This window comes from Oncorhynchus clarkii, unplaced genomic scaffold (genome assembly GCF_045791955.1).
Source record: "Oncorhynchus clarkii lewisi isolate Uvic-CL-2024 unplaced genomic scaffold, UVic_Ocla_1.0 unplaced_contig_2543_pilon_pilon, whole genome shotgun sequence".
NCBI classification, from domain to species: Eukaryota; Metazoa; Chordata; class Actinopteri; order Salmoniformes; family Salmonidae; genus Oncorhynchus; species Oncorhynchus clarkii.
The window spans coordinates 1-114,032 of NW_027258140.1; the positions used below are offsets into that span (position 1 = coordinate 1).

Sequence of the window (114,032 nt, forward strand, 5' to 3'; positions counted from 1 at the left end):
TCATTAATGAGATGTTGTCACCCACAGAACTGCCGACCTCATTACCGGGATGTTGTCACCCACAGGACTGCCGACCTCTCATTAATGAGCTGTTTCACCCACAGGACTGCCGACCTCTCATTAATGAGCTGTTTTCACCCACAGGACTGCTGACCTCTCATCAATGAGCTGTTTTCACCCACAGAACTGCCGACCTCATTACCGAGATGTTGTCACCCACAGGACTGCCTCCCTCTCATTACCGAGATGTTGTCACCCACAGGACTGCCGACCTCTCATTAATGAGATGTTGTCACCCACAGGACTGCCTCCCTCTCATTAATGAGATGTTGTCACCCACAGGACTGCCGACCTCATTACCGAGATGTTTCACCCACAGGACTGCCGACCTCATTACCGAGATGTTGTCACCCACAGGACTGCTGACCTCATTAATGAGCTGTTTTCACCCACAGAACTGCCGACCTCATTAATGAGATGTTGTCACCCACAGGACTGCCTCCCTCTCATTAATGAGATGTTGTCACCCACAGGACTGCCTCCCTCTCATTAATGAGCTGTTGTCACCCACAGCAGTTCCTCCCTCTCATTAATGAGATGTTGTCACCCACAGGACTGCCTCCCTCTCATTAATGAGATGTTGTCACCCACAGGACTGCCTCCCTCTCATTAATGAGATGTTGTCACCCACAGGACTGCCTCCCTCTCATTAATGAGATGTTGTCACCCACAGGACTGCCTCCCTCTCATTAATGAGATGTTGTCACCCACAGGACTGCCTCCCTCTCATTAATGAGATGTTGTCACCCACAGGACTGCCTCCCTCTCATTAATGAGATGTTGTCACCCACAGGACTGCCTCCCTCTCATTAATGAGATGTTGTCACCCACAGGACTGCCTCCCTCTCATCAATGAGATGTTGTCACCCACAGGACTGCCTCCCTCTCATTAATGAGATGTTGTCACCCACAGGACTGCTGACCTCATTACCGAGATGTTGTCACCCACAGGACTGCCGACCTCATTAATGAGATGTTGTCACCCACAGGACTGCCACCCTCTCATTAATGAGATGTTGTCACCCACAGGACTGCCTCCCTCTCATTAATGAGATGTTGTCACCCACAGGACTGCCTCCCTCTCATTAATGAGATGTTGTCACCCACAGGACTGCCACCCTCTCATTAATGAGATGTTGTCACCCACAGGACTGCCTCCCTCTCATTAATGAGATGTTGTCACCCACAGGACTGCCTCCCTCTCATTAATGAGCTGTTGCCACCCACAGGACTGCCTCCCTCTCATTAATGAGATGTTGTCACCCACAGGACTGCCGACCTCATTAATGAGATGTTGTCACCCACAGGACTGCCTCCCTCTCATTAATGAGATGTTGTCACCCACAGGACTGCCTCCCTCTCATTAATGAGATGTTGTCACCCACAGGACTGCCTCCCTCTCATTAATGAGATGTTGTCACCCACAGGACTGCCAACCTCATTAATGAGATGTTGTCACCCACAGGACTGCCACCCTCTCATTAATGAGATGTTGTCACCCACAGGACTGCCTCCCTCTCATTAATGAGATGTCACCCACAGGACTGCCTCCCTCTCATTAATGAGATGTTGTCACCCACAGGACTGCCGACCTCATTACCGAGATGTTGTCACCCACAGGACTGCCTCCCTCTCATTACCGAGATGTTGTCACCCACAGGACTGCCTCCCTCTCATTAATGAGATGTTGTCACCCACAGGACTGCCTCCCTCTCATTAATGAGATGTTGTCACCCACAGGACTGCCTCCCTCTCATTAATGAGCTGTTGTCACCCACAGGACTGCCTCCCTCTCATTAATGAGATGTTGTCACCCACAGGACTGCCTCCCTCTCATTAATGAGATGTTGTCACCCACAGGACTGCCTCCCTCTCATTAATGAGATGTTGTCACCCACAGGACTGCCTCCCTCTCATCAATGAGCTGTTTCACCCACAGGACTGCTGACCTCTCATTAATGAGCTGTTGTCACCCACAGGACTGCCTCCCTCTCATTAATGAGATGTTGTCACCCACAGGACTGCCGACCTCATTACCGATATGTTTCACCCACAGGACTGCCGACCTCATTACCGAGATGTTGTCACCCACAGGACTGCTGACCTCATTAATGAGCTGTTGTCACCCACAGGACTGCCTCCCTCTCATTAATGAGATGTTGTCACCCACAGGACTGCCTCCCTCTCATTAATGAGCTGTTGTCACCCACAGGACTGCCTCCCTCTCATTAATGAGATGTTGTCACCCACAGGACTGCCTCCCTCTCATTAATGAGATGTTGTCACCCACAGGACTGCCTCCCTCTCATTAATGAGATGTTGTCACCCACAGGACTGCCTCCCTCTCATTAATGAGATGTTGTCACCCACAGGACTGCCTCCCTCTCATTAATGAGATGTTGTCACCCACAGGACTGCCTCCCTCTCATTAATGAGATGTTGTCACCCACAGGACTGCCTCCCTCTCATTAATGAGATGTTGTCACCCACAGGACTGCCTCCCTCTCATTAATGAGATGTTGTCACCCACAGGACTGCCTCCCTCTCATCAATGAGATGTTGTCACCCACAGGACTGCCTCCCTCTCATTAATGAGATGTTGTCACCCACAGGACTGCCGACCTCATTACCGAGATGTTTCACCCACAGGACTGCCGACCTCATTACCGAGATGTTGTCACCCACAGGACTGCCGACCTCATTAATGAGCTGTTTTCACCCACAGAACTGCCAACCTCATTAATGAGATGTTGTCACCCACAGGACTGCCTCCCTCTCATTAATGAGATGTTGTCACCCACAGGACTGCCTCCCTCTCATTAATGAGATGTTGTCACCCACAGGACTGCCTCCCTCTCATCAATGAGATGTTGTCACCCACAGGACTGCCTCCCTCTCATTAATGAGATGTTGTCACCCACAGGACTGCCTCCCTCTCATTAATGAGATGTTGTCACCCACAGGACTGCCTCCCTCTCATTAATGAGATGTTGTCACCCACAGGACTGCCTCCCTCTCATTAATGAGATGTTGTCACCCACAGGACTGCCTCCCTCTCATTAATGAGATGTTGTCACCCACAGGACTGCCTCCCTCTCATTAATGAGATGTTGTCACCCACAGGACTGCTGACCTCATTACCGAGATGTTGTCACCCACAGGACTGCCGACCTCATTAATGAGATGTTGTCACCCACAGGACTGCCACCCTCTCATTAATGAGATGTTGTCACCCACAGGACTGCCTCCCTCTCATTAATGAGATGTTGTCACCCACAGGACTGCCTCCCTCTCATTAATGAGATGTTGTCACCCACAGGACTGCCACCCTCTCATTAATGAGATGTTGTCACCCACAGGACTGCCTCCCTCTCATTAATGAGATGTTGTCACCCACAGGACTGCCTCCCTCTCATTAATGAGCTGTTGCCACCCACAGGACTGCCTCCCTCTCATTAATGAGATGTTGTCACCCACAGGACTGCCGACCTCATTAATGAGATGTTGTCACCCACAGGACTGCCTCCCTCTCATTAATGAGATGTTGTCACCCACAGGACTGCCTCCCTCTCATTAATGAGATGTTGTCACCCACAGGACTGCCTCCCTCTCATTAATTAGATGTTGTCACCCACAGGACTGCCAACCTCATTAATGAGATGTTGTCACCCACAGGACTGCCACCCTCTCATTAATGAGATGTTGTCACCCACAGGACTGCCTCCCTCTCATTAATGAGATGTCACCCACAGGACTGCCTCCCTCTCATTAATGAGATGTTGTCACCCACAGGACTGCCGACCTCATTACCGAGATGTTGTCACCCACAGGACTGCCTCCCTCTCATTACCGAGATGTTGTCACCCACAGGACTGCCTCCCTCTCATTAATGAGATGTTGTCACCCACAGGACTGCCTCCCTCTCATTAATGAGATGTTGTCACCCACAGGACTGCCTCCCTCTCATTAATGAGCTGTTGTCACCCACAGGACTGCCTCCCTCTCATTAATGAGATGTTGTCACCCACAGGACTGCCTCCCTCTCATTAATGAGATGTTGTCACCCACAGGACTGCCTCCCTCTCATTAATGAGATGTTGTCACCCACAGGACTGCCTCCCTCTCATCAATGAGCTGTTTCACCCACAGGACTGCTGACCTCTCATTAATGAGCTGTTGTCACCCACAGGACTGCCTCCCTCTCATTAATGAGATGTTGTCACCCACAGGACTGCCGACCTCATTACCGATTTGTTTCACCCACAGGACTGCCGACCTCATTACCGAGATGTTGTCACCCACAGGACTGCTGACCTCATTAATGAGCTGTTTTCACCCACAGAACTGCCGACCTCATTAATGAGATGTTGTCACCCACAGGACTGCCTCCCTCTCATTAATGAGATGTTGTCACCCACAGGACTGCCTCCCTCTCATTAATGAGCTGTTGTCACCCACAGGACTGCCTCCCTCTCATTAATGAGATGTTGTCACCCACAGGACTGCCTCCCTCTCATTAATGAGATGTTGTCACCCACAGGACTGCCTCCCTCTCATTAATGAGATGTTGTCACCCACAGGACTGCCTCCCTCTCATTAATGAGATGTTGTCACCCACAGGACTGCCTCCCTCTCATTAATGAGATGTTGTCACCCACAGGACTGCCTCCCTCTCATTAATGAGATGTTGTCACCCACAGGACTGCCTCCCTCTCATTAATGAGATGTTGTCACCCACAGGACTGCCTCCCTCTCATTAATGAGATGTTGTCACCCACAGGACTGCCTCCCTCTCATCAATGAGATGTTGTCACCCACAGGACTGCCTCCCTCTCATTAATGAGATGTTGTCACCCACAGGACTGCTGACCTCATTACCGAGATGTTGTCACCCACAGGACTGCCGACCTCATTAATGAGATGTTGTCACCCACAGGACTGCCACCCTCTCATTAATGAGATGTTGTCACCCACAGGACTGCCTCCCTCTCATTAATGAGATGTTGTCACCCACAGGACTGCCTCCCTCTCATTAATGAGATGTTGTCACCCACAGGACTGCCACCCTCTCATTAATGAGATGTTGTCACCCACAGGACTGCCTCCCTCTCATTAATGAGATGTTGTCACCCACAGGACTGCCTCCCTCTCATTAATGAGCTGTTGCCACCCACAGGACTGCCTCCCTCTCATTAATGAGATGTTGTCACCCACAGGACTGCCGACCTCATTACCGAGATGTTTCACCCACAGGACTGCCGACCTCATTACCGAGATGTTGTCACCCACAGGACTGCCGACCTCATTAATGAGCTGTTTTCACCCACAGAACTGCCAACCTCATTAATGAGATGTTGTCACCCACAGGACTGCCTCCCTCTCATTAATGAGATGTTGTCACCCACAGGACTGCCTCCCTCTCATTAATGAGATGTTGTCACCCACAGGACTGCCTCCCTCTCATCAATGAGATGTTGTCACCCACAGGACTGCCTCCCTCTCATTAATGAGATGTTGTCACCCACAGGACTGCCTCCCTCTCATTAATGAGATGTTGTCACCCACAGGACTGCCTCCCTCTCATTAATGAGATGTTGTCACCCACAGGACTGCCTCCCTCTCATTAATGAGATGTTGTCACCCACAGGACTGCCTCCCTCTCATTAATGAGATGTTGTCACCCACAGGACTGCCTCCCTCTCATTAATGAGATGTTGTCACCCACAGGACTGCCTCCCTCTCATTAATGAGATGTTGTCACCCACAGGACTGCCTCCCTCTCATTAATGAGATGTTGTCACCCACAGGACTGCCTCCCTCTCATTAATGAGATGTTGTCACCCACAGGACTGCCTCCCTCTCATTAATGAGATGTTGTCACCCACAGGACTGCCTCCCTCTCATTAATGAGATGTTGTCACCCACAGGACTGCCTCCCTCTCATCAATGAGATGTTGTCACCCACAGGACTGCCTCCCTCTCATTAATGAGATGTTGTCACCCACAGGACTGCCGACCTCATTACCGAGATGTTGTCACCCACAGGACTGCCTCCCTCATTAATTAGATGTTGTCACCCACAGGACTGCCTCCCTCTCATTAATGAGATGTTGTCACCCACAGGACTGCCACCCTCTCATTAATGAGATGTTGTCACCCACAGGACTGCCACCCTCTCATTAATGAGATGTCACCCACAGGACTGCCTCCCTCTCATTAATGAGATGTTGTCACCCACAGGACTGCCTCCCTCTCATTAATGAGATGTTGTCACCCACAGGACTGCCTCCCTCTCATTAATGAGATGTTGTCACCCACAGGACTGCCTCCCTCATTAATGAGATGTTGTCACCCACAGGACTGCCTCCCTCTCATTAATGAGATGTTGTCACCCACAGGACTGCCTCCCTCTCATTAATGAGATGTTGTCACCCACAGGACTGCCTCCCTCTCATTAATGAGATGTTGTCACCCACAGGACTGCCGACCTCATTAATGAGATGTTGTCACCCACAGGACTGCCACCCTCTCATTAATGAGATGTTGTCACCCACAGGACTGCCTCCCTCTCATTAATGAGATGTTGTCACCCACAGGACTGCCTCCCTCTCATTAATGAGATGTTGTCACCCACAGGACTGCCTCCCTCTCATTAATGAGATGTTGTCACCCACAGGACTGCCGACCTCATTACCGAGATGTTGTCACCCACAGGACTGCCTCCCTCTCATTACCGAGATGTTGTCACCCACAGGACTGCCTCCCTCTCATTAATGAGATGTTGTCACCCACAGGACTGCCTCCCTCTCATTAATGAGATGTTGTCACCCACAGGACTGCCTCCCTCTCATCAATGAGATGTTGTCACCCACAGGACTGCCTCCCTCTCATTAATGAGATGTTGTCACCCACAGGACTGCCTCCCTCTCATTAATGAGATGTTGTCACCCACAGGACTGCCTCCCTCTCATTAATGAGATGTTGTCACCCACAGGACTGCCTCCCTCTCATTAATGAGATGTTGTCACCCACAGGACTGCCTCCCTCTCATTAATGAGATGTTGTCACCCACAGGACTGCCTCCCTCTCATTAATGAGATGTTGTCACCCACAGGACTGCCTCCCTCTCATTAATGAGATGTTGTCACCCACAGGACTGCCTCCCTCTCATTAATGAGATGTTGTCACCCACAGGACTGCCTCCCTCTCATTAATGAGATGTTGTCACCCACAGGACTGCCTCCCTCTCATTAATGAGATGTTGTCACCCACAGGACTGCCTCCCTCTCATTAATGAGATGTTGTCACCCACAGGACTGCCTCCCTCTCATCAATGAGATGTTGTCACCCACAGGACTGCCTCCCTCTCATTAATGAGATGTTGTCACCCACAGGACTGCCGACCTCATTACCGAGATGTTGTCACCCACAGGACTGCCTCCCTCATTAATTAGATGTTGTCACCCACAGGACTGCCTCCCTCTCATTAATGAGATGTTGTCACCCACAGGACTGCCACCCTCTCATTAATGAGATGTTGTCACCCACAGGACTGCCACCCTCTCATTAATGAGATGTCACCCACAGGACTGCCTCCCTCTCATTAATGAGATGTTGTCACCCACAGGACTGCCTCCCTCTCATTAATGAGATGTTGTCACCCACAGGACTGCCTCCCTCTCATTAATGAGATGTTGTCACCCACAGGACTGCCTCCCTCATTAATGAGATGTTGTCACCCACAGGACTGCCTCCCTCTCATTAATGAGATGTTGTCACCCACAGGACTGCCTCCCTCTCATTAATGAGATGTTGTCACCCACAGGACTGCCTCCCTCTCATTAATGAGATGTTGTCACCCACAGGACTGCCTCCCTCATTAATGAGATGTTGTCACCCACAGGACTGCCACCCTCTCATTAATGAGATGTTGTCACCCACAGGACTGCCTCCCTCTCATTAATGAGATGTTGTCACCCACAGGACTGCCTCCCTCTCATTAATGAGATGTTGTCACCCACAGGACTGCCTCCCTCTCATTAATGAGATGTTGTCACCCACAGGACTGCCTCCCTCTCATCAATGAGCTGTTTCACCCACAGGACTGCTGACCTCTCATTAATGAGCTGTTGTCACCCACAGGACTGCCTCCCTCTCATTAATGAGATGTTGTCACCCACAGGACTGCCGACCTCATTACCGATATGTTTCACCCACAGGACTGCCGACCTCATTACCGAGATGTTGTCACCCACAGGACTGCTGACCTCATTAATGAGCTGTTTTCACCCACAGAACTGCCGACCTCATTAATGAGATGTTGTCACCCACAGGACTGCCTCCCTCTCATTAATGAGATGTTGTCACCCACAGGACTGCCTCCCTCTCATTAATGAGCTGTTGTCACCCACAGGACTGCCTCCCTCTCATTAATGAGATGTTGTCACCCACAGGACTGCCTCCCTCTCATTAATGAGATGTTGTCACCCACAGGACTGCCTCCCTCTCATTAATGAGATGTTGTCACCCACAGGACTGCCTCCCTCTCATTAATGAGATGTTGTCACCCACAGGACTGCCTCCCTCTCATTAATGAGATGTTGTCACCCACAGGACTGCCTCCCTCTCATTAATGAGATGTTGTCACCCACAGGACTGCCTCCCTCTCATTAATGAGATGTTGTCACCCACAGGACTGCCTCCCTCTCATCAATGAGATGTTGTCACCCACAGGACTGCCTCCCTCTCATTAATGAGATGTTGTCACCCACAGGACTGCCGACCTCATTACCGAGATGTTTCACCCACAGGACTGCCGACCTCATTACCGAGATGTTGTCACCCACAGGACTGCCGACCTCATTAATGAGCTGTTTTCACCCACAGAACTGCCAACCTCATTAATGAGATGTTGTCACCCACAGGACTGCCTCCCTCTCATTAATGAGATGTTGTCACCCACAGGACTGCCTCCCTCTCATTAATGAGATGTTGTCACCCACAGGACTGCCTCCCTCTCATCAATGAGATGTTGTCACCCACAGGACTGCCTCCCTCTCATTAATGAGATGTTGTCACCCACAGGACTGCCTCCCTCTCATTAATGAGATGTTGTCACCCACAGGACTGCCTCCCTCTCATTAATGAGATGTTGTCACCCACAGGACTGCCTCCCTCTCATTAATGAGATGTTGTCACTGCCTCCCTCTCCCACAGGACTGCCTCCCTCTCATTAATGAGATGTTGTCACCCACAGGACTGCTGACCTCATTACCGAGATGTTGTCACCCACAGGACTGCCGACCTCATTAATGAGATGTTGTCACCCACAGGACTGCCACCCTCTCATTAATGAGATGTTGTCACCCACAGGACTGCCTCCCTCTCATTAATGAGATGTTGTCACCCACAGGACTGCCTCCCTCTCATTAATGAGATGTTGTCACCCACAGGACTGCCACCCTCTCATTAATGAGATGTTGTCACCCACAGGACTGCCTCCCTCTCATTAATGAGATGTTGTCACCCACAGGACTGCCTCCCTCTCATTAATGAGCTGTTGCCACCCACAGGACTGCCTCCCTCTCATTAATGAGATGTTGTCACCCACAGGACTGCCGACCTCATTAATGAGATGTTGTCACCCACAGGACTGCCTCCCTCTCATTAATGAGATGTTGTCACCCACAGGACTGCCTCCCTCTCATTAATGAGATGTTGTCACCCACAGGACTGCCTCCCTCTCATTAATTAGATGTTGTCACCCACAGGACTGCCAACCTCATTAATGAGATGTTGTCACCCACAGGACTGCCACCCTCTCATTAATGAGATGTTGTCACCCACAGGACTGCCTCCCTCTCATTAATGAGATGTCACCCACAGGACTGCCTCCCTCTCATTAATGAGATGTTGTCACCCACAGGACTGCCGACCTCATTACCGAGATGTTGTCACCCACAGGACTGCCTCCCTCTCATTACCGAGATGTTGTCACCCACAGGACTGCCTCCCTCTCATTAATGAGATGTTGTCACCCACAGGACTGCCTCCCTCTCATTAATGAGATGTTGTCACCCACAGGACTGCCTCCCTCTCATTAATGAGCTGTTGTCACCCACAGGACTGCCTCCCTCTCATTAATGAGATGTTGTCACCCACAGGACTGCCTCCCTCTCATTAATGAGATGTTGTCACCCACAGGACTGCCTCCCTCTCATTAATGAGATGTTGTCACCCACAGGACTGCCTCCCTCTCATCAATGAGCTGTTTCACCCACAGGACTGCTGACCTCGCATTAATGAGCTGTTGTCACCCACAGGACTGCCTCCCTCTCATTAATGAGATGTTGTCACCCACAGGACTGCCGACCTCATTACCGATTTGTTTCACCCACAGGACTGCCGACCTCATTACCGAGATGTTGTCACCCACAGGACTGCTGACCTCATTAATGAGCTGTTTTCACCCACAGAACTGCCGACCTCATTAATGAGATGTTGTCACCCACAGGACTGCCTCCCTCTCATTAATGAGATGTTGTCACCCACAGGACTGCCTCCCTCTCATTAATGAGCTGTTGTCACCCACAGGACTGCCTCCCTCTCATTAATGAGATGTTGTCACCCACAGGACTGCCTCCCTCTCATTAATGAGATGTTGTCACCCACAGGACTGCCTCCCTCTCATTAATGAGATGTTGTCACCCACAGGACTGCCTCCCTCTCATTAATGAGATGTTGTCACCCACAGGACTGCCTCCCTCTCATTAATGAGATGTTGTCACCCACAGGACTGCCTCCCTCTCATTAATGAGATGTTGTCACCCACAGGACTGCCTCCCTCTCATTAATGAGATGTTGTCACCCACAGGACTGCCTCCCTCTCATTAATGAGATGTTGTCACCCACAGGACTGCCTCCCTCTCATCAATGAGATGTTGTCACCCACAGGACTGCCTCCCTCTCATTAATGAGATGTTGTCACCCACAGGACTGCTGACCTCATTACCGAGATGTTGTCACCCACAGGACTGCCGACCTCATTAATGAGATGTTGTCACCCACAGGACTGCCACCCTCTCATTAATGAGATGTTGTCACCCACAGGACTGCCTCCCTCTCATTAATGAGATGTTGTCACCCACAGGACTGCCTCCCTCTCATTAATGAGATGTTGTCACCCACAGGACTGCCACCCTCTCATTAATGAGATGTTGTCACCCACAGGACTGCCTCCCTCTCATTAATGAGATGTTGTCACCCACAGGACTGCCTCCCTCTCATTAATGAGCTGTTGCCACCCACAGGACTGCCTCCCTCTCATTAATGAGATGTTGTCACCCACAGGACTGCCGACCTCATTACCGAGATGTTTCACCCACAGGACTGCCGACCTCATTACCGAGATGTTGTCACCCACAGGACTGCCGACCTCATTAATGAGCTGTTTTCACCCACAGAACTGCCAACCTCATTAATGAGATGTTGTCACCCACAGGACTGCCTCCCTCTCATTAATGAGATGTTGTCACCCACAGGACTGCCTCCCTCTCATTAATGAGATGTTGTCACCCACAGGACTGCCTCCCTCTCATCAATGAGATGTTGTCACCCACAGGACTGCCTCCCTCTCATTAATGAGATGTTGTCACCCACAGGACTGCCTCCCTCTCATTAATGAGATGTTGTCACCCACAGGACTGCCTCCCTCTCATTAATGAGATGTTGTCACCCACAGGACTGCCTCCCTCTCATTAATGAGATGTTGTCACCCACAGGACTGCCTCCCTCTCATTAATGAGATGTTGTCACCCACAGGACTGCCTCCCTCTCATTAATGAGATGTTGTCACCCACAGGACTGCCTCCCTCTCATTAATGAGATGTTGTCACCCACAGGACTGCCTCCCTCTCATTAATGAGATGTTGTCACCCACAGGACTGCCTCCCTCTCATTAATGAGATGTTGTCACCCACAGGACTGCCTCCCTCTCATTAATGAGATGTTGTCACCCACAGGACTGCCTCCCTCTCATTAATGAGATGTTGTCACCCACAGGACTGCCTCCCTCTCATCAATGAGATGTTGTCACCCACAGGACTGCCTCCCTCTCATTAATGAGATGTTGTCACCCACAGGACTGCCGACCTCATTACCGAGATGTTGTCACCCACAGGACTGCCTCCCTCATTAATTAGATGTTGTCACCCACAGGACTGCCTCCCTCTCATTAATGAGATGTTGTCACCCACAGGACTGCCACCCTCTCATTAATGAGATGTTGTCACCCACAGGACTGCCACCCTCTCATTAATGAGATGTCACCCACAGGACTGCCTCCCTCTCATTAATGAGATGTTGTCACCCACAGGACTGCCTCCCTCTCATTAATGAGATGTTGTCACCCACAGGACTGCCTCCCTCTCATTAATGAGATGTTGTCACCCACAGGACTGCCTCCCTCATTAATGAGATGTTGTCACCCACAGGACTGCCTCCCTCTCATTAATGAGATGTTGTCACCCACAGGACTGCCTCCCTCTCATTAATGAGATGTTGTCACCCACAGGACTGCCTCCCTCTCATTAATGAGATGTTGTCACCCACAGGACTGCCGACCTCATTAATGAGATGTTGTCACCCACAGGACTGCCACCCTCTCATTAATGAGATGTTGTCACCCACAGGACTGCCTCCCTCTCATTAATGAGATGTTGTCACCCACAGGACTGCCTCCCTCTCATTAATGAGATGTTGTCACCCACAGGACTGCCTCCCTCTCATTAATGAGATGTTGTCACCCACAGGACTGCCGACCTCATTACCGAGATGTTGTCACCCACAGGACTGCCTCCCTCTCATTACCGAGATGTTGTCACCCACAGGACTGCCTCCCTCTCATTAATGAGATGTTGTCACCCACAGGACTGCCTCCCTCTCATTAATGAGATGTTGTCACCCACAGGACTGCCTCCCTCTCATCAATGAGATGTTGTCACCCACAGGACTGCCTCCCTCTCATTAATGAGATGTTGTCACCCACAGGACTGCCTCCCTCTCATTAATGAGATGTTGTCACCCACAGGACTGCCTCCCTCTCATTAATGAGATGTTGTCACCCACAGGACTGCCTCCCTCTCATTAATGAGATGTTGTCACCCACAGGACTGCCTCCCTCTCATTAATGAGATGTTGTCACCCACAGGACTGCCTCCCTCTCATTAATGAGATGTTGTCACCCACAGGACTGCCTCCCTCTCATTAATGAGATGTTGTCACCCACAGGACTGCCTCCCTCTCATTAATGAGATGTTGTCACCCACAGGACTGCCTCCCTCTCATTAATGAGATGTTGTCACCCACAGGACTGCCTCCCTCTCATTAATGAGATGTTGTCACCCACAGGACTGCCTCCCTCTCATTAATGAGATGTTGTCACCCACAGGACTGCCTCCCTCTCATCAATGAGATGTTGTCACCCACAGGACTGCCTCCCTCTCATTAATGAGATGTTGTCACCCACAGGACTGCCGACCTCATTACCGAGATGTTGTCACCCACAGGACTGCCTCCCTCATTAATTAGATGTTGTCACCCACAGGACTGCCTCCCTCTCATTAATGAGATGTTGTCACCCACAGGACTGCCACCCTCTCATTAATGAGATGTTGTCACCCACAGGACTGCCACCCTCTCATTAATGAGATGTCACCCACAGGACTGCCTCCCTCTCATTAATGAGATGTTGTCACCCACAGGACTGCCTCCCTCTCATTAATGAGATGTTGTCACCCACAGGACTGCCTCCCTCTCATTAATGAGATGTTGTCACCCACAGGACTGCCTCCCTCATTAATGAGATGTTGTCACCCACAGGACTGCCTCCCTCTCATTAATGAGATGTTGTCACCCACAGGACTGCCTCACTCTCATTAATGAGATGTTGTCACCCACAGGACTGCCTCCCTCTCATTAATGAGATGTTGTCACCCACAGGACTGCCGACCTCATTAATGAGATGTTGTCACCCACAGGACTGCCACCCTCTCATTAATGAGATGTTGTCACCCACAGGACTGCCTCCCTCTCATTAATGAGATGTTGTCACCCACAGGACTGCCTCCCTCTCATTAATGAGATGTTGTCACCCACAGGACTGCCTCCCTCTCATTAATGAGATGTTGTCACCCACAGGACTGCCGACCTCATTACCGAGATGTTGTCACCCACAGGACTGCCTCCCTCTCATTACCGAGATGTTGTCACCCACAGGACTGCCTCCCTCTCATTAATGAGATGTTGTCACCCACAGGACTGCCTCCCTCTCATTAATGAGATGTTGTCACCCACAGGACTGCCTCCCTCTCATTAATGAGCTGTTGTCACCCACAGGACTGCTGACCTCTCATGAATGAGCTGTTGTCACCCACAGGACTGCCTCCCTCTCATTAATGAGATGTTGTCACCCACAGGACTGCCTCCCTCTCATTAATGAGATGTTGTCACCCACAGGACTGCCTCCCTCTCATTAATGAGATGTTGTCACCCACAGGACTGCCTCCCTCTCATCAATGAGCTGTTTCACCCACAGGACTGCTGACCTCTCATTAATGAGCTGTTGTCACCCACAGGACTGCCTCCCTCTCATTAATGAGATGTTGTCACCCACAGGACTGCCGACCTCATTACCGAGATGTTTTCACCCACAGGACTGCCTCCCTCTCATTACCGAGATGTTGTCACCCACAGGACTGCCGACCTCTCATTAATGAGCTGTTTTCACCCACAGGACTGCCTCTGACTGGATGTTGTTTGTTTGTCGTAGCGTTCTCGGTAAACCCCAGACACTGTCATGCGTGAATAGCCCAGGAGGCCGATCACAGCACGCTCAAAATCGCTTGGGTCACTCGTTTTGCTCAATCGAACAGTAACTGAATGGCCGGTCTGCCTGCTTTTTATAGCAGGCCACGTGACTCACTGTCTGTAGGAGCGAACCATTTTTGTGAACGGGGGGGGGGGGTGAACCTAAAACTATAGTCAATAATAATAATACGTTTTATTTGGTAGATGCCTTTCAGGATATCGTACATGAAGTATATTTCATTTAGGCCTATGTAATGAATTTTAAATTATGCTTGAATATTTAAAATGGGGGAAAAATATAAAAAATATATAAAATTATAGCAAATCAGCTCATCAATTTCAAAATAAGGGGCGTGTTCTGGCACACGTCACTTACTGCTACCATGTGCAGTAAACAGTAGCTATCGCTGTGCAGGCTAGGCTACACACCGGTTAGCTAGCTAACTAGGTCTCACTAGACAACTACCGACTACTGTTTTGTAGCCTGAGAGTTTACCCAGGATCGGATCCACTCTTTGCGTCCGTGGACTACTCGTCTCTATTCTTCGTGGCCTTTCTCCGCTGGAGATCTGTTGGCGGATTGGATTGTCTGACTGACCGACTGACTACCACCTTTTTTGTATACGGTATTTCATTTGTTTTGATATGATGTATACGGTGATGATTTATGTAGTTAGATGTAGTTGAGGAATTAGTAAGAGCAGATACGCTTTAAAGTTCTGTGGTAAAATGGTTATATTGATTGTATAATTTAATACTGGGTTTACGCTACACGGAATGAACGGACCAACATTGCGTGACCAAAGTCACTTGAGTTCACTTAACTCCTTTACCGGGCGGGACTCTTTTTAGGCCCGAGGTACAGGACATTTCTGGAGGAACCAGAACTCATTGTATTATATTATTATGTGTGTGTAATCCATTGATGTTGCTAATACAACCCACGCAAAAGAATAGTTGTTTTTGAAGTTCTTTCAATGTTTTAAGGGTTTATGAAAAGTTGATTTCCCTTCTGACGTTTACATAAGTCCTTTGTATGGTGTAGACTTGACGGACCAGATGGGACTCATTCCCTCCCAAACTAAAAGGAGAAACCAATGTTTTCTCTGGTAGGCACAACCTACCTGGCACCCCTATAAAAAAAATAACCTCAAGTCAAAACCGTTACATAAAAAATGGCACCCCAGATGGGACAGCTCAACATTGAGAACTAACCAAAGCAAATATTTTGTGTGGAATTAAAACAATGGATTCACCCCAAGATAATGTGCTCATCCATTTCATACCTGTCAATGGGAATACACAGGGCCATTCTGACCATCAAGCTGACAACACAAATCATAATGGGAATGGAGATAATGGAGTTGATTTGGGCCAGAGCCCTGGGAATCTGAATGCTCGGTCTGGACCACAGGCCACAGGAGGTCTAACCAGTTACTCACTTATTGACATGGATCTGTGTGAAAGTACTGAGCCAGCCCTCCATCTGACACCCAACCTTCCTCCATTGTCTGGTTTATCTCCAGAGGTTGTAGTTTTACAACTTCAAGGTGACATCCTTGATATTCGTCGGACTCAACAACATCTCCAAACTCTTATCCACGATAAATTCAAATGTCTGAGGGAAGAGCAACAACAGAGTGCCATGGAATTCAGAAACTCACTGAGCATCTTACATGTGCTACTGTCCTGTCAAGCAGTCGAGACTCGCCCAAAGCAGACTTTCCCATCTCTGATGAGACCATATGGACAGCCCAACAGGATGATCCAGAAGTACAGGCTTTGTACCAGACTATCCTGGAAGATGGAGAAAAGATGGTCAATCCTACCACAAAGCTGACCATCATGGAAGACAAAGTCTACCGTGTTGTACAACTACCTCACAGAACCCTCTACCAATTGTACATACCTGAAACTCTACGCCTACAACTGCTTCAACATTTCCATGAAGACCCATTAGCTGGTCATTTGGGCAGGTTCAAAACCTACAAGCGGTTGCAAGCGTTACTGTACTGGCCACATCTGAGCATGGATGTGAAGTCACACATCCGAAACTGTCAGGTTTGTCAAATGTACAAACCAGAAGGTAGAAAGCCTGCTGGCAAGTTGCAGCAAACGGTGGTTACCCGACCTTGGGAAATGCTAGGAGTGGATTTGATGGGTCCATTTCCTAGAAGCTCCAATCAGAATGTGTACATGCTTGTGTTTGTTGATTATTATTCAAAGTGGGTGGAACTCTTTTCCCTGCGTCAGGCCACAGCAAGGACCGTCTCTAACATCCTTACGAAAGAGATCCTGACTCGCTGGGGAGTGCCTGATTACATCCTGTCTGATCGAGGTTCCCAATTTGTCTCTGATCTCTTTGAGGAGACCTGCCAAAGATGGAACCTGAGACAGAAGTTGACCACGGCCTATCACCCACAGACCAATCTCACTGAGAGAGTAAATCGAACCTTGAAGACAATGATTGCTTCCTATGTAGGGACCCAGCACAAACACTGGGACAAGCACCTTCACGAGTTTCGATTTGCCCTGAATTCTGCTGTGCAAGAGTCCACTGGAGTCACACCTGCAGAGCTGAACCTAAGTCGTCCCCTCCGAGGACCCTTGGATATGGTGCTACAGCCCCAGCAGATTACTCCAGACGCTGCTTGCTATGACCAGGTAGTCCATCTCCATGACTTGAGAGCTCTTGTCTCAAAGAACATGACCCAGGCTCGACTCAAGCAGAAGAGAAATTATGATAAGAACAGACGAGACATGCAGTTTCAGCTTCGTGATCGGGTGTGGCTTCGCTCTCATCCTTACTCGAAAGCTGAACAATTCTTCTCTGCCAAGCTCGCTCCTAAATGGCAAGGACCATATAGGATTGTGGAGCAGATGGGCCCTTTGAACTACCGAGTGGTGAAAGAGGACACAGGTGAAGATATGCGCGTTGTCCATGTCTCACGCCTTAAGGCCTGTTACCCCTCGGCTGAGGAATTGGAGGCGATTGAGCGCCGCAAGATCTTGGATATCTTTGAAGAGGAAAGTGAGGAGACTTTTCTCGGATTCCCAGACCCAGAAGTCTCACACCTTAAGGCCTGTGACCCCTCAGCTGAGGAGCGTGAGCTCCAAAAAGTCATGAGAATTTTTGTAGAGGAAAGTGATGAGGAGACCTTTCTCGGTTACCCCGACCAAGATGTGCCTTCCAGGGCAATGGTCGGCTTTTTCCAGGGGAGGGGGTGTGTGACGGCCCTGAATTATTTTGAGCCGTCTCAGTGCTTCTCCTTCCAATAGGGTGCTTGCCCTTTAATTCCCAATTAAATAGCCAGCATCAGCTGCGCAAAAGTGGCGTTTTGTGATGGAGACGTGACTGAGGATGTGTTCCCGAAGCTTCTCTATTCCGGTTGTTTTGTTGCTGTTAAACGTGTGTTTTGTAGCCTGAGAGTTTACCCAGGATCGGATCCACTCTTTGCGTCCGTGGACTACTCCTCTCTATTCTTCGTGGCCTTTCTCCGCTGGAGATCTGTTGGCGGATTGGATTGTCTGACTGACCGACTGACTACCACCTTTTTTGTATACGGTATTTCATTTGTTTTGATATGATGTATACGGTGATGATTTATGTAGTTAGATGTAGTTGAGGAATTAGTAAGAGCAGATACGCTTTAAAGTTCTGTGGTAAAATGGTTATATTGATTGTATAATTTAATACTGGGTTTACGCTACACGGAATGAACGGACCAACATTGCGTGACCAAAGTCACTTGAGTTCACTGAACTCCTTTACCGGGCGGGACTCTTTTTAGGCCCGAGGTACAGGACATTTCTGGAGGAACCAGAACTCATTGTATTATATTATTATGTGTGTGTAATCCATTGATGTTGCTAATACAACCCACGCAAAAGAATAGTTGTTTTTGAAGTTCTTTCAATGTTTTAAGGGTTTATGAAAAGTTGATTTCCCTTCTGACGTTTACATAAGTCCTTTGTATGGTGTAGACTTGACGGACCAGATGGGACTCATTCCCTCCCAAACTAAAAGGAGAAACCAATGTTTTCTCTGGTAGGCACAACCTACCTGGCACCCCTATAAAAAAAATAACCTCAAGTCAAAACCGTTACAATGTGCAGTAAACAGTAGCTATCGCTGTGCAGGCTAGGCTACACACCGTTAGCAAGACAACTACCATGTGCAGTAAACAGTAGCTATCGCTGTGCAGGCTAGGCTACACACCGTTAGCTAGACAACTACCATGTGCAGTAAACAGTAGCGAACGCTGTGCAGGCCAGGCTACACACCGTTAGCAAGACAACTACCATGTGCAGTAAACAGTAGCTATCGCTGTGCAGGCTAGGCTACACACCGTTAGCTAGACAACTACCATGTGCAGTAAACAGTAGCTATCGCTGTGCAGGCCAGGCTACACACCGTTAGCAAGACAACTACCATGTGCAGTAAACAGTAGCGAACGCTGTGCAGGCCAGGCTACACACCGTTAGCAAGACAACTACCATGTGCAGTAAACAGTAGCTATCGCTGTGCAGGCTAGGCTACACACCGTTAGCTAGACAACTACCATGTGCAGTAAACAGTAGCTATCGCTGTGCAGGCCAGGCTACACACCGTTAGCAAGACAACTACCATGTGCAGTAAACAGTAGCGAACGCTGTGCAGGCCAGGTTACACACCGTTAGCAAGACAACTACCATGTGCAGTAAACAGTAGCGAACGCTGTGCAGGCCAGGCTACACTATACAGTAACTAACACAGTGTTTGACAGGGAATAGACTTTAGGTAACTCCGATTGGAGTGGAGGGATTTTTATTGTCAACCATTTCAACTCGAGCTCTCAAATCCAAACAAAGATCTGTTTTCACAAAAATGGGAATCGAGGCAAACCAAAGAATGAGTGGTGTCTTCTCTACAGAACCGGTACAGACTGGTGTCTTCTCTACAGAACCGGTACAGACTGGTGTCTTCTCTACAGAACCGGTACAGACTGGTGTCTTCTCTACAGAACCGGTACAGACTGGTGTCTTCTCTACAGAACCGGTACAGACTGGTGTCTTCTCTACAGAACCGGTACAGACTGGTGTCTTCTCTACAGAACCGGTACAGACTGGTGTCTTCTCTACAGAACCGGTACAGACTGGTGTCTTCTCTACAGAACCGGTACAGACTGGTGTCTTCTCTACAGAACCGGTACAGACTGGTGTCTTCTCTACAGAACCGGTACAGACTGGTGTCTTCTCTACAGAACCGGTACAGACTGGTGTCTTCTCTACAGAACCGGTACAGACTGGTGTCTTCTCTACAGAACCGGTACAGACTGGTGTCTTCTCTACAGAACCGGTACAGACTGGTGTCATCTCTACAGAACCGGTACAGACTGGTGTCTTCTCTACAGAACCGGTACAGACTGGTGTCTTCTCTACAGAACCGGTACAGACTGGTGTCTTCTCTACAGAACCGGTACAGACTGGTGTCTTCTCTACAGAACCGGTACAGACTGGTGTCTTCTCTACAGAGCCGGTACAGACTGGTGTCTTCTCTACAGAGCCGGTACAGACTGGTGTCTTCTCTACAGAACCGGTACAGACTGGTGTCTTCTCTACAGAACCGGTACAGACTGGTGTCTTCTCTACAGAGCCGGTACAGACTGGTGTCTTCTCTACAGAACCGGTACAGACTGGTGTCTTCTCTACAGAACCGGTACACACCCAGTGACAATCTGAAGGCAGTCCCTTCGGTGAAAACAATATTGAACTAAAAAAAAATAACTGTCATTTCAACTCAAATGAAAAAATCCCAGAAAACCTTACAGGGAATTTATTCCACTCAAACAATGTGTCATTCAATGTGTGTAATGTTGTGTGTGCATGCCAGGCATTTCATATCTAGTACCCCTAACAGGGGTTGGGGTGAAGGGACTCACACTAGGCACAGTGTTTTATTTCATATCTAGTACCCCTAACAGGGGTTGGGGTGAAGGGACTCACACTAGGCACAGTGTTTTATTTCATATCTAGTACCCCTAACAGGGTGTTTTATTTCATATCTAGTACCCCTAACAGGGTGTTTTATTTCATATCTAGTACCCCTAACAGGGTGTTTTATTTCATATCTAGTACCCCTAACGGGGGTTGGGGTGAAGGGACTCACACTAGGCACAGTGTTTTATTTCATATCTAGTACCCCTAACAGGTGTTGGGGTGAAGGGACTCGCACTAGGCACAGTGTTTTATTCAGAACACAGTCTGTGGCTTTACATAGAGAAACGGTACTGTTGTGATATGGGATTGAACCTGCAGTACTCCTCAGACCTCTATGTTGATCTTAGGGAAGCAGTACTGTTGTGATATGGGATTGAACCTGCAGTACTCCTCAGACCTCTATGTTGATCTTAGAGAAGCGGTACTGTTGTGATGTGGGATTGAACCTGCAGTACTCCTCAGACCTCTATGTTGATCTTAGCGAATCGGTACTGCAGTGACCCGGGGTTCCGTAGCAGCACCAGTCCTCTCTGGCCGTCAGGCTGTCTGAGCAGGGTGTGTATGAGACCAGTAAGGCTGAGGAGCCCCAGAGCCTCTCCACAGCCAGCCGACAGGGAGAAGTCCCCCTGGGTCACCCAGCCCAGAGTCACCCTGGAGCAGTGGGAGGTGACGCTGGGAAGGTTGGTGAGGCTGGATGAGGAGCTAGGATCAGGACCAGGGTTGACACTAGGGACTGAGGTAGAGGCAGGGTCAGACTGCTTGGCGGAGGAAGAGGGGTTGGTGAGGCTAGATGAGGAGCTAGGATCAGGACCAGGGTTGACACCAGGGACTGAGGTAGAGGCAGGGTCAGACTGCTTGTTTTCAGGCTTGGTGGAGGAAGAGGAGGTGGTTCCAGGTTTGTTGTGGTCCTTCTTGCGTGGCCGTTTGACACGGCTCTTGAAGTGGTCAGTGTGGAGAGGCTCCTGGGGCCCTGTGCAGCCCGGCTCCTTACGTACCAGCTGGAGGTCCTCTGCGGTGGGGACACACACCAGGGCGTGCTGCTCCGGTTGGCCCTTGGTGACGAGGGAGAGACGGATCCACACCAGGCTGCTGCCACCGTGTGCCGAGAGGAGAGACGCTGCAACGTTACGGTTGAGCTGTGGTGTTGATCCCGGGTTACGTGCCCTCTGACATTTAGAGGATGTGGGGCGACACCAAGCGGACAGCTGCCTTAGAGACTTCCTGTTCCTGTTGAACACAGAGACAACCAATTAGGGTTCAGTGTTTAAGCTGCGGAACCCAATCGTGGCTCAGGGTTTATAAAATACAGCCACTACTTCTAGGAAAACCATTTTCTATCCTCAGTGGACCAACAAAGTGGTCTTAAAAAGGTATGAACCGTTGTTTTTTAAAAACCCTCCAGTGATTCCCAGCACCAAAAAAAAATAATGGATTCAGCCAAAGCGCAGTAAAAACACAATCTGAGCTCATGAAGTCAGCCATTACTCTACAAACTGCTGATTTTAGGAGGATAATCTCTCTGCAGTTATTTGGGTCTGGATGTTACCATCATGAAAGGTATGCTGGGGAAGGGTTCTCATCATGAAAGGTATGCTGGGAAGGGGTTATGTTCTCATCATGAAAGGTATGCTGGGGAAGGGTTCTCATCATGAAAGGCATGCTAGGGAAGGGTTCTCATCATGAAAGGTATGCTGGGAAGGGGTTATGTTCTCATCATGAAAGGTATGCTGGGGAGGGGTTATGTTCTCATCATGAAAGGTATGCTGGGGAGGGGTTATGTTCTCATCATGAAAGGCATGCTGGGGAGGGGTTATGTTCTCATCATGAAAGGTATGCTGGGGAGGGGTTATGTTCTCATCATGAAAGGTATGCTGGGGAGGGGTTATGTTCTCATCATGAAAGGTATGCTGGGGAGGGGTTATCATCATGAAAGGTATGCTGGGAGGGGGTATGTTCTCATCATGAAAGGTATGCTGGGGAGGGGTTATGTTCTCATCATGAAAGGTATGCTGGGGAGGGGTCATCATGAAAGGTATGCTGGGGAGGGGGTATGTTCTCATCATGAAAGGTATGCTGGGGAGGGGTTATGTTCTCATCATGAAAGGTATGCTGGGGAGGGGTTATGTTCTCATCATGAAAGGTATGCTGGGGAGGGGTTATGTTCTCATCATGAAAGGTATGCTGGGGAGGGGTTATCATCATGAAAGGTATGCTGGGAGGGGGTATGCATCAGATCTGTCAGACACTACGCTACACTGTGGGCGGAAAAGGACAAGTCATTATTAAAACAACAATAGGGGTTTCATAAAAGGACAAGTCATTATTAAAACAACAATAGGGGTTTCATAAAAGGACAAGTCATTATTAAAACAACAATAGGGGTTTCATAAAATGTGAAATGCAATTATTAAAACATTATGAATGAATACTATAAGTTATGCAGGAGAGGATGAAACTAATATTAGAGGTAATGAAAAACACTTTCTAGTGAGATTCAGGACTCTATTCGGTCTAAGGCTGAAGCGCTACAGATTCAGTACTCTATTCGGTCTAAGGCTGAAGCACTACAGATTCAGGACTCTATTCAGTCTAAGGCTGAAGCGCTACAGATTCAGGACTCTATTCAGTCTAAGGCTGAAGCGCTACAGATTCAGGACTCTATTCGGTCTAAGGCTGAAGCGCTACAGATTCAGGACTCTATTCGGTCTAAGGCTGAAGCGCTACAGATTCAGGACTCTATTCGGTCTAAGGCTGAAGCGCTACAGATTCAGTACTCTATTCAGTTTAAGGCTGAAGCGCTACAGATTCAGGACTAATTCGGTCTAAGGCTGAAGCGCTACAGATTCAGGACTCTATTCAGTCTAAGGCTGAAGCGCTACAGATTCAGGACTCCATTCAGTCTAAGGCTGAAGCGCTACAGATTCAGTACTCTATTCGGTCTAAGGCTGAAGCACTACAGATTCAGGACTCTATTCAGTCTAAGGCTGAAGCGCTACAGATTCAGTACTCTATTCGGTCTAAGGCTGAAGCACTACAGATTCAGGACTCTATTCGGTCTAAGGCTGAAGCGCTACAGATTCAGGACTCTATTCGGTCTAAGGCTGAAGCGCTACAGATTCAGGACTCTATTCGGTCTAAGGCTGAAGCGCTACAGATTCAGGACTCTATTCGGTCTAAGGCTGAAGCCCTACAGATTCAGGACTCTATTCAGTCTAAGGCTGAAGCGCTACAGATTCCGCTATAGAAATTGAAAGATAATTTCCCATTGAGCCGACATATGCCACGTTTACCGTGAATGCAGTCTCCACTTCCGCGGTAACATCACCTTTAAATGTCAAATCACGCTGTAACACTGAACTACCGTGATACGGATTGAATAGAGGCCTAACAGGATATAAGGAGGATTGAATAGAGGCCTAACAGGATATAAGGAGGATTGAATAGAGGCCTAACAGGATATAAGGAGGATTGAATAGAGGCCTAACAGGATATAAGGAGGATTGAATAGAGGCCTAACAGGATATAAGGAGGTTTGAATAGAGGCCTAACAGGATATAAGGAGGATTGAATAGAGGCCTAACAGGATATAAGGAGGATTGAATAGAGGCCTAACAGGATATAAGGAGGTTTGAATAGAGGCCTAACAGGATATAAGGAGGATTGAATAGAGGCCTAACAGGATATAAGGAGGATGTTTGACTTAGGAACTTTCCTTAACAAAACATATCATTGCAGGAGGACCAACACAAGTACCAGTCATTTGTGAAAACATGGGCTAAGCAGGATACTTACTATAAGCTAGTTGAGATAAGTCTTCTAGACGGGTTAGCTGACAACGTCACTTCAATGAGGCAAGGCCGTGTGTTGTAATGATTCTGGTTGGTCAGACAACAACAATGACAAGAAGCTGCCTTGTGGGACTCGTTTCAGCTCGTTATCTTGTTCTTGACACCAGGAGGTGTTTTGACTGATGTCAAATTTTATTTTACCTTTATTTAACCCCTCCCCAGCATATACAGTCAGTTAAGAACAAATTATTATTTACAATGACGGCCTAGGAACAATGACGGCCTAGGAACAGTGGGGTTAACTGGTCTAGGAAGAGTGGGTTAACTGGTCTAGGAACAGTGGGTTAACTGGTCTAGGAACAGTGGGGTTAACTGGTCTAGGAACAGTGGGGTTAACTGGTCTAGGAACAGTGGGGTTAACTGTTCCTAGGCCGTCATTGAAAATAAGAATTTGTTCTTAACTGACTTGCCTGGTTAAATAAAAGGTAAAAATAAATAAATGTATTGTTGGAACTATTTCAGAGGTGTCCAACTGTCTGAAGTGTATTCACACTCTAGAATGCCCTTCTACCCAATCAGAATGGAGTATTCAACAAAACAGACGCGTGTGTGTGTGACTATAGGTCAAAACAGATGGGGTTGGCGTCGACTGTTGTCAACAGATATATTATATTATATTCAGAATCATCCAGAAGTGGCATCTACCTCAAGACTGTGAAGTTACTCTGTGGTGGTGTCACTTCCTGTTCCATTGATGCGACTGCCTCCTCTCCTCCTCCTCCTCCCTCCTTCACGATCAGCTCCCACTCCTCGACCAGCTGTTGCCAGGGACAACGGAACGGAGCCAGGCAGCCATGTTTGATGTAATTGGTCCGTTTGGCTGGTGGGCGCCTATACAGAGGTCAGGGGGTCATGCTCTAGTCAAACTGTTTCAGGGCAGGAGGGGGAGCCCAGTCGTTTATGTAACGATGATATATAACCCAGTCATTAGCCTCCACTTGATGAAATGAGCTCAGTTGAAATATCAAACTCAAAAGGATAGTTTATATTAAACTCTCACCGGTAATCTGACTTGAATCTTAACAGTGTTAACACAGATCCTGTATCAATATGTTGGTTTGAGAGCCAGTACAGTATGAAACATCCAGAATACCAGTGAGTTAGACTTTATCAAACACTACCAGACACCCCCTTTTGCCTGGAGTTACAGGTGACACCGACCATCTCCTCAACACACCTGGAGTTGCATCAGGTGATACCAACACACCTGGAGTTACATCAGGTGATACCAACACACCTGGAGTTACATCAGGTGATACCAGCACACCTGGAGTTACATCAGGTGATACCAACCCTCTCCTCAACACACCTGGAGTTACATCAGGTGATACCAACCCACCTGGAGTTACATCAGGTGATACCAACACACCTGGAGTTACATCAGGTGATACCAACCCTCTCCTCAACACACCTGGAGTTACATCAGGTGATACCAACACACCTGGAGTTACATCAGGTGATACCAACACACCTGGAGTTACATCAGGTGATACCAACCCTCTCCTCAACACACCTGGAGTTACATCAGGTGATACCAACCCTCTCCTCAACACACCTGGAGTTACATCAGGTGATACCAACACACCTGGAGTTACATCAGGTGATACCAACACACCTGGAGTTACATCAGGTGATACCAACACACCTGGAGTTACATCAGGTGATACCAACATACCTGGAGTTACATCAGGTGATACCAACCCTCTCCTCAACACACCTGGAGTTACATCAGGTGATACCAACCCTCTCCTCAACACACCTGGAGTTACATCAGGTGATACCAACACACCTGGAGTTACATCAGGTGATACCAACACACATGGAGTTACATCAGGTCATACCAACCCTCTCCTCAACACACCTGGAGTTACATCAGGTGATACCAACACACCTGGAGTTACATCAGGTGATACCAACCCTCTCCTCAACACACCTGGAGTTACATCAGGTGATACCAACACACCTGGAGTTACATCAGGTGATACCAACACACCTGGAGCTCCATCACGTGAAACCGACCCTCTCCTCACCTCCTGAACTTGGCCAGCAGCTCAACCTCCTGCTCTTCCTGGAAGCGTGCTCCTGCAGGGCAGTCTGGGTAGTCGTGGGGAAAGTGAGGCTCTCCTTTATTCTGGGCGTGTTTCAGGCTCATCCTCAGCCCTCCAATACGTACTCCTCTATAAACCTGAAGGAGAGGAGAAGGTTACTACTTTAGTTACCTCTCCTCTATTTACCTGGAGAGGGTTACTACTTTAGTTACCTCTCCTCTATCTACCTGTCGATGAGAGGGTTACTACTTTAGTTACCTCTCCTCTATCTACCTGGAGAGGGTTACTACTTTAGTTACCTCTCCTCTATCTACCTGGAGAGGAGAGGGTTACTACTTTAGTTACCTCTCCTCTATCTACCTGGAGAGGAGAGGGTTACTACTTTAGTTACCTCTCCTCTATCTACCTGGAGAGGGTTACTACTTTAGTTACCTCTCCTCTATTTACCTGGAGAGGGTTACTACTTTAGTTACCTCTCCTCTATCTACCTGGAGAGGAGAGGGTTACTACTTTAGTTACCTCTCCTCTATCTACCTGGAGAGGGTTACTACTTTAGTTACCTCTCCTCTATCTACCTGGAGAGGAGAGGGTTACTACTTTAGTTACCTCTCCTCTATCTACCTGGAGAGGAGAGGGTTACTACTTTAGTTACCTCTCCTCTATCTACCTGGAGAGGAGAGGGTTACTACTTTAGTTACCTCTCCTCTATCTACCTGGAGAGGGTTACTACGTTAGTTACCTCTCCTCTATCTACCTGGAGAGGGTTACTACGTTAGTTACCTCTCCTCTATCTACCTGGAGAGGGTTACTACTTTAGTTACCTCTCCTCTATCTACCTGGAGAGGGTTACTACTTTAGTTACCTCTCCTCTATCTACCTGGAGAGGAGAGGGTTACTACTTTAGTTACCTCTCCTCTATCTACCTGGAGAGGGTTACTACTTTAGTTACCTCTCCTCTATCTACCTGGAGAGGGTTACTACTTTAGTTACCTCTCCTCTATTTACCTGGAGAGGGTTACTACTTTAGTTACCTCTCCTCTATCTACCTGGAGAGGAGAGGGTTACTACTTTAGTTACCTCTCCTCTATCTACCTGGAGAGGGTTACTACTTTAGTTACCTCTCCTCTATCTACCTGGAGAGGAGAGGGTTACTACTTTAGTTACCTCTCCTCTACCTACCTGGAGAGGAGAGGGTTACTACTTTAGTTACCTCTCCTCTATCTACCTGGAGAGGGTTACTACGTTAGTTACCTCTCCTCTATCTACCTGGAGAGGGTTACTACGTTAGTTACCTCTCCTCTATCTACCTGGAGAGGAGAGGGTTACTACTTTAGTTACCTCTCCTCTATCTACCTGGAGAGGGTTACTACTTTAGTTACCTCTCCTCTATCTACCTGGAGAGGGTTACTACTTTAGTTACCTCTCCTCTATCTACCTGGAGAGGAGAGGGTTACTACTTTAGTTACCTCTCCTCTATCTACCTGGAGAGGAGAGGGTTACTACTTTAGTTACCTCTCCTCTATCTACCTGGAGAGGAGAGGGTTACTACTTTAGTTACCTCTCCTCTATCTACCTGGAGAGGGTTACTACGTTAGTTACCTCTCCTCTATCTACCTGGAGAGGGTTACTACGTTAGTTACCTCTCCTCTATCTACCTGGAGAGGAGAGGGTTACTACTTTAGTTACCTCTCCTCTATCTACCTGGAGAGGGTTACTACTTTAGTTACCTCTCCTCTATCTACCTGGAGAGGGTTACTACTTTAGTTACCTCTCCTCTATCTACCTGGAGAGGAGAGGGTTACTACTTTAGTTACCTCTCCTCTATCTACCTGGAGAGGAGAGGGTTACTACTTTAGTTACCTCTCCTCTATCTACCTGGAGAGGAGAGGGTTACTACTTTAGTTACCTCTCCTCTATCTACCTGGAGAGGGTTACTACTTTAGTTACCTCTCCTCTATCTACCTGGAGAGGAGAGGGTTACTACTTTAGTTACCTCTCCTCTATCTACCTGGAGAGGGTTACTATTTTAGTTACCTCTCCTCTACCTACCTGGAGAGGGTTACTACTTTAGTTACCTCTCCTCTATCTACCTGGATAGGAGAGGGTTACTACTTTAGTTACCTCTCCTCTATCTACCTGGAGAGGGTTACTACTTTAGTTACCTCTCCTCTATCTACCTGGAGAGGGTTACTACTTTAGTTACCTCTCCTCTATCTACCTGGAGAGGGTTACTACTTTAGTTACCTCTCCTCTATCTACCTGGAGAGGAGAGGGTTACTACTTTAGTTACCTCTCCTCTACCTACCTGGAGAGGGTTACTACTTTAGTTACCTCTCCTCTATCTACCTGGAGAGGAGAGGGTTACTACTTTAGTTACCTCTCCTCTATCTACCTGGAGAGGAGAGGGTTACTACTTTAGTTACCTCTCCTCTATCTACCTGGAGAGGGTTACTACTTTAGTTACCTCTCCTCTATCTACCTGGAGAGGGTTACTACTTTAGTTACCTCTCCTCTATCTACCTGGAGAGGAGAGGGTTACTACTTTAGTTACCTCTCCTCTATCTACCTGGAGAGGAGAGGGTTACTACTTTAGTTACCTCTCCTCTATCTACCTGGAGAGGGTTACTACTTTAGTTACCTCTCCTCTACCTACCTGGAGAGGGTTACTACTTTAGTTACCTCTCCTCTACCTACCTGGAGAGGAGAGGGTTACTACTTTAGTTACCTCTCCTCTATCTACCTGGAGAGGATTACTACTTTAGTTACCTCTCCTCTATCTACCTGGAGAGGATTACTACTTTAGTTACCTCTCCTCTATCTACCTGGAGAGGGTTACTACTTTAGTTACCTCTCCTCTATCTACCTGGAGAGGGTTACTACTTTAGTTACCTCTCCTCTATCTACCTGGAGAGGGTTACTACTTTAGTTACCTCTCCTCTATCTACCTGGAGAGGGTTACTACTTTAGTTACCTCTCCTCTATCTACCTGGAGAGGGTTACTACTTTAGTTACCTCTCCTCTATCTACCTGGAGAGGAGAGGGTTACTACTTTAGTTACCTCTCCTCTACCTACCTGGAGAGGAGAGGGTTACTACTTTAGTTACCTCTCCTCTATCTACCTGGAGAAGAGAGGGTTACTACTTTAGTTACCTCTCCTCTATCTACCTGGAGAGGGTTACTACGTTAGTTACCTCTCCTCTATCTACCTGGAGAGGGTTACTACGTTAGTTACCTCTCCTCTATCTACCTGGAGAGGAGAGGGTTACTACTTTAGTTACCTCTCCTCTATCTACCTGGAGAGGAGAGGGTTACTACTTTAGTTACCTCTCCTCTATCTACCTGGAGAGGGTTACTACTTTAGTTACCTCTCCTCTATCTACCTGGAGAGGAGAGGGTTACTACTTTAGTTACCTCTCCTCTATCTACCTGGAGAGGGTTACTACTTTAGTTACCTCTCCTCTATTTACCTGGAGAGGGTTACTACTTTAGTTACCTCTCCTCTACCTACCTGGAGAGGAGAGGGTTACTACTTTAGTTACCTCTCCTCTATCTACCTGGAGAGGAGAGGGTTACTACTTTAGTTACCTCTCCTCTATCTACCTGGAGAGGGTTACTACGTTAGTTACCTCTCCTCTATCTACCTGGAGAGGGTTACTACGTTAGTTACCTCTCCTCTATCTACCTGGAGAGGAGAGGGTTACTACTTTAGTTACCTCTCCTCTATCTACCTGGAGAGGAGAGGGTTACTACTTTAGTTACCTCTCCTCTATCTACCTGGAGAGGGTTACTACTTTAGTTACCTCTCCTCTATCTACCTGGAGAGGAGAGGGTTACTACTTTAGTTACCTCTCCTCTATCTACCTGGAGAGGGTTACTACTTTAGTTACCTCTCCTCTATTTACCTGGAGAGGGTTACTACTTTAGTTACCTCTCCTCTACCTACCTGGAGAGGAGAGGGTTACTACTTTAGTTACCTCTCCTCTATCTACCTGGAGAGGAGAGGGTTACTACTTTAGTTACCTCTCCTCTATCTACCTGGAGAGGGTTACTACGTTAGTTACCTCTCCTCTATCTACCTGGAGAGGGTTACTACGTTAGTTACCTCTCCTCTATCTACCTGGAGAGGAGAGGGTTACTACTTTAGTTACCTCTCCTCTATCTACCTGGAGAGGAGAGGGTTACTACTTTAGTTACCTCTCCTCTATCTACCTGGAGAGGGTTACTACTTTAGTTACCTCTCCTCTATCTACCTGGAGAGGAGAGGGTTACTACTTTAGTTACCTCTCCTCTATCTACCTGGAGAGGAGAGGGTTACTACTTTAGTTACCTCTCCTCTATCTACCTGGAGAGGAGAGGGTTACTACTTTAGTTACCTCTCCTCTATCTACCTGGAGAGGGTTACTACGTTAGTTACCTCTCCTCTATCTACCTGGAGAGGGTTACTACGTTAGTTACCTCTCCTCTATCTACCTGGAGAGGGTTACTACTTTAGTTACCTCTCCTCTATCTACCTGGAGAGGGTTACTACTTTAGTTACCTCTCCTCTATCTACCTGGAGAGGAGAGGGTTACTACTTTAGTTACCTCTCCTCTACCTACCTGGAGAGGAGAGGGTTACTACTTTAGTTACCTCTCCTCTATCTACCTGGAGAGGGTTACTACTTTAGTTACCTCTCCTCTATCTACCTGGAGAGGAGAGGGTTACTACTTTAGTTACCTCTCCTCTATCTACCTGGAGAGGAGAGGGTTACTACTTTAGTTACCTCTCCTCTATCTACCTGGAGAGGGTTACTACTTTAGTTACCTCTCCTCTATTTACCTGGAGAGGGTTACTACTTTAGTTACCTCTCCTCTATCTACCTGGAGAGGAGAGGGTTACTACTTTAGTTACCTCTCCTCTATCTACCTGGAGAGGGTTACTACTTTAGTTACCTCTCCTCTATCTACCTGGAGAGGAGAGGGTTACTACTTTAGTTACCTCTCCTCTATCTACCTGGAGAGGAGAGGGTTACTACTTTAGTTACCTCTCCTCTATCTACCTGGAGAGGAGAGGGTTACTACTTTAGTTACCTCTCCTCTATCTACCTGGAGAGGGTTACTACGTTAGTTACCTCTCCTCTATCTACCTGGAGAGGGTTACTACGTTAGTTACCTCTCCTCTATCTACCTGGAGAGGGTTACTACTTTAGTTACCTCTCCTCTATCTACCTGGAGAGGGTTACTACTTTAGTTACCTCTCCTCTATCTACCTGGAGAGGAGAGGGTTACTACTTTAGTTACCTCTCCTCTATCTACCTGGAGAGGGTTACTACTTTAGTTACCTCTCCTCTATCTACCTGGAGAGGGTTACTACTTTAGTTACCTCTCCTCTATTTACCTGGAGAGGGTTACTACTTTAGTTACCTCTCCTCTATCTACCTGGAGAGGAGAGGGTTACTACTTTAGTTACCTCTCCTCTATCTACCTGGAGAGGGTTACTACTTTAGTTACCTCTCCTCTATCTACCTGGAGAGGAGAGGGTTACTACTTTAGTTACCTCTCCTCTACCTACCTGGAGAGGAGAGGGTTACTACTTTAGTTACCTCTCCTCTATCTACCTGGAGAGGGTTACTACGTTAGTTACCTCTCCTCTATCTACCTGGAGAGGGTTACTACGTTAGTTACCTCTCCTCTATCTACCTGGAGAGGAGAGGGTTACTACTTTAGTTACCTCTCCTCTATCTACCTGGAGAGGGTTACTACTTTAGTTACCTCTCCTCTATCTACCTGGAGAGGGTTACTACTTTAGTTACCTCTCCTCTATCTACCTGGAGAGGAGAGGGTTACTACTTTAGTTACCTCTCCTCTATCTACCTGGAGAGGAGAGGGTTACTACTTTAGTTACCTCTCCTCTATCTACCTGGAGAGGAGAGGGTTACTACTTTAGTTACCTCTCCTCTATCTACCTGGAGAGGGTTACTACGTTAGTTACCTCTCCTCTATCTACCTGGAGAGGGTTACTACGTTAGTTACCTCTCCTCTATCTACCTGGAGAGGAGAGGGTTACTACTTTAGTTACCTCTCCTCTATCTACCTGGAGAGGGTTACTACTTTAGTTACCTCTCCTCTATCTACCTGGAGAGGGTTACTACTTTAGTTACCTCTCCTCTATCTACCTGGAGAGGAGAGGGTTACTACTTTAGTTACCTCTCCTCTATCTACCTGGAGAGGAGAGGGTTACTACTTTAGTTACCTCTCCTCTATCTACCTGGAGAGGAGAGGGTTACTACTTTAGTTACCTCTCCTCTATCTACCTGGAGAGGGTTACTACTTTAGTTACCTCTCCTCTATCTACCTGGAGAGGAGAGGGTTACTACTTTAGTTACCTCTCCTCTATCTACCTGGAGAGGGTTACTATTTTAGTTACCTCTCCTCTACCTACCTGGAGAGGGTTACTACTTTAGTTACCTCTCCTCTATCTACCTGGAGAGGAGAGGGTTACTACTTTAGTTACCTCTCCTCTATCTACCTGGAGAGGGTTACTACTTTAGTTACCTCTCCTCTATCTACCTGGAGAGGGTTACTACTTTAGTTACCTCTCCTCTATCTACCTGGAGAGGGTTACTACTTTAGTTACCTCTCCTCTATCTACCTGGAGAGGAGAGGGTTACTACTTTAGTTACCTCTCCTCTACCTACCTGGAGAGGGTTACTACTTTAGTTACCTCTCCTCTATCTACCTGGAGAGGAGAGGGTTACTACTTTAGTTACCTCTCCTCTATCTACCTGGAGAGGAGAGGGTTACTACTTTAGTTACCTCTCCTCTATCTACCTGGAGAGGGTTACTACTTTAGTTACCTCTCCTCTATCTACCTGGAGAGGGTTACTACTTTAGTTACCTCTCCTCTATCTACCTGGAGAGGAGAGGGTTACTACTTTAGTTACCTCTCCTCTATCTACCTGGAGAGGAGAGGGTTACTACTTTAGTTACCTCTCCTCTATCTACCTGGAGAGGGTTACTACTTTAGTTACCTCTCCTCTACCTACCTGGAGAGGGTTACTACTTTAGTTACCTCTCCTCTACCTACCTGGAGAGGAGAGGGTTACTACTTTAGTTACCTCTCCTCTATCTACCTGGAGAGGATTACTACTTTAGTTACCTCTCCTCTATCTACCTGGAGAGGATTACTACTTTAGTTACCTCTCCTCTATCTACCTGGAGAGGGTTACTACTTTAGTTACCTCTCCTCTATCTACCTGGAGAGGGTTACTACTTTAGTTACCTCTCCTCTATCTACCTGGAGAGGGTTACTACTTTAGTTACCTCTCCTCTATCTACCTGGAGAGGGTTACTACTTTAGTTACCTCTCCTCTATCTACCTGGAGAGGGTTACTACTTTAGTTACCTCTCCTCTATCTACCTGGAGAGGAGAGGGTTACTACTTTAGTTACCTCTCCTCTACCTACCTGGAGAGGAGAGGGTTACTACTTTAGTTACCTCTCCTCTATCTACCTGGAGAAGAGAGGGTTACTACTTTAGTTACCTCTCCTCTATCTACCTGGAGAGGGTTACTACGTTAGTTACCTCTCCTCTATCTACCTGGAGAGGGTTACTACGTTAGTTACCTCTCCTCTATCTACCTGGAGAGGAGAGGGTTACTACTTTAGTTACCTCTCCTCTATCTACCTGGAGAGGGTTACTACGTTAGTTACCTCTCCTCTATCTACCTGGAGAGGGTTACTACGTTAGTTACCTCTCCTCTATCTACCTGGAGAGGGTTACTACTTTAGTTACCTCTCCTCTATCTACCTGGAGAGGGTTACTACTTTAGTTACCTCTCCTCTATCTACCTGGAGAGGAGAGGGTTACTACTTTAGTTACCTCTCCTCTACCTACCTGGAGAGGAGAGGGTTACTACTTTAGTTACCTCTCCTCTATCTACCTGGAGAGGGTTACTACTTTAGTTACCTCTCCTCTATCTACCTGGAGAGGAGAGGGTTACTACTTTAGTTACCTCTCCTCTATCTACCTGGAGAGGAGAGGGTTACTACTTTAGTTACCTCTCCTCTATCTACCTGGAGAGGGTTACTACTTTAGTTACCTCTCCTCTATTTACCTGGAGAGGGTTACTACTTTAGTTACCTCTCCTCTATCTACCTGGAGAGGAGAGGGTTACTACTTTAGTTACCTCTCCTCTATCTACCTGGAGAGGGTTACTACTTTAGTTACCTCTCCTCTATCTACCTGGAGAGGAGAGGGTTACTACTTTAGTTACCTCTCCTCTATCTACCTGGAGAGGAGAGGGTTACTACTTTAGTTACCTCTCCTCTATCTACCTGGAGAGGAGAGGGTTACTACTTTAGTTACCTCTCCTCTATCTACCTGGAGAGGGTTACTACGTTAGTTACCTCTCCTCTATCTACCTGGAGAGGGTTACTACGTTAGTTACCTCTCCTCTATCTACCTGGAGAGGGTTACTACTTTAGTTACCTCTCCTCTATCTACCTGGAGAGGGTTACTACTTTAGTTACCTCTCCTCTATCTACCTGGAGAGGAGAGGGTTACTACTTTAGTTACCTCTCCTCTATCTACCTGGAGAGGGTTACTACTTTAGTTACCTCTCCTCTATCTACCTGGAGAGGGTTACTACTTTAGTTACCTCTCCTCTATTTACCTGGAGAGGGTTACTACTTTAGTTACCTCTCCTCTATCTACCTGGAGAGGAGAGGGTTACTACTTTAGTTACCTCTCCTCTATCTACCTGGAGAGGGTTACTACTTTAGTTACCTCTCCTCTATCTACCTGGAGAGGAGAGGGTTACTACTTTAGTTACCTCTCCTCTACCTACCTGGAGAGGAGAGGGTTACTACTTTAGTTACCTCTCCTCTATCTACCTGGAGAGGGTTACTACGTTAGTTACCTCTCCTCTATCTACCTGGAGAGGGTTACTACGTTAGTTACCTCTCCTCTATCTACCTGGAGAGGAGAGGGTTACTACTTTAGTTACCTCTCCTCTATCTACCTGGAGAGGGTTACTACTTTAGTTACCTCTCCTCTATCTACCTGGAGAGGGTTACTACTTTAGTTACCTCTCCTCTATCTACCTGGAGAGGAGAGGGTTACTACTTTAGTTACCTCTCCTCTATCTACCTGGAGAGGAGAGGGTTACTACTTTAGTTACCTCTCCTCTATCTACCTGGAGAGGAGAGGGTTACTACTTTAGTTACCTCTCCTCTATCTACCTGGAGAGGGTTACTACGTTAGTTACCTCTCCTCTATCTACCTGGAGAGGGTTACTACGTTAGTTACCTCTCCTCTATCTACCTGGAGAGGAGAGGGTTACTACTTTAGTTACCTCTCCTCTATCTACCTGGAGAGGGTTACTACTTTAGTTACCTCTCCTCTATCTACCTGGAGAGGGTTACTACTTTAGTTACCTCTCCTCTATCTACCTGGAGAGGAGAGGGTTACTACTTTAGTTACCTCTCCTCTATCTACCTGGAGAGGAGAGGGTTACTACTTTAGTTACCTCTCCTCTATCTACCTGGAGAGGAGAGGGTTACTACTTTAGTTACCTCTCCTCTATCTACCTGGAGAGGGTTACTACTTTAGTTACCTCTCCTCTATCTACCTGGAGAGGAGAGGGTTACTACTTTAGTTACCTCTCCTCTATCTACCTGGAGAGGGTTACTATTTTAGTTACCTCTCCTCTACCTACCTGGAGAGGGTTACTACTTTAGTTACCTCTCCTCTATCTACCTGGAGAGGAGAGGGTTACTACTTTAGTTACCTCTCCTCTATCTACCTGGAGAGGGTTACTACTTTAGTTACCTCTCCTCTATCTACCTGGAGAGGGTTACTACTTTAGTTACCTCTCCTCTATCTACCTGGAGAGGGTTACTACTTTAGTTACCTCTCCTCTATCTACCTGGAGAGGAGAGGGTTACTACTTTAGTTACCTCTCCTCTACCTACCTGGAGAGGGTTACTACTTTAGTTACCTCTCCTCTATCTACCTGGAGAGGAGAGGGTTACTACTTTAGTTACCTCTCCTCTATCTACCTGGAGAGGAGAGGGTTACTACTTTAGTTACCTCTCCTCTATCTACCTGGAGAGGGTTACTACTTTAGTTACCTCTCCTCTATCTACCTGGAGAGGGTTACTACTTTAGTTACCTCTCCTCTATCTACCTGGAGAGGAGAGGGTTACTACTTTAGTTACCTCTCCTCTATCTACCTGGAGAGGAGAGGGTTACTACTTTAGTTACCTCTCCTCTATCTACCTGGAGAGGGTTACTACTTTAGTTACCTCTCCTCTACCTACCTGGAGAGGGTTACTACTTTAGTTACCTCTCCTCTACCTACCTGGAGAGGAGAGGGTTACTACTTTAGTTACCTCTCCTCTATCTACCTGGAGAGGATTACTACTTTAGTTACCTCTCCTCTATCTACCTGGAGAGGATTACTACTTTAGTTACCTCTCCTCTATCTACCTGGAGAGGGTTACTACTTTAGTTACCTCTCCTCTATCTACCTGGAGAGGGTTACTACTTTAGTTACCTCTCCTCTATCTACCTGGAGAGGGTTACTACTTTAGTTACCTCTCCTCTATCTACCTGGAGAGGGTTACTACTTTAGTTACCTCTCCTCTATCTACCTGGAGAGGGTTACTACTTTAGTTACCTCTCCTCTATCTACCTGGAGAGGAGAGGGTTACTACTTTAGTTACCTCTCCTCTACCTACCTGGAGAGGAGAGGGTTACTACTTTAGTTACCTCTCCTCTATCTACCTGGAGAAGAGAGGGTTACTACTTTAGTTACCTCTCCTCTATCTACCTGGAGAGGGTTACTACGTTAGTTACCTCTCCTCTATCTACCTGGAGAGGGTTACTACGTTAGTTACCTCTCCTCTATCTACCTGGAGAGGAGAGGGTTACTACTTTAGTTACCTCTCCTCTATCTACCTGGAGAGGAGAGGGTTACTACTTTAGTTACCTCTCCTCTATCTACCTGGAGAGGGTTACTACTTTAGTTACCTCTCCTCTATCTACCTGGAGAGGAGAGGGTTACTACTTTAGTTACCTCTCCTCTATCTACCTGGAGAGGGTTACTACTTTAGTTACCTCTCCTCTATTTACCTGGAGAGGGTTACTACTTTAGTTACCTCTCCTCTACCTACCTGGAGAGGAGAGGGTTACTACTTTAGTTACCTCTCCTCTATCTACCTGGAGAGGAGAGGGTTACTACTTTAGTTACCTCTCCTCTATCTACCTGGAGAGGGTTACTACGTTAGTTACCTCTCCTCTATCTACCTGGAGAGGGTTACTACGTTAGTTACCTCTCCTCTATCTACCTGGAGAGGAGAGGGTTACTACTTTAGTTACCTCTCCTCTATCTACCTGGAGAGGAGAGGGTTACTACTTTAGTTACCTCTCCTCTATCTACCTGGAGAGGGTTACTACTTTAGTTACCTCTCCTCTATCTACCTGGAGAGGAGAGGGTTACTACTTTAGTTACCTCTCCTCTATCTACCTGGAGAGGAGAGGGTTACTACTTTAGTTACCTCTCCTCTATCTACCTGGAGAGGAGAGGGTTACTACTTTAGTTACCTCTCCTCTATCTACCTGGAGAGGGTTACTACGTTAGTTACCTCTCCTCTATCTACCTGGAGAGGGTTACTACGTTAGTTACCTCTCCTCTATCTACCTGGAGAGGAGAGGGTTACTACTTTAGTTACCTCTCCTCTATCTACCTGGAGAGGGTTACTACTTTAGTTACCTCTCCTCTATTTACCTGGAGAGGGTTACTACTTTAGTTACCTCTCCTCTATCTACCTGGAGAGGAGAGGGTTACTACTTTAGTTACCTCTCCTCTACCTACCTGGAGAGGAGAGGGTTACTACTTTAGTTACCTCTCCTCTATCTACCTGGAGAGGAGAGGGTTACTACTTTAGTTACCTCTCCTCTATCTACCTGGAGAGGGTTACTACGTTAGTTACCTCTCCTCTATCTACCTGGAGAGGGTTACTACGTTAGTTACCTCTCCTCTATCTACCTGGAGAGGAGAGGGTTACTACTTTAGTTACCTCTCCTCTATCTACCTGGAGAGGAGAGGGTTACTACTTTAGTTACCTCTCCTCTATCTACCTGGAGAGGAGAGGGTTACTACTTTAGTTACCTCTCCTCTATCTACCTGGAGAGGAGAGGGTTACTACTTTAGTTACCTCTCCTCTATCTACCTGGAGAGGAGAGGGTTACTACTTTAGTTACCTCTCCTCTATCTACCTGGAGAGGGTTACTACGTTAGTTACCTCTCCTCTATCTACCTGGAGAGGGTTACTACGTTAGTTACCTCTCCTCTATCTACCTGGAGAGGGTTACTACTTTAGTTACCTCTCCTCTATCTACCTGGAGAGGAGAGGGTTACTACTTTAGTTACCTCTCCTCTATCTACCTGGAGAGGAGAGGGTTACTACTTTAGTTACCTCTCCTCTATCTACCTGGAGAGGGTTACTACTTTAGTTACCTCTCCTCTATCTACCTGGAGAGGGTTACTACTTTAGTTACCTCTCCTCTATCTACCTGGAGAGGGTTACTACTTTAGTTACCTCTCCTCTATCTACCTGGAGAGGAGAGGGTTACTACTTTAGTTACCTCTCCTCTATCTACCTGGAGAGGAGAGGGTTACTACTTTAGTTACCTCTCCTCTATCTACCTGGAGAGGGTTACTACTTTAGTTACCTCTCCTCTATCTACCTGGAGAGGGTTACTACTTTAGTTACCTCTCCTCTACCTACCTGGAGAGGGTTACTACTTTAGTTACCTCTCCTCTATCTACCTGGAGAGGAGAGGGTTACTACTTTAGTTACCTCTCCTCTATCTACCTGGAGAGGAGAGGGTTACTACTTTAGTTACCTCTCCTCTATCTACCTGGAGAGGGTTACTACTTTAGTTACCTCTCCTCTATCTACCTGGAGAGGGTTACTACTTTAGTTACCTCTCCTCTATCTACCTGGAGAGGAGAGGGTTACTACTTTAGTTACCTCTCCTCTATCTACCTGGAGAGGGTTACTACTTTAGTTACCTCTCCTCTATCTACCTGGAGAGGGTTACTACTTTAGTTACCTCTCCTCTATCTACCTGGAGAGGAGAGGGTTACTACTTTAGTTACCTCTCCTCTATCTACCTGGAGAGGAGAGGGTTACTACTTTAGTTACCTCTCCTCTATCTACCTGGAGAGGGTTACTACTTTAGTTACCTCTCCTCTATCTACCTGGAGAGGAGAGGGTTACTACTTTAGTTACCTCTCCTCTATCTACCTGGAGAGGAGAGGGTTACTACTTTAGTTACCTCTCCTCTATCTACCTGGAGAGGGTTACTACTTTAGTTACCTCTCCTCTATCTACCTGGAGAGGGTTACTACTTTAGTTACCTCTCCTCTATCTACCTGGAGAGGGTTACTACTTTAGTTACCTCTCCTCTATCTACCTGGAGAGGGTTACTACTTTAGTTACCTCTCCTCTATCTACCTGGAGAGGGTTACTACTTTAGTTACCTCTCCTCTATCTACCTGGAGAGGAGAGGGTTACTACTTTAGTTACCTCTCCTCTATCTACCTGGAGAGGAGAGGGTTACTACTTTAGTTACCTCTCCTCTATCTACCTGGAGAGGAGAGGGTTACTACTTTAGTTACCTCTCCTCTATCTACCTGGAGAGGGTTACTACGTTAGTTACCTCTCCTCTATCTACCTGGAGAGGGTTACTACGTTAGTTACCTCTCCTCTATCTACCTGGAGAGGAGAGGGTTACTACTTTAGTTACCTCTCCTCTATCTACCTGGAGAGGAGAGGGTTACTACTTTAGTTACCTCTCCTCTATCTACCTGGAGAGGAGAGGGTTACTACTTTAGTTACCTCTCCTCTATCTACCTGGAGAGGAGAGGGTTACTACTTTAGTTACCTCTCCTCTATCTACCTGGAGAGGAGAGGGTTACTACTTTAGTTACCTCTCCTCTATCTACCTGGAGAGGGTTACTACGTTAGTTACCTCTCCTCTATCTACCTGGAGAGGGTTACTACGTTAGTTACCTCTCCTCTATCTACCTGGAGAGGGTTACTACTTTAGTTACCTCTCCTCTATCTACCTGGAGAGGGTTACTACTTTAGTTACCTCTCCTCTATCTACCTGGAGAGGAGAGGGTTACTACTTTAGTTACCTCTCCTCTATCTACCTGGAGAGGGTTACTACTTTAGTTACCTCTCCTCTATCTACCTGGAGAGGGTTACTACTTTAGTTACCTCTCCTCTATCTACCTGGAGAGGGTTACTACTTTAGTTACCTCTCCTCTATCTACCTGGAGAGGAGAGGGTTACTACTTTAGTTACCTCTCCTCTATCTACCTGGAGAGGAGAGGGTTACTACTTTAGTTACCTCTCCTCTATCTACCTGGAGAGGGTTACTACTTTAGTTACCTCTCCTCTACCTACCTGGAGAGGGTTACTACTTTAGTTACCTCTCCTCTATCTACCTGGAGAGGGTTACTACTTTAGTTACCTCTCCTCTATCTACCTGGAGAGGGTTACTACTTTAGTTACCTCTCCTCTATCTACCTGGAGAGGGTTACTACTTTAGTTACCTCTCCTCTATCTACCTGGAGAGGAGAGGGTTACTACTTTAGTTACCTCTCCTCTATCTACCTGGAGAGGAGAGGGTTACTACTTTAGTTACCTCTCCTCTATCTACCTGGAGAGGAGAGGGTTACTACTTTAGTTACCTCTCCTCTATCTACCTGGAGAGGGTTACTACTTTAGTTACCTCTCCTCTATCTACCTGGAGAGGGTTACTACTTTAGTTACCTCTCCTCTATCTACCTGGAGAGGGTTACTACTTTAGTTACCTCTCCTCTATCTACCTGGAGAGGGTTACTACTTTAGTTACCTCTCCTCTATCTACCTGGAGAGGGTTACTACTTTAGTTACCTCTCCTCTATCTACCTGGAGAGGGTTACTACTTTAGTTACCTCTCCTCTATCTACCTGGAGAGGAGAGGGTTACTACTTTAGTTACCTCTCCTCTATCTACCTGGAGAGGAGAGGGTTACTACTTTAGTTACCTCTCCTCTATCTACCTGGAGAGGAGAGGGTTACTACTTTAGTTACCTCTCCTCTATCTACCTGGAGAGGAGAGGGTTACTACTTTAGTTACCTCTCCTCTATCTACCTGGAGAGGAGAGGGTTACTACTTTAGTTACCTCTCCTCTATCTACCTGGAGAGGAGAGGGTTACTACTTTAGTTACCTCTCCTCTATCTACCTGGAGAGGGTTACTACGTTAGTTACCTCTCCTCTATCTACCTGGAGAGGGTTACTACGTTAGTTACCTCTCCTCTATCTACCTGGAGAGGAGAGGGTTACTACTTTAGTTACCTCTCCTCTATCTACCTGGAGAGGGTTACTACTTTAGTTACCTCTCCTCTATCTACCTGGAGAGGAGAGGGTTACTACTTTAGTTACCTCTCCTCTATCTACCTGGAGAGGAGAGGGTTACTACTTTAGTTACCTCTCCTCTATCTACCTGGAGAGGGTTACTACTTTAGTTACCTCTCCTCTATCTACCTGGAGAGGAGAGGGTTACTACTTTAGTTACCTCTCCTCTATCTACCTGGAGAGGGTTACTACTTTAGTTACCTCTCCTCTATCTACCTGGAGAGGGTTACTACTTTAGTTACCTCTCCTCTACCTACCTGGAGAGGGTTACTACTTTAGTTACCTCTCCTCTATCTACCTGGAGAGGAGAGGGTTACTACTTTAGAAACCTCTCCTCTATCTACCTGGAGAGGAGAGGGTTACTACTTTAGTTACCTCTCCTCTATCTACCTGGAGAGGGTTACTACTTTAGTTACCTCTCCTCTATCTACCTGGAGAGGGTTACTACTTTAGTTACCTCTCCTCTATCTACCTGGAGAGGGTTACTACTTTAGTTACCTCTCCTCTATCTACCTGGAGAGGAGAGGGTTACTACTTTAGTTACCTCTCCACTATCTACCTGGAGAGGGTTACTACTTTAGTTACCTCTCCTCTACCTACCTGGAGAGGGTTACTACTTTAGTTACCTCTCCTCTATCTACCTGGAGAGGAGAGGGTTACTACTTTAGTTACCTCTCCTCTATCTACCTGGAGAGGGTTACTACTTTAGTTACCTCTCCTCTATCTACCTGGAGAGGAGAGGGTTACTACTTTAGTTACCTCTCCTCTATCTACCTGGAGAGGAGAGGGTTACTACTTTAGTTACCTCTCCTCTATCTACCTGGAGAGGGTTACTACTTTAGTTACCTCTCCTCTATCTACCTGGAGAGGGTTACTACTTTAGTTACCTCTCCTCTATCTACCTGGAGAGGGTTACTACTTTAGTTACCTCTCCTCTATCTACCTGGAGAGGGTTACTACTTTAGTTACCTCTCCTCTATCTACCTGGAGAGGGTTACTACTTTAGTTACCTCTCCTCTATCTACCTGGAGAGGGTTACTACTTTAGTTACCTCTCCTCTATCTACCTGGAGAGGAGAGGGTTACTACTTTAGTTACCTCTCCTCTATCTACCTGGAGAGGAGAGGGTTACTACTTTAGTTACCTCTCCTCTACCTACCTGGAGAGGAGAGGGTTACTACTTTAGTTACCTCTCCTCTATCTACCTGGAGAGGAGAGGGTTACTACTTTAGTTACCTCTCCTCTATCTACCTGGAGAGGGTTACTACGTTAGTTACCTCTCCTCTATCTACCTGGAGAGGGTTACTACGTTAGTTACCTCTCCTCTATCTACCTGGAGAGGAGAGGGTTACTACTTTAGTTACCTCTCCTCTATCTACCTGGAGAGGAGAGGGTTACTACTTTAGTTACCTCTCCTCTATCTACCTGGAGAGGGTTACTACTTTAGTTACCTCTCCTCTATTTACCTGGAGAGGGTTACTACTTTAGTTACCTCTCCTCTATCTACCTGGAGAGGAGAGGGTTACTACTTTAGTTACCTCTCCTCTATCTACCTGGAGAGGGTTACTACTTGAGTTACCTCTCCTCTACCTACCTGGAGAGGAGAGGGTTACTACTTTAGTTACCTCTCCTCTATCTACCTGGAGAGGAGAGGGTTACTACTTTAGTTACCTCTCCTCTATCTACCTGGAGAGGGTTACTACGTTAGTTACCTCTCCTCTATCTACCTGGAGAGGGTTACTACGTTAGTTACCTCTCCTCTATCTACCTGGAGAGGAGAGGGTTACTACTTTAGTTACCTCTCCTCTATCTACCTGGAGAGGAGAGGGTTACTACTTTAGTTACCTCTCCTCTATCTACCTGGAGAGGGTTACTACTTTAGTTACCTCTCCTCTATCTACCTGGAGAGGAGAGGGTTACTACTTTAGTTACCTCTCCTCTATCTACCTGGAGAGGGTTACTACGTTAGTTACCTCTCCTCTATCTACCTGGAGAGGGTTACTACGTTAGTTACCTCTCCTCTATCTACCTGGAGAGGAGAGGGTTACTACTTTAGTTACCTCTCCTCTATCTACCTGGAGAGGAGAGGGTTACTACTTTAGTTACCTCTCCTCTATCTACCTGGAGAGGGTTACTACGTTAGTTACCTCTCCTCTATCTACCTGGAGAGGGTTACTACGTTAGTTACCTCTCCTCTATCTACCTGGAGAGGGTTACTACTTTAGTTACCTCTCCTCTATCTACCTGGAGAGGGTTACTACTTTAGTTACCTCTCCTCTATCTACCTGGAGAGGAGAGGGTTACTACTTTAGTTACCTCTCCTCTATCTACCTGGAGAGGAGAGGGTTACTACTTTAGTTACCTCTCCTCTATCTACCTGGAGAGGGTTACTACTTTAGTTACCTCTCCTCTATCTACCTGGAGAGGGTTACTACTTTAGTTACCTCTCCTCTATCTACCTGGAGAGGAGAGGGTTACTACTTTAGTTACCTCTCCTCTATCTACCTGGAGAGGAGAGGGTTACTACTTTAGTTACCTCTCCTCTATCTACCTGGAGAGGGTTACTACTTTAGTTACCTCTCCTCTACCTACCTGGAGAGGGTTACTACTTTAGTTACCTCTCCTCTATCTACCTGGAGAGGAGAGGGTTACTACTTTAGTTACCTCTCCTCTATCTACCTGGAGAGGGTTACTACTTTAGTTACCTCTCCTCTATCTACCTGGAGAGGGTTACTACTTTAGTTACCTCTCCTCTATCTACCTGGAGAGGAGAGGGTTACTACTTTAGTTACCTCTCCTCTATCTACCTGGAGAGGGTTACTACTTTAGTTACCTCTCCTCTATCTACCTGGAGAGGGTTACTACTTTAGTTACCTCTCCTCTATCTACCTGGAGAGGGTTACTACTTTAGTTACCTCTCCTCTATCTACCTGGAGAGGGTTACTACTTTAGTTACCTCTCCTCTACCTGGAGAGGGTTACTACTTTAGTTACCTCTCCTCTATCTACCTGGAGAGGGTTACTACTTTAGTTACCTCTCCTCTATCTACCTGGAGAGGGTTACTACTTTAGTTACCTCTCCTCTATCTACCTGGAGAGGGTTACTACTTTAGTTACCTCTCCTCTATCTACCTGGAGAGGAGAGGGTTACTACTTTAGTTACCTCTCCTCTACCTACCTGGAGAGGAGAGGGTTACTACTTTAGTTACCTCTCCTCTATCTACCTGGAGAGGAGAGGGTTACTACTTTAGTTACCTCTCCTCTATCTACCTGGAGAGGGTTACTACGTTAGTTACCTCTCCTCTATCTACCTGGAGAGGAGAGGGTTACTACTTTAGTTACCTCTCCTCTATCTACCTGGAGAGGAGAGGGTTACTACTTTAGTTACCTCTCCTCTATCTACCTGGAGAGGGTTACTACTTTAGTTACCTCTACTCTATCTACCTGGAGAGGAGAGGGTTACTACTTTAGTTACCTCTCCTCTATCTACCTGGAGAGGAGAGGGTTACTACTTTAGTTACCTCTCCTCTATCTACCTGGAGAGGGTTACTACTTTAGTTACCTCTGCTCTATTTACCTGGAGAGGGTTACTACTTTAGTTACCTCTCCTCTATCTACCTGGAGAGGAGAGGGTTACTACTTTAGTTACCTCTCCTCTATCTACCTGGAGAGGGTTACTACTTGAGTTACCTCTCCTCAAACTACCTGGAGAGGAGAGGGTTACTACTTTAGTTACCTCTCCTCTACCTACCTGAAGAGGAGAGGGTTACTACTTTAGTTACCTCTCCTCTATCTACCTGGAGAGGAGAGGGTTACTACTTTAGTTACCTCTCCTCTATCTACCTGGAGAGGGTTACTACGTTAGTTACCTCTCCTCTATCTACCTGGAGAGGGTTACTACGTTAGTTACCTCTCCTCTATCTACCTGGAGAGGAGAGGGTTACTACTTTAGTTACCTCTCCTCTATCTACCTGGAGAGGAGAGGGTTACTACTTTAGTTACCTCTCCTCTATCTACCTGGAGAGGAGAGGGTTACTACTTTAGTTACCTCTCCTCTATCTACCTGGAGAGGGTTACTACTTTAGTTACCTCTCCTCTATCTACCTGGAGAGGGTTACTACTTTAGTTACCTATCCTCTATCTACCTGGAGAGGGTTACTACTTTAGTTACCTCTCCTCTATCTACCTGGAGAGGAGAGGGTTACTACTTTAGTTACCTCTCCTCTATCTACCTGGAGAGGGTTACTACGTTAGTTACCTCTCCTCTATCTACCTGGAGAGGGTTACTACGTTAGTTACCTCTCCTCTATCTACCTGGAGAGGGTTACTACTTTAGTTACCTCTCCTCTATCTACCTGGAGAGGGTTACTACTTTAGTTACCTCTCCTCTATCTACCTGGAGAGGAGAGGGTTACTACTTTAGTTACCTCTCCTCTATCTACCTGGAGAGGAGAGGGTTACTACTTTAGTTACTTCTCCTCTATCTACCTGGAGAGGAGAGGGTTACTACTTTAGTTACCTCTCCTCTATCTACCTGGAGAGGAGAGGGTTACTACTTTAGTTACCTCTCCTCTATCTACCTGGAGAGGGTTACTACTTTAGTTACCTCTCCTCTATCTACCTGGAGAGGGTTACTACTTTAGTTACCTCTCCTCTATCTACCTGGAGAGGGTTACTACTTTAGTTACCTCTCCTCTATCTACCTGGAGAGGGTTACTACTTTAGTTACCTCTCCTCTATCTACCTGGAGAGGGTTACTACTTTAGTTACCTCTCCTCTATCTACCTGGAGAGGAGAGGGTTACTACTTTAGTTACCTCTCCTCTATCTACCTGGAGAGGGTTACTACTTTAGTTACCTCTCCTCTACCTACCTGGAGAGGGTTACTACTTTAGTTACCTCTCCTCTATCTACCTGGAGAGGAGAGGGTTACTACTTTAGTTACCTCTCCTCTATCTACCTGGAGAGGGTTACTACTTTAGTTACCTCTCCTCTATCTACCTGGAGAGGGTTACTACTTTAGTTACCTCTCCTCTATCTACCTGGAGAGGGTTACTACTTTAGTTACCTCTCCTCTATCTACCTGGAGAGGGTTACTACTTTAGTTACCTCTCCTCTATCTACCTGGAGAGGAGAGGGTTACTACTTTAGTTACCTCTCCACTATCTACCTGGAGAGGGTTACTACTTTAGTTACCTCTCCTCTACCTACCTGGAGAGGGTTACTACTTTAGTTACCTCTCCTCTATCTACCTGGAGAGGAGAGGGTTACTACTTTAGTTACCTCTCCTCTATCTACCTGGAGAGGAGAGGGTTACTACTTTAGTTACCTCTCCTCTATCTACCTGGAGAGGGTTACTACTTTAGTTACCTCTCCTCTATCTACCTGGAGAGGAGAGGGTTACTACTTTAGTTACCTCTCCTTTATCTACCTGGAGAGGAGAGGGTTACTACTTTAGTTACCTCTCCTCTATCTACCTGGAGAGGAGAGGGTTACTACTTTAGTTACCTCTCCTCTATCTACCTGGAGAGGGTTACTACTTTAGTTACCTCTCCTCTATCTACCTGGAGAGGGTTACTACTTTAGTTACCTCTCCTCTACCTACCTGGAGAGGGTTACTACTTTAGTTACCTCTCCTCTACCTACCTGGAGAGGAGAGGGTTACTACTTTAGTTACCTCTCCTCTATCTACCTGGAGAGGAGAGGGTTACTACTTTAGTTACCTCTCCTCTATCTACCTGGAGAGGGTTACTACTTTAGTTACCTCTCCTCTATCTACCTGGAGAGGGTTACTACTTTAGTTACCTCTCCTCTATCTACCTGGAGAGGGTTACTACTTTAGTTACCTCTCCTCTATCTACCTGGAGAGGGTTACTACTTTAGTTACCTCTCCTCTATCTACCTGGAGAGGGTTACTACTTTAGTTACCTCTCCTCTACCTACCTGGAGAGGGTTACTACTTTAGTTACCTCTCCTCTACCTACCTGGAGAGGAGAGGGTTACTACTTTAGTTACCTCTCCTCTATCTACCTGGAGAGGAGAGGGTTACTACTTTAGTTACCTCTCCTCTATCTACCTGGAGAGGGTTACTACTTTAGTTACCTCTCCTCTACCTACCTGGAGAGGGTTACTACTTTAGTTACCTCTCCTCTATCTACCTGGAGAGGGTTACTACTTTAGTTACCTCTCCTCTATCTACCTGGAGAGGGTTACTACTTTAGTTACCTCTCCTCTATCTACCTGGAGAGGGTTACTACTTTAGTTACCTCTCCTCTATCTACCTGGAGAGGGTTACTACTTTAGTTACCTCTCCTCTACCTACCTGGAGAGGGTTACTACTTTAGTTACCTCTCCTCTACCTACCTGGAGAGGAGAGGGTTACTACTTTAGTTACCTCTCCTCTATCTACCTGGAGAGGAGAGGGTTACTACTTTAGTTACCTCTCCTCTATCTACCTGGAGAGGAGAGGGTTACTACTTTAGTTACCTCTCCTCTATCTACCTGGAGAGGAGAGGGTTACTACTTTAGTTACCTCTCCTCTATCTACCTGGAGAGGAGAGGGTTACTACTTTAGTTACCTCTCCTCTATCTACCTGGAGAGGGTTACTACTTTAGTTACCTCTCCTCTATAATCCTGGAGAGGGTTACTACTTTAGTTACCTCTCCTCTATCTACCTGGAGAGGGTTACTACTTTAGTTACCTCTCCTCTACCTACCTGGAGAGGAGAGGGTTACTACTTTAGTTACCTCTCCTCTACCTACCTGGAGAGGAGAGGGTTACTACTTTAGTTACCTCTCCTCTACCTATCTGGAGAGGAGAGGGTTACTACTTTAGTTACCTCTCCTCTATCTACCTGGAGAGGAGAGGGTTACTACTTTAGTTACCTCTCCTCTATCTACCTGGAGAGGAGAGGGTTACTACTTTAGTTACCTCTCCTCTATCTACCTGGAGAGGGTTACTACTTTAGTTACCTCTCCTCTACCTACCTGGAGAGGAGAGGGTTACTACTTTAGTTACCTCTCCTCTACCTACCTGGAGAGGAGAGGGTTACTACTTTAGTTACCTCTCCTCTACCTACCTGGACAGGAGAGGGTTACTACTTTAGTTACCTCTCCTCTACCTACCTGGAGAGGAGAGGGTTACTACTTTAGTTACCTCTCCTCTACCTACCTGGAGAGGAGAGGGTTACTACTTTAGTTACCTCTCCTCTATCTACCTGGAGAGGAGAGGGTTACTACTTTAGTTACCTCTCCTCTATCTACCTGGAGAGGGTTACTACTTTAGTTACCTCTCCTCTACCTACCTGGAGAGGAGAGGGTTACTACTTTAGTTACCTCTCCTCTACCTACCTGGAGAGGAGAGGGTTACTACTTTAGTTACCTCTCCTCTACCTACCTGGAGAGGAGAGGGTTACTACTTTAGTTACCTCTCCTCTACCTACCTGGAGAGGAGAGGGTTACTACTTTAGTTACCTCTCCTCTATCTACCTGGAGAGGGTTACTACTTTAGTTACCTCTCCTCTATCTACCTGGAGAGGGTTACTACTTTAGTTACCTCTCCTCTATCTACCTGGAGAGGGTTACTACTTTAGTTACCTCTCCTCTATCTACCTGGAGAGGGTTACTACTTTAGTTACCTCTCCTCTATCTACCTGGAGAGGAGAGGGTTACTACTTTAGTTACCTCTCCTCTATCTACCTGGAGAGGGTTACTACTTTAGTTACCTCTCCTCTATCTACCTGGAGAGGGTTACTACTTTAGTTACCTCTCCTCTACCTACCTGGAGAGGGTTACTACTTTAGTTACCTCTCCTCTATCTACCTGGAGAGGAGAGGGTTACTACTTTAGTTACCTCTCCTCTATCTACCTGGAGAGGAGAGGGTTACTACTTTAGTTACCTCTCCTCTATCTACCTGGAGAGGGTTACTACTTTAGTTACCTCTCCTCTATCTACCTGGAGAGGGTTACTACTTTAGTTACCTCTCCTCTATCTACCTGGAGAGGGTTACTACTTTAGTTACCTCTCCTCTATCTACCTGGAGAGGAGAGGGTTACTACTTTAGTTACCTCTCCACTATCTACCTGGAGAGGGTTACTACTTTAGTTACCTCTCCTCTACCTACCTGGAGAGGGTTACTACTTTAGTTACCTCTCCTCTATCTACCTGGAGAGGAGAGGGTTACTACTTTAGTTACCTCTCCTCTATCTACCTGGAGAGGAGAGGGTTACTACTTTAGTTACCTCTCCTCTATCTACCTGGAGAGGGTTACTACTTTAGTTACCTCTCCTCTATCTACCTGGAGAGGAGAGGGTTACTACTTTAGTTACCTCTCCTCTATCTACCTGGAGAGGAGAGGGTTACTACTTTAGTTACCTCTCCTCTATCTACCTGGAGAGGGTTACTACTTTAGTTACCTCTCCTCTATCTACCTGGAGAGGGTTACTACTTTAGTTACCTCTCCTCTATCTACCTGGAGAGGGTTACTACTTTAGTTACCTCTCCTCTACCTACCTGGAGAGGGTTACTACTTTAGTTACCTCTCCTCTACCTACCTGGAGAGGAGAGGGTTACTACTTTAGTTACCTCTCCTCTATCTACCTGGAGAGGAGAGGGTTACTACTTTAGTTACCTCTCCTCTATCTACCTGGAGAGGGTTACTACTTTAGTTACCTCTCCTCTATCTACCTGGAGAGGGTTACTACTTTAGTTACCTCTCCTCTATCTACCTGGAGAGGGTTACTACTTTAGTTACCTCTCCTCTATCTACCTGGAGAGGGTTACTACTTTAGTTACCTCTCCTCTATCTACCTGGAGAGGGTTACTACTTTAGTTACCTCTCCTCTATCTACCTGGAGAGGGTTACTACTTTAGTTACCTCTCCTCTATCTACCTGGAGAGGGTTACTACTTTAGTTACCTCTCCTCTATCTACCTGGAGAGGGTTACTACTTTAGTTACCTCTCCTCTACCTACCTGGAGAGGAGAGGGTTACTACTTTAGTTACCTCTCCTCTACCTACCTGGAGAGGAGAGGGTTACTACTTTAGTTACCTCTCCTCTATCTACCTGGAGAGGAGAGGGTTACTACTTTACTTACCTCTCCTCTATCTACCTGGAGAGGAGAGGGTTACTACTTTAGTTACCTCTCCTCTATCTACCTGGAGAGGAGAGGGTTACTACTTTAGTTACCTCTCCTCTATCTACCTGGAGAGGGTTACTACTTTAGTTACCTCTCCTCTATCTACCTGGAGAGGGTTACTACTTTAGTTACCTCTCCTCTATCATCCTGGAGAGGGTTACTACTTTAGTTACCTCTCCTCTATCTACCTGGAGAGGGTTACTACTTTAGTTACCTCTCCTCTACCTACCTGGAGAGGAGAGGGTTACTACTTTAGTTACCTCTCCTCTACCTACCTGGAGAGGAGAGGGTTACTACTTTAGTTACCTCTCCTCTACCTATCTGGAGAGGAGAGGGTTACTACTTTAGTTACCTCTCCTCTATCTACCTGGAGAGGAGAGGGTTACTACTTTAGTTACCTCTCCTCTATCTACCTGGAGAGGGTTACTACTTTAGTTACCTCTCCTCTATCTACCTGGAGAGGGTTACTACTTTAGTTACCTCTCCTCTACCTACCTGGAGAGGAGAGGGTTACTACTTTAGTTACCTCTCCTCTACCTACCTGGAGAGGAGAGGGTTACTACTTTAGTTACCTCTCCTCTACCTACCTGGAGAGGAGAGGGTTACTACTTTAGTTACCTCTCCTCTACCTACCTGGAGAGGAGAGGGTTACTACTTTAGTTACCTCTCCTCTACCTACCTGGAGAGGAGAGGGTGACTACTTTAGTTACCTCTCCTCTATCTACCTGGAGAGGAGAGGGTTACTACTTTAGTTACCTCTCCTCTATCTACCTGGAGAGGGTTACTACTTTAGTTACCTCTCCTCTACCTACCTGGAGAGGAGAGGGTTACTACTTTAGTTACCTCTCCTCTACCTACCTGGAGAGGAGAGGGTTACTACTTTAGTTACCTCTCCTCTACCTACCTGGAGAGGAGAGGGTTACTACTTTAGTTACCTCTCCTCTACCTACCTGGAGAGGAGAGGGTTACTACTTTAGTTACCTCTCCTCTACCTACCTGGAGAGGAGAGGGTTACTACTTTAGTTACCTCTCCTCTACCTACCTGGAGAGGAGAGGGTTACTACTAGTTACCTCTCCTCTATCTACCTGGAGAGGAGAGGGTTACTACTTTAGTTACCTCTCCTCTATCTACCTGGAGAGGGTTACTACTTTAGTTACCTCTCCTCTATCTACCTGGAGAGGGTTACTACTTTAGTTACCTCTCCTCTATCTACCTGGAGAGGGTTACTACTTTAGTTACCTCTCCTCTATCTACCTGGAGAGGGTTACTACTTTAGTTACCTCTCCTCTATCTACCTGGAGAGGAGAGGGTTACTACTTTAGTTACCTCTATCTACCTGGAGAGGGTTACTACTTTAGTTACCTCTCCTCTATCTACCTGGAGAGGGTTACTACTTTAGTTACCTCTCCTCTATCTACCTGGAGAGGGTTACTACTTTAGTTACCTCTCCTCTATCTACCTGGAGAGGGTTACTACTTTAGTTACCTCTCCTCTATCTACCTGGAGAGGGTTACTACTTTAGTTACCTCTCCTCTATCTACCTGGAGAGGAGAGGGTTACTACTTTAGTTACTTCTCCTCTATCTACCTGGAGAGGAGAGGGTTACTACTTTAGTTACTTCTCCTCTATCTACCTGGAGAGGAGAGGGTTACTACTTTAGTTACCTCTCCTCTATCTACCTGGAGAGGGTTACTACTTTAGTTACCTCTATCTACCTGGAGAGGAGAGGGTTACTACTTTAGTTACCTCTCCTCTATCTACCTGGAGAGGGTTACTACTTTAGTTACCTCTCCTCTATCTACCTGGAGAGGGTTACTACTTTAGTTACCTCTATCTACCTGGAGAGGAGAGGGTTACTACTTTAGTTACCTCTCCTCTATCTACCTGGAGAGGGTTACTACTTTAGTTACCTCTCCTCTATCTACCTGGAGAGGAGAGGGTTACTACTTTAGTTACCTCTCCTCTACCTACCTGGAGAGGAGAGGGTTACTACTAGTTACCTCTCCTCTATCTACCTGGAGAGGAGAGGGTTACTACTTTAGTTACCTCTCCTCTATCTACCTGGAGAGGGTTACTACTTTAGTTACCTCTCCTCTATCTACCTGGAGAGGGTTACTACTTTAGTTACCTCTCCTCTATCTACCTGGAGAGGGTTACTACTTTAGTTACCTCTCCTCTATCTACCTGGAGAGGGTTACTACTTTAGTTACCTATCCTCTATCTACCTGGAGAGGGTTACTACTTTAGTTACCTCTATCTACCTGGAGAGGGTTACTACTTTAGTTACCTCTCCTCTATCTACCTGGAGAGGGTTACTACTTTAGTTACCTCTCCTCTATCTACCTGGAGAGGAGAGGGTTATTACTTTAGTTACCTCTCCTCTATCTACCTGGAGAGGAGAGGGTTATTACTTTAGTTACCTCTCCTCTATCTACCTGGAGAGGAGAGGGTTACTACTTTAGTTACCTCTCCTCTATCTACCTGGAGAGGAGAGGGTTACTACTTTAGTTACCTCTCCTCTATCTACCTGGAGAGGAGAGGGTTACTACTTTAGTTACCTCTCCTCCATCTACCTGGAGAGGGTTACTACTTTAGTTACCTCTCTATCTACCTGGAGAGGAGAGGGTTACTACTTTAGTTACCTCTACTCTATCTACCTGGAGAGGGTTACTACTTTAGTTACCTCTCCTCTATCTACCTGGAGAGGGTTACTACTTTAGTTACCTCTCCTCTATCTACCTGGAGAGGAGAGGGTTACTACTTTAGTTACCTCTCCTCTATCTACCTGGATAGGGTTAGTACTTTAATTACCTCTCCTCTATCTACCTGGAGAGGGTTACTACTTTAGTTACCTCTCCTCTATCTACCTGGAGAGGAGAGGGTTACTACTTTAGTTACCTCTCCTCTATCTACCTGGAGAGGAGAGGGTTACTACTTTAGTTACCTCTCCTCTACCTACCTGGAGAGGAGAGGGTTACTACTTTAGTTACCTCTCCTCTATCTACCTGGAGAGGAGAGGGTTACTACTTTAGTTACCTCTCCTCTATCTACCTGGAGAGGGTTACTACTTTAGTTACCTCTCTATCTACCTGGAGAGGAGAGGGTTACTACTTTAGTTACCTCTCCTCTATCTACCTGGAGAGGGTTACTACTTTAGTTACCTCTCCTCTATCTACCTGGAGAGGAGAGGGTTACTACTTTAGTTACCTCTATCTACCTGGAGAGGGTTACTACTTTAGTTACCTCTCCTCTATCTACCTGGAGAGGGTTACTACTTTAGTTACCTCTCCTCTATCTACCTGGAGAGGGTTACTACTTTAGTTACCTATCCTCTATCTACCTGGAGAGGGTTACTACTTTAGTTACCTCTCCTCTATCTACCTGGAGAGGGTTACTACTTTAGTTACCTCTCCTCTATCTACCTGGAGAGGGTTACTACTTTAGTTACCTCTCCTCTATCTACCTGGAGAGGAGAGGGTTACTACTTTAGTTACCTCTCCTCTATCTACCTGGAGAGGAGAGGGTTACTACTTTAGTTACCTCTCCTCTATCTACCTGGAGAGGAGAGGGTTACTACTTTAGTTACCTCTCCTCTATCTACCTGGAGAGGAGAGGGTTACTACTTTAGTTACCTCTCCTCTATCTACCTGGAGAGGAGAGGGTTACTACTTTAGTTACCTCTCCTCTATCTACCTGGAGAGGAGAGGGTTACTACTTTAGTTACCTCTCCTCTATCTACCTGGAGAGGGTTACTACTTTAGTTACCTCTCCTCTACCTACCTGGAGAGGAGAGGGTTACTACTTTAGTTACCTCTCCTCTACCTACCTGGAGAGGAGAGGGTTACTACTTTAGTTACCTCTCCTCTACCTACCTGGAGAGGAGAGGGTTACTACTTTAGTTACCTCTCCTCTATCTACCTGGAGAGGGTTACTACTTTAGTTACCTATCCTCTATCTACCTGGAGAGGGTTACTACTTTAGTTACCTCTCCTCTATCTACCTGGAGAGGGTTACTACTTTAGTTACCTCTCCTCTATCTACCTGGAGAGGGTTACTACTTTAGTTACCTCTCCTCTATCTACCTGGAGAGGAGAGGGTTATTACTTTAGTTACCTCTCCTCTATCTACCTGGAGAGGAGAGGGTTATTACTTTAGTTACCTCTCCTCTATCTACCTGGAGAGGAGAGGGTTACTACTTTAGTTACCTCTCCTCTATCTACCTGGAGAGGAGAGGGTTACTACTTTAGTTACCTCTCCTCTATCTACCTGGAGAGGAGAGGGTTACTACTTTAGTTACCTCTCCTCCATCTACCTGGAGAGGGTTACTACTTTAGTTACCTCTCTATCTACCTGGAGAGGAGAGGGTTACTACTTTAGTTACCTCTACTCTATCTACCTGGAGAGGGTTACTACTTTAGTTACCTCTCCTCTATCTACCTGGAGAGGGTTACTACTTTAGTTACCTCTCCTCTATCTACCTGGAGAGGAGAGGGTTACTACTTTAGTTACCTCTCCTCTATCTACCTGGATAGGGTTAGTACTTTAATTACCTCTCCTCTATCTACCTGGAGAGGGTTACTACTTTAGTTACCTCTCCTCTATCTACCTGGAGAGGAGAGGGTTACTACTTTAGTTACCTCTCCTCTATCTACCTGGAGAGGAGAGGGTTACTACTTTAGTTACCTCTCCTCTACCTACCTGGAGAGGAGAGGGTTACTACTTTAGTTACCTCTCCTCTATCTACCTGGAGAGGAGAGGGTTACTACTTTAGTTACCTCTCCTCTATCTACCTGGAGAGGGTTACTACTTTAGTTACCTCTCTATCTACCTGGAGAGGAGAGGGTTACTACTTTAGTTACCTCTCCTCTATCTACCTGGAGAGGGTTACTACTTTAGTTACCTCTCCTCTATCTACCTGGAGAGGGGAGGGTTACTACTTTAGTTACCTCTATCTACCTGGAGAGGGTTACTACTTTAGTTACCTCTCCTCTATCTACCTGGAGAGGGTTACTACTTTAGTTACCTCTCCTCTATCTACCTGGAGAGGGTTACTACTTTAGTTACCTCTCCTCTATCTACCTGGAGAGGGTTACTACTTTAGTTACCTCTCCTCTATCTACCTGGAGAGGAGAGGGTTACTACTTTAGTTACCTCTCCTCTATCTACCTGGAGAGGAGAGGGTTACTACTTTAGTTACCTCTCCTCTATCTACCTGGAGAGGAGAGGGTTACTACTTTAGTTACCTCTCCTCTACCTACCTGGAGAGGAGAGGGTTACTACTTTAGTTACCTCTCCTCTACCTACCTGGAGAGGAGAGGGTTACTACTTTAGTTACCTCTCCTCTACCTACCTGGAGAGGAGAGGGTTACTACTTTAGTTACCTCTCCTCTACCTACCTGGAGAGGAGAGGGTTACTACTTTAGTTACCTCTCCTCTACCTACCTGGAGAGGAGAGGGTTACTACTTTAGTTACCTCTCCTCTACCTACCTGGAGAGGAGAGGGTTACTACTTTAGTTACCTCTCCTCTACCTACCTGGAGAGGAGAGGGTTACTACTTTAGTTACCTCTATCTACCTGGAGAGGGTTACTACTTTAGTTACCTCTCCTCTATCTACCTGGAGAGGAGAGGGTTACTACTTTAGTTACCTCTATCTACCTGGAGAGGGTTACTACTTTAGTTACCTCTCCTCTATCTACCTGGAGAGGGTTACTACTTTAGTTACCTCTCCTCTATCTACCTGGAGAGGGTTACTACTTTAGTTACCTCTCCTCTATCTACCTGGAGAGGGTTACTACTTTAGTTACCTCTCCTCTATCTACCTGGAGAGGAGAGGGTTACTACTTTAGTTACTTCTCCTCTATCTACCTGGAGAGGAGAGGGTTACTACTTTAGTTACTTCTCCTCTATCTACCTGGAGAGGAGAGGGTTACTACTTTAGTTACCTCTCCTCTATCTACCTGGAGAGGAGAGGGTTACTACTTTAGTTACCTCTCCTCTATCTACCTGGAGAGGGTTACTACTTTAGTTACCTCTATCTACCTGGAGAGGAGAGGGTTACTACTTTAGTTACCTCTCCTCTATCTACCTGGAGAGGGTTACTACTTTAGTTACCTCTCCTCTATCTACCTGGAGAGGAGAGGGTTACTACTTTAGTTACCTCTCCTCTATCTACCTGGAGAGGGTTACTACTTTAGTTACCTCTCCTCTATCTACCTGGAGAGGGTTACTACTTTAGTTACCTCTCCTCTATCTACCTGGAGAGGGTTACTACTTTAGTTACCTCTCCTCTATCTACCTGGAGAGGAGAGGGTTACTACTTTAGTTACCTCTCCTCTATCTACCTGGAGAGGAGAGGGTTATTACTTTAGTTACCTCTCCTCTATCTACCTGGAGAGGAGAGGGTTACTACTTTAGTTACCTCTCCTCTATCTACCTGGAGAGGGTTACTACTTTAGTTACCTCTCCTCTACCTACCTGGAGAGGAGAGGGTTACTACTTTAGTTACCTCTCCTCTATCTACCTGGAGAGGGTTACTACTTTAGTTACCTCTCCTCTATCTACCTGGAGAGGAGAGGGTTACTACTTTAGTTACCTCTCCACTATCTACCTGGAGAGGAGAGGGTTACTACTTTAGTTACCTCTCCTCTATCTACCTGGAGAGGGTTACTACTTTAGTTACCTCTCCTCTACCTACCTGTCGAGGAGAGGAGGTTGATCAGACATATTTGTAGTAATTAGTCATTTGTCTACTTAAAAAGGGGCTTCTCAAAATATTATATGGCCATTGATCTAGAGTAGTGCACTACATAGAGAACAGGGTGCCATTGGGTCCTGATCTAGAGTAGTGCACTATAAAGGGAATAGTGTGGGTCCTGGTCTAAAGTAGTGCACTATATAGGGAATAGGGTGCCATTGGGTCCTGGTCTAGAGTAATGTACTATATAGGGAATGTGTGGTCCATACCAGAGGGACCCAGAAGGCCATGCCCCAGGCCTTGGGTAGCAGCAGGTCCCATCCCGCCCCCCAGGACCCCATCTCTGTGCCCTGGCTCTTCCCAGACTGCTGCACCAGTAGGACGGGTACTCTACCCTGCAGGGGGGTGGGGAGTCTGGAGCCTGGGACCAGAACTTCATTACGCAGTCTGTTTACTTCCTGTAGACAGAGAGAAGACTGGATATGGGAGACAAACCACGTTTCCATACAACGGTTTTATGCAAGTTACACCGTTTGGAAATAAATCACCACAGGTGTGATACAATTTCACAAATCGTCAACAGAAAAATGTTCCTTAGACATGTTTATTTTGTTGGTAAAAATGTATTATGTCAGGCCATGAAATGCTACGTTGTACTACGGCGTGGTAAACCGGGAGAATGTTCCAGAACCTGGCAGTGAACTGTTGTCTAGAGAGAATGTTCCAGAACCTGTCAGTGAACTGTTGTCTAGAGAGAATGCTCCAGAACCTGACAGTGAACTGTTTGTCTAGGGAAAATGCTCCAGAACGTCTAGAGAATGCTCCAGAACCTGACAGTGAACTGTTGTCTATAGAGAATGCTCCAGAACCTGACAGTGAACTGTTGTCTATAGAGAATGCTCCAGAACCTGACAGTGAACTGTTGTCTAGAGAGAATGCTCCAGAACCTGACAGTGAACTGTTTGTCTAGGGAGAATTCTCCAGAACCTGTCAGTGAACTGTTGTCTAGAGAGAATGCTCCAGAACCTGTCAGTGAACTGTTGTCTAGAGAGAATGCTCCAGAACCTGACAGTGAACTGTTGTCTATAGAGAATGCTCCAGAACCTGACAGTGAGCTGTTGTCTATAGAGAACGCTCCAGAACGTCTAGAGAGAATGCTCCAGAACCTGTCAGTGAACTGTTGTCTAGAGAGAATGCTCCAGAACCTGTCAGTGAACTGTTGTCTAGAGAGAATGCTCCAGAACCTGTCAGTGAACTGTTGTCTAGAGAGAATGCTCCAGAACCTGACAGTGAACTGTTGTCTATAGAGAATGCTCCAGAACCTGACAGTGAACTGTTTGTCTAGAGAGAATGCTCCAGAACCTGTCAGTGAACTGTTGTCTAGAGAGAATGCTCCAGAACCTGACAGTGAGCTGTTGTCTAGAGAGAATGCTCCAGAACGTCTAGAGAATGCTCCAGAACCTGACAGTGAACTGTTTGTCTATAGAGAATGCTCCAGAACCTGACAGTGAACTGTTGTCTATAGAGAATGCTCCAGAACGTCTAGAGAATGCTCCAGAACCTGACAGTGAACTGTTGTCTATAGAGAATGCTCCAGAACGTCTAGAGAATGCTCCAGAACCTGACAGTGAACTGTTGTCTATAGAGAATGCTCCAGAACGTCTAGAGAATGCTCCAGAACCTGACAGTGAACTGTTGTCTATAGAGAACGCTCCAGAACGTCTAGAGAGAATGCTCCAGAACCTGACAGTGAACTGTTTGTCTAGGGAGAATGCTCCAGAACCTGACAGGAAACAGTTTCTGTGAACGCTCCAGAACCTGACAGGAAACAGTTTCTGTGAACGCGATGGTAACCCATCTAACTTGTATTGTTAATATATTAAGGAATTTAAACAACAGAAGGTATGTTTATGTGCCCTACGTCATCACACACACACAGACTTTAACCTGCAACAAGTCAATGTGATGGAAACACATCTGGCGGGAAGATGTGCACATTGTTTTTAAATGCTGATTGTTTTATATTCACATGAAAATCTGTCCCCCCATTGGATAGAAACCTGGGTACAAACGCAGTCAAAGACTCAATCAAACAGCGGCGTGGATTCTTGAAGAACAATCAAACGCAAGGAACACATATTGGTCTCTTCTTCCTGGGTTGAGTCTCCAGGAGGACGTACATTTAGTGACTCTTCTTCCTGGGTTGAGTCTCCAGGAGGACATACATTTAGTGACTCTTCTTCCTGGGTTGAGTCTCCAGGGGGACATACATTTAGTGACTCTTCTTCCTGGGTTGAGTCTCCAGGAGGACATACATTTAGTGACTCTTCTTCCTGGGTTGAGTCTCCAGGAGGACATACATTTAGTGACTCTTCTTCCTGGGTTGAGTCTCCAGGAGGACATACATTTAGTGACTCTTCTTCCTGGGTTGAGTCTCCAGGAGGACATACATTTAGTGACTCTTCTTCCTGGGTTGAGTCTCCAGGAGGATGTACATTTAGTGACTGTTCTTCCTGGGTTGAGTCTCCAGGAGGACGTACATTTAGTGACTCTTCTTCCTGGGTTGAGTCTCCAGGAGGACATACATTTAGTGACTCTTCTTCCTGGGTTGAGTCTCCAGGAGGACATACATTTAGTGACTCTTCTTCCTGGGTTGAGTCTCCAGGGGGACATACATTTAGTGACTCTTCTTCCTGGGTTGAGTCTCCAGGAGGACATACATTTAGTGACTCTTCTTCCTGGGTTGAGTCTCCAGGAGGACATACATTTAGTGACTCTTCTTCCTGGGTTGAGTCTCCAGGAGGACATACATTTAGTGACTCTTCTTCCTGGGTTGAGTCTCCAGGAGGACATACATTTAGTGACTCTTCTTCCTGGGTTGAGTCTCCAGGGGGACATACATTTAGTGACTCTTCTTCCTGGGTTGAGTCTCCAGGAGGACATACATTTAGTGACTCTTCTTCCTGGGTTGAGTCTCCAGGGGGACATACATTTAGTGACTCTTCTTCCTGGGTTGAGTCTCCAGGAGGACATACATTTAGTGACTCTTCTTCCTGGGTTGAGTCTCCAGGGGGACATACATTTAGTGACTCTTCTTCCTGGGTTGAGTCTCCAGGAGGACATACATTTAGTGACTCTTCTTCCTGGGTTGAGTCTCCAGGAGGACATACATTTAGTGACTCTTCTTCCTGGGTTGAGTCTCCAGGAGGACATACATTTAGTGACTCTTCTTCCTGGGTTGAGTCTCCAGGAGGACATACATTTAGTGACTCTTCTTCCTGGGTTGAGTCTCCAGGAGGACATACATTTAGTGACTCTTCTTCCTGGGTTGAGTCTCCAGGGGGACATACATTTAGTGACTCTTCTTCCTGGGTTGAGTCTCCAGGAGGACATACATTTAGTGACTCTTCTTCCTGGGTTGAGTCTCCAGGAGGACATTCATTTAGTGACTCTTCTTCCTGTGGGACATACCCTGGGTAGAGTCTTCATACATTTAGTAATGATATATTAAACAGACATGGTGCTATGGTTCAGTACCTGGTCTGTCATCTTGTTGTGTGTGACGTTGTCGCGGACAGACCGGTCCCACAGGGAACTCTGGCTGAGGGGTTCAGGGATCCCCTTCAACATCAGTTCCCTCCTCCTCTCCTCGTTCACTCCTGAAACAACAGAGGGCATAGTGCCGTATGACCAGGTACTCAGGAGAGTCACCAAACTGTGTTGAGTAGGCCAGAGGAAGCACACAACTAGTTGGCAACATCTACAGCTTCACCGAGTAGCTCTATAGGGCCTACATCCACTAAATAAGGAAGTGGGTGATGCAACCCCCAGCCAGGTACTAAAAGGTCAATAAGGAAGTGGGTGATGCAACCCCCAGCCAGGTACTAAAAGGTCAATAAGGAAGTGGGTGATGCAACCCCCAGCCAGGTACTAAAAGGTAAACAAGGAAGTGGGTGATGCAACCCCCAGCCAGGTACTAAAAGGTAAACAAGGAAAACAAGGAAGTGGGTGATGCAACCCCCAGCCAGGTACTAAAAGGTCAATAAGGAAGTGGGTGATGCAATCCCCAGCCAGGTACTAAAAAGATAAATAAGGAAGTGGGTGTGAACCTCTGAGGGCGTGGTCTGAGCACAGGGTCCTGCCAGGATTCGAACCTGGGACATCTGCATGGACGAGCAGAGGCTCCCCAGGAGCACAGGACCAGAGAAGTACCACCAGCAGAAGAGCAGAGAATGACCCACAGAACCTCCCTACCCACAAAGCCTCAGGACCTATTACCATCACATTCATAAACACAGGGTCCTGTTCAGCAGGGAACAAATCTCTGACATTTTCTTGGATGCGTTCTCATTTGAATAGTCGGCTACGTCACAGTTTCACTCTGATTGAAAAGGTTGTGTTCTGAACATGGCCCAGGTAGAATCACCCTAAAGGAGAACTAATGATGTAAACTATATCGGACATGTCTGAACCACCCCCACCCTGTCTCCTGGCTCAGAGGTTACCATGGCTACCGGCTCAGGGGTTACCATGGCTACTGGCTCAGAGGTTACCATGGCTACTGGCTCAGGGGTTACCATGGCTACTGGCTCAGAGGTTACCTTGTGCCTTCCTGATGTCGGACACTGCCTTGCTTCTCTTGTTTGGTAAGGTCAATCTGGGGTCATCCACCGTCAGACCCAGAACTGAGCCGGCTGGGACCTCCGCTGTGGAGTACACACCTGAGGAGAGGAGACAGGACAGACATGAGGTACGCTTTGGAGGAGAGACAGGACAGACATGAGGTAGGCTTTGGAGGGGAGGAGAGACAGGACAGACATGAGGTAGGCTTTGGAGGGGAGGAGAGACAGGACAGACATGAGGTAGGCTTTGGAGGGGAGGAGAGACAGGACAGACATGAGGTTTTAACTCCAACCCTGTTCCTGGAGAGAGACCCTCCTGTAGGTTTTAACTCCAACCCTGTTCCTGGAGAGATACCCTCCTGTAGGGTTTAACTCCAACCCCAATCTAGTGCACCTGATTCTAATGATTAGCTGGTTGATAAGCTGAATAAGGTTAGTTACAACTGGGGTCGGAGTTAAAACCTACAGGAAGATTTCTCTCCAGGAACAGGGTTTGAGTTAAAACCTCCAGGAGGATATCTCTCCAGGAACAGGGTCGGAGTTAAAACCTCCAGGAGGATATCTCTCCAGGAACAGGGTCGGAGTTAAAACCTACAGGAGGGTCTCTCTCCAGGAACAGGGTTGGAGAGCCCTGATCTGAGCTAATGAATGTAGGTAATGAATGAGGAATGTAGTTGTGAGGAACTCACCTTTGAGCATGTTGAAGACACCAGCTTGTTGTTGATGAAGAGACATGTTACAGTTGTCTCTGCAGTGATCTGGCCACCAGAAGGGAGATGGTCTGGATTTACCTGTAGCCTGGAATACAGATAAAACACCTGACTAAACACCTTACACTGGAACAAACAGGATGTAGTATCTAGATAAAACACCTTACACTGGAACAAACAGGATGTAGTCTAGATAAAACATCTTATACTGGAACAAACAGGATGTAGTATCTAGATAAAACACCTTACACTGGAACAAACAGGATGTAGTCTAGATAAAACATCTTACACTGGAACAAACGGGATGTCGTCTCCAGACAAATCATCCCAGGTGATTAGCTGGCCTCCAGACAAATCATCCCAGGTGATTAGCTGGTCTCCAGACAAATCATCCCTGGTGATTAGCTGGTCTCCAGACAAATCATCCCTGGTGATTAGCTGGTCTCCAGACAAATCATCCCTGGCGATTAGCTGGTCTCCAGACAAATCATCCCTGGTGATTAGCTGGTCTCCAGACAAATCATCCCAGGTGATAGGGTATTAGCTGGTCCCTAGATAAATCATCCCAAGTGATTAGCTGGGCTCTAGATAAATCATCCCTGGTGATTAGCTGGTCTCCAGATAAATCATCCCTGGTGGTTAGCTGGCCTCCAGACAAATCATCCCAGGTGATTAGCTGGCCTCCAGACAAATCATCCCAGGTGATTAGCTGGCCTCCAGACAAATCATCCCAGGTGATTAGCTGGCCTCCAGACAAATCATCCCAGGTGATTAGCTGGCCTCCAGACAAATCATCCCAGGTGATTAGCTGGCCTCCAGACAAATCATCCCAGGTGATTAGCTGGCCTCCAGACAAATCATCTCAGGTGATTAGCTGGCCTCCAGACAAATCATCTCAGGTGATTAGCTGGCCTCCAGACAAATCATCTCAGGTGATTAGCTGGCCTCCAGACAAATCATCTCAGGTGATTAGCTGGCCTCCAGACAAATCATCTCAGGTGATTAGCTGGCCTCCAGACAAATCATCTCAGGTGATTAGCTGGCCTCCAGATAAATCATCCCAGGTTCTTACATCACAGTATGTGGCAGGGGCCAGGGTTTCAGTCAGAACGGAATGTGATAGAGGTCCAATCAGACGATACCGCACCATCTCCATGGTGAGGTCACTGCAAAACAGTAAACAACAACATTCAGGAAGTCCACATGGTTGAGAATGAAGGGAGGGGTTTATAAAGGGAGGGGTTTTATAAAGGGAGGGGTTTTATAAAGGGAGGGGTTTTATAAAGGGAGGGGTTTTAAAAAGGGAGGGGTATATAAAGGGAGGGGTTTTATAATCGGAGGGGTATTATAAAGTGATGGTTTTAATAAAGGGCGGCGTGTATGAAGGGAGGGGTTTTATAAAGGGAGGGGGTTTATAAAGGGAGGGGTTTTATAAAGGGAGGGGTTTTATAAAGGGAGGGGTTTATAAAGGGAGGGGTTTATAAAGGGAGGGGTTTATAAAGGGAGGGGATTTATAAAGGGAGGGGTTTAATAAAGGGAGGGGTTTTATAAAGGGAGGGGTTTAATAAAGGGAGGGGGTTTATAAAGGGAGGGGTTTTATAAAGGGAGGGGTTTAATAAAGGGAGGGGTTTAATAAAGGGAGGGGTTTAATAAAGGGAGGGGTTTAATAAAGGGAGGGGTTTTATAAAGGGAGGGGTTTTTATAAAGGGAGGGGTTTTATAAAGGGAGGGGTTTTTATAAAGGGAGGGGTTTTTATAAAGGGAGGGGTTTTATAAAGGGAGGGGTTTTATAAAATTGACAGAAAACTCTAAATATGACTAAATCAAAGCAGTCAGAACCCACCTGATGACTATACCAGTGGTACCAGTCAGAACCCACCTGATGACTATACCAGTGGTACCAGTCAGAACCCAACTGATGACTATACCAGTCAGAACCCACCTGATGACTATACCAGTCAGAACCCACCTGATGACTATACCAGTCAGAACCCACCTGATGACTATACCAGTCAGAACCCACCTGATGACTATACCAGTGGTACCAGTCAGAACCCACCTGATGACTATACCAGTGGTACCAGTCAGAACCCACCTGATGACTATACCAGTGGTACCAGTCAGAACCCACCTGATGACTATACCAGTGGTACCAGTCAGAACCCACCTGATGACTATACCAGTGGTACCAGTCAGAACCCACCTGATGACTATACCAGTGGTACCAGTCAGAACCCACCTGATGACTATACCAGTGGTACCAGTCAGAACCCAACTGATGACTATACCAGTCAGAACCCAACTGATGACTATACCAGTCAGAACCCACCTGATGACTATACCAGTCAGAACCCACCTGATGACTATACCAGTCAGAACCCACCTGATGACTATACCAGTGGTACCAGTCAGAACCCACCTGATGACTATACCAGTGGTACCAGTCAGAACCCACCTGATGACTATACCAGTGGTACCAGTCAGAACCCACCTGATGACTATACCAGTGGTACCAGTCAGAACCCACCTGATGACTATACCAGTGGTACCAGTCAGAACCCACCTGATGACTATACCAGTGGTACCAGTCAGAACCCACCTGATGACTATACCAGTGGTACCAGTCAGAACCCACCTGATGACTATACCAGTGGTACCAGTCAGAACCCACCTGATGACTATACCAGTGGTACCAGTCAGAACCCACCTGATGACTATACCAGTGGTACTGGACCTCCAGGTTACGGGTGTGGTAGCAGAAATGGTACTGTATCCCAGGAGCTTCTTGGCTGGTGGCCCAGCAGCCTCAGGCTCCCTGGAGGACCACTTCCTCTTAGAACCAGAACCAGAGGCCTGCGCCGCCTCAGGACCGGGGGCCAAGGTGGGGGTAGGGGCTGGCTGTGGGACAGGGAGGTCCACTGGAGCAGGTGGAAGGACAGCCTCAGAACACTGACAGACAGCCTGCAGCTCTGGGAGGAGGTCCTGACACAGAGCACAGGGCACAGTCACGACACAGAGCACAGTCACGACACAGAGCACAGTCACGACACAGAGCACAGTCACGACACAGAGCACAGTCACGACACAGAGCACAGGGCACCGTCACGACACAGAGCACAGTCACGACACAGAGCACAGGGCACAGTCACGACACAGAGCACAGTCACGACACAGAGCACAGGGCACAGTCACGACACGGGGCACTGACAGACAGCCTGCAGCTCTGGGAGGAGGTCCTGACACAGAGCACAGTCACGACACAGAGCACAGTCACGACACAGAGCACAGTCACGACACAGAGCACAGTCACGACACAGAGCACAGTCACGACACAGAGCACAGTCACGACACAGAGCACAGTCAGAATGAATAGTACTTTACCGATCCCAAAGGGGACATCTGATTGGACATTACTTTACCAATCCCAAAGGGGACATCTGATTGGATAGTACTTTACCGATCCCTAAGGGGACATCTGATTGGATAGTAACACAGACACAGAGCACAGTCACGACACAGAGCACAGTCACGACACAGAGCACAGTCACGACACAGAGCACAGTCACGACACAGAGCACAGGGCACCGTCACGACACAGAGCACAGTCACGACACAGAGCACAGGGCACAGTCACGACACAGAGCACAGTCACGACACAGAGCACAGGGCACAGTCACGACACGGGGCACTGACAGACAGCCTGCAGCTCTGGGAGGAGGTCCTGACACAGAGCACAGGGCACAGTCACGACACAGAGCACAGTCACGACACAGAGCACAGTCACGACACAGAGCACAGTCACGACACAGAGCACAGGGCACAGTCACGACACAGAGCACAGTCACGACACAGAGCACAGGGCACAGTCACGACACGGGGCACTGACAGACAGCCTGCAGCTCTGGGAGGAGGTCCTGACACAGAGCACAGTCACGACACAGAGCACAGTCACGACACAGAGCACAGTCACGACACAGAGCACAGTCACGACACAGAGCACAGTCACGACACAGAGCACAGTCAGAATGAATAGTACTTTACCGATCCCAAAGGGGACATCTGATTGGACATTACTTTACCAATCCCAAAGGGGACATCTGATTGGATAGTACTTTACCGATCCCTAAGGGGACATCTGATTGGATAGTAACACAGACACAGAGCACAGTCACGACACAGAGCACAGTCACGACACAGAGCACAGTCACGACACAGAGCACAGTCACGACACAGAGCACAGGGCACCGTCACGACACAGAGCACAGTCACGACACAGAGCACAGGGCACAGTCACGACACAGAGCACAGTCACGACACAGAGCACAGGGCACAGTCACGACACGGGGCACTGACAGACAGCCTGCAGCTCTGGGAGGAGGTCCTGACACAGAGCACAGGGCACAGTCACGACACAGAGCACAGTCACGACACAGAGCACAGTCACGACACAGAGCACAGTCACGACACAGAGCACAGGGCACAGTCACGACACAGAGCACAGTCACGACACAGAGCACAGGGCACAGTCACGACACGGGGCACTGACAGACAGCCTGCAGCTCTGGGAGGAGGTCCTGACACAGAGCACAGTCACGACACAGAGCACAGTCACGACACAGAGCACAGTCAGAATGAATAGTACTTTACCGATCCCAAAGGGGACATCTGATTGGATAGTACTTTACCGATCCCAAAGGGGACATCTGATTGGATAGTACTTTACCGATCCCAAAGGGGACATCTGATTGGATAGTACTTTACCGATCCCAAAGGGGACATCTGATTGGATAGTACTTTACCGATCCCTAAGGGGACATCTGATTGGATAGTACCTTTACCGATCCCAAAGGGGACATTAAGTTCACCAGATTATAGACAACAATAAAGACATTACACCATCAATGAATAGTTAAATGGTTGTTCAACACTTCTACAACTGATTGATTCTGCATATTAGTCCCTCTGACCGTTTTCATGGTGGGGTGAGCCCAGATCCACAGCTGTCTGTGTGTTGATCCCTGGGAGCCCTGGTCCTCCTGGCCCCCCCGGCCCTGCGTTGTGGGTCTCCAGAGGAATGTGACAGGCCCCAGGGGCTGGAGAGGGTACTGTCCTGCTCTGTACACCACCACACTGCCCTGTCTCCTGCCTGACACACACATGGCTGCTGCAAACGTAGGCCCTGCAGGTACAACACACGTCATCGTCAATAATACCGTAAAGCAGCGAGTCACATATTTGTTAGACCACCCGACTCAAAACAATCCCACACTCAGTCACTTTCCGTACACTTGGTTCTCATCCATCCTCCACTGACCCCAACACAGACCTCCATTATACATGTTAAGTCATCAATACGATCTAATATGGCAACACGAATAAGTGTATTTCAAGCTAGAATCCAACACATCTAAACTTTATACTGAAACACTTGTATATATTTCGAGACTAATGCTGCGTTTAGACGAGGAACATGAAGATCAGTCATACCAGTCGGCAGAGCGGGACAAGAAAGCAAGGAAGAGGCTGGCGGCAAAAACAAGCCGGCACGACGGCACGCCGTTGCTATGGTGATTTCACCAAACAGTCCAAATCAACATCAGGTAGAAAACAACACAGATGGTAAAAGTTGAATTTTTTTTTTTAAACTCTGGTTGAAATAATTTTTTTAAAACTCTGGTTGCCAAGTCCCGTCTACCGTGGTGGCTGATGGCATTCACCGCCGTGCCTCAACGGCGTTTACCGTTGCGCTCTCGTTGAAAACAACGGACATCTTTGTTTGCCGTCTACCTCGTACCATCTAAAGCGCAGCATGCCGTCTACCTCGTACCATCTAAAGCGCAGCATGCCGTCTACCTCGTACCATCTAAAGCGCAGCATGCCGTCTACCTCGTACCATCTAAAGCGCAGCATGCCGTCTACCTCGTACCATCTAAAGCGCAGCATGCCGTCTACCTCGTACCATCTAAAACGCAGCATGACGTCTACCTCGTACCATCTAAAACGCAGCATGCCGTCTACCTCGTACCGTCTACCTCGTACCATCTAAAGCGCAGCATGCCGTCTACCTCGTACCATCTAAAGCGCAGCATGCCGTCTACCTCGTACCATCTAAAACGCAGCATGACGTCTACCTCGTACCATCTAAAACGCAGCATGCCGTCTACCTCGTACCGTCTACCTCGTACCATCTAAAGCGCAGCATGCCGTCTACCTCGTACCATCTAAAACGCAGCATGCCGTCTACCTCGTACCGTCTACCTCGTACCATCTAAAGCGCAGCATGCCGTCTACCTCGTACCATCTAAAGCGCAGCATGCCGTCTACCTCGTACCACCTAAAGCGCAGCATGCCGTCTACCTCGTACCACCTAAAGCGCAGCATGCCGTCTACCTCGTACCACCTAAAGCGCAGCATGCCGTCTACCTCGTACCATCTAAAACGCAGCATGACGTCTACCTCGTACCATCTAAAACGCAGCATGCCGTCTACCTCGTACCATCTAAAGCGCAGCATGCCGTCTACCTCGTACCATCTAAAGCGCAGCATGCCGTCTACCTCGTACCATCTAAAGCGCAGCATGCCGTCTACCTCGTACCACCTCGTACCTAAAACGCAGCATGCCGTCTACCTCGTACCATTTAAAGCGCAGCATGCCGTCTACCTCGTACCATCTAAAGCGCAGCATGGACGTCTACCTCGTACCATCTAAAGCGCAGCATGCCGTCTACCTCGTACCACCTAAAGCGCAGCATGGACGTCTACCTCGTACCATCTAAAGCGCAGCATGGACGTCTACCTCGTACCATCTAAAGCGCAGCATGCCGTCTACCTCGTACCACCTAAAGCGCAGCATGCCGTCTACCTCGTACCACCTAAAGCGCAGCATGCCGTCTACCTCGTACCACCTAAAGCGCAGCATGCCGTCTACCTCGTACCACCTAAAGCGCAGCATGCCGTCTACCTCGTACCATCTAAAGCGCAGCATGACGTCTACCTCGTACCATCTAAAGCGCAGCATGACGTCTACCTCGTACCATCTAAAGCGCAGCATGCCGTCTACCTCGTACCACCTAAAGCGCAGCATGCCGTCTACCTCGTACCACCTAAAGCGCAGCATGCCGTCTACCTCGTACCATCTAAAACGCAGCATGCCGTCTACCTCGTACCATCTAAAGGGCAGCATGCCGTCTACCTCGTACCATTTAAAGCGCAGCATGCCGTCTACCTCGTACCATCTAAAACGCAGCATGCCGTCTACCTCGTACCATCTAAAACGCAGCATGCCGTCTACCTCGTACCATCTAAAGCGCAGCATGCCGTCTACCTCGTACCACCTAAAGCGCAGCATGCCGTCTACCTCGTACCATCTAAAACGCAGCATGACGTCTACCTCGTACCATCTAAAACGCAGCATGCCGTCTACCTCGTACCATCTAAAACGCAGCATGACGTCTACCTCGTACCGTCTACCTCGTACCATCTAAAGCGCAGCATGCCGTCTACCTCGTACCATCTAAAACGCAGCATGCCGTCTACCTCGTACCATCTAAAACGCAGCATGCCGTCTACCTCGTACCACCTAAAGCGCAGCATGCCGTCGACCTCGTACCACCTAAAGCGCAGCATGCCGTCTACCTCGTACCATCTAAAGCGCAGCATGCCGTCTACCTCGTACCATCTAAAGCGCAGCATGCCGTCTACCTCGTACCATCTAAAGCGCAGCATGCCGTCTACCTCGTACCATCTAAAGCGCAGCATGCCGTCTACCTCGTACCATCTAAAGCGCAGCATGCCGTCTACCTCGTACCATCTAAAGCGCAGCATGCCGTCTACCTCGTACCATCTAAAGCGCAGCATGCCGTCTACCTCGTACCATCTAAAGCGCAGCATGCCGTCTACCTCGTACCATCTAAAGCGCAGCATGCCGTCTACCTCGTACCATCTAAAGCGCAGCATGCCGTCTACCTCGTACCATCTAAAGCGCAGCATGCCGTCTACCTCGTACCATCTAAAGCGCAGCATGCCGTCTACCTCGTACCATCTAAAACGCAGCATGCCGTCTACCTCGTACCATCTAAAGCGCAGCATGCCGTCTACCTCGTACCATCTAAAGCGCAGCATGCCGTCTACCTCGTACCATCTAAAGCGCAGCATGACGTCTACCTCGTACCATCTAAAACGCAGCATGCCGTCTACCTCGTACCATCTAAAGCGCAGCATGACGTCTACCTCGTACCATCTAAAGCGCAGCATGGACGTCTACCTCGTACCATCTAAAGCGCAGCATGCCGTCTACCTCGTACCATCTAAAGCGCAGCATGGACGTCTACCTCGTACCATCTAAAGCGCAGCATGCCGTCTACCTCGTACCATCTAAAGCGCAGCATGCCGTCTACCTCGTACCATCTAAAACGCAGCATGCCGTCTACCTCGTACCATCTAAAACGCAGCATGCCGTCTACCTCGTACCATCTAAAGCGCAGCATGCCGTCTACCTCGTACCATCTAAAGCGCAGCATGCCGTCTACCTCGTACCATCTAAAGCGAAGCATGCCGTCTACCTCGTACCATCTAAAGCGCAGCATGGACGTCTACCTCGTACCATCTAAAGCGCAGCATGCCGTCTACCTCGTACCACCTAAAGCGCAGCATGCCGTCTACCTCGTACCATCTAAAGCGCAGCATGACGTCTACCTCGTACCATCTAAAGCGCAGCATGGACGTCTACCTCGTACCATCTAAAACGCAGCATGCCGTCTACCTCGTACCATCTAAAACGCAGCATGCCGTCTACCTCGTACCATCTAAAACGCAGCATGGACGTCTACCTCGTACCATCTAAAGCGCAGCATGCCGTCTACCTCGTACCATCTAAAACGCAGCATGCCGTCTACCTCGTACCATCTAAAACGCAGCATGCCGTCTACCTCGTACCATCTAAAGCGCAGCATGCCGTCTACCTCGTACCATCTAAAACGCAGCATGATTGACAATTGTGGTCGTTTGTTTGTTGAGGAGAGAAAACACGAAAGCAGTACTTACCAGTTTCCTTGCTGGTCAGCTTAGACAGAGCAGCTAACAGCTGTTCCCCTGGCCCCTGTAACTCCACACAGCAGTAGTACGACATGTCCTGGGTGGGGGGGGGGGGGGGGGGACAGTATGTAACCCAAAGTGAATCCTCTAACACTTCAAAATATAATTTTACAGTTTGGAAACCGCCAAAAGACAAATTTACCAAAATGCTGTATTCATATCTGATCACACAGCAAACATTTAAAGTGGTTGTCGCTCATGTTCATACCGTGTGAACACCAGACCTGAGTAGAGAACAGTTAATTATTATATACTTTAGAGACTACTGTTGTAGAGATCCCACAGTAAACCTATTAGAACTGTTACAGAGACTACTACTGTAGAGATCCCACAGTAAACCTATTACAGAGACTACTATTGTAGAGATCCCACAGTAAACCTATTAGAACTGTTACAGAGACTACTACTGTAGAGATCCCACAGTAAACCTATTACAGAGACTACTATTGTAGAGATCCCACAGTAAACCTATTAGAACTGTTACAGAGACTACTATTGTAGAGATCCCACAGTAAACCTATTAGAACTGTTACAGAGACTACTGTTGTAGAGATCCCACAGTAAATTATTAGAACTGTTACAGAGACTACTGTTGTAGAGATCCCACAGTAAATTATTAGAACTGTTACAGAGACTACTGTTGTAGAGATCCCACAGTAAACCTATTAGAGCTGTTACAGAGACTACTATTGTAGAGATCCCACAGTAAATTATTAGAACTGTTACAGAGACTACTGTTGTAGAGATCCCACAGTAAATTATTAGAACTGTTACAGAGACTACTGTTGTAGAGATCCCACAGTAAACCTATTAGAGCTGTTACAGAGACTACTGTTGTAGAGATCCCACAGTAAATTATTAGAACTGTTACAGAGACTACTGTTGTAGAGATCCCACAGTAAACCTATTAGAGCTGTTACAGAGACTACTGTTGTAGAGATCCCACAGTAAATTATTAGAACTGTTACAGAGACTACTGTTGTAGAGATCCCACAGTAAACCTATTAGAGCTGTTACAGAGACTACTGTTGTAGAGATCCCACAGTAAATTATTAGAACTGTTACAGAGACTACTGTTGTAGAGATCCCACAGTAAACCTATTAGAGCTGTTACAGAGACTACTATTGTAGAGATCCCACAGTAAACCTATTAGAACTGTTACAGAGACTACTGTTGTAGAGATCCCACAGTAAATTATTAGAACTGTTACAGAGACTACTGTTGTAGAGATCCCACAGTAAACCTATTAGAACTGTTACAGAGACTACTATTGTAGAGATCCCACAGTAAACCTATTAGAACTGTTACAGAGACTACTGTTGTAGAGATCCCACAGTAAATTATTAGAGCTGTTACAGAGACTACTGTTGTAGAGATCCCACAGTAAATTATTAGAACTGTTACAGAGACTACTGTTGTAGAGATCCCACAGTAAACCTATTACAGAGACTACTATTGTAGAGATCCCACAGTAAACCTATTAGAACTGTTACAGAGACTACTGTTGTAGAGATCCCACAGTAAACCTATTAGAACTGTTACAGAGACTACTACTGTAGAGATCCCACAGTAAACCTATTAGAACTGTTACAGAGACTACTGTTGTAGAGATCCCACAGTAAATTATTAGAACTGTTACAGAGACTACTGTTGTAGAGATCCCACAGTAAACCTATTAGAACTGTTACAGAGACTACTATTGTAGAGATCCCACAGTAAACCTATTAGAACTGTTACAGAGACTACTGTTGTAGAGATCCCACAGTAAATTATTAGAGCTGTTACAGAGACTACTGTTGTAGAGATCCCACAGTAAATTATTAGAACTGTTACAGAGACTACTGTTGTAGAGATCCCACAGTAAACCTATTACAGAGACTACTATTGTAGAGATCCCACAGTAAACCTATTAGAACTGTTACAGAGACTACTATTGTAGAGATCCCACAGTAAACCTATTAGAACTGTTACAGAGACTACTGTTGTAGAGATCCCACAGTAAATTATTAGAGCTGTTACAGAGACTACTGTTGTAGAGATCCCACAGTAAATTATTAGAACTGTTACAGAGACTACTGTTGTAGAGATCCCACAGTAAACCTATTACAGAGACTACTATTGTAGAGATCCCACAGTAAACCTATTAGAACTGTTACAGAGACTACTGTTGTAGAGATCCCACAGTAAACCTATTAGAACTGTTACAGAGACTACTACTGTAGAGATCCCACAGTAAACCTATTAGAACTGTTACAGAGACTACTGTTGTAGAGATCCCACAGTAAACCTATTAGAACTGTTACAGAGACTACTACTGTAGAGATCCCACAGTAAACCTATTAGAACTGTTACAGAGACTACTACTGTAGAGATCCCACAGTAAACCTATTAGAACTGTTACAGAGACTACTACTGTAGAGATCCCACAGTAAACCTATTAGAAGAACGTCAAGTGTTACTGTATTTTAGTCATTCTGAAACTGTTGTACTTTGAATGTTAAGGTGATTCATATCCCTCACTGTTGTCTAGATCTAGCTCAATGTTAAGGTGATTCATATCCCTCACTGTTGTCTAGATCTAGCTCAATGTTAAGGTGATTCGTGTCCCCCATTGTTGGGGATGTGTATTGAAAATAGTCCCCCAGAAATGTTTTAAACTTTCCACAAAGAATATTTAAAACTAGAGTTTTCCCAGGTCTGGAGAACTCCTAACCTTATTGAGCAGTAATTTAAAACTAGAGTTTTCCCAGGTCTGGAGAACTCCTAACCTTATTGAGCAGTAATTCGAACAGGACCCTATAAAATCAGTCAATCAAATCAAAATGTACTTCCTATCAGTTGTCCCAAAGTGCTTCCCAGATATCCAGCCTCGGTGGGTATAGACACTAACCTGTAGTAGACAGTGGGAGCTCATGGCTCTGTAGCAGGCTCTGTAACACTTGTAGGTTGGCCTGTCTCCCAGATATCCAGCCTCCGTGGGTAAAGACACTAACCTGTAGTAGACAGTGGGAGCTCATGGCTCTGTAGCAGGCTCTGTAACTCTTGTAGGTTGGCCTGTCTCCCAGATATCCAGCCTCCGTGGGTAAAGACACTAACCTGTAGTAGACAGTGGGAGCTCATGGCTCTGTAGCAGGCTCTGTAACACTTGTAGGTTGGCCTGTCTCCCAGACAGTAGCCCCATCTCTTGACCATGTGGAAGCGCTTGGCGTGCCAGATGTGCGTCTCCAGCCACAGGTTCTTCCGCTGGCGACGGTTGAATTCCAGAAGCATGTTGCCGTGGCGACGCCGGGCTTTACGGCTCTTGCTCTTGGACGGTTCCTTCTTCACCTTCTGACCAGCCTTCTGACTCTTCTCCAACTGGACCAGAGAGGAAACACACAGGATGTTTATATTAGTCTGGCTCTAGGTGTGGCTAGTCCGGCTCTAGGTGTGGCTAGTCTGGCTCTAGGTGTGGCTAGTCTGGCTCTAGGTGTGGCTAGTCTGGCTCTAGGTGTGACTAGTCTGGCTCTAGGTGTGAATAGTCTGGCTCTAGGTGTGACTAGTCTGGCTCTAGGTGTGACTAGTCTGGCTCTAGGTGTGGCTAGTCTGGATCTAGGTGTGACCAGCCTTCTGACTCTTCTCCAACTGGACCAGAGAGGAAACATACAGGATGTTTATATTAGTCTGGCTCTAGGTGTGGCTAGTCTGGCTCTAGGTGTGGCTAGTCTGGCTCTAGGTGTGGCTAGTCTGGCTCTAGGTGTGACTAGTCAGGCTCTAGGTGCGGCTAGTCCGGCTCTAGGTGTGACTAGTCAGGCTCTAGGTGTGGCTAGTCCGGCTCTAGGTGCGGCTAGTCCGGCTCTAGGTGCGACTAGTCCGGCTCTAGGTGTGGCTAGTCCGGCTCTAGGTGTGACTAGTCCGGCTCTAGGTGTGACTAGTCAGGCTCTAGGTGTGACTAGTCAGGCTCTAGGTGTGACTAGTCAGGCTCTAGGTGTGGCTAGTCCGGCTCTAGGTGTGACTAGTCCGGCTCTAGGTGTGACTAGTCAGGCTCTAGGTGTGACTAGTCAGGCTCTAGGTGTGACTAGTCCGGCTCTAGGTGTGACCGGTCCGGCTCTAGGTGTGACCGGTCCGGCTCTAGGTGTGACCGGTCCGGCTCTAGGTGTGACCGGTCCGGCTCTAGGTGTGACCGGTCCGGCTCTAGGTGTGGCCGGTCCGGCTCTAGGTGTGGCCGGTCCGGCTCTAGGTGTGACCGGTCCGGCTCTAGGTGTGGCTAGTCAGGCTCTAGGTGTGGCTAGTCTGGCTCTAGGTGTGGCTAGTCAGGCTCTAGGTGTGGCTAGTCCGGCTCTAGGTGTGGCTAGTCAGGCTCTAGGTGTGGCTAGTCTGGCTGTAGGTGTGGCTAGTCAGGCTCTAGGTGTGACTAGTCAGGCTCTAGGTGTGACTAGTCAGGCTCTAGGTGTGACTAGTCCGGCTCTAGGTGTGGCTAGTCAGGCTCTAGGTGTGGCCGGTCAGGCTCTAGGTGTGACCGGTCCGGCTCTAGGTGTGGCCGGTCCGGCTCTAGGTGTGACCAGTCCGGCTCTAGGTGTGGCCAGTCCGGCTCTAGGTGTGACTAGTCCGGCTCTAGGTGTGACCAGTCCTTCCTCCATGTATGGACATGACAATAACAGAGACAGATCTGGGACCATGCTTTAAAGTCAAGAGAGAGAAAGGCCGCGTTTCACTGTGACTGAGTGTGTGTGACTGAGTGTGTGTGACTGAGTGCGTGTGACTGAGTGCGTGTGACTGAGTGCGTGTGACTGAGTGCGTGTGACTGAGTGCGTGTGTGTGTGACTGGGTGCGTGTGTGTGTGACTGGGTGCGTGTGTGTGACTGGGTGCGTGTGTGTGTGACTAAGTGTGTTACTTAGACAAACCCACCATGTTGTTGGCCATGTCTCTCAGCCTGCAGGGCAGTCTCTTGGTGTTATGACTCATAGCCCGCCTCCTCATGTGTTTAGGAAGAGCTCCAAACACATGGGAGCTGCCTGTTGTCTTGGTGACGGCCATCAACATGGCGTTCACCTCTGCAGCCCGGGCCTTGGCAAACGCTGAGGCTGAGGAGAGGAGGCACAGCACAGCACCACACATCACAAAAGACTGGCTGGGAGTCAATGGGTTGGAGCATCAGACATTATATTTACTCATTCTAAATGCCATTTGAATTGAATGTAATAAAAGCTGTTGATTTACAGCTGGTTCAACATCGACATGCAGAAGTGCTCAGTTAGAACCTGTATCAGTTTAAAAACCCATCAAGACATGAGCATCCATTTAAAATACATTTGACAACTGTATGCAGAGGAAGGTGTTCTTACCAGTGATGTGTGTGGGCAGAGCCTGCGGGTATCCCCCGTGTCCTTCTCTCTGGTGGCCCCGGACCCAACCCCCTCCCTGGGCATGGCCAGAGTGGGAGGACCCCTGGCCCCATGGATGTGGAGACAGATCATGGCCTCGACCTGTAGGAGTGTCCCCTCCGTTCCTCCAGTGTGAGCTGCCCTGGGAGGAATAGGTGACGTTGATCGGCTGGTTCCTCATCTTCTTATCGCGCATCCTGTGCTTGGCTGTAGACATTTTTGATAGCTCTGCAGAAAATAAACAAGACTCATTGATAATAAGGCTAGTGGTGCTGTCAAAAATGATCCTATCGTGGGACACGAGCAGGCTACTAGCTACGATTTAAGAGTGAATTGCACTGTCACTGATCGGATGTTATTGTCAGCAAACCTTTGAAAGACTATCAATCTCCACCTCAGCAGAATAGCTAGCTAAATTAGCTACTTAGCAAGCTTGATACACATTGGGACATCATGCGACTACTTTGCATGACACAAACAGGCTACGCTAACGAGTTTTAAGAAGTTACCCACTTCCATCACACCACAATGTATTTGTAAAGGTAACTGAAAATATATTCACTTTCAAATCCTGAATGGAGGAACAGTGATATTTCAAAACCACGCCGTAAACTCACATTTACGTCTACAGCTCTTCCGCATAAATATGACGTATATCTTGTTCCGGTTAAATTGTGTTCATGGGAAACGTAGTATATAGTAGATATTTTGAAAATGTTATTTAAACTTTATTTATGTAGTAGATATATTTAGTCGCGTCAATAAAATATGGCAAAATTGTCAGAAAATAAATGACACTTTCTGAATTTAGCGTCATTTTGGTTTTTGGGAAAGAATTAGTACCCTGCCAATACCCACAACGATTACAATGATATAAGTTGTGGGTCTAATGAAACTTCTAGGCCCGTTTAGTTCAGACTTTACGATAGTAGACGCGCTCTACCAGCTGATCTGTCATTTCAGACCTCCACGGGCTTCAAAGCAGGAACTTCTTTGTTTTAAGTGAAGACTTTTTTTGTGTCCAATTCTAATCATGTCTTCGATCATCAGGAAGATAATCAACACCACTAAAGCGCCAGCAGCTATCGGGCCGTACAGGTAAGTGGTCTGTGCAGCCTTTATCACACTGTTGATCTGAAGGTGTTGAACTATTTAAAAAAAAAAATCAAATCAAATCAAATTGATCGCATACACATATTTAGCAAGATGCTATTGTGGTTGTAGCGAAATGCTGGTGTTCCTATCTTCAACGGGGCTATAGTATCTAACAGTGCAAGATCACGATGTTAAATAATGGAATATAGAAATATTAGGACGAGCAATGTCGGAGTCCAGAGTATTTATGTATATATAAGAATAGTATATTCTTGTTTGCATTCATTCAGCAAGCAACTATTTTAAACATTGTTCGTGTGTCTGCGCAGGGTACTATGAATCTCACATGCTGTATTGGCATTTCTGTTCCGTCTGTGAAGGGACATTCGCGGTCTGTTACGGTAGGGGGTGTCACCCTTTTCACCCAATACTCGTGGGAGGTGGAGCTGTGGCGCTGCTGTAAACTAGAGAGAGAGCTTTGAGTTTTATTTCAGAGTAAAGTGCTTTTTGACTGAAGGCCTGTGACTGGCAGAGTTGGCACAGAGGGTATGTGTTGGAATGGAGCATTCTGTGGACTGGCACTGTCGTTGCGCACTCCACGTTCCCTTAAACGCCTACTGTATTACACACTATATTGTATTACATGACATTCAGAAACAGTCCCCAGTATGGTTGCTCAGTTTAACCAGTAGGTGGCAGTAAAGTATAAATTTAGATACCTGGAAAGTCAAACAACAGTGTTGTGTTCTGAATGGAAAAGACTGGGGACGTTTTATTTGTTTGTAGTAGTAGTCGTAGTGTCTATAATATCTTGAATGTGACAGAGAACAACATTTCACCTGCCCCATGTTGGTACATATCTTATCAGCTGTCCAGTCCTGTGTTCATATTCGTTGTTCTGTCTCCCAGCCAGGCGGTGGTGGTGGACAGGACCATGTACGTGTCAGGCCAGCTGGGGATGGACCCTGCCTCTGGTCAGCTGGTGGAGGGAGGGGTCCAGGCTCAGACCAAACAGGTGAAGCTTTAAACCCCCCCCCCCCCCCCCCTCTTTCTCAGTTACAACCACAGGACATAGAACAGGGATGTTGCCGATGGAGGGAGGGGGGAAATCTGTGAAACTCACTCATCTACTGAAGTGTTTCCACTTGCGCTGCAGGTAGACTAGTGGTTAGAGCGTTGGGCCAGTAACCGAAAGGTTGCTGGATCGAATCCCTGATTTGATCGAATCCCTGAGCTGACAAGGTAAAAAATCTGTCGTTCTGCCCCTGAACAAGGCAGTTAACCCCCTGTTCCCCTGAACAAGACAGTTAACCCCCTGTTCCCCTGAACAAGACAGTTAACCCCCTGTTCCCCTGAACAAGACAGTTAACCCCCTGTTCCCCTGAACAAGACAGTTAACCCCCTGTTCCCCTGAACAAGACAGTTAACCCCCTGTTCCCCTGAACAAGACAGTTAACCCACTGTTCCCCTGAACAAGGCAGTTAACCCACTGTTCCCCTGAACAAGACAGTTGACCCACTGTTCCCCTGAACAAGGCAGTTGGCCGACTGTTCCCCTGAACAAGGCAGTTAACCCACTGTTCCCCTGAACAAGACAGTTAACCCACTGTTCCCCTGAACAAGACAGTTAACCCACTGTTCCCCTGAACAAGGCAGTTAACCCACTGTTCCCCTGAACAAGGCAGTTAACCCACTGTTCCCCTGAACAAGGCAGTTAACCCACTGTTCCCCTGAACAAGGCAGTTAACCCACTGTTCCCCTGAACAAGGAAGTTAACCCCCTGTTCCCCTGAACAAGGCAGTTAACCCACTGTTCCCCTGAACAAGGCAGTTAACCCACTGTTCCCCTGAACAAGGCAGTTAACCCACTGTTCCCCTGAACAAGGCAGTTAACCCACTGTTCCCCTGAACAAGGCAGTTAACCCACTGTTCCCCTGAACAAGGCGTGGATGTCGATTATGTCAGTTAAATGCGGAAGACACATTTCAGTTGAATGCATTCCCTTTCCCTCTATTTCTATCCCATACAGGCTCTGGTAAACATGGGGGAGATCCTGAAAGAAGCAGGGTGTGGATATGACAGTGGTAAGTTATGATGTTTTTATAAAAACTTGTATTAGATGTTTATAAACTGTATCTAGCAAAACCATGAATTTCCTGATTTTCTTTTCCCACAGTCGTGAAAACCACGGTTCTTTTGGCTGACATGAATGACTTTGTCAGTGTGAATGATGTCTATAAAACATGTAAGTTTCTCTGTTGTTGGGATCCTTCCTGTTGAATATTCATGTTGTTGGGATCCTTCCTGTTGAATATTCATGTTGTTGGGATCCTTCCTGTTGGATTCTCTGAATATTCATGTTGATGGGATCCTTCTTGTTGAATCCTCTAAATATCCATATTGTTGGGATCCTCCTTGTTTTGTTATGCTGATATGTATTAGAAGTATTCTGAAGGTTATCTGGCACTTCATAGTGTCCACAAGGTGTCACTGTTTCCCAAGAGACTGAGTATGGTATGTAAGGGAGGCACACTTCATAGTGTCCACAAGGTGTCACTGTTTCCCAAGAGACTGAGTATGGTATGTAAGGGAGGTAGGGATGATCATTTTGTGGCACTTCCCTTGAGTAGGTTTGAGCACTGCCATGACAGTGACTGGAGTTAAAGGTACCTACCTTCATACCGATTCAGTCAGCATCTAAACCTCACTGACCTGATTGACAAGCCGTGTCTGTCTACGTAAGATGAGTCCCTAACAACTTGGACTGCATGTTGGTTAAGGGCTCTGTACTGCAGCGCCACCTGGTTCGCGACCAGGCTCTGTCGTAATCGGCCGCGACCGGGAGGTCCGTGGGGCGACGCACAATTGGCCTAGCGTCGCCCGGGTTAGGGAGGGATTGGTCGGTAGGGATCTCCTTGTCTCATCGCGCACCAGCGACTCCTGTGGCGGGCCGGGGCAAGCTGCGCTAACCAAGGTCGCCAGGTGCACGGTGTTTCCTCCGACACATTGGTGCGGCTGGCTTCCGGGTTGGATGCGCGCTGTGTTAAGAAGCAGTGCGGCTTGGTTGGGTTGTGTATCGGAGGACGCATGACCTTTAACCTTCGTCTCTCCCGAGCCCGTACGGGAGTTGTAGCGATGATACAAAACAATTGGATACCACGAAATTGGGGAGAAAACGGGCAATTTTTTATTTTTTTTTAATAGATAAAAAAAGATGTTAATTATGTCTTGTATCAGATCTACAGTATGTAACCATGTCTGTGTTCCTCTCCTCTTTTAGTTTTCAGCAGTAGCTTCCCAGCTAGGGCTGCCTACCAGGTCGCTGCTCTGCCCAGGGTGAGGATCTGACGCTTCGTCTCGTTACACTGTTTCCATGGCGATACAGAACCTAACCATGTGATGTTACTGACAACAAACCTGAGAAGTACTTGAATGCTATTTTTGTCTCGGTCTCTCTGTGTGTCTCTGTCTCTCTGTGTGTCTCTGTCTCTCTGTGTGTCTCTGTCTCTCTCTCTGTGTGTCTCTGTCTCTCTCTCTCTCTCTGTGTGTCTCTGTCTCTCTCTCTCTCTCTCTGTGTGTCTCTCTCTCTCTCTCTCTCTCTCTGTGTCTCTCTCTCAGGGTGGGCTTGTAGAGATTGAAGCTGTTGCTGTTCTGGGTCCTCTGACTGAGGTCTCTTGATGTAGCCTAAACGTCAGCGACAGAACAGGAAAAAAATCAACAACTCCCATGTCCCATAAAATGACGTGCCATCACAATACCAGCGTATAGTGAATCATTTCCATTGGTTAAGATGGTCCAATAAAACATCACTTCCTGTTTAAAAATAAAGTCAAAACAAATGAATAGAATGTATGTAGCTATTTTCCAAATGATTTAAAGCACTGAGTGAGTTTATTGGTGAATAAATCTGTGACATTTTGTAGAAGACTGTTGCAGGTTCTACAGCATCATTCTTATTGGCTGCTGAGGACCTACGTGATGAGGTAATGGTTCTGGTACTTCCTGACTGACAGCGGTTGCTCACCACATCAACTGTGCAGTCGGTCATCAGATGATGTGGGTTAGCTGATATGTTAACTACCTATCCAGGTATCAGGTGATGTGGGTTAGCTGATACATTAACTACCTATTCAGGTATCAGATGACTATATCAGATGATGTGGGTTAGCTGATACATTAACTACCTATTCAAGTATCATATGATGTGGGGTAGCTGATATCCAGGCATTTGTAAGATCTGACGTGGGTTAGCAGCGTAGTCTGACAGGAATCCAACCTGGGTGCTGCTTGCAATGGCATTATAGCCTGATACCCCTCTCACTCTCCAGCTCCAAACCAAACCCTTCCCCTCTCCAGCTCCAAACCAAACTCAGTCTAGGTATTAGTAGACAAAGCTTTATTTCGACTGTCCAGACAGTTTAGTGCAGAACACAGAAAGCTCTTATCAGAATGAATATATAACAGAAGAACAGCGACCAGTGTTCCAAGGTCTGGCATAGAAAATCACATCAAACCTCTTTAATCCTCTTGCCCAACACACACAGTCACACACCTACTGAAAATCACAGTCTCTCAATGGCATGCAGAGCCATTGATAAGTTCAGGGGGAGGTTGACAGACTGAACCTTTTGGGAAATGCCAGCTAGGTATTAAGAGACTCCAGAGTTGTTGTTCAGGATGAACCAGACTCCTGTGGCTGTCTTATCTAATACCAAGACCTTTGTTTAATCTTTAATCTTTTGCATTCCAGCCGGAGGTGGTTGTAGAGGAGCTGTAGTGTGTGTTGGCTTAGGTCTGTGTATGAAGGGAGAGGAGCTGTAGTGTGTGTTGGCTCAGGTCTGTGTATGAAGGGAGAGGAGCTGTAGTGTGTGTTGGCTCAGGTCTGTGTATGAAGGGAGAGGAGCTGTAGTGTGTGTTGGCTCAGGACTGTGTATGAAGGGAGAGGAGCTGTAGTGTGTGTTGGCTCAGGACTGTGTATGAAGGGAGAGGAGCTGTAGTGTGTGTTGGCTCAGGACTGTGTATGAAGGGAGAGGAGCTGTAGTGTGTGTTGGCTCAGGACTGTGTATGAAGGGAGAGGAGCTGTAGTGTGTGTTGGCTCAGGACTGTGTGTGTATGAAGGTAACAGATTATTCCCAGGTGAAGAGAGGACAGGTAAAAAGTAGAAACCTACAAGTGACGGCTCCTTGTAACTCCATGTTATTATAAATAACAAAGGTAGAAATCAAAGTTTAAATAACTTTATTTTATTTTTTTAACAATTGAGTGTTTTTCACACTGAATGGTTCATTTACACTCGATTTGGTACCTCATGTCCTACTGCATCGAGATCAGGACTCCTCATCATGTCCTACTGCATCGAGATCAGGACTCCTCCTTAAACAGACTCATCATGAATCTATATATAGTGACATCATGTCCTACTGCATCGAGATCAGGACTCCTCCTCAAACAGACTCATCATGAATCTATATATAGTGACATCATGTCCTACTGCATCGAGATCAGGACTCCTCATCATGAATCTATATAAGTGACATCATGTCCTACTGCATCGAGATCAGGACTCCTCAAACAGACTCATCATGAATCTATATATAGTGACATCATGTCCTACTGCATCGAGATCAGGACTCCTCCTCATCATGAATCTATATATAGTGACATCACGTCCTGCTGCATCGAGATCAGGACTCCTCCTCATCATGAATCTATATATAGTGACATCATGTCCTACTGCATCGAGATCAGGACTCCTCCTCAAACAGACAGACTCATCATGAATCTATATATAGTGACATCATGTCCTGCTGCATCGAGATCAGGACTCCTCATCATGAATCTATCTATATATAGTGACATCACGTCCTGCTGCATCGAGATCAGGACTCCTCATCATGAATCTATATATAGTGACATCACGTCCTGCTGCATCGAGATCAGGACTCCTCATCATGAATCTATATATAGTGACATCACGTCCTGCTGCATCGAGATCAGGACTCCTCATCATTAATCTATATATAGTGACATCACGTCCTGCTGCATTGAGATCAGGACTCCTCATCATTAATCTATATATAGTGACATCACGTCCTGCTGCATCGAGATCAGGACTCCTCATCATGAATCTATATATAGTGACATTTTGAAACAAACAAGGTGAGAAAGAGGAGAACTAAACAGACTGACCAGGTAAACGCTATGATCACTTGTTAAATCCACTTTAAAATCAGTGTAGATGAAGGGGGAGGAGACAGGTTAAAATCAGTGTAGATGAAGGGGGAGGAGACAGGTTAAAATCAGTGTAGATGAAGGGGGAGGAGACAGGTTAAAATCAGTGTAGATGAAGGGGGAGGAGACAGGTTAAAATCAGTGTAGATGAAGGGGAAGAGACAGGTTAAAATCAGTGTAGATGAAGAGGAAGAGACAGGTTAAAATCAGTGTAGATGAAGAGGAAGAGACAGGTTAAAATCAGTGTAGATGAAGGGGAAGAGACAGGTTAAAATCAGTGTAGATGAAGAGGAAGAGACCGGTTAAAGAAGGATTTATAAGCTTTTCGACAGTTGAGACATGGATTGTGTGTGGCTTTAAGAGCCGTTGAACTGGGTATGGTAGTAGGTGCCAGGTGCACCGGTTTGTGTCAAGAACTGCAACGCTGCTGGGGTTTTCCCGCTCAACAGTTTCCCGTGTGTATCAAGAATGGTCCACCACACCAAAGGACATCCAGCCAACTTAACACAACTGTGTGAAGCATTGGAGTCAACATGGGCCAGCATCCCTGTGGAACGCTTTCGACACCTTGTAGAGTCCATGACCCAACGGATTGAAGCTGTTCTGAGGGCAACTCAATATTAGGGAAGGTGTTCTTAATGTTTTGTTCACTCAGTGTAAATTCTCTTCTCAACATTACACTGTACACTCCGGGTCTACTGTTAAGCTCTTAGTATTCCTTATCTACCTGTTAAATAACCATATTGAAGTCATCATTAATTAATTAATGACTTCCCCCATCAGCAGGGTTCAGTCTAGTCCAGTCTAGTCCCCCATCAGCAGGGTTCAGTCTAGTCCAGAAGAACAGGTTGAGTTCCACATCAGCAGGGTTCAGTCTAGTCCAGAAGAACAGGTTGAGTTCCACGTCAGCGGGGTTCAGTCTAGTCCAGAAGAACAGTTTGTTAGGTTGAGTTCCACATCAGCAGGGTTCAGTCTAGTCCAGAAGAACAGTTTGTTAGGTTGAGTTCCACATCAGCAGGGTTCAGTCTAGTCCAGAAGAACAGGTTGAGTCCCCCATCAGCAGGGTTCAGTCTAGTCCAGAAGAACAGGTTGAGTTCCACATCAGCAGGGTTCAGTCTAGTCCAGAAGAACAGGCTGAGTTCCACATCAGCAGGGTTCAGTCTAGTCCAGAAGAACAGGTTGAGTTCCACATCAGCAGGGTTCAGTCTAGTCCAGAAGAACAGGCTGAGTTCCACATCAGCAGGGTTCAGTCTAGTCCAGAAGAACAGTTTGTTAGGTTGAGTTCCACATCAGCAGGGTTCAGTCTAGTCCATAATAACAGTTTGTTAGGTTGAGTTCCACGTCAGCAGGGTTCAGTCTAGTCCATTAGAACAGGTTGTTAGATTGAGTTCCACGTCAGCAGGGTTCAGTCTAGTCCAGAAGAACAGTTTGTTAGGTTGAGTCCCCCATCAGCAGGGTTCAGTCTAGTCCATTAGAACAGGTTGTTAGATTGAGTTCCACGTCAGCAGGGTTCAGTCTAGTCCAGAAGAACAGGCTGAGTCCCCCATCAGCAGGGTTCAGTCTAGTCCAGAAGAACAGGTTGAGTCCCCCATCAGCAGGGTTCAGTCTAGTCCAGAAGAACAGGTTGTTAGGTTGAGTTCCACGTCAGCAGGGTTCAGTCTAGTCCAGAAGAACAGTTTGTTAGGTTGAGTTCCACATCAGCAGGGTTCAGTCTAGTCCAGAAGAACAGGTTGAGTCCCCCATCAGCAGGGTTCAGTCTAGTCCAGAAGAACAGGTTGAGTTCCACATCAGCAGGGTTCAGTCTAGTCCAGAAGAACAGGTTGAGTTCCACGTCAGCAGGGTTCAGTCTAGTCCAGAAGAACAGTTTGTTAGGTTGAGTCCCCCATCAGCAGGGTTCAGTCTAGTCCAGAAGAACAGGTTGAGTCCCCCATCAGCAGGGTTCAGTCTAGTCCAGAATAACAGTTTGTTAGATTAAGTTCCACGTCAGCAGGGTTCAGTCTAGTCCAGAAGAACAGGTTGTTAGGTTGAGTTCCACGTCAGCAGGGTTCAGTCTAGTCCAGAAGAACAGTTTGTTAGGTTGAGTTCCACGTCAGCAGGGTTCAGTCTAGTCCAGAAGAACAGGTTGAGTTCCCCATCAGCAGGGTTCAGTCTAGTCCAGAAGAACAGGTTAAGTTCCACGTCAGCAGGGTTCAGTCTAGTCCATTAGAACAGGTTGTTTGGTTGAGTCCCCCATCAGCAGGGTTCAGTCTAGTCCAGAAGAACAGGTTGTTTGGCTTGTCTTCCTCTTTCAGAGCAGCTAGTACAAGTCAAGTAGTATTAATTATGAAACATTTTCCCACCGAGAAGCTGTTCAACACAACGTTGACTCCATATTGACAACCTTAAAGTGACCGTGTAGTCTGTCTCTGAACCTCAACTTCACAGTTTGTTGCTAAAGTAGTGCAACGTTTGGCTTCACCACAGCTGTCTGTTAGAGAGAGTCAGAGTTCAGTTGGAAGCCCAGCTGGCTTCAGGTAATTGGGAGTAAACGTTCAGGTGGAAGCCCAGGTGGCTCCAGGTAATTGGGAGTAAACGTTCAGGTGGAAGCCCAGGTGGCTCCAGGTAATTGGGAGTCAGAGAGTTCAGGTGGAAGCCCAGGTGGCTCCAGGTAATTGGGAGTCAGAGAGTTCAGGTGGAAGCCCAGGTGGCTCCAGGTAATTGGGAGTCAGAGAGTTCAGGTGGAAGCCCAGGTGGCTCCAGGTAATTGGGAGTCAGAGAGTTCAGGTGGAAGCCCAGGTGGCTCCAGGTAATTGGGAGTCAGAGAGTTCAGGTGGAAGCCCAGGTGTCTCCAGGTTACATGGTTGGAAGCCCAGGTGTCTCCAGGCTACATGGTTGGAAGCCCAGGTGTCTCCAGGCTACATGGTAGGAAGCCCAGGTGTCTCCAGGCTACATGGTAGGAAGCACAGGTGTCTCCAGGTTACATGGTTGGAAGCACAGGTGTCTCCAGGTTACATGGTTGGAAGCCCAGGTGTCTCCAGGTTACATGGTTGGAAGCCCAGGTGTCTCCAGGTTACATGGTTGGAAGCCCAGGTGTCTCCAGGTTACATGGTTGGAAGCCCAGGTGTCTCCAGGTTACATGGTAGGAAGCCCAGGTGTCTCCAGATTACATGGTTGGAAGCCCAGGTGTCTCCAGATTACATGGTTGGAAGCCCAGGTGTCTCCAGGTTACATGGTTGGAAGCCCAGGTGTCTCCAGGCTACATGGTAGGAAGCCCAGGTGTCACCAGATTACATGGTTGGAAGCCCAGGTGTCTCCAGGTTACATGGTAGGAAGCCCAGGTGTCTCCAGGCTACATGGTAGGAAGCCCAGGTGTCTCCAGGTTACATGGTTGGAAGCCCAGGTGTCTCCAGGTTACATGGTTGGAAGCCCAGGTGTCTCCAGGTTACATGGTTGGAAGCCCAGGTGTCTCCAGGTTACATGGTTGGAAGCCCAGGTGTCTCCAGGTTACATGGTTGGAAGCCCAGGTGTCTCCAGGTTACATGGTTGGAAGCCCAGGTGTCTCCAGGTTACATGGTTGGAAGCCCAGGTGTCTCCAGGTTACATGGTTGGAAGCCCAGGTGTCTCCAGGTTACATGGTTGGAAGCCCAGGTGTCTCCAGGTTACATGGTTGGAAGCCCAGGTGTCTCCAGGCTACATGGTTGGAAGCCCAGGTGTCTCCAGGTTACATGGTTGGAAGCCCAGGTGTCTCCAGGTTACATGGTTGGAAGCCCAGGTGTCTCCAGGTTACATGGTTGGAAGCCCAGGTGTCTCCAGGTTACATGGTTGGAAGCCCAGGTGTCTCCAGGTTACATGGTTGGAAGCCCAGGTGTCTCCAGGTTACATGGTTGGAAGCCCAGGTGTCTCCAGGTTACATGGTTGGAAGCCCAGGTGTCTCCAGGTTACATGGTTGGAAGCCCAGGTGTCTCCAGGTTACATGGTAGTTCTCTTGTTATTGCCAATAGAAGAAGAAAAGTGGCCCATCCATATTTCCAGGATGGGAAGAAGGCACTTTGGTGACAAGACTCTCCGTCTGAAATTACACCTTATCCCCCCCATCAGGGAATTAGGTGCCATTTGGGACACACCCTGACAGGAATATGTATTGAGCTGGTCTGTCATCGTTGTGGCAGATGAGTGTGTGTGTGTTTTAACTTCCTGGTCTGTCATCGTTGTGGCAGATGAGTGTGTGTGTGTTTTAACTTCCTGGTCTGTCATCGTTGTGGTAGATGAGTGTGTGTGTTTTTAACTTCCTGGTCTTTGGGTTGTGCATCTTATCTACAAATCGTCTCTGAATGTAAAAACGGAGGTTTTATCCAAGGAGGTTGTGTTTCCCAGGCCACTGAAAGACACAAACATAACATTTTTTTATTTAGTTACATATGCTTGTATATGGAATAACATAAGTACATTATTCAATAATCGAGTTAATTAGATTCCTTGTTCATAGACATTAAGCATTATACCCTTATATACACATCATCAAGTCCTTGAAATGGGGGAAAATTCAAAATAATTTATATTCAATGAAAGATTCACACAATGTTGTTTTCCATTGAATTTGCTTAGTGGCATGTCACCATCTGTGAGAATAGTTCAATGTTTTTAATGAGTGTCTGTTCTGTCTGGGTATCATCTGGGGGGTCTTACCAGCGGCCTCCTCAGTTTGACCTCTCTTCTTAGTTCTGTTTCTTGTCTTTCTCTGCTTCCTGTGCCACTCCAGCCAACACCAAGGCCGCTGCTTCCTGTGCCACCACCGACACAACCACCGGAACACCTGGAAAACAACACACACAAGAAATCAACGCCTGGCGGGTCGTGTGTGTGTGTGTGTGTGTGTGTGCGTGTGTGTGTGTGTTTGTGTGCGTGTGTGTGTGTGTGTGTGTTTGTGTGTGTGAAGTTAATGTGTGACATTCCAACATGAACGGCCTTCGTGCCATTGAACTTTTAACATAGAACAACAAAGACGGAGCAGAGAGCCCTAAAGTCAAACCTCTCTGTTAGCAGATTATCTTGTTCAGCAGAGCCGGCTTGGTGAATAGTAGCAGAGAGCCCAGAGTCAAACCTCTCTCTGTTACCAGATCATCTTGTTCAGCAGAGCCGGCTTGGTGAATAGTAGCAGAGAGCCCAGAGTCTAACCTCTCTGTTACCAGATTATCTTGTTCAGCAGAGCCGGCTTGGTGAATAGTAGCAGAGAGCCCAGAGTCTAACCTCTCTGTTACCAGATTATCTTGTTCAGCAGAGCCGGCTTGGTGAATAGTAGCAGAGAGCCCAGAATCAAACCTCTCTCTGTTACCAGATCATCTTGTTCAGCAGAGCCGGCTTGGTGAATAACCTGGTTATAGGGTGTGTGTCCAGCCATGCAAACAGCATTCACCACAGAGAGAGAGAGAGTTATGCAACTCCTGACAGTAGCATGTGCAACTGAAGGGGTGGGTCCTCTCTCTCTGCCTAAAAAGGACAGTTTGTTCCTTATGTGTTTGGAGAGTGGAGGGGCAGACGGACAGACTAGGAACCACTGGAGAGCTCTACTACTCAGTCTGCATGTCTGGTAGGTAGGTAGGTCGAGAGCGAGAGAGAACCACTACCCATAACCACAGGAACTGACTGTAGGCCTACACATAGTGGGCTGTACAGTACCTGTAACCATAGGAACTGACTATGGGCCTACACATAGTGGGCTGTACAGTACCCGTAACCACAGGAACTGACTGTGGGCCTACACATAGTGGGCTGTACAGTACCCGTAACCACAGGAACTGACTGTAGGCCTACACATAGTGGGCTGTACAGTACCCGTAACCACAGGAACTGACTGTAGGCCTACACATAGTGGGCTGTACAGTACCCGTAACCACAGGAACTGACTGTAGGCCTACACATAGTGGGCTGTACAGTACCCGTAACCACAGGAACTGACTGTAGGCCTACACATAGTGGGCTGTACAGTACCCGTAACCACAGGAACTGACTGTAGGCCTACACATAGTGGGCTGTACAGTACCCGTAACCACAGGAACTGACTGTAGGCCTACACATAGTGGGCTGTACAGTACCCGTAACCATAGGAACTGACTGTAGGCCTACACATAGTGGGCTGTACAGTACCCGTAACCACAGGAACTGACTGTAGGCCTACACATAGTGGGCTGTACAGTACCCGTAACCATAGGAACTGACTGTAGGCCTACACATAGTGGGCTGTACAGTACCCGTAACCACAGGAACTGACTGTAGGCCTACACATAGTGGGCTGTACAGTACCCGTAACCATAGGAACTGACTGTAGGCCTACACATAGTGGGCTGTACAGTACCCGTAACCATAGGAACTGACTGTAGGCCTACACATAGTGGGCTGTACAGTACCCGTAACCACAGAAACTGACTGTAGGCCTACACATAGTGGGCTGTACAGTACCCGTAACCATAGGAACTGACTGTAGGCCTACACATAGTGGGCTGTACAGTAGCAGTGGTTTTCCTGGTAGTGGATATAAAGGTAACAGAACTTTGGGCTCATCACATGTTCCTGGGCAGCACTACATAGACGGGTTACCTATAGCGAAACAGAGCATTGGTTTTCCTCTGTGACTCAGGGGAAATCTCCCCAACTCAAACAGACATGCTGGACTTATCTTCACCCTCATTTAAACACAGAATCATTTCACTATCTGCTCCACTAAAAGAAAGAGGGCTGATTCATGCTACAACTGTGATTATGAACATTTTATACTGCGATTGTGAAGATTCTATTGTGATTGCGAAGATTCTATCGTGATTGTGTAGATTCTATTCTGAAGCTTCTATTGTGATTGCGAAGATTCTACTGTGATTGTGAAGATTCTATTGTGATTGTGAAGATTCTATTGTGATTGTGAAGATTTATGGTAGGGTTCTGACATGCTTTGGCCAGAACAGTGGGATAATAACCTAATCTCAACTATTCCATGACAAGGGGCCATGAGTAAACATGAATTATCTACCTAATGACCTACTACGAGTCACTAGACAGACTCAATTCTCCTCTGCTCTCCCAACGGTCACGTCAAAATGTACAGTTCACTTGACAAACATTTGCATCTGAACTGAGGAGTGGGGAGAGAGGACATTAACATGTTTTATGTTATCCCAGGCAACAGTGCAGAAGTCTTATCTGGGTAATTCACAGAGCACAATGAGAGAGGGGGGAGAGAGGACATTAACATGTTTTATGTTATCCCAGGCAACAGTGCAGAAGTCTTATCTGGGTAATTCACAGAGCACAATGAAAGACGGGGGGGAGGGGGGGGGGGGGCGAGAGAGAGAGAGGGGGGAGAGAGAGAGAGAGAGCGTGGGGAGAGAAAGAGAGAGTGGGGGAGAGAAAGAGAAAGAGGGGAGAGAAAGAGAGAAAGGGGAGAGAAAGAGAGAGAGGGGGGAGAGAAAGAGAGAGAGGGAGGAGAGAAAGAGAGAGAGGGAGGAGAGAAAGAGAGAGGGAGGAGAGAAAGAGAGAGAGGGAGGAGAGAAAGAGAGAGGGAGGAGAAAGAGAGAGAGGGTGTCTCAGACTGCGTGACTGGGGCTATTGTGTTGGTCAGGGCCTCATGAAGAAGTGACACACTAGAACAGCTTTTAGTCCTTCAGTAGAGACTACTGCATGGTGTCTGGAGAGACTACTGCATGGTGTCTGGAGAGACTACTGCATGGTGTCTGGAGAGACTACTGCATGGTGTCCGGAGAGACTACTGCATGGTGTCCGGAGAGACTACTGCATGGTGTCCGGAGAGACTACTGCATGGTGTCCGGAGAGACTACTGCATGGTGTCCGGAGAGACTACTGCAATGAGTCTGTAGAGACTACTGCATGGTGTCTGTAGAGACTACTGCATGGTGTCTGTAGAGACTACTGCATGGTGTCTGTAGAGACTACTGCATGGTGTCTGTAGAGACTACTGCAGGGTGTCTGTAGAGACTACTGCAGGGTGTCTGTAGAGACTACTGCAGGGTGTCTGTAGAGACTACTGCAGGGTGTCTGTAGAGACTACTGCATGGTGTCTGTAGAGACTACTGCATGATGTCTGTAGAGACTACTGCATGGTGTCTGTAGAGACTACTGCAGGGTGTCTGTAGAGACTACTGCAGGGTGTCTGTAGAGGCTACTGCATGGTGTCTGTAGAGGCTACTGCAGGGTGTCTGTAGAGGCTACTGCAGGGTGTCTGTAGAGACTACTGCATGGTGTCTGTAGAGGCTACTGCATGGTGTCTGTAGAGGCTACTGCATGGTGTCTGTAGAGACTACTGCATGGTGTCTGTAGAGACTACTGCATGATGTCTGTAGAGACTACTGCATGATGTCTTACAGGCAGCATTATCTGTCCTGATGTTAACAGGAAATCAGTTTTGGGGTCAGGATACCTCCTCCTAAATCAGTGAGGGTGTCTGATACCTTCTCCTAGTCAGTGTCGGATACCTCCTCCTAGTCAGTGTCGGATGTCTGATACCTCCTCCTAGTCAGTGTCTGATACCTCCTCCTAGTCAGTGTCTGATACCTCCTCCTAGTCAGTGTCGGATACCTCCTCCTAGTCAGTGTCGGATACCTCCTCCTAGTCAGTGTCGGATACCTCCTCCTAGTCAGTGAGGGTGTCTGATACCTCCTCCTAGTCAGTGAGGGTGTCGGATACCTCCTCCTAGTCAGTGAGGGTGTCTGATACCTCCTCCTAGTCAGTCAGGGTGTCTGATACCTCCTCCTAGTCAGTGTCTGATACCTCCTCCTAGTCAGTGTCTGATACCTCCTCCTAGTCAGTGAGGGTGTCTGATACCTCCTCCTAGTCAGTGAGGGTGTCTGATTTCTCCTCCTAGTCAGTGAGGGTGTCTGATTTCTCCTCCTAGTCAGTGAGGGTGTCTGATACCTCTTGGTAACCAGTGAGGGTGTCTGATACCTCCTCCTAGTCAGTGAGGGTTTCTGATACCTCCTCCTAGTCAGTGAGGGTGTCTGATACCTCCTCCTAGTCAGTGATGGTGTCTGATACCTCCTCCTAGTCAGTCAGGGTGTCTGATACCTCCTCCTAGTCAGTCAGGGTGTCTGATACCTCCTCCTAGTCAGTCAGGGTGTCTGATACCTCCTCCTAGTCAGTCAGGGTGTCTGATACCTCCTCCTAGTCAGTGAGGGTCTCTGATTTCTCCTCCTAGTCAGTGAGGGTGTCTGATTTCTCCTCCTAGTCAGCGATGTCTTCTCAGCTATTTGTGCCTGGGGCAGGGGAGGACCAACCATTTTCCAGATAAGCCTGATCCGGCAGGCTACAACAGACTGACTGACACACCTTATTTAGGTCAGGAGAGACAGGTGTTCTAGGTAACATATCAATTTAGTGAATCTATGAGCTGGAAGAACAATCATAACCTCCTTGGGGCTAATCAGGACAATAAATGGCAGCCATTTTGCTCTGTGGAATTTAATTGTCCCTCAGTACAAATCAGTTGGTGCTGTGTTACTGAGGTGAAATGTGACCACACCAGAATCGCAATGCAACTATTTGTGAGCCTGGTAAATACATCATATTTATCTTGAACTGTAAATGCAAAATAGTCCAAGAAACTCTATTTTTGCGGGACCTTCACACACTTAAGTGAGTGATGACTATAGCTACAGTATGTTCAAGTATTTTGGTATTCAAGTATTTCAACATGGTTGACGTTTGATGACGGTTTAAATATGTAGAGTGATTTTGTCCGTGAGGATGAAGCGTTAAAGGAGGAGTACATACCATCAATCTCTGGGATTGAGAGAGCAGGAGTAGGCGGGGCCACAGGAGCAGGGGTGGCTGGTGTTAGCTCTGGGGCAGGAGTAGGCGGGGCCACAGGAGCAGGGGTGGCTGGTGTTAGCTCTGGGGCAGGGGTAGGGGCGTCTGAGGGAGCAGGAGCAAGGGCGGCTGGTGTTAGCTCAGGGGCGGCTTCGGGAGCAGGGGTAGGAGTCTCTACTGCAGGCTCTGGGGCTGGAGCTGTCACCTCACCTGGGGCCTCCACTGGTCCTGGGGCCTCTACAGGCTCATTGGCAACGGCTGCTACAGGGGCCTCCACAGCCACAGGGGTGGTTATTGGCTCTGCTGCAGGCTCAGCAGCAACAACAAGGTCAGTTATGGGGCCACTGGGTGCAGGGGCCTCCACAGCGGGGGCCCCCTCTGGGACAGCGGCCACAGGCTCAGCAGCAGGGATTACTGGCTCAGGGACAGCGGCCACAGGGGCTGGAGCATCTTTGGTCTCCTCTTTTGGGGCTGGAGCTGGTGTCTCCGCTGTCGGGGGTGGAGCTGGGGTCTCCTCTGTCGGGGCTGGAGTCTCCTCTGTCGGGGCTGGAGCTGGGGTCTCCTCTGTCGGGGCTGGAGCTGGGGTCTCCTCTGTTGGGGCTGGAGCTGGGGTCTCCTCTGTCGGGGCTGGAGCTGGGGTCTCCTCTGTCGGGGCTGGAGCTGGGGTCTCCTCTGTCGGGGCTGGAGCTGCCTCTGGGACAGTTTCAGCCACCTCGACTGGGGCAGCAGCTTCCACAGGTGCAGCTGCCTCGACAAGGGTAGCCACCTCCACTGCAGCTCCAGTTTCAACAACAGGGGACTCCTCAGACACCACTGTCTCAGCAGGAGCCTCTGCCACAGGAGCGGCCTCAACCACGACAGCCTCAACAGGGGCCACCACCTCCACTGGGACCACAGCCTCTACTAAGAACACAGCCTCTGAAGGGACCTCTGCAACTACAGCTGCAGCCTCAGCAGGGGCTTCAGGGGGAACCTCTGGCTCGGCTGCAGCCAGCATCTCCAGGACCTGGTCCTCCTCCCATCCAGACCCCATGGTCTCCAGGGCCTCTGAGGCCATGATGACGGGTTCCTCAGAGTCATCAGTCAGGGCACTCTGGACAGGAAGCTGCATCTGGTCAGCGATGGTCTCCGTGTCCTCCGAGATGTGACCATTCCCGACAACTGGAATAAAAACACAGAAAAACATGGAGGTTCATGAGAGAAATGTATTTCCAGGTTTAACCTGACATCTGACACCAGATCCACCTGTAACGTTCCTGATAGACGATCACTGCACAGAAAAACATAGAGGTTCATGAGAGAAATGTATTTCTAGGTTTAACCTGACATCTGACACCAGATCCACCTGTAACGTTCCTGATAGACGATCACTGCACAGAAAAACATAGAGGTTCATGACAGAAATGTATTTCTAGGTTTAACCTGACATCTGACACCAGATCCACCTGTAACGTTCCTGATAGAAGATCACAGCAAAACATTGTAACGTTCCTGATAGAAGATCACAGCAAACCATTTCCTCACTTTATTGAATTCCAAACATTGGTTAAGTTGAACTAATAATGAAGGATCACCGTGCTTCTACACCTGCATTGCTTGCTGTTTTGGGGGTTTTAGGCTGGGTTTCTGTACAGCACTTTGAGATATCAGCTGATGTACGAAGGGCTATATAAATACATTTGATTTGATCTGATAGGCTTGAATGCCTGAAATTCAAGCAATTATGACTTATCAGCATTGACCCCGTGTCTGTGTTGTCATGAACCAATCTAGTTGTGTTGTAGTCAACCATCTTCAGACACATGCAGCACTCTGCCACAATAACACCTAAAACATTCCATAGTAACTCCTGCTAACCCAATCCATGATCTACTGCCACAGTAACACCTACAACATTCCATAGTAACTCCTGCTAACCCAATCCATGATCTACTGCCACAGTAACACCTAAAACATTCCATAGTGACTCCTGCTAACCCAATCCATGATCTACTGCCACAGTAACACCTACAACATTCCATAGTGACTCCTGCTAACCCAATCCATGATCTACTGTCACAGTAACACCTACAACATTTCATAGTGACTCCTGCTAACCCAATCCATGATCTACTGCCACAGTAACACCTACAACATTCCATAGTGACTCCTGCTAACCCAATCCATGATCTACTGCCACAGTAACACCTACAACATTCCATAGTGACTCCTGCTAACCCAATCCATGATCTACTGCCACAGTAACACCTAAAACATTCCATAGTGACTCCTGCTAACCCAATCCATGATCTACTGCCACGGTAACACCTAAAACATTCCATAGTGACTCCTGCTAACCCAATCCATGATCTACTGCCACAGTAACACCTAAAACATTCCATAGTGACTCCTGCTAACCCAATCCATGATCTACTGCCACAGTAACACCTAAAACATTCCCATAGTGACTCCTGCTAACCCAATCCATGATCTACTGCCACAGTAACACCTACAACATTCCATAGTGACTCCTGCTAACCCAATCCATGATCTACTGCCACAGTAACACCTACAACATTCCATAGTGACTCCTGCTAACCCAATCCATGATCTACTGCCACAGTAACACCTACAACATTCCATAGTGACTCCTGCTAACCCAATCCATGATCTACTGTCACAGTAACACCTACAACATTCCATAGTGACTCCTGCTAACCCAATCCATGATCTACTGCCACGGCCAACTAAAGAAAAGATTGTGCAACTGACAAGAGATGAGAGGTTTAAAGCTCAGTAAGGAGACGCAAGGTTAACATAGTCAGTATAGATCTGAAACGCGGTCAGTATAGATCTGAAACGCGGTCCGTATTGATCTGAAACGGGGTCCGTATTTATCTGAAACGAGGTTCGTATTTATCTGAAACAAGGTCAGTATTGATCTGAAACGAGGTCAGTATTGATCTGAAACGAGGTCAGTATTTATCTGAAACTCGGTTAGTATTTATCTGAAACAAGCTTGGGGGGGGGGGGTGGGGGGGGTGGGATAACTAGTCCCCAAGGACCTGAAGTAATAATGTCCATGGTATTACATACAGGGTAATACATGCTGCTGATATAATGGAACATTCCATCTAAATCTATTACATACATGCTGCTGATCTAGTGGAACATTCCATCTAAATCTATTACATACATGCTGCTGATCTAATGGAACATTCCATCTAAATCTATTACATACATGCTGCTGATCTAATGGAACATTCCATCTAAATCTATTACATACATGCTGCTGATCTAATGGAACATTCCATCTAAATCTATTACATACATGCTGCTGATCTAATGGAACATTCCATCTAAATCTATTACATACATGCTGCTGATCTAATGGAACATTCCATCTAAATCTATTACATACATGCTGCTGATCTAATGGAACATTCCATCTAAATCTATTACATACATGCTGCTGATGTAATGGAACATTCCATCTAAATCTATTACATACATGCTGCTGATGTAATGGAACATTCCATCTAAATCTATTACATACATGCTGCTGATGTAATGGAACATTCCATCTAAATCTATTACATACATGCTGCTGATCTAATGGAACATTCCATCTAAATCTGTTACATACATGCTGCTGATCTAATGGAACATTCCATCTAAATCTATTACATACATGCTGCTGATCTAATGGAACATTCCATCTAAATCTGTTACATACATGCTGCTGATCTAATGGAACATTCCATCTAAATCTATTACATACATGCTGCTGATCTAATGGAACATTCCATCTAAATCTGTTACATACTGAGACTGAACCACTACAGTACGGTCAGTCACAAACTCCTTTATAATTTGTCAAATAACTATAGGTTTCCACATGGAAAATGTGCTTTAGATGTAATGGATTAGATGTCAGGGATTAGATGTCAGGGATTAGATGTCAGGGATTAGATGTCAGGGATTAGATGTCAGGGATTAGATGTCAGGGATTAGATGTCAGGGATTAGATGTCAGGGATTAGATGTAATGCAACAAATCAATCTACAGAACATAGAACAACGATGAGCTGTTCACTGTTGGTGTCGCTGTTGCAGATGCCAAAGTTCAGAAAGGTCAAATGCACCATTTGCTGTCAAAGGTGACACTGACTCTTCAGGGTACATGTCATGTTAAATCAACCATTATGTTGTGAAGAGGGGAACCGTGTCAAAGGTGACACTGACTCTTCAGGGTACCTGTCATGTTAAATCAACCATTATGTTGTGAAGAGGGGAACCGTGTCAAAGGTGCCACTGACTCTTCAGGGTACCTGTCATGTTAAATCAACCATTATGTTGTGAAGAGTGGAACCGTGTCAAAGGTGCCACTGACTCTTCAGGGTACCTGTCATGTTAAATCAACCATTATGTTGTGAAGAGTGGAACCGTTTCCCCCCTTTTGTATTCTAATGCTTTGGTTGTTGGAGCATCCTGAAGTATTTTAAACTGCTGTTGAAATATGACTGAACAGAAGGTGGACCCCTTGGTAAGAGAGTCCAGTTGGTTTGACTCAGCAGTGAGGGAAAACAATAAAAGACACAGAGAATCTCTAGGACATGCGGGGGGGGGGGGGGGGGGGGGGGGGGGGTTGAAGAATGTGATTTATTGAAAACAACCTGTGGTTTTCTCTGAGCCCTGAGGACAAGGTTCACCCTAGTTATGAAACTGAACGAGGAAGTGTATATGAATGATACAGACCAGATGGGGACATATCCATCAAAGTGGTAGGCTACCGGACACCTGGGAAACACACAACAGATCGTCTGAGACTGGTCCCAGATCTGTTTGTGTTGTATAGCCCACGTCTAGGACGTTTCATAATACAATGAATTACCATAGGAGTTGGCAAGACAGCACTAACAGATCTGGGACCAGTCTGCCTGCAAAAACAGTTCAGGAAATCTGTTCTTAGACTGATCACAACCCTTCGTATTATTTAATCCATGTCCCTGTTAACTCCATCTGATTGTTTCATGCATGACATAAACCAAAAAATGATCAAATTAGACACTGCAGCTTCCCGGTTTGGTTTGACTGTCGTTGTCCCTAAAGACCAGAGAGCAATGACTGGAAAGGAATGTGATGGGCTGGCACAAAATAGGAAGCAACCAGACCAATGGAAGACAAGCAAACAGAGAGAGATGGATTTGGAGGTCTACATGAGGAGTTATGGGTTGATGAGGAGTTATGGAGTGATGAGGAGCTATGGGGTGATGTGATGAGGAGCTATGGGGTGATGTGATGAGGAGCTATGGGGTGATGTGATGAGGAGCTATGGGGTGATGTGATGAGGAGCTATGGGGTGATGTGATGAGGAGCTATGGGGTGATGTGATGAGGAGCTATGGGGTGATGTGATGAGGAGCTATGGGGCGATGTGATGAGGAGCTATGGGGCGATGTGATGAGGAGCTATGGGGCGATGTGATGAGGAGCTATGGGGCGATGAGGAGCTATGGGGTGGTGTGATGAGGAGCTATGGGGTGGTGTGATGAGGAGCTATGGGGTGGTGTGATGAGGAGCTATGGGGTGGTGTGATGAGGAGCTATGGGGTGATGTGATGAGGAGCTATGGGGTGATGTGATGAGGAGCTATGGGGTGATGACTAGCTATGGGGTGATGAGGAGCTATGGGGTGATGAGGAGCTATGGGGTGATGAGGAGCTATGGGGTGAAGAGGAGCTATGGGGTGATGAGGAGCTATGGGGTGAAGAGGAGCTATGGGGTGAAGAGGAGCTATGGGGTGAAGAGGAGCTATGGGGTGAAGAGGAGCTATGGGGTGAAGAGGAGCTATGGGGTGAAGAGGAGCTATGGGGTGAAGAGGAGCTATGGGGTGAAGAGGAGCTATGGGGTGAAGAGGAGCTATGGGGTGAAGAGGAGCTATGGGGTGAAGAGGAGCTATGGGGTGAAGAGGAGCTATGGGGTGAAGAGGAGCTATGGGGTGAAGAGGAGCTATGGGGTGATGTGATGAGGAGCTATGGGGTGATGTGATGAGGAGCTATGGGGTGATGTGATGAGGAGCTATGGGGTGATGTGATGAGGAGCTATGGGGTGATGTGATGAGGAGCTATGGGGTGATGAGGAGCTATGGGGTGATGAGGAGCTATGGGGTGATGAGGAGCTATGGGGTGATGAGGAGCTATGGGGTGAAGAGGAGCTATGGGGTGAAGAGGAGCTATGGGGTGATGAGCAGCTATGGGGTGAAGAGGAGCTATGGGGTGAAGAGGAGCTATGGGGTGAAGAGGAGCTATGGGGTGAAGAGGAGCTATGGGGTGATGTGATGAGGAGCTATGGGGTGATGTGATGAGGAGCTATGGGGTGATGTGATGAGGAGCTATGGGGTGATGTGATGAGGAGCTATGGGGTGATGTGATGAGGAGCTATGGGGTGATGTGATGAGGAGCTATGGGGTGATGAGGAGCTATGGGGTGATGTGATGAGGAGCTATGGGGTGATGTGATGAGGAGCTATGGGGTGATGTGATGAGGAGCTATGGGGTGGTGTGATGAGGAGCTATGGGGTGATGTGATGAGGAGCTATGGGGTGATGTGATGAGGAGCTATGGGGTGGTGTGATGAGGAGCTATGGGGTGATGTGATGAGGAGCTATGGGGTGATGTGATGAGGAGCTATGGGGTGATGTGATGAGGAGCTATGGGGTGGTGTGATGAGGAGCTATGGGGTGATGTGATGAGGAGCTATGGGGTGATGTGATGAGGAGCTATGGGGTGAAGAGGAGCTATGGGGTGATGAGGAGCTATGGGGTGATGAGGAGCTATGGGGTGATGAGGAGCTATGGGGTGATGAGGAGCTATGGGGTGATGAGGAGCTATGGGGTGATGAGGAGCTATGGGGTGATGAGGAGCTATGGGGTGATGAGGAGCTATGGGGTGATGTGATGAGGAAATATATGATGACGGTACAGTCAGCTAGCTCTCAGGGATAGGACAACTGTTGTCTATAGCTGGCTGGTGGGACAGAGACAGACAGACGGTACAGCCAGCTAGATCTCAGGGATAGGACAACTGTTGTCTGTAGCTGGCTGGTGGGACAGAGACAGACAGACGGTACAGTCAGCTAGATCTCAGGGATAGGACAACTGTTGTCTGTAGCTGGCTGGCTGGTGGGACAGAGACAGACAGACGGTACAGTCAGCTAGATCTCAGGGATAGGACAACTGTTGTCTGTAGCTGGCTGGTGGGACAGAGACAGACAGACGGTACAGTCAGCTAGATCTCAGGGATAGGACAACTGTTGTCTGTAGCTGGCTGGCGGGACAGAGACAGACAGACGGTACAGTCAGCTAGCTCTCAGGGATAGGACAACTGTTGTCTGTAGCTGGCTGGTGGGACAGAGACAGACAGACGGTACAGTCAGCTAGCTCTCAGGGATAGGACAACTGTTGTCTATAGCTGGCTGGCGGGACAGAGACAGACAGACGGTACAGTCAGCTAGCTCTCAGGGATAGGACAACTGTTGTCTGTAGCTGGCTGGTGGGACAGAGACAGACAGACGGTACAGTCAGCTAGATCTCAGGGATAGGACAACTGTTGTCTGTAGCTGGCTGGTGGGACAGAGACAGACAGACGGTACAGTCAGCTAGCTCTCAGGGATAGGACAACTGTTGTCTATAGCTGGCTGGCGGGACAGAGACAGACAGACGGTACAGTCAGCTAGCTCTCAGGGATAGGACAACTGTTGTCTGTAGCTGGCTGGTGGGACAGAGACAGACAGACGGTACAGTCAGCTAGATCTCAGGGATAGGACAACTGTTGTCTGTAGCTGGCTGGTGGGACAGAGACAGACAGACGGTACAGTCAGCTAGCTCTCAGGGATAGGACAACTGTTGTCTGTAGCTGGCTGGTGGGACAGAGACAGACAGACGGTACAGTCAGCTAGATCTCAGGGATAGGACAACTGTTGTCTGTAGCTGGCTGGTGGGACAGAGACAGACAGACGGTACAGTCAGCTAGATCTCAGGGATAGGACAACTGTTGTCTGTAGCTGGCTGGCGGGACAGAGACAGACAGACGGTACAGTCAGCTAGCTCTCAGGGATAGGACAACTGTTGTCTGTAGCTGGCTGGCGGGACAGAGACAGACAGACGGTACAGTCAGCTAGCTCTCAGGGATAGGACAACTGTTGTCTGTAGCTGGCTGGCGGGACAGAGACAGACAGACGGTACAGTCAGCTAGCTCTCAGGGATAGGACAACTGTTGTCTGTAGCTGGCTGGCGGGACAGAGACAGACAGACGGTACAGTCAGCTAGCTCTCAGGGATAGGACAACTGTTGTCTGTAGCTGGCTGGCGGGACAGAGACAGACAGACGGTACAGTCAGCTAGCTCTCAGGGATAGGACAACTGTTGTCTATAGCTGGCTGGTGGGACAGAGACAGACAGACGGTACAGCCAGCTAGATCTCAGGGATAGGACAACTGTTGTCTGTAGCTGGCTGGTGGGACAGAGACAGACAGACGGTACAGTCAGCTAGATCTCAGGGATAGGACAACTGTTGTCTGTAGCTGGCTGGCTGGTGGGACAGAGACAGACAGACGGTACAGTCAGCTAGATCTCAGGGATAGGACAACTGTTGTCTGTAGCTGGCTGGTGGGACAGAGACAGACAGACGGTACAGTCAGCTAGATCTCAGGGATAGGACAACTGTTGTCTGTAGCTGGCTGGTGGGACAGAGACAGACAGACGGTACAGTCAGCTAGATCTCAGGGATAGGACAACTGTTGTCTGTAGCTGGCTGGTGGGACAGAGACAGACAGACGGTACAGTCAGCTAGATCTCAGGGATAGGACAACTGTTGTCTGTAGCTGGCTGGTGGGACAGAGACAGACAGACGGTACAGTCAGCTAGATCTCAGGGATAGGACAACTGTTGTCTGTAGCTGGCTGGTGGGACAGAGACAGACAGACGGTACAGTCAGCTAGATCTCAGGGATAGGACAACTGTTGTCTGTAGCTGGCTGGTGGGACAGAGACAGACAGACGGAACAGTCAGCTAGATCTCAGGGATAGGACAACTGTTGTCTGTAGCTGGCTGGTGGGACAGAGACAGACAGACGGTACAGTCAGCTAGATCTCAGGGATAGGACAACTGTTGTCTGTAGCTGGCTGGTGGGACAGAGACAGACAGACGGTACAGTCAGCTAGATCTCAGGGATAGGACAACTGTTGTCTGTAGCTGGCTGGTGGGACAGAGACAGACAGACGGTACAGTCAGCTAGATCTCAGGGATAGGACAACTGTTGTCTGTAGCTGGCTGGTGGGACAGAGACAGACAGACGGTACAGTCAGCTAGATCTCAGGGATAGGACAACTGTTGTCTGTAGCTGGCTGGTGGGACAGAGACAGACAGACGGTACAGTCAGCTAGATCTCAGGGATAGGACAACTGTTGTCTGTAGCTGGCTGGCTGGTGGGACAGAGACAGACAGACGGTACAGTCAGCTAGATCTCAGGGATAGGACAACTGTTGTCTGTAGCTGGCTGGTGGGACAGAGACAGACAGACGGTACAGTCAGCTAGATCTCAGGGATAGGACAACTGTTGTCTGTAGCTGGCTGGCGGGACAGAGACAGACAGACGGTACAGTCAGCTAGCTCTCAGGGATAGGACAACTGTTGTCTGTAGCTGGCTGGCTGGCTGGACAGAGACAGACAGAGATAGAGCCCCTCTTGGCATGGATGACTCGTGTGTCAACATGATTACCATCCAAAGATGACAGAGATCCCAGTCAAAACAGCTAGTCAATCCCTGGACAGAGGGAGAAGAGAGCTGGGGGATGGGACCCGGGGGCCCCACTGTGGGTTTGGCTGGCATACAGCTGGCGAGACAGTGCTGTTAGATGGGACAGATCACGACCATGCAGTGCCACATGTACAGAGTAGTAGCATGGTACAATAAAACATTTCAGAGGTGACGCCAGCCTCCCGGGACGAAGACAGAGAGCATCTCCAGGTGACCTGGCTGGCTAACTGGATGGTACTACAACAACACCCTGAAACAGACAGACACACTGCTAGAGATGGCACTACAACAACACCCTGAAACAGACACACTGCTAGAGATGGCACTACAACAACACCCTGAAACAGACAGACACACTGCTAGAGATGGTACTACAACAACACCCTGAAACAGACAGACACACTGCTAGAGATGGCACTACAACAACACCCTGAAACAGACAGACTGCTAGAGATGGTACTACAACAACACCCTGAAACAGACAGACAGACTGCTAGAGATGGCACTACAACAACACCCTGAAACAGACACACTGCTAGAGATGGTACTACAACAACACCCTGAAACAGACAGACTGCTAGAGATGGCACTACAACAACACCCTGAAACAGACAGACACACTGCTAGAGATGGCACTACAACAACACCCTGAAACAGACAGACACACTGCTAGAGATGGCACTACAACAACACCCTGATACAGACAGACCCAAACAACCTGTATAAAGACATACAGTGCCTTGCGAAAGTATTCGGCCCCCTTGAACTTTGCGACCTTTTGCCACATTTCAGGCTTCAAACATAAAGATATAAAACTGTATTTTTTTGTGAAGAATCAACAACAAGTGGGACACAATCATGAAGTGGAACGACATTTATTGGCTATTTCAAACTTTTTTAACAAATCAAAAACTGAAAAATTGGGCGTGCAAAATTATTCAGCCCCCTTAAGTTAATACTTTGTAGCGCCACCTTTTGCTGCGATTACAGCTGTAAGTCGCTTGGGGTATGTCTCTATCAGTTTTGCACATCGAGAGACTGAATTTTTTTCCCATTCCTCCTTGCAAAACAGCTCGAGCTCAGTGAGGTTGGATGGAGAGCATTTGTGAACAGCAGTTTTCAGTTCTTTCCACAGATTCTCGAATGGATTCAGGTCTGGACTTTGACTTGGCCATTCTAACACCTGGATATGTTTATTTTTGAACCATTCCATTGTAGATTTTGCTTTATGTTTTGGATCATTGTCTTGTTGGAAGACAAATCTCCGTCCCAGTCTCAGGTCTTTTGCAGACTCCATCAGGTTTTCTTCCAGAATGGTCCTGTATTTGGCTCCATCCATCTTCCTATCAATTTTAACCATCTTCCCTGTCCCTACTGAAGAAAAGCAGGCCCAAACCATGATGCTGCCACCACCATGTTTGACAGTGGGGATGGTGTGTTCAGCTGTGTTGCTTTTACGCCAAACATAACGTTTTGCATTGTTGCCAAAAAGTTCAATTTTGGTTTCATCTGACCAGAGCACCTTCTTCCACATGTTTGGTGTGTCTCCCAGGTGACTTGTGGCAAACTTTAAACGACACTTTTTATGGATATCTTTAAGAAATGGCTTTCTTCTTGCCACTCTTCCATAAAGGCCAGATTTGTTCAATATACGGCTGATTGTTGTCCTATAGACAGAGTCTCCCACCTCAGCTGTAGATCTCTGCAGTTCATCCAGAGTGATCATGGGCCTCTTGGCTGCATCTCTGATCAGTCTTCTCCTTGTATGAGCTGAAAGTTTAGAGGGACGGCCAGGTCTTGGTAGATTTGCAGTGGTCTGATACTCCTTCCATTTCAATATTATCGCTTGCACAGTGCTCCTTGGGATGTTTAAAGCTTGGGAAATCTGTCACAGTGCTCCTTGGGATGTTTAAAGCTTGGGAAATCTTTTTGTATCCAAATCCGGCTTTAAACTTCTTCACAACAGTATCTCGGACCTGCCTGGTGTGTTCCTTGTTCTTCATGATGCTCTCTGCGCTTTTAATGTACCTCTGAGACTATCACAGTGCAGGTGCATTTATACGGAGACTTGATTACACACAGGTGGATTGTATTTATCATCATTAGTCATTTAGGTCAACATTGGATCATTCAGAGATCCTCACTGAACTTCTGGAGAGAGTTTGCTGCACTGAAAGTAAAGGGGCTGAATAATTTTGCAAGCCCAATTTTTCAGTTTTTGATTTGTTAAAAAAGTTTGAAATATCCAATAAATGTCGTTCCACTTCATGATTGTGTCCCACTTGTTGTTGATTCTTCACAAAAAAATACAGTTTTATATCTTTATGTTTGAAGCCTGAAATGTGGCAAAAGGTCGCAAAGTTCAAGGGGGCCGAATACTTTCGCAAGGCACTGTACTGATGGTCCCTCTATAACAACCTGTATAAAGACATACTGATGGTCAGACAGTAACAACCTGTATAAAGACATACTGATGGTCAGACAGTAACAACCTGTATAAAGACATACTGATGGTCCCTCTATAACAACCTGTATAAAGACATACTGATGGTCAGGCAGTAACAACCTGTATAAAGACATACTGATGGTCCCTCTATAACAACCTGTATAAAGACATACTGATGGTCCCTCTATAACAACCTGTATAAAGACATACTGATGGTCCCTCTATAACAACCTGTATAAAGACATACTGATGGTCAGGCAGTAACAACCTGTATAAAGACATACTGATGGTCCCTCTATAACAACCTGTATAAAGACATACTGATGGTCAGGCAGTAACAACCTGTATAAAGACATACTGATGGTCCCTCTATAACAACCTGTATAAAGACATACTGATGGTCCCTCTATAACAACCTGTATAAAGACATACTGATGGTCCCTCTATAACAACCTGTATAAAGACATACTGATGGTCCCTCAGTAACAACCTGTATAAAGACATACTGATGGTCTCTCTATAACAACCTGTATAAAGACATACTGATGGTCCCTCTATAACAACCTGTATAAAGACATACTGATGGTCAGACAGTAACAATCTGTATAAAGACATACTGATGGTCCCTCTATAACAACCTGTATAAAGACATACTGATGGTCCCTCTATAATAACCTGTATAAAGACATACTGATGGTCCCTCTATAACAACCTGTATAAAGACATACTGATGGTCAGGCAGTAACAACCTGTATAAAGACATACTGATGGTCCCTCTATAACAACCTGTACAAAGACATACTGATGGTCCCTCAGTAACAACCTGTATAAAGACATACTGATGGTCCCTCTATAACAACCTGTATAAAGACATACTGATGGTCAGACAGTAACAACCTGTATAAAGACATACTGATGGTCAGACAGTAACAACCTGTATAAAGACATACTGATGGTCCCTCTATAACAACCTGTATAAAGACATACTGATGGTCCCTCAGTAACAACCTGTATAAAGACATACTGATGGTCCCTCTATAACAACCTGTATAAAGACATACTGATGGTCCCTCTATAACAACCTGTATAAAGACATACTGATGGTCCCTCTATAACAACCTGTATAAAGACATACTGATGGTCCCTCTATAACAACCTGTATAAAGACATACTGATGGTCCCTCTATAACAACCTGTATAAAGACATACTGATGGTCCCTCTATAACAACCTGTATAAAGACATACTGATGGTCAGGCAGTAACAACCTGTATAAAGACATACTGATGGTCCCTCTATAACAACCTGTATGAAGACATACTGATGGTCCCTCAGTAACAACCTGTATAAAGACATACTGATGGTCAGGCAGTAACAACCTGTATAAAGACATACTGATGGTCAGGCAGTAACAACCTGTATAAAGACATACTGATGGTCAGGCAGTAACAACCTGTATAAAGACATACTGATGGTCAGGCAGTAACAACCTGTATAAAGACATACTGATGGTCAGGCAGTAACAACCTGTATAAAGACATACTGATGGTCAGGCGGTAACAACAGGGAAGTGAGAACACAGTGTGAGTGTATGTTAAATGATTACATCATGCCCTCAGCTGTGCCTGGTCCTGGTGTGTAGAAGCCATGTGGCAGGCAGGCCCAGAGCCAGGCAGGCCCAGAGCCAGGCAGGCCCCATGAATGGACAATATGGTCCCTGTGTCAGCCAGAACTCTCTGTGGGTACCAGGCCTCTCTGTGGGTACCAGGCCTCTCTGTGCGTACCAGGCCTCTCTGTGCGTACCAGGCCTCTCTGTGCGTACCAGGCCTCTCTGTGCGTACCAGGCCTCTCTGTGCGTACCAGGCCTCTCTGTGCGTACCAGGCCTCTCTGTGCGTACCAGGCCTCTCTGTGGGTACCAGGCCTCTCTGTGGGTACCAGGCCTCTCTGTGGGTACCAGGCCTCTCTGTGGGTACCAGGCCTCTCTGTGGGTACCAGGCCTCTCTGTGGGTACCAGGCCTCTCTGTGGGTACCAGGCCTCTCTGTGCGTACCAGGCCTCTCTGTGCGTACCAGGCCTCTCTGTGCGTACCAGGCCTCTCTGTGCGTACCAGGCCTCTCTAAGGGTACCAGGCCTCTCTAAGGGTACCAGGCCTCTCTAAGGGTACCAGGCCTCTCTGTGGGTACCAGGCCTCTCTGTGGGTACCAGGCCTCTCTCAGGTTGTGGCAAAAAAAAAAAAAAGGCAATAGAAAAGCAATAAATAAAAACTATTTCTGTTCGGGAGAAGAAGAAAAAATATCATTGCAAAATAATGCTTTGTATTTATTGATGGAAATGCCAGTTGATGAACCAGTCACAAGTTTGGGCACACCTACTCATTGTAGAATAATAGTGAAGACATCAAAACTATGAATTAACACATATGGTTTTAACAAATCCAAATATTTTTTTATATTTGAGATTCTTCAAAGTAGACACATTTTGCCTTGACGACAGCTTTGCACACTCTTGGTATTCTCTCAACCAGGCTTAACCTGGAATGCTTTTCCAACAGTCTTGAAGGAGTTCCCACATATGCTGAGCACTTGTTGGTTGCTTTTCCTTCACTCTGCGGTCCAACTCATCCCAAACCATCTCAATTGGGTTGAGGTCAGGTCATCTAATGCAGCACTCGATCACTCTCCTTCTTGGTCAAATAGCCCTTACAAAGCCTGGAGGTGTGTTGGGTCATTGTCCTGTTGAACAACAAAAGATAGTCCCACTGCAGAATGCTAGGTAGCCATGCTGGTTAAGTATGCCTTGAATTCTAAATAAATCACAGACAGTGTCACCAGCAAAGCACCACCACACCTCCTCCATTCCATAGCCTATAGGCCAATGCAGTAGGTCTATAACTTCCATAGCCTGTAGGCCAATGCAGTAGGTCTATAACTTCCATAGCCTGTCGGCCAATGCAGTAGGTCTATAACTTCCATAGCCTGTAGGCCAATGCAGTAGGTCTATAACTTCCATAGCCTATAGGCCAATGCAGTAGGTCTATAACTTCCATAGCCTGTAGGCCAATGCAGTAGGTCTATAACTTCCATAGCCTGTAGGCCAATGCAGTAGGTCTATAACTTCCATAGCCTGTAGGCCAATGCAGTAGGTCTATAACTTCCATAGCCTGTAGGCCAATGCAGTAGGTCTATAACTTCCATAGCCTGTAGGCCAATGCAGTAGGTCTATAACTTCCATAGCCTATAGGCCAATGCAGTAGGTCTATAACTTCCATAGCCTGTAGGCCAATGCAGTAGGTCTATAACTTCCATAGCCTGTAGGCCAATGCAGTAGGTCTATAACTTCCATAGCCTGTAGGCCAAAGGTTCTTCCTCCTGATTATATAGAATGGGACCAGGGAGTCTAGAAGGTTCTTCCTCCTGATTATATAGAATGGGACCAGGGAGTCTAGAAGGTTCTTCCTCCTGATTATATAGAATGGGACCAGGGAGTCTAGAAGGTTCTTCCTCCTGATTATATAGAATGGGACCAGGGAGTCTATTTATCTTTTGGCATCCTGATAATGTGGTTGGGTCTAATTGTGTTGCTCTCCTGGGGCTCTGTGGGGTCTGTTTGTGTTTGTGATCAGAGCCCCAAAACCAACTGTCTGAGGGGACTCTTCTCCAGGTTCATCTCTCTGTAGGTGATGGCTTTGTTGTGGAAGGTTTGGGCATCGCTTCCTTTTAGGTGGTTGTAGAATTTATCAGCTCTTTTCTCTTTTCATTGGTGGGTATCGTCCTAATTCTGCTCTGCATGCATTGTTTGGGGTTTTGCGTTGTAAACAAAGTGCAGAGTTTCAATTAGGTGTTTGTCCCATTTTGTGAATTCTTAGTTGGTCCCCAGACTTCACAACCATAGAGGGCAATGGGTTCAATAACTAACTGAAGTATTTACACAGTACGGGCTTACTAACAGGTTGGGTCAGAACCCTATAGCCTCAGGGATATGACACAGTACGGGCTAACTAACAGGTTGGGTCAGAACCCTATAGCCTCAGGGATATGACACAGTACGGGCTAACTAACAGGTTGGGTCAGAACCCTATAGCCTCAGGGATATGACACAGTACGGGCTAACTAACAGGTTGGGTCAGAACCCTATAGCCTCAGGGATATGACACAGTACGGGCTAACTAACAGGTTGGGTCAGAACCCTATAGCCTCAGGGATATGACACAGTACAGGCTAACTAACAGGTTGGGTCAGAACCCTATAGCCTCAGGGATATGACACAGTACGGGCTAACTAACAGGTTGGGTCAGAACCCTATAGCCTCAGGGATATGACACAGTACGGGCTAACTAACAGGTTGGGTCAGAACCCTATAGCCTCAGGGATATGACACAGTACGGGCTAACTAACAGGTTGGGTCAGAACCCTATAGCCTCAGGGATATGACACAGTACAGGCTAACTAACAGGTTGGGTCAGAACCCTATAGCCTCAGGGATATGACACAGTACGGGCTAACTAACAGGTTGGGTCAGAACCCCATAGCCTCAGGGATATGACACAGTACGGGCTAACTAACAGGTTGGGTCAGAACCCCATAGCCTCAGGGATATGACACAGTACGGGCTAACTAACAGGTTGGGTCAGAACCCCATAGCCTCAGGGATATGACACAGTACAGGCTAACTAACAGGTTGGGTCAGAACCCTATAGCCTCAGGGATATGACACAGTACAGGCTAACTAACAGGTTGGGTCAGAACCCTATAGCCTCAGGGATATGACACAGTACGGGCTAACTAACAGGTTGGGTCAGAACCCTATAGCCTCAGGGATATGACACAGTACAGGCTAACTAACAGGTTGGGTCAGAACCCTATAGCCTCAGGGATATGACACAGTACGGGCTAACTAACAGGTTGGGTCAGAACCCTATAGCCTCAGGGATATGACACAGTACGGGCTAACTAACAGGTTGGGTCAGAACCCCATAGCCTCAGGGATATGACACAGTACGGGCTAACTAACAGGTTGGGTCAGAACCCCATAGCCTCAGGGATATGACACAGTACAGGCTAACTAACAGGTTGGGTCAGAACCCTATAGCCTCAGGGATATGACACAGTACGGGCTAACTAACAGGTTGGGTCAGAACCCCATAGCCTCAGGGATATGACACAGTACGGGCTAACTAACAGGTTGGGTCAGAACCCCATAGCCTCAGGGATATGACACAGTACGGGCTAACTAACAGGTTGGGTCAGAACCCCATAGCCTCAGGGATATGACACAGTACAGGCTAACTAACAGGTTGGGTCAGAACCCTATAGCCTCAGGGATATGACACAGTACAGGCTAACTAACAGGTTGGGTCAGAACCCTATAGCCTCAGGGATATGACACAGTACGGGCTAACTAACAGGTTGGGTCAGAACCCTATAGCCTCAGGGATATGACACAGTACAGGCTAACTAACAGGTTGGGTCAGAACCCTATAGCCTCAGGGATATGACACAGTACGGGCTAACTAACAGGTTGGGTCAGAACCCTATAGCCTCAGGGATATGACACAGTACGGGCTAACTAACAGGTTGGGTCAGAACCCCATAGCCTCAGGGATATGACACAGTACGGGCTAACTAACAGGTTGGGTCAGAACCCCATAGCCTCAGGGATATGACACAGTACGGGCTAACTAACAGGTTGGGTCAGAACCCCATAGCCTCAGGGATATGACACAGTACAGGCTAACTAACAGGTTGGGTCAGAACCCTATAGCCTCAGGGATATGACACAGTACAGGCTAACTAACAGGTTGGGTCAGAACCCTATAGCCTCAGGGATATGACACAGTACGGGCTAACTAACAGGTTGGGTCAGAACCCTATAGCCTCAGGGATATGACACAGTACAGGCTAACTAACAGGTTGGGTCAGAACCCTATAGCCTCAGGGATATGACACAGTACGGGCTAACTAACAGGTTGGGTCAGAACCCTATAGCCTCAGGGATATGACACAGTACAGGCTAACTAACAGGTTGGGTCAGAACCCTATAGCCTCAGGGATATGACACAGTACGGGCTAACTAACAGGTTGGGTCAGAACCCTATAGCCTCAGGGATATGACACAGTACGGGCTAACTAACAGGTTGGGTCAGAACCCTATAGCCTCAGGGATATGACACAGTACAGGCTAACTAACCGGTTGGGTCAGAACCCTATAGCCTCAGGGATATGACACAGTACAGGCTAACTAACAGGTTGGGTCAGAACCCTATAGCCTCAGGGATATGACACAGTACAGGCTAACTAACAGGTTGGGTCAGAACCCTATAGCCTCAGGGATATGACACAGTACAGGCTAACTAACAGGTTGGGTCAGAACCCTATAGCCTCAGGGATATGACACAGTACGGGCTAACTAACAGGTTGGGTCAGAACCCTATAGCCTCAGGGATATGACACAGTACAGGCTAACTAACAGGTTGGGTCAGAACCCTATAGCCTCAGGGATATGACACAGTACGGGCTAACTAACAGGTTGGGTCAGAACCCCATAGCCTCAGGGATATGACACAGTACGGGCTAACTAACAGGTTGGGTCAGAACCCCATAGCCTCAGGGATATGACACAGTACGGGCTAACTAACAGGTTGGGTCAGAACCCTATAGCCTCAGGGATATGACACAGTACAGGCTAACTAACAGGTTGGGTCAGAACCCTATAGCCTCAGGGATATGACACAGTACGGGCTAACTAACAGGTTGGGTCAGAACCCTATAGCCTCAGGGATATGACACAGTACGGGCTAACTAACAG

General features: G+C 47.3%; 3 protein-coding genes across 4 annotated transcripts; 1 reads left to right on the plus strand and 2 right to left on the minus strand.

Moving 5' to 3' along the window:
* Window positions 1–20,612: 20,612 nt before the first annotated feature.
* On the minus strand, window positions 20,613–78,496 carry LOC139395846 (ribonucleases P/MRP protein subunit POP1-like). 2 transcript variants are annotated; one of them, XR_011630636.1, is made up of 16 exons: window positions 78,442–78,496; window positions 77,841–78,107; window positions 77,404–77,579; window positions 75,612–75,872; window positions 72,464–72,551; window positions 68,389–68,600; window positions 66,129–66,403; window positions 64,495–64,588; window positions 63,402–63,510; window positions 62,692–62,811; window positions 61,628–61,749; window positions 58,360–58,548; window positions 26,783–26,937; window positions 25,398–25,583; window positions 21,284–22,131; window positions 20,613–21,216 (listed from the first exon to the last, which is right to left on the minus strand). XR_011630636.1 is itself a non-coding variant. In XM_071143154.1 (15 exons), exons 2-15 carry the CDS (start codon window positions 78,094–78,096, stop codon window positions 21,363–21,365), a joined length of 3,012 nt encoding a protein of 1,003 aa, XP_070999255.1. In that variant the 5' UTR covers window positions 78,097–78,107; window positions 78,442–78,496; the 3' UTR covers window positions 20,613–21,362. The 2 variants fall into 2 exon arrangements, 1 of the variants encoding a protein (XP_070999255.1); XM_071143154.1 differs by having other exon boundaries at window positions 20,613–22,131.
* A 314-nt stretch (window positions 78,497–78,810) lies between these two features.
* On the plus strand, window positions 78,811–82,815 carry LOC139395845 (2-iminobutanoate/2-iminopropanoate deaminase-like). The gene is made up of 6 exons (XM_071143153.1): window positions 78,811–78,977; window positions 79,884–79,989; window positions 81,002–81,056; window positions 81,149–81,217; window positions 82,253–82,308; window positions 82,591–82,815. The coding sequence occupies exons 1-6, from the start codon at window positions 78,913–78,915 to the stop codon at window positions 82,648–82,650; spliced, it is 411 nt and encodes a 136-aa protein (XP_070999254.1). The 5' UTR covers window positions 78,811–78,912; the 3' UTR covers window positions 82,651–82,815.
* Window positions 82,816–92,279: 9,464 nt separating this feature from the next.
* On the minus strand, window positions 92,280–96,262 carry LOC139395847 (uncharacterized; the record flags this gene model as incomplete). The annotated part of the gene is made up of 3 exons (XM_071143155.1): window positions 92,280–92,305; window positions 94,957–96,153; window positions 96,245–96,262. Coding segments are annotated over 3 exons (1,241 nt in total), but the record flags the coding sequence as incomplete, so codon positions are not given.
* Between the last annotated feature and the right edge of the window lie 17,770 nt (window positions 96,263–114,032).

Coding starts and splice junctions, on each gene's coding strand:
- LOC139395845 (XM_071143153.1), top strand. CDS start 78,913: ATGTCTTCGATCATCAGGAAGATAATCAACACCACTAAAGCGCCAGCA. Junction 79,990..81,001: donor TCCAGGCTCAGACCAAACAG/GTGAAGCTTTAA, acceptor TATCCCATACAG/GCTCTGGTAAACATGGGGGA. Junction 82,309..82,590: donor AGGTCGCTGCTCTGCCCAGG/GTGAGGATCTGA, acceptor TCTCTCTCTCAG/GGTGGGCTTGTAGAGATTGA.
- LOC139395846 (XM_071143154.1), bottom strand. CDS start 78,096: ATGTCTACAGCCAAGCACAGGATGCGCGATAAGAAGATGAGGAACCAG. Junction 68,601..72,463: donor GCTGACCAGCAAGGAAACTG/GTAAGTACTGCT, acceptor TTGTACCTGCAG/GGCCTACGTTTGCAGCAGCC. Junction 22,132..25,397: donor AGTAACTTCACAGTCTTGAG/GTAGATGCCACT, acceptor TGTGTTCAACAG/GAACAGGAAGTCTCTAAGGC.